The sequence below is a fragment of the Balaenoptera musculus genome, chromosome 13 (genome assembly GCF_009873245.2).
Source record: "Balaenoptera musculus isolate JJ_BM4_2016_0621 chromosome 13, mBalMus1.pri.v3, whole genome shotgun sequence".
NCBI classification, from domain to species: domain Eukaryota; kingdom Metazoa; phylum Chordata; class Mammalia; order Artiodactyla; family Balaenopteridae; genus Balaenoptera; species Balaenoptera musculus.
In genome coordinates this window covers 69,261,313-69,363,762 of record NC_045797.1, presented here as the reverse complement: position 1 = coordinate 69,363,762, position 102,450 = coordinate 69,261,313, and the positions used below count along the sequence as shown (strand labels likewise).

The following is a 102,450-nucleotide window of genomic DNA, read 5'->3' as shown; positions in this document are numbered from 1 at the left end:
AAAGCACTAAACAACAAAAATATGGATGAAAGACATACTTCATAAAAGAAATGCAAATGAACAAGACTTAGGGGAAAAAAGTCCATTTCGTTGGCAAAGAAGTGTGAATTTAAAATAAGGTACTCCTTACTTTTGCCTATCATATTAATAGAAGTTTTTTTAAGTGATAATATACTCAGTGAATGCTATGATAGAAATTGGTATAATGTTTCTGGGAATTAATTTGGTAATATTTATCAAAAGCCTTAACAGTTTCATACTACTTTACCAAGTAGTTCCACTCCTATAAATATATTCTAGAGACTAGAGAAGTAAACAGAAATACAAAGATTTATGTACAAGAACATTTATTGTAGCAGTATTAATAGGAAAAATTTGGATAAACTGTGTCCAACAATAAGATGAATATTTCAATGAACTTTTGTAAAAAGCAAACGACGAGAAATGGCTGTTCAAATGGTGATTTCAAAAAATCTTTAACGACAGAAAATTGCTTATTATTAATTGAGCTCAATTTATTGAAACATTGGCTACAATAAGAAATACAGAAAATAAGTGTTGGCAAGGATGTGGAGAAACTGGAACTCTTCTACAATGGTGGTGGGAATGAAAAATTGTTCAACCGCTGTGGGAAAATGTTTGGCAGTTCCTCAAAGAGTTAAACATATAATTACCATAAAACTCAGCAATTCCATTCTTAAGAGTATACCCAAGAGAAATGAAAACATACATCCACACAGAAACTTGTACACGAATGTTTATGGCAATATTATTCATAAAAGCCAAAAGGTGCGCCTGCTGGCCGCTGGTGGGGGACTCTAACGCCCGAGGAGACGGGAGGAACCCCTAAGTGAACCAGTAGGACGGAGGGGGACGGAGCGGGGAGGAGAAGTGGAGTCCAGACAGGATCGGCACCCCTGAGGCCGGGGAGATCAGGAGAGGCAGGCGGGAGGGACTTTCGGGGAAGAGCTGGAGAGGAGCAGAGGGCGATCGCCTGGCCCACTCGGGCTGGGGAGCCTGCTGAGCTCCCAGGTGAGGCTCCCTAGCCTCTGAGACCAGGGGTGGGGGGCACGCCTGGGTCCCTTCTGTTCCTGGAGCCTAAGCCCCACCCCCCACAGCTCCCAGGACCTTTTCCAGCCCTGTGGGTCTTGAGCGTTGGCCCCGCCCACTGCCCAAACCTCACCCTTACTTAGGCCCCACCCTCCACAGCTCAGGCCTCCCCCACCCCCCCGTCTTTTTTTTTTTTCTTTTTTCTTTTCCTTCCTCCTCTTTTTTACTGTCGTGTACTGATGTACCTTCCGGTTGTTGATTCATCTATATTTTTATTTTTATATTCTTCCTAACATATCTGTTAGCTTCTAGTCTAATTTTATTTTTTACTTTGTTATTGTTTGTTTGTTTGTTTGTTTTGCCTCCCCAGGCAGCTTGCGGGATCTTGGTTCACAAACCCTGGGTCCCACCGAAGCACCTGCGGTGGGAGCTCTAAGTCCGAACCACTGGACTAACAGAGAACCTCAGACCCCAGGGAATATTCATCGGAGTGAGGTCTCACAGAGCTCCTCATCTCAGCACCAAGACCCAGCTCTACCCAATAGCCTACAACTCCAGTGTTGGAAGCCTCAGGCCAAACAACCACTAAGACAGGAACACAATCCCACTCATAAAGAAAAAAAAAATGAGATGGCAAAAAGATACGTCACAGATGAAGGAGAAAGGTAAAAACCTACAAGACCAAATAAATGAAGAGGAAATAGGCAATCTACCTGAAAAAGAATTCAGAGTAATGATAGTAAAGATGATCCAGAATCTCGGAAATAGAATGGAGGTATGGATTGAGAAAATACAAGAAATGTTTAACAAAGATTTAGGAGAACTAAAGAATAAACAAACAGAGATGAACAACACAATAACTGAAATGAAAAATACATTAGAAGGAATCAAATAACAGAATAACTGAGGCAGAAGAACAGATAAGTGACCTGGAAGACAAAATGGTGGAAATAACTGCCGAGGAGCAGAATAAAGAAAAAAGAATGAAAAGAACTGAAGACAATCTCAGAGACCTCTGGGACAACACTAAATGCACCAACATTCGAATTATAGGGGTCCCATTAGGAGAAGAGAAAAAGAAAGGGTCTGAGAAAATATTTGAAGAGATTATAGTTGAAAACTTCCCTAACATGGGAAAGGAAATAGTCACCCAAGTCCAGGAAGCACAGAGAGTCCCATACAGGATAAACCCTAGGAAAAACACACCAAGACACATATTAATCAAACTAACAAAAATTAAATTCAAAGAAAAATATTAAAAACAGCAAGGGAAAAACAAAAAATAACATACAAAGGAATCCCCATAAGGTTATCAGCTGATTTTTCAGCAGAAACTCTGCAGGCCAGAGGGGAGTGGCAGGATATACTTAAAGTGATGAAAGAGAAAAACCTACAGCTAAGATTACTCTCCCCAACAAGGATCTCATTCAGATTCGATGGAGAAGTCAAAAGCTTTTCAGACAAGCAAAAGCTAAGAGAATTCAGCACTACCAAACTAGCTTTACAACAAATGCTAAAGAAATTTCTCTAAGTGGGAAACACAAGAGAAGAAAAAGACCCACAAAAACAAACCCAAAACAATTAAGAAAATGGTAGTAGGAACATACATATCAATAATAACCTTGAATGTAAATGGATTAAATGTCCCAACAAAAAGACACGGACTGGCTGAATGGATACAAAAACAAGACCCATATATTTGCTGTCTACAAGAGACCCACTTCAGACCTAGGGACACATACAGACTGAAAGTGAAGGGATGGGAAAAGATATTCCATGCAAATGGAAATCAAAAGAAAACTGGAGCAGCAATACTCATATCAGATAAAATAGACTTTAAAATAAAGACTGTTACAAGAGATAAGGCGGGACATTACATAATGATCAAAGGATCAATCCAAGAAGAAGGTATAACAATCGTAAATATTTATGCACCCAACATAGGAGCACCTCAATACATAAGGCAAATGCTAACAACCATGAAAGGAGAAATGGACAGTAACACAATACTAGTAGGGGACTTTAACACCCACTTACACCAATGGACAGATCATCCAAACAGAAAATAAATAAGGAAACACAAGCTTTAAATGACACAATAGACCAGATAGAGCTAACTGATATTTATAAAACATTCCACCCAAAAGTGGCAGAATACACTTTCTTCTCAAGTGCACATGGAACGTTCTCCAGGATAGATCACATCCTGGGTCACAAATCAAGCCCTGGAAAATTTAAGAAAATTGAAATTGTATCAAGCATCTTTCCTGACCACAACGCTATGAGATTGGAAATCAATTACAGGAAAAAAAACTGTAAAAAACACAAATACATGGAGGCTAAATAGTGTGCTACTAAATAACTAAGAGATCACTGAAGAAATCAAAGAAGAAATTAAAAAAATACATAGAAACAAATGATGAAAACGTGACAACCCAAAACCTATGGGATGCAGCAAAAGAAGTTCTAAGAAGGAAGCTTATAGCAATACAATCTCACCTCAAGAAACAAGAAAAATCTCAAATAAACAATCAAACCCTGCACTGAAAACAAGGAGAGAAAGAAGAACAAAGAAAACCCAAAGTCAGTAGAAGGAAAGAAATCATAAAGATCAGAGCAGACCAAGGAAGGCCTCAAAGACAGAATGCTGCCTTTAACCTTAGTCTACATTCCATGGAGTATTTTAAAGACTAGAAGAATATTGCTGGGGCAAAAATGATTGGGGCTCTGAAAGATCAGAAAAAATCTATCATTATTTTTTTTAAATAAGCAGACACTGAGAACTTCATCCACAAAGTTATTCTGAATTCAGTGTTCTAGCCGGAAACTTTTGTAGTAAATAAATAAGACTGACCTGGAGTTCACTGTATTTCTGGATCTGAGTGTTACTTTCTTTTAGATTGGTTTACTTGGAACTTTAGCTACCTTTCTGTAATAGATTACTTATATTTTAGTTTTAAGGCAAATATTGAATTCAAAAATAATTTTAATTGACAACTGAATTGCTCAATACGTTTTACTTATGCATACTTTCATAACAGCTTGAAAAAAATTTTAAATTATATGAAGATATATTCTAGAAATTATTAAAATTGCAATAATTAAAAAAAAAAAAAAGGGCTTCCCTGGTGGCACAGTGGTTGAGGGTCTGCCTGCCAGTGCGGGGGACACGGGTTCGGGCCCTGGTCTGGGGGGATCCCACATGCCGCGGAGCGACTGGGCCCGTGGGCCACAATTGCTGGGCCTGCGCATCTGGAGTCTGTGCTCCGCAGCGGGAGAGGCCGCGATGGTGGGAGGCCTGCGCACCGCGATGGGGAGTGGCCCCCGCTTGCCACAACTGGAGGGGGCCCTCGCACAGAAACGAGGACCCAACACAGCCATAAATAAATAAATAAATAAATAAAATTAATAAAAAATATATATATATATATAAAAAAAAAGATCAGAGCAGAAATAAATGAAATAGAAATGAAGAAAACAATAGCAAAGATCAATAAAACTAAAAGCTTGTTCTTTGAGAAGATAAACAAAATTGATAAATCCTTAGTCAGACTCATCAAGAAAAAAAGGGAAAGGACACAAATCAGTAAAATTAGAAATGAAAAAGGAGAAATCACAACTGACACTGCAGAAATACAAAGGATTATAAGAGACCACTACAAACAACTATATGCCAATAAAATGGACAACCACGAAGAAAGGGACAAATTCTTGGAAAGGTACAATTTTCCATGACTGAACCAGGAAGAATTAGAAAATATAAACAGACCTATCACAAGTAATGAAATTGAAACCATAATTTAAAATCTTCCAACAAACAAAAGTCCAGGACCAGACGGCTTCACAGGCGAATTCTATCTAACATTTAGAGAAGAGCTAACACCGATCCTTCTCAAACTCTTCCAAAAAATTGCAGAGGAAGGAACACGCCCAAACTCATTCTATGAGGCCACCATCACCCTGATACCAAAACCAGACAAAGATACTACAAAAAGAGAAAATTATAGACCAATATCACTGATGAACATAGGTGCAAAAATCCTGAATGAAATACTAGCAAACAGAATCGAACAGCACTTTAAAAGGATCATAAACCGTGATCAAGTGGGATTTATCCCAGGGATGCAAGGATTCTTCAATATACGCAAACCAATCAATGTGATACACCACATTAACAAATTAAGGAATAAAAGCCATATGATCATCTTAACAGATGCAGACCACTGCATGATAAATTCAAGACCACTTTATGATAAAAACTCTCCAGAAAATTGGCATAGAGACAACCCACCTCAACATAATAAAGGCCATATATGGTAAACCCACAGCAAGCATCATACTCAATGGTGAAAAACTGAAAGCATTTCCACTAAGATCAGGAACAAGACAAGGATGTCCACTCTCACCACTCTTATTCAACATAGTTTTGGAAGTCCTAGCCACAGCAATCAGAGAAGAAAAAGAAATAAAAGGAATACAAATTGGAAAAGAAGAAGTAAAACTGTTACTGTTTACCGATGACATGATACTATACATAGAAAATCCTAAAGATGCCACCAGAAAACTACTAGAACTAATCAATGAATCTGGTAAGGTTGAAGGATACAAAATTAATGCACAGAAATCCCTGGCATTCCTATACACCAGCAACAAAAAATCAGAAAGAGAAATGAAGGAAACACTCCCATTTACCATTGCAACAAAAAGAATAAAATATCTAGGAATAAACCTGCCTAAGGAGGCGAAAGACTTGTACTCAGAAAATTATAAAACACTGATGAAAGAAATCAAAGATGACATAAAGAGACGGAGAAAAATACCATGTTCTTGGATTGGAAGAGTCAATATTGTGAACATGACTATACTACCCAAAGCAATCTACAGATTCAATGCAATCCCTATCAAACTACCAATGGAATTCTTCACAGAATTAGAACAAAAAATTTTACAATTCGTATGAAAACACAAAAGACCCCGAATAGCCAGAGCAATCTTGAGAAAAAGAAATGGAATTGGAGAAATCAGGCTCCTCGACTTCAAGCTATATGACAAAGCTACAGTAATCAAGACAGTATGGTACTGGCACAAAAACAGAAATCTAGATCAATGGTACAGGATAGAATGCCCAGAGATAAACCCATGCACACATGAGCACCTAATTTACGACAAAGGAGGCAAGAACATACAATGGAGAAAAGACAGCCTCTTCAATAAGTGGTGCTGGGAAAACTGGACAGCTACATGTAAAAGAATGAAATTAGAACACTACTTAACACCATACACAAAAATAAACTCCGAATGGATTAAAGACTTAAATGTAAGACCAGACGCTATAAAACTCTTAGAAGAAAACAAAGGAAAAACACTCTTTGACATAAATGACAGCAAGATCTTTTTTGACCCACCTCCTAGAGTAACAGAAATAAAAACAAAAATAAACTAATGGTACTTATTTAAACTTAAAAGCTTTTGCACAGCAAAGGAAACCATAAACAAGACAAAAAGACAACTCTTAGATTGGGAGAAAATATTTGCAAATGAAACAACAGACAAAGGATTAATCTCCAAAGTATACAAACAGCTCACGGAGCTCAATATCAAAAAAACAAACAATCCAGTTAAAAAATGGGCAGAAGACCTAAATAGACATTTCACCAAGGAAGACATGCAGATGGCCAAGAGGCACATGAAAAGATGCTCAACATCACTAATTATTAGAAAAATGCAAATCGAAACTACAATGAGGTATCACCTCACGCCGGTCAGAATAGCCATTATCAAAAAAGGTAGAAACAATAAATGCTGGAAAGGGTGTGGTGAAAAGGGAACCCTCCTACACTGTTGGTGGGAATGTAAATTGACACTATCACTATGGAAAACAGTATGGAGGTTCCTTAAAAAACTAAAAATAGAACTACCATTTGACCCAGCAATCCCACTACTGGACATATACCCAGAGAAAACCATAATTCAAAAAGAGACGTGTACCACAATGTTCATTGCAGCACTATTTACAATAGCCAGGACATGGAACCAACCTAAATGTCCATCGACAGATGAATGGATAAAGATGTGGCACATAGATACAATGGCATATTACTCAGCCATAAAAAGAAACGAAACTGAGTTATTTGTAGTGAGGTGGATGGACCTAGAGTTTGTCATACAGAGTGAAGTAAGTCACAAAGAGAAGAACAAATACCGTATGGTAACGCATATATATGGAATCTAAAAAAAAAAAAAAAAAAAAAAAAGTCCTGATGAACCTAGTTGCAGGGCAGGAATAAAGAGGTAGACATAGAAAATGGACTTGAAGACATGGGGCGGGAGGGGGAAGCTGGGACGAAGTGAGAGTAGCATCGACATATATACACTACCGAATGTAAAATAGCTAGTGGGAAGCAGCAGCATAGCACAGGGAGATCAGCTCAGTGCTTTGCGATGACCTAGAGGGGTGGGATAGGGAGGAGGGGAGGGAGGCTCAAAAGGGAGAGTATATGGGGACATGTATATGCATATGGCTGATTCGCATTGTTGTGCAACAGAAACTAACCCAGTATTGTGAAGCAATTATACTCCAATAAAGATCTATTTAAAAAAAAAAAAAGCCAAAAGGTGGAAATAGCCTAAAGGTCCATCAACAGAAGAATGGACAAACAAAGGAATGGAATATTATTTAGCCATAAAAAGGGACAAGCACAGATACATGCTACAATTTCAATGACTCTCAAAACATTATGATAAGTGAAAGAAATTAACACAAAAGGTCACGTATTTTACGATTTATTTTGTATGAAATCTCCAGAATAGGTAAATCCGTAGAGACCGAAAGCATATTTGTCGTTGCCAGGGGCTGGGTGAAGTATGGATGGAAGTGATTACTTTAAGGGTACAGGGTGTTCTTCCAAGGTGATTTAAAAAAAAATTTTTTTTAGACTAGAGAGAGGTTGGGACAACATTGTGAATGTACTAAATGCCACTGAATTGTTCATACTTTAAAATAGTTAGCTGTATGTTGTGCGAATTTCGCTCAAAAACAAAACAAAGACCCCAAGCAACATAATTAAATATATTCTGCTTTCCAGCCCCGCCTCCCCACAAGAAAGAGAAAGACAGTGAGAGTGCTAATCACCGTTCCAAGAAAACTACCCCAGACTAACGTTCTAGGACATAAAGGTAGCATTTGCAGCAGCAGAATGAAGTTAAACCAATAAATCAATGGGAAGATGTTAACCTCCTGCTTTGTGGATGGGCACAGGCGTGAACCCCGTGTTGCGTTCAGTGACAACAGAAACTTCGGATTTAAAACAGCCTGAGAGAACCCCCAAAATGTTGGAGCCGCGAGGGGCTTGAAACCATCGCCCGACCTGGATTTGCCCGGGGCGATTGTGACTCGGGGTAACACAGGCGGTTGCAGAGCTGGCAATGGAGACCAGGTCTCCCCGCACACCCACCCCGCCACACCGCGAAGCAAAGCTTCACACACGAGTTGGGTTTTAGGTTTGTTTCTTTGTTTTAAAACCCCGGGTGCTTTTGGTGGGCAAAGGATTGTGGGCTGGCATGCCAGGCCCCTGGAAAGAGAGATGCAGGTGTGAGGCGGGCAGGGGCGGGAGCCGGGTGGATGCTAGCGGTCCGACTCACCGCCCGGCTCAGGGCCCCGTCCGCAGTCGCTGATCCCGGGCATCCCGCGCCGCCCGCTCCAGCGCCGTCAGGCTCGCCTCCAGCAGCTCGGTGGTTTGTATCTTTCTTGCTCTTAGGAGGAAGAGATCCTGACAAACGTGGGTTAATTGACTGAATGAATGTCCTTCACATCAGGAGAGCAGTAGGATTTTACAGGCGCCCCTGGAGAAACCGGAGGGAAACGAGGAGCGGAAATAGCGAACGTAAGCGGTCGGCTTTGCAAACCCAGCGGGCGCCGGGCGATTGTAGAGCACGTGTGCATACCCGCCCCGCCGGAGAAATGCGGCCCATAAGTCAGGGTTGTGGGCCAGGTCTCGAAGTGTCCGCAGTCCTGTAAGAAACCACAGCGGGTGGGGGGTGGGGGGTGGGGGTGGGGGTGGCGGTATCGTTTTGTAAAAAGCAAGGAAACGGAAGGGAAACTGTATTGCCCGTGTTTCCTTCGTCCAGGGTTGGAAAGCGGGTCCTTTGGCAGCGCCCTTTGCTCGCATTTCTGTCTCCGGGTTCCTCTGTTCTGTGCACCTTGGAGGAGCTCGGCCCCGGGGAGTTCCTTTAGAGGGTGGGGGCCAGGCCACCCCAAAACTACTGAGACCCTGGAGTGAGGCCTTGGTAAGTATTAGGGGGACAGCGGCAGACGGCAATAACAGCGGAGCCTTCGATAGCTCAGTTGGTAGAGCGGAGGACTGTAGTGGGTAAGCTATGGTAATCCTTAGGTCGCTGGTTCGATTCCGGCTCGAAGGACTTCGTATGATATTTTTAGCTTCCACTCATTCAGAGGAGAAAAGCTTACCTAGAAGCCGACTGAGTTGCATACGCACTGCAGATGTTCCGTGAAACATAGATGCAGTAAATAGGGTACGGGTACGCTCTCTTGGGGGTTACATGCAAAGGAATGTTAACCTATGCTTATAAATGAGGCTTATTATTGCTTATGTGTGATTATTATATGTCTGCTTTTAAAAATCTTGCCCGCGGTCCCACTGCACTTGAGTGCAGTGCTAAGCTAAATGAATGTTCTGAATTGCGGTCGGTTCACTGGTCAGTGGACACCCCAGAACAACCTGTAAGGCAAAAAGAAAGAAGCCAACAACGGTCGGGGGATTAGCTCAAATGGTAGAGCGCTCGCTTAGCATGCGAGAGGTAGCGGGATCGATGCCCGCATCCTCCACTCGGTTTTTGGTCCGGGCACTGGAGGATCCCTGAACCGCGGGAGAGTGGCTGAAGCTGGTGGGTGTTTTGTAATACACAGAGGAGTACGGTAGGCAATCGTCAGCTTCACACACGGTCTTTTTATTTTGCAGGTGAGTCTTTTCCAGTGTCCTTCTTGGTCAGTTCGTCTTTTCCTCCTCCCGGTGGGCAGGCCGTTAACCGTCTTCTGAGAAGACGCGGGCGGAACCCTCCCACCGGGCCCGCAGGTAGAGCCCCCAAACAGCACGGGCTCAGGAACCCGCTAAACGTGCGAGGGAACCCCGGCGTGCTGGCCAATGGCAGCGAGCCTTACTGGGCGGGTAGCCAGCTGTCCCCGCGGCCAATAGGCGTGAGACTTCTTGTTTCCCGGCAGAGCGGGGTCCCGGCACCACGGCGCTCGGGTTTTGTTTGGGTCCTGGGTGGAGGGCCCGGGTGCCGGGGCCCGGGTGGCGCCTCGCTAGCGGGAGAGGGAGCGGGATCACCGGCCCGGAGAGAGGTGAGGGGCTCTGCGTGGAGTGCGGGCCCCGGCCCCGCCCCCTTCTCAGCCCCTGGCGGTCCGGAGCCCCTCTGGAATCCCACCCCGCCCCGCCCCTAGCCCGGGGTGCCCCCGGCCGCACCCCACTCCTGTGGCCTCCTCTCTTACCCGCTACGCCCTGCCTTCCTACCCTCCCGCGAGTGTGAGTCCGCCCAGAACCATCCCAAGCCAACAAACCCCACCCTGGCCGGGACAATCTCGGTCCTTGTGTGAGGGTCCTTCAGAGTTGTGGGTCGAGAAGCCATCCCCCTGTCCCCAAGTAGGTCTCTATCGGCCACATTTTTTTTAGGGATGCTCAGAACACCCATTAGTAACCCATAACTACCAAGGTAGCTTTTTCAGGGGCCTCACTGCTCACAGGACTGGGGGTGAGGGGGTGGAATAGACCCGTACCCTAGCTGGGTTTGAGCTGCAGTCTCCAGGTGAGCAGGTGGCTTCTGCCCAGTTTCCTTTGGCTTGGCAAAGGCCACACGTCTAGTTTTCCTCCCTGATAGGCACGGGGTAGTAACAAAAAAGTAAGAACCAGCCCTTCCAGGGCTCAGGGGAGCAACAGAAAACTGCCTGGTCAGTACTTGTGAGGACAGAGGAGTGGAGAGAGGAAGCTGCCCATCCAAAGTTAGAAACGTGGTTCTCTCCACTCTGCTCTTCTCCAGAGTGGGGAGCCCGTCTAGGAACCAGAGATCCAGAATGGCCCATCTCTCAAGATGGCCACATGTGGTGGTGGGTGTATCTTGGCTAGATTTGGGCAATCTGACCTCTCTAGCATCTCTAATCTTTGGGCTGCAAAGAAACTTAAGAGTCTGGTGTTTCTCAGCATACTTTAGCCACTGAGTATTTCATTTTGGAATAGCCAAGCTGTGGTAAAATAGGGTCCTTTGAGGTCAGTTATAACCCTTAGTGTGGGGACAGAATACTGCTTATTCTTGGCCTTTGCTGGAAGCCCACTTCTACCTTTTTTTAAGGCGGAGAGAGGCTCTTGTTTCTTAGGGCACTCCCTAAGAGCAGCTCTCATTCACCCAGAGATACTCAAAGAACGTGTTTTCATTTTTCTTCCCTCTCCTCCCTACCCCACCATTTTCCCCCAGCTCTCAGGGCCTGAGTGGGGCAGGAGGATGCTTTCCCAGCCGCACCATGGAGCTGCGCTGTGGGGGATTGCTGTTCAGTTCTCGCTTTGATTCAGGGAACCTAGCCCACGTGGAGAAGGTGGAATCTGTGTCTAGCGATGGGGAGGGAGTAGCGGGTGGTGCCTCAGCCTCCACCAGCAGCATTGCCTCTTCCCCTGACTATGAGTTCAACGTGTGGACCCGACCAGACTGTGCTGAAACAGAATTCGAGAATGGGAACAGGTAAGAGGAGAGTAATGGAGGGTAGAAGAAGGAAGAGAGGCTTGCCCCGCACCCCTGCTTCAGTTAGCCCTTTGACTGAGAGTTCGTGCCAGCACACTACCCTTCCCCTCCCACTCCCCCTTCCTCTCCCTCTCTCCCTCCCTCTCTCCCTACCAAGTAGCCCTTTCCCAGTTTGGCTTGCTCCAGCCCTCCCACATCGCTCCTCTCCAACCCTCCCCTGTAGAATGACCTGTCTCTCCTACTCTGGCCCTCAGGTCATGGTTCTACTTCAGTGTCCGGGGAGGAACTCCAGGGAAACTCATCAAGATCAACGTCATGAACATGAACAAGCAAAGCAAGCTGTATTCCCAGGGCATGGCCCCCTTTGTGCGCACACTGCCCACCCGGCCACGCTGGGAACGCATTCGAGACCGGCCCACCTTTGAGGTAAGTTCTCCATGAGGAGGATAGACAGACTTGGGTGCTAAAAGCAGATGAGGGAAAGGAAAGAGGAGTCCCTTAGATACAGCGTGCTGGGCAGGCGGGACACCAGGTTTTGGTACCAGCGTCCCTCTGGCGCCAGCTGGAGTCCAAGATAAGCCCCTGCCTCGGGAAGCCTAGAAGGATCTGGCTGTCACGTGGAGTTTCAGAGGGAGGGACGTTGGTAAAAGTGATGAGAGTGTGAGGTCAGTTCCTGGTGACCCCAGCAGGATCTTAGTTCTGACACCGATGGCATGTTGCCCCTCCCTCTTCCTCCTCTGCTCCTCAGATGACAGAGACGCAGTTTGTGTTATCCTTTGTTCACCGTTTCGTGGAAAGCCGTGGGGCCACCACCTTCTTCGCCTTCTGCTACCCCTTCTCCTACAGTGACTGCCAGGATTTGCTAAACCAGCTGGACCAGCGCTTTCTGGAGAACCACCCTACCCATAGAAGGTGCCAGCCACATTCTTACTCCTGTCATGCCGTCCTGGACCACACGGCACCTCTGCTACTCCTGGAACTTGCCCTAAGAGCCCTGAAACAAAACCTCATCTGTTCTCTGTACAGAATGTGGGATTTGGGGTATCTTTGACAGATGTTTCTGTGTGACCTTGATCTTGGCATTACCACCGCTCCACTCCACTTATCCAGCTGCCTACTTCAACCCTCTTAGTATCCCAGCTCCCATCAGTTACCCAGAATTTAGCCAGCACTGCCATTGCTCAGCACACATTTGTTTTTCTCCTGCCCCAGCAGAGGCCAACTCTCTGTGTCTATGCAAAGTAGCCTATCCTAGGGCACCATAAACTGGGGAGAAAAACAATAAGTTTATCCTATCCTGTTCCCTGCATTCTGGCAATGTAGACCCACCCACATCCTCAGCCTTATTTAAAACTGTGAGAGACTGTAAAGCCCCAAAGGTTAGGGTGAAGTACCAGATCGTACAAATCCTGGGCTCATGACAAGGCCCACCTGTTGGTAGGACTTCAGGGACTTCTCCTGGCTTAATGACTTTTACCTTTACAGCCCCCTGGATACCATCTATTACCACCGGGAGACCCTTTGCTATTCTCTGGATGGACTTCGTGTAGATCTGCTAACGATCAGTTCCTGCCATGGGCTTCGAGAAGATCGAGAGCCCCGCCTAGAGCAGCTATTTCCTGATGCCAGCACACCCCGACCATTCCGTTTCACAGGCAAGAGGGTGAGTAGAAATAGCATAAAGGTAGTACCTTGGCCTTTGCCCAGCTCCAGGCACTGCTGGTAGCTTAAGGCCATGTTATTCCTCAGCCCAGTGGACACTGCCTCAGCCTGCATTCTGAGGCAAGTGTGACAGCTCCTACTCCATTTGCAGACTCAGCCAGCTGGAAATCCAGTGGCTGTTTCCACCTCATCCCACCACCATCCCCACATGGTTACCGTGGAATATAGAGCAACTGACCTAATAACTGCTCTCCTCTCCACCTCAGATATTCTTCTTAAGCAGTAGGGTACACCCTGGGGAGACTCCATCTAGCTTTGTCTTCAATGGCTTTCTGGACTTCATCCTTCGACCTGACGATCCTCGGGCCCAAACCCTACGTCGCCTCTTTGTCTTTAAGCTGATTCCCATGTTAAACCCCGATGGCGTAGTCCGGGGCCACTACCGGTAAGAAGCGTCCCCAGCCCGCCTGGATTGTTCCCAGTCCCCTCACGCCCTGCATCTCAGTGGAAGACTGTCAGCCTCTCATCTAACGTCTGTGTTCCCAGTCCTCTTGCACCCTAACAAGGGCAAGTTCATGTGATCCTCCAGTGACCTGAGAAGGAATATGATCCCATCTAGTGGCACTCTCTAGAAGGAGAAGAGCCAGAATCCCCGCAGGTCCAGCTGAGCGGAGGGCGCTGTCTCTTAGGTTTCTATGGGATGGGTGACAGCTGACCACGGAGAGGGCCTGGCCTCAATTCTTTCTTTCCTAATGCACCCTCAGCCTCTCGTGTCACAAGTCAAGTCTTGTTTTCATCTACTCTAGTGTCTCCTTCGCTGGCCCAGCCCTCTAGACCCTGCTTTGGTCCTTGTTTCCCTACAGCACAGACTCGCGTGGAGTGAATCTGAACCGTCAGTACCTGAAGCCTGATGCAGTCCTGCACCCGGCCGTCTACGGGGCTAAAGCTGTGCTTCTCTACCACCACGTGCACTCCCGTCTGAACTCCCAGAGTCCCTCTGAGCACCAGCACAGTCCCCATCTCCCTCCTGATGCTCCCCTTTCCGACCTTGAGAAAGCCAACAATCTCCGAAATGAAGCTCGCCGTGGGCACTCGTCTGACGGGGAGAACCCTGAGGCCTGGACACAGACCGAGCCAGCAGAGCCGAAGCGCCACAGCGTGTGGATTATGCCACAACAGTCCACTGAGGCTGAGCATCCAGACCCCGACACCATCCCCCCCAAAGAGAGTGGTGTTGCTTACTACGTGGACCTGCATGGACATGCCTCCAAAAGGGGCTGCTTCATGTATGGAAACAGCTTTAGTGACGAGAACACCCAGGTAGGAATCCACAGGTGGTCATGTGAGTGTGGGACATGTTGCAGGCTAGGAAATAAAGGTCAGGCCACAAACGGAGGGAAGGGGGCCTTCTGGCAGGAAGGCCTGGGGCTGCAAGAGGTACAATATCCTGAGCGAGCTCCAGAGAGCCAAGAAGGGGCAGCACTGGGCCCCTCAAGTCTCAGTCATTACGTCATGACCTCTGAAAGAGGGTCAAGCTTTCGGCATCCTAGTCTTTTCTAGGGTTTGGGAAACCAGGGGAGGAGGAGAATTTTGCATTATTGGAGAGAAGAAGGGCTTAAAAAGAGGTAGAATCGTACCTTTCCAACACCTAGAAATATTGTCAAACATTCAGTGAGAATTTACGAACACTGACTACTGCTGATGGTTCTGAAGGTGTCTGCTGTGTTTAAGGCACGTGGCCGCATGCTTGGCATCTCTTCCTTGTCCCCATCCCTTCTTTCTCTGTCTCTCCTTCTGAGTTGCCTTTTTCCTCGCCCAAACAGGTGGAAAATATGCTGTATCCAAAGCTCATCTCCTTGAACTCAGCCCACTTTGACTTCCAGGGCTGCAATTTCTCAGAGAAGAACATGTATGCCCGAGACCGCAGAGATGGCCAGTCTAAAGAGGGAAGCGGCCGGGTTGCAATCTACAAAGCCTCAGGGATAATCCACAGGTTGGGTGGAAATTGAGATACAGTTTGTGAAATAGCTTCCCAAAGAAAACAATACCTAGTCGAGGGCGTTCAAGGGGCAGGGATAGCCGAAGTCTTCTCAAAGGACAGATTCACAATTAGTGTTATTGTCTTTAGTCTGGGACACTAAAGGTCCCTTTTGGGGACCTTCTTAGGTATATGATAAAGTGCCAAGGTCAATTGCTAGTTTCTAGGGATTAGCACTTTCTATTTGTGTATATTTTTTCCCAAATGATTATCTCATAGACCACCTAGTCTGTCCCCCCCGTGGTTCTGTCCAGATTCTGTCTGATAAATGTCTCTGTGTCTTAGCTACACACTTGAATGCAACTACAACACTGGACGCTCAGTAAACAGCATCCCTGCCGCCTGCCATGACAACGGACGTGCCAGCCCCCCTCCCCCGCCGGCCTTCCCCTCCAGATACACTGTGGAACAGTTTGAGCAGGTATGCATGCAGGGGATGAGTGGGGAAAAGGGAAACCGCAAAGTCTGGAAAGGCCTTCACTCTTGCTACCTGACTCTAAGGTCCTCTGAGGAGAGCCGCACCACTGTCGCTGTCTCATCTCTCAACCACTGTGGTTGTCTTCCTCGGTTAATAGGCGCAGGCCTCTGACTGTAAGAGTACTGAGAGGATGAGTGGGCACTATTCTGACCTCCCCCCAACCCCGCCATAGCGAATCCCTGAGCACATCCGGGTCAGATTCTTCACCTCTGAGCTTGTCTTCCTCATTCTATTGCATTTGTTCACTACTGACCTAAAAGTACCCCCTCTGCAGAGGTACCTGATGATCCTGGTGTCGTAGGGCACACAAGAGGAGTAGAAAGAGCTGTGGGTTATAGAAAAGATCCCAATGCCTTCTCCTGCTGGGAGAACTCCTGCCTGGTGCCAGCCAGAAAGCCCACCTGCCCCTGCTCATAATGGATGGGGGCCCCAGATGAGCAACAGTTTAGGGAACAGCTCTAAATCCACTTGCGATAAACAGCCTGAGCACTAAAGTTGGGATCCTCATCGAGCAAATGTGAGGCCAGCCTCTCCTTCCCTTCCCCTGTGCTGTGCACCCCAAACCAACACAGCACCCTAGGTTGGAAGACCAAGACACTGAGCCAAACCAGACTCTTCCCACAGGTGGGACGAGCTATGGCCATTGCAGCTCTGGACATGGCAGAATGCAATCCGTGGCCCCGAATTGTGCTGTCAGAGCATAGCAGCCTCACGAACCTCCGGGCCTGGATGCTAAAACACGTGCGCAGCAGTCGAGGCCTGAGCACTACTGTGAACACGGGTGTCAACAAGAAGAGAGGCTCTCGAACTCCACCCAAAAGTAACAAGTAAGACCAGCAGGGTGGAAGGGAGAAAGGCTGTGATAGTGGAACAGGGCTCTAGAGCGAGGAGTTCCAAGGAATTTGTGTGATTCCCAACTTCCAAAAGGACCACATGGTGAATATTTCCAGGGGAAACTTAAATTAGTAAGATCAGTGCATTTTTTGGAGAATGGGATCCTCTTCCCTTTTACCTGGAGCTGCATACTTCCCAGATATCTGAAAAGCAGGCTAGGGGATTCCCTGCTCCAGAGCCCTGCACAAAATCAAATATAATTAGGGTGCGGGTGGGGGCAAGTCTCAGCTTCCAGTGGTTGTGAATGACTGAGGGGTCCAAGGGCAGCACCAAGGCATTAAAGGGGAATTCGCTGGGAGTTAAAGCTGCCCAGGGACAGCCCTTATGGCTCTTAGCGTATTGTCTGCAGGAGCATGTTGTGTGAACAAGGGCTCCCAGGCATCCTGAGATGCCCCAGGTTAGGTACCTTATCCATGGACGTAAATTCCTCCCTGCTCCCTTGGAATGAGTCCCTGTGCCTTTTCACTCCAGAGGTGATGCTTTACTGAGCATCAGACCATGGGGAAAGACTTGCAACAACCTCCCTGGCCCAGGGTTAACTGGCATCTGCTTCTTTGCAGTGGACTCCCTGTTTCCTGCTCTGAAAATACCTTGAGCTGCGTGCGAAGTTTTAGCACTGGCACAAGTGCTGGTGGTAGCAGCAGCAGTCAACAAAATTCTCCACAGATGAAGAACTCCCTCAGCTTTCCTTTTCATGGCAGTCGGCCTGCAGGGCTGCCAGGCCTGGGCTCTAGCACCCAAAAGGTCAGCCACCGGGTGCTGGGCCCCGTCAGAGGTAAGCTAGTCTGGGAGCCCCTGCAACAGGTGTTCAGTTGTTTGGGGCATTGCTGGGGGAAGTGAGAGCTTGAAGATACACACTTGGCCTGGGACCGAGGGGTGAATCAATAAAATTAGTATATAGCAGAATCTACAGCCTCTTCTGCGACCTTGGTGTTCCCCGCGGCACAAGCTCCAGACGGTACCGTGTATGGCATAGGCGGGAGTCCGCGGTATCTGGGTTTCAGCAACTGCTGGGAGGCAGGAAAGTTTCCAAGGAAGAAACACTGGCTAGAGCAGGGTCACACTGAGACATGGAGCCTCCACGTCAAGGACAGGGTCGGTCTTGTTGGGAGCAACATAAGGAGATGTCCTCACAATCCAAATCGCAGCACCATACAAAGATGGAGAATCCTATCCAGGGTCTCTATGGGCTGAAATTGTTCCTGGCTTCAGAGCCTGTTCAGAAAGTGTTATCAGAAGGATGCCAGCTCTTCCAAAGAAAAATGGAACAACTACAGACAGCTCCTGTTCTAGGCTTACAAAGCAATAGTCTAGCCCCTTCCAGCAGTGGTCACAAGTGCTCAACTGTGCCCCTGGGTTTGGCCAAGGAGACCCTGCTTGATACAAGACAAGAGATTCTGGGTCACAGTGTATCCCCAAAACAGGTGGGCCTTTAGGGAAAAAGAAGAGGAAGGGACTCCAGAGCCGTTCCTCGGGAGTGACCCGGACTGTAGCAGGGAGACAGTTGCCGGGCCACTTCTGGAAATAACACTAAATCAAAAATCAACATTGTATGTGGCTTCTGGGCTACAGCAATCTTGCCAGAGTATGGAGGCTTAAATGCTAGAACTAAGCTTTGTTGGTCTTCAAGCTGCACTCGTCCTTGTTAGCACTTCCCTGCTACTCAGCTTGCAACAAAGCTTTCGGTGCAGAGCAGAAACATGCACTGGGGTCAGTGGCTGTGGAAATCTGACTACTAGTTAGAGCAGCCACAGGAGAGAGAGCAGCGGGCCTTACCAGCTTTGACCAGTAAGATGTTCTACCCCTGAGAAGCTCCATAGTTACCTCTGCTTATGTTCCAAGCCCCACTCTTAAGAGAGTCTGTCTTCATTGGGAAAGGACACTTGCACACTGTTTGATAGAAGGAGAGTATTAAAGCAATAATAATGCCTTATATTTAAATAGCATTAAACAGTGAACAAAAAAAAAACAGTATCGCATATTTATTTCATTTAATCCTCACAAAGACCCTGTGGGATAGGTGGTATTTCCACTTTTCTGAAGAGGAGACTGAGGGTGTTTAAGGGTAACTTGTCCAAGATTGCACAGCTATTAAGTGGCAGTTATTCAAACTTAGTCTTTTCGTGTTCCAGTATGCTTGAGTTTCCCATCTTAAATCTGTATATTTTTTCTTCTTTTAATTTTTCCTTTTAACTCATAGAAGGAATATTGGCACCATAAATTCTCCTTCCCTGACTACAAAAGGGTAATAGTAAAGAGCCTTTTCTAGGTCCTCACTGGAGGATTCTAGGCAGTTTTTAGTCAGTATTTTATTAACATCTTCCCTGCCCCCCCACCCCCGCCAAATGCAGAGTGTTGTATTAAGCTCCTTGAGTGAGAGACATGTATTCTGTTTCTTTGTTACTTCCCCCAAATAACTAATAGAAAATAGGCATAGTCAGTACAAAGTAATTCCTGGTTGACGGACTTGAAACTTTACGGGGGACACAGGGCAGTAAACACAACGTAAAAGCACACACTCATTATAAACATACAGGGAACGTGGGGAGCCACTGTTGTAGATAAGCACAAGAGTAACCACCCAAAGAATGATCATTGAGAAATGGTTTTGAAGAATGGGTGGTGGTGTATGGTTTTAACAAAAACATTGCAGCGATGACAGTGATAGCCAGGACCAGAGCTGCCGCATAGAGAGGACCACAAGCAGGCACACTGGCTGGTTCGAGGGGCCAAGCCCTTCCCGTGGAAATCAGCAAGACAGGTGGGTGGAAGGGGCCGAAATGTCTTGAAAACAAAGATGATGCGTTAACGAGACATGGCAACGACTGTGTTTCTGAGAATGATGGGAACAAAAGATTTGTTTAAGAGAGCTATCTGTGAACTGTTTGTTTATATATAAATCAAGCAGGGACAGGGAGTTGGGATCCTTGCAGTAGTTTATACATGAGATAACTAGTGCCTATACCAGGGTCTGTGAATGTACATACTAGAAATAGAAGTGGCAGGCTTCAGTGGTGGTGGAAGAGAGACTAAGAGAGCTTCATGGCTACAAGCTAAAGGAAAATGTCATGATGACAGTAAGACATTGTTGGAAGAAAAGTGCTGAGTTTATCTACTTTAGACGTGCTTGGATGTCATGGGCTAGCTATATGGAGGTGACCTACAGGCAGAGAAAGGGCCAAACTGTAGAAAAGATGACATCAGGGTTGGATCTAAGAGTCATCCACGTACAGGTGAAACCAAGTGAGAAGCCATGTTCCCCCAGGTAAATGAACTTAGAATCAGAAAGAGAGCTGGTCTGAGTACCAAGACACCCTAGGGACTTGCATAAATATTTGTAAGAACTAAGAAACTATGTCTCTAAAGTCAAGGGGTCAAGAAGGTTCCTAATAACACCAAACAGGAATACTGTAAGGAGTTGAAAGATCAGATCTGGCAATCTTGACTCCTGTTCTCCTGAGCATTTGCTGGTGCTACAGTTTTACCACTTCATCTCAAAGTCCCTGATAAGACTCCAGGATGGGAGACTGGCCCTGGCTTGGGATAGGGACTTGTGATGCAGCTGTGGTATGTGGACATGGCATCTTCAGCTAACCCTTAGAAAAACTTCCTTATTTTGTTCGTGTGATTTATCCTATGCTGTAGCTTTGTGACATTTCCTGGTTCCACACATCTGGCCCCTGGGCCTTTGCCACATCTGGGCATACTTTGTCTTCCGAGATAGGAAGAACACAACCCTCATATCTCTAACTATAAAAGCAGCTATAAATATACTTTCCAAATCCCAAAACTGGGATTGCGTTGACAAGGTTTTTTTTTTTTTTGACTTACCAACTTATTTATAAGAAAATTCCCACTAATGTATAAAAATTTTATCACATTTAACCGTACGTTTAATTGACTATCCTTTATTGGCCAGAACAGAACATGAGATTGGGCTACCCAGAAAATTTCAGAAAAGATCTAGGTAGCCCAGCCAGAAGCTTAAGTTAGAAGTTCAGGGAACTAGTCTGGCAGGGTCTGTCCTCGGAGGCTGGGGGTGACATTTTAGAAGCCAAAAAGTAGCCAACTTGGGGTGAGCAGGAATGTTGCTGGGGCAGGACGCTGGAAGAGCCTGAGTAAGCCTTGCCTCCCAGCGCCCCTGACCATAGTGCCAGGATCTTCCTTACCTCGTTCTCCCCCTGCTGCAAAATAGGTCCCGAGAACCGCCTTCCCAGACCCGTGGTCACATCCCTGACCGCGGGGCTCAGAAGCGCAGCCGGCACTATCCGCAGCTGCCACCGAGGAGCAGGAGGGAGAGCTCACTGGGGAACAGCTAAAGTAACAGCTAAAGTGTGCGATTTCCTGGTGCAAAAGCAGATGCAGACAGCTCAGAGGAGGGCCTGCTGGGGAGAGGGTGGATAGTAAACGAGCTCCTCCTTCTCTTGGCTGTGTATTGATGAAAACAGGGCTCGGACTAGAGTGAAGCCAGTGAGGTGCCTAGGACACACGATTTAAGAAGGCACTCGCTCTCAGGGTCAGGCAAGGGCCTCCTTAAACTATGCACTCTAGGCGCCTCACTCGCCTCATACTACTCCTGGCCCTGGATTCAAGCAAGTCTCACTCAATAACTTAAACTTATTCCCTAGCCCTCCACCCTACCCAGCGGGATACTGGTGTAAAAGACAAGGGACTTAAGTGTAAAGCGGGGAGCCTTCAGCCATCAGCCTGCCATGGCCACTCTAGTCCCCCCCCAGCTCTGGCACTTAAAGCTGAGGTTACCAGAATTCTCTCCTGGCCTCTGTGATGCCTTGTCTCAGCTGACCAGTAGCTTCTGATAGAGCAGCTAAAGGCCAATGGTGAGTGGAGGCTCCTTTGAGAAGTGAGTCAAAGGACACAGGAAGAGTGCCTCCAGCACCATCACCACTTTCACTTTTTCCCCTGCAAACAAAAGTTTTGTGTTAGAGTAAAACTTATTTGATGGCAGGAAATGTCTCCTAACACATCTATTTATTCCCTTAGCACCTAGCACCAGGCCTGGCACTTATTAAATGATCTGCAAATATTTGTTGAACAAATAAAAGGCAAGAAGTTGAAGCTGAATGAAGGCTTGTCTCGCCTGTCCACCCCACACAGGGCATAAATCAGGTCTGCGATCATCCTAGGGATCCACTGAGATCTGGGGTGCTACCTGTAGGGACAGTTCTAAAGATGTTTTGGAGGGATGATGCACGACCTAGGCACAGATTACACAACTGCTCCTCAAAATTGTGAGCCCTTAGAATATCCATTCTGACTCATACATGGTGAGGTCAGTCTGGCTCTGTGTCTCAGGCCTCTGCCCCAGGACTGTCCTGCCTCTCCCAAATGGAACCTAGCAGCTGATTATCATAAAACACCATCTCACAACCTCTAGATGCAGAGCTGTTCACATTATCACTTGCACTCAGCCTTAAGGCACTGTTTCTCTAGCTCAGAACCAAGAAAGAAGAGAGTTGGGGCTCCTCCCTTTAATTCTTGTCACAGTGGAGACTGGGTAGGCCTGGATTATACCAGGGCCCAGAAGCCAAAACATGAGAAACTGGGCTGTGTGCTCACGCTGCCAAATTCACAGGCAGCCCCCGAACCTTAAGACAGTCTTTTAAGTGATGACGTGTTACCTTTAAATGCCTTCTACTTTCCAGATCAGGCCTCTCTCCTAAACTAGAACCGGTCTCCTACCCTGAAACTCTCCTTAGGGGCAGGATTCCTGAGTTGTATCCTTAATATCTTTCCCTTGATCCTTACATTTCACACTGGCATTTTTTATATCATTTGCCTGTTTTGCTTTGTATCTTCTTAAGTGCCACTCAGTTCCTTACTAGAACCTACAAATGTCCCAGAGGCCTTCACTCAATTTCTAGACTGCTCTCTTATCCTTCCTTGGGGTGGGGTGAGGCTTCATCCCTTAACATGGTTTCAACATCCTTCTGTGTATAGATATTTCTCAGATCATCTATTAACATGGTTTCAACATCCTTCTGTGTATAGATATTTCTCAGATCATCTATTTCCTGCTATTTCCCCCTCTGTCATTAAAGTTCATTATTTCTGCCTACTGTGCACTATCACTTGACATCATCTTGTCATCCCTGTTTGAACCAAAGAATTACCCAGGTCTAGGCTCTATCTACAGTGTCTCGTAAGTCATTGGTGGTGGGTAATGTTTCGAGTTATGTGACTGTGGCCATGAGTCTCTGACTTCGGTTGTTTTGTTGACATCGCTGTGCCAACTCTTACTAGCCCCCTAAGGTCTGGTTGTTTTTGGCTCCTGTGTGTGGTCTTAGACTCTAATTGGTACCCAGCATCTTGGCAAACTCCTCAAAGCTAGAGTAGCTTCCATCCTGAGATCTCTTTCTTCTCGTCCTTATTCATACAAGTATCAGTTTTTTAAAATTTGGTTTGGGACCTTCCAGAAGTAGCCTTGTCACTGCTAGTGTAGCTAGACAAGGTAAAGTTACTGTCACCTACTTCCTACTTTAGAGCCTTTTCACATGTAACACATGCTGCTTTGTTAGAAGTCAACTGGCATCGTGGAACCACCATCGAATTCAGCTCCACAAAGGTTAATAGCTCATTCCGTTTGAGAGCATTTGGTACCTGCTCTCCCCCTGTGATAAGGAAGGACCTGCCAAGCCTGAGAATCTCCCTACCTCACCATCTACCCCACTGGGACCCCACCTTTCAGAATCTGTAGCAGTGAGGCTCTAGCTACAAAGAAGGGACCAAGAGAGCTGCCCCACAGAGTATAACCATATGCCCTTAGACAGGGATTGTTGAGCCAGCTTACGGTCTACAGTGGGTGTCTGCTATCCGGGTAAACAAAATGTTTATTAAGGTCTCTGGTTTTCCAGGCAGTACTTTACAGGCACTGGGATGTACAGTATTGGAAAAGACAAGGTCCCTACCCTCAAGAGACTCAAGTTCCAATTAGAATATTAGCTACCATTTATTGAGCACTTACTATGCGCCAGGCAGTATTAAGTACTTTACATGTACTAATATTTAGTTAAGGAGACAGAAACCATAAACAATTACTAGCCAAGTGAACAAAGGACAATGAAAGAAAAGAGAAGAATTAATTCTACTGTTAATGGTCAGCGAGGCTTCACAGAGGTGACATTCGAGATGGGACATATAAGATGTCCAGAGTTTCACTAGAAGAGGAAACAGACTTTGCAGAGGAACCACATAGCTAGTAGCCCTAGAGGCTATAGCAGAGGGTGTGAAGGATCAAGTCAGCATCCTACTAAGGATGTGTAGACTGGACCCACAGTGGGCGGGGCTCTGAATGCCATGTTAAAAAGTTGAGACTTTATCCTTTAAAAGACCTTCAGTATCTCCCTCTTGCCTGAGCCAAAATGACTTTTGATCAGGTCTGTATTTTAGAAGAATAATTTCTGGCACCTGTGTGAAGGATGGATTGTAAAAGGGAAGAGACTCAAGCTGGGGAGGCCAGTGGGGAATTTTTTTCAAAAGCCTGGATGAGAGATAAAGACCTGTATCTGGATGCTGGCAATGGCAAGGGTGAATAAAGGAGGAAATCAAGTGAAGGCAGAGGGAGAATTGTCCAGATTTGGGTTAAACACAAATCTAAATGTGAGGGAGGAGTCGAAAGATGAAACAAGGTTTCTAGCAGATTTTTCACCAAGATAGGGAGAACAAAAGGAAGGAGGGGAGAAAATGAGTTTTGTTTGGGTCATGAGAGATTGCCAGGTAGGAACGATCAGTAGACAATTAGAACTGCAGTTCAGGAAAAAAAAGGGCAAGAGGGAGACTTGGGAGTTTTGAGTACGTAGAGCAGGAGAGAACCAAGGATAAAATGGTGGGGGACACTGACATTTAGGGGCAGGACAAGTAGTTGAAAAGGGGCAGTTAGTGGGAAGAGGAGAACCTAGGAAAGCCAAGCTCAATAACTTCTTTGCCAGAAGAATGAACTGGTGGGTGAGTAGGCTAGCTCCAAAGAGGTGAAGTAGGATGAGGGCTGGATGAAAACTGGAGAGCTGGAATAAATTATTAGTTCTTTCTACCCATCTTAGACTTACTTCAGAAGAGGGATGCTGGTGTGATGACAAGCTTGAAAACAGGCATCTGCTGACAAGGGAAAGCCAATGGGGCGGGGGAGTGACAATGCCTCACTTATTTGCCCTTTTATCTGCTTTTGTCCCTTCCACTCAGAGCCCCGAAGCCAGGACAGAAGACGGCGGCAGCAGCCACTGACCCATCGCCCTACTTCAAGCAGCCCGGCCCCGTCCCCAACTCCTGTTAGTTCTAACACAGCCTCTTTACACATGGGCTCCTGCCTACTGCCCAACTCACTCAGCATATCAGGTCTGTACCCACTGCCACTGAAATCTGGGTTGGCCAACCTCCTTCCTTCCCTACCTTCCAGGGCATAGGCCAGACTCCTGACTAGGCTTGAAGAAGTCCCTCTGGCTCTGCTGCCACGTGACCTGGACCTCATTCCTGACTTGATGTAATATAGGCCACTCCAGACCAGGGGCATCAGTTATCCTCCTGGATTATCCTAAATCCCTAACATCAATGCCCTTGTACAGGAAGCTGGAGTTTAGTGAACATCTTTGTGTAATAAAGTAACAGTTACCACTTATTGAGCGTTTACTATGTGGCAGGCACTGCTCTAAGCACATTATCTCATTTAATCCTTACTTTTACAGTTGAGGAACCTGAGGACTTTTCCTACCTGCTGTTTATTCAAGCTCCCTGACTCCAGGAGCTGGGCAACTTAGACAAAACTGAAGAATGAAAAAAGCATAGGCCTTTCACCTGTCATCACCGCAAATGTTATGTGACCATATCATCCACATAGAGCCTAGACCGTCTGTCTGCTCTCCTTTTAAGTTACAGACCCAGCCATGTAAAGGACTGGACGGGAATGATTTCTAAGACTCCAGCCTAACATCTTCTACCTCCCTCAGAGCTCACTACTCCCAACCTGTTAACTCTCTTCGATGGGTAGCCCTGAATCCACCAGTCTTGGGTACTGCCGACTTGATCCTTAAATGCTCACACATATGACTGGGATAACTCTAAGGTCTATAAATTCAGAGTCGTTCAGCTTGAGTGGGTTCTGATTCAAGCTCCAAGTTACTGATCTACCCCCCGGACCAGACTAGAGCATGCCGTGCTTCTGAACCAGGGGCAATTTTGCCAGGCAGTGGACATTTGTGTGACAGGAGAGATTTTTGGTTGTTACAGTGGGGAGGAGGCAGGGGAAGAAATGCCATCTGCTGAGTAGAGGCCAGAGATGCTGCTAAACATCCTGAAATACACAAGGCAGCCGCCCACAACAAAGACTTATCCAGCCCAAAATGTCAATACTGCCAATATTGAGAAACCCTGATCTAAAGGAAGTTACCTCTTCTCCATGGCCCCATCCTGATATCAGTTTCCTTTGTTCCCTAGGGAGCAGCTGCTCATTCCTATCCTCAGGGGACAAACCAGAGGCTGTCATGGTGATTGGGAAAGGTCTGCTAAGGGCTGGACCTCGGATCCCCTGTATCAGGACCCGACTACAGGTAACATTTTTGGGTCTTCCCCAGTCCCCAGCATAACAACTCTGGCAGAGCCCAGCAAGGCGCTGTTCACCTGGGTAGTGGGAGGGAAAATGCCCAGCACTGCTTTACACCCTCTCCCCACAACCATAGCAGAGAGCTGCTCTGATGCCTGAGTGCCTGTCTGTCCAGTGCTGCACCCCCGTCCCCTTCAGCCAGGTCTCTTGCTTGCTTCCAATCCCAGTATCCCTGCCAGACGTACCCTAACCTCAGCCTGCTAGCTTTGGCTTTGCCTGCCCCTGCCCTTAGCTTCTCCTCTCTTTCTGCCCAGACTTGCCCGAGGAGAGTTCCCGCCAGGAGGGGTCCCGGATTCCCCAGGTAACACATCTGGTTGCTGCTCCTAGGAACAGCTGTACCACCAACTCTGATTCAGTCCACATCCCCATACTAGGTTGACTGAAGTTGGGTATAGGCAGAAGCTGACTGGATGGGTGAAGCTTAAGCTGCTCTGGCAGGGGTTGAGGCAGTGAAGGCTCTGAGGTAGACCTACTAATCCTCCAACATCTTTCTACACCGTGCTTCTCTACTCAGCCAGATCTTGACCGTGGTATAGCCATGAAGGTTAAATGCTGGACCCTTTTGACTCCCCTAGTTAAGTAAAGCTTGGAATGTATAGTCGTAGACTGAACCCAAGAGTTTTCTAGCTATCATCCTGCCCTACCTTCTCAGCTAGGAACAGTGCCCAGGAACTCAAGGCCCCGGTACCCGTGTTGACACCTATATTACACTCATACGCGTGGATGCTGGAAGGAAACCTAGAAGCAAAAAAGTTCATGGAAGAATCCAGCCTCATAGCCTACCCCCTATCCACACAGGCTAGGCCCAGGTTGGGCCGGGGCTCACCGCCGACTCGCAGAGGGATGAGAGGCTCTTCGGGCCCCACGTCCCCTATCCCCCGGACCAGGGAGAGCAGTGAGCCAGAGCCGGGACCCTGCTCCGTACCACGGTGAGCACCAGGGTCCAACTCTTCACCCCACCTCTCACTTCTATCCCCTTATTCCCATTTCTGCCATTCAGGATCATTTTCTTCCTTCCCTTCTCCCTTTGACCCCCGAAAGACTAAACGTACCTTCATTAAGAACCTAGTCCCTGACTTTTTTCCCATCATGCTGTCAGTCTTCACTCCAACAGACAAGAGAACAACTTCTAGTTAGGCCTAAGGAGCAGGCTGGTCAGACCACTCCTATCAGACCACTGTGCAGTGCTCAACCTGCCTGTCCTCACCCACCTGGCCTCTCTCACCTCCCAGCCCCTGGCTGAAAGACCAGAAGAAGGGCGGAGTTTTCACAACCCTGACTCCTCTCTCTTCTCTGTTGCAGGCTGCCTCAGGCTGGGCCCCCGCGGCCCCGCTCTGCCCCTGCCTTTTCTCCTATTTCCCGTAGTCTGTCTGACTCCCAGTCCCGGATTTGTTACAGTGGGGGGCCCTTGGGCCAAACTGAGGTTTGTTTTGTCCCTAAATCTCCTCCACTCACTGTTTCTCCCCGGGTCTGATGCCTTGACCTTCTTGCCCAGCACATGACCCCGAGATGGGGAGCACAGTGAGAAATGTGCTAGTCGCCTTTCTCAGCTCCTGATTCCCTGTGACAATTGTAACTCCTTGGAACGCCAGCCACACTATTCTGAGACATTGCAGAGCATCACCTTGAGACAGGACAAAGCAGGGACCTGCCACCCCTTCCCTCCCTCCCTCCACAGCACACGATTTTGGGACCACAAAAAAAATCTATATTTTTATATTGGGGGGAGGGAGTAGAAAAGAAAGTAGCCCTATGCTGGGCCCTATTCAGTGGCAGCTTCTTGTTCCATAAGGTTAAGGAAGACTTTGAGGAAATAAAAGTTGTTTGGAAAAATCCAGGTGTAGTTGCTTTGTATGTTGTGATGGGTAGAAGGGATGAAGTGAAGTGTGAAGGCCCCTCACACCCTCCATCTTGCCTCAGACTATGTCCTGGAACCCTAGAAAAGAGGGGGAAAGACCTGAGGTAAGGAAAATGCTGCAGCTTTCCTCTGGGGCAATCCTTCAGCAATCAGCTCCCATCCAGCCTGTCCCCCCTGACAATTCTCGCCCACACTCACGGGTTGGTTCACAAGACGTTCATACAACACACCCCCCCCATCCCATTCTTCTCTATGGCTTGGGTCTACACTAGCCAACCCCTAAATCAGTGCCCTGTGCCCCTGAAATAGAATCCTCTATCTTTCCAACCCCTCACAAAAAAAAAATTATGCCTAAATAAAAGCCTAAACAACCTTGGAAAAGTGAGTACTATTTAAGTGAAGAGCCTAAATCCTCTTACTTGGACGGCATCCTCAGTACCTTTATTCCTTCGGGTGTCAGTACCTCCTTGTACCCGTACTATCAACTTGGGCATCTGGGGACCACATGAAGATGGGGACTGAGGGAGTTACGGGAACCCACCCCGTTCTAGCAGGGAGCAGTTTAAGGGGGAAGGGGGCAGGGCACTCGCTGCTCTGTGCGGATAAAGGGGCCCAGTTCTGGACAGTATCATGCTTGGCCCAACACTTTCTGATTTGAAGTTTCGAACCCTTCAGGCCCTGGCGCGGCCCCGCCACTCACTCTCCAGGGCTGGGCGCTACAGCCCCGGACCGTTACCTGGGGCGGAGAAAGCGCCACTTTCATTCCTGCTTCTTGGGATTGTTGACGGCCACGTAGTGATAGAGAACGACAAGCAGGAAGAGCGACACGCCCAGCATGTTGGCGAAGATGGCGAGCTGCACGTCCGTGATCATGCTGCGGAGAAGAGGAGGGACTGAGCCTCGGACCGGCGCACTCCTCGCCCAGACCAGGACCCGTCCTCGCCCCACTGGCCCAGCCACCGTCGATGGGCCGTGGACCGCGCCTGCGTGCCTCTCACCTGATCAGCAGGGCTCGGCTCCGACACGGTCTGCGGACGAGCTCGAGGTAGGAGACCTGGGCCGGAAGTTCGCTGCTCCAGTTCCGTTCCCAAAACAGCCACTTCCGGCCGTCAGGCTCGGCCGGTAAGGGCTCCCTAGCCCCCGCGTCTCGCCTGCTCCCGCGGCGCACTCGCGAGGGGCGGGGTCTTGGGCGGGGCTGAGGAGGGGCCGGCCGCCGTAGGGGGCGGGCTGGCTGCAGACGCTCGCTTCGGACGCGGCACGGCGCAACTGGGCGCTGTTGGCGTGGTCCGGGACGCGGTTAGCGGCGCTGGGGCCGCCACCTTGGAGCCGAGGAGTGGGCTAGATCGAGGGTGCGGCGCCGGGACCGAGCGGGAGGCTCGGCCTGACCCTAGACTCCGGCACCCCTGTCGGTCGCGGGCCCCCATGCTGCTGCCCACTTTTCGCTTCCTGGCCCGGCCAGGTGCTTCCTTTGCGCCCTGCCCTCAGGGTCCCCTCCCTGGTCCGGGCGGCGGGGAGAGGGGTGAGAGGCGGTGCAGAATGAGGACAGGGCTGGGGCGGCCGGCTAACTCTCCTCGGCGCCAGCCTTTCTGCCGCACATCCGCCAAATAGAACGATCCTGCCTGTGATCTGACCAGTGCCTCCCTTCCGGACTCCCTCCCTCCATCCCACTCTCAGAGGTGGGCGTCGGAAATAGGGCGGACCCTCCCGGAATCAAAACCCAAACCGTGGGACTTGAGCCAAGTGGGAAATCACCCCCCCGGATGTGAGGGAGGGGGAAAAGGAGGAAGGGCTGGGACCAGCAAGAGGGGTCCTGTGGGTAATAAGCAGAGTGGGCCACCGAGGAGAAAAAAGAAAAGATGACTGTGGGTAGATGTCCGAGGGTCTCTGGTGAGGGGAGAGGCAGCCTGGGGCTCTACAACCCTCTGCCCAGCCAAAACCTACTCCCCCCCACCTCCTTGCTTTCCCTCAGCTTCACCATAAAAGGGAACGGCACTGAGCCAGGCTGGGGCCAGGGGCTGGGCTGTTTCTCTGGAGCTGTCAGGGGTAATGGAAGCCAGTTGCTTTGCGGTAGAGGGGGGCCAGGGCTCAGGGGACGCCTCTGCTTCTCTGAGCCAAAGAAAACTACAGGAGCTTCTATGGGGCTGGAACAGCTGGGTAAGGGGACCGACTCGCTGCCTGTGTGCACGGTGAACTAAGGGTGCACTAGCCCAGAGTGGGCTTCCCTGGCCTGGGACCATCAGCAGTTTGTCCTCCATGCACCAGCCCAATGACTCCTAAGCTTGGTCTCAGCCTTTAGCAGTCTGTAGTTCCCTGGCCTCCCCTCTCATCACCCAGCCCCCACCCAGTATTTCCCAGAAGTTTTCTGTTTAGAATCCCAAGCCCATGTTGCCTCCACATAACGGTGAAATCCCAGCCGTGTACTCGCTCATGTGTCCCCTCAGTGAACAGTCTGTCCCCAGCTCTACTCTGGGAGAATGAGGGTCTAGGTCTTAAAGGATTACACACATTATGCTTTGCATCTCCTGGAAATTTGAAGCAGATCCAAGTGCAACCAAACTTTTAGATCTGTTGAAACACAACTAGATCCTGGAAAGTAGACTTTCTAGACTGCAGATGACATAAGAGAAGACCTTGGAAGTGCTTCAGCTTTCCAAGGCTGTCCAGAAACCAGCTGACCCGGGTGCAAAGTAAACTAGACTCTCAGAGCTGAAGGGGGCCTTCAAGGTCATTTTATGAAGAAGGAAACTGAGGCCCAGAAGGTAATTGACTTGACCAAGGTTCTACAAATGGTTAGAGACAGTGTCACCTGATCCTCCTTCCTCTGTTGCATACTCTGTGTCAGACTGTGGACTCAATAGGTTGTCCTAGGGTCAGGGGCAAGCGGAAAAGGATTTGTTTTAGAACCATCCAGAAATGTCCTTCACCTCCCAGAACATCCTGTGCCTAGGTCAGCGAGTCTTTATCAGCCTTGAATGGGTCATTTGGCCTAGTGCCTGGAGGAACATTTTAAACAAGTTAAAAATGGTCTCCAGGACTAAACTAGACTCAGCTAAGAGCTAACAACTCCTGAAAAAAGCTTGGGTGGAAAAGTATGTGGGAAGTGAGACAGGTGAAGCCTTATCCTGGGGGAAGTAGGAGAGAGAGGATTAGGGGGCATGTGGGGCGGGGGGAAATGTGTGGAGCTTAATCTCTGTGATCAGTGGGACAATTTCAAGCAGAAGACATAGGATTAGGCTCAGGAGTGAAAAAGCAACAAGACCTGGAAAAGGGGCACTGGGCCCTGCGTCCAGGGAGGTTGGCTCCTAAAGTATTGTACCTGTGGGAAGGGTTGGAAGGAAAAAGAAAATGTGTGCATTTGTGCAGGAGTGGACTTTTGCTCAAGAGTCCCCACAAGCTGGAATTCCCATCTGGGTTGGCATGACCCAAGGCCCGGTTGATATTATTCCCCCCTTTTTCCTCCCACTATTCAGTCTTCTGACAGAAGGTGGTAGGCATAAAATGCTCCTTTCTGCTGGGGCCCCTGTCTCTCTGGCCCCAGGCACAGGAGCTCATTGCTCAGTCAGTGATGGTTGACTGAATGAGTTAGTTGCCTGGTATAGCCAAGATTTCCCATTGGCACTAGACCCATGGAAATCTGTCTTGGAGAGATTATAAAATAGATCTTGTCCTAGTGCCCCAGGGACTCTTAGCCTTTTTTGGTCTCAGGAATTCTCTTCCAGTCTCTTTGGAAATTTGTGGCTGCCTATCAATACCACCGCCACCACTGCATTCCCTCTAACCTTAGTCTCCACTGCAGCCTGCTCGCCCAACACCTCAGGCCTCCCCAGTGAACCCACTGATTTCTTTGAGATCTCTAAACATTCATGTCAGGCCCTAGGTCTTGGCTCCTAATTACAGGACTAAATGAAATGCAACCTACTGCCATTATATTTCAAAAGCAACATTTTTGCCTTGACACACTTAAAATACAACAGATTTTGTAACTTAAGGGGGCAGGCAAAGGAACGGGTGACAACTGGGTAGTCACAAGATGGCTGGGATGACTTTTCAAGTTGCCAGAAGCTCCTGAACGGAGAAGACGGGGAAGAGCAGAGAAAGCAAACCAACAGCAGCAGCCAGGGCCACCTGGAGGGGAAGTGAGTTAGCTTCCTGCCAGGGCCAGGGCCAGGGCCTAGGCTGCTGCCTTCCACTGACAGCGACTTTGAAATCAGGACCTTCCAGGACCAATTCCTTCACGTCTCCCTAGGTGCCGATCCCCTCACCTCTAAGGAACAGCCACAAATTTCCATTTCTGTTGGTTCCAGTGTTTACTTTCACCATCCTGTCTTTTCACCAACATTTCTCCCAGTCATCAGGATCATATTCTGGGCCATAGGACCTCAGAGGCAGATCACTCAGATTCACATTGAAGATTTGGTGGCATCCATTCTTATAGTTTCCAACTATTGCCCTGCAAATGGTTCCCAGAATCGAGACCCACACTGCTAACCATCTCCTTTGGACGTTTATTTCCATTGAGATGTGTTATTCTCATCTTAAACTCAGGATGCCCAAACGAAGGTCATCTTTCTTTCCTTCAAACCTGCTCCCCTTCTCGATTTACTCATCCTGGCTCAAACCCTGGAAGCTTCTGTGGTGTCCCCATTCATCTGGTCCGTCATTACCCAGGCAGTCACCAAGCAGTCACAGCCTTCTCTTCCAAGTCTGCATCACTTTGCAATGTAGAATTTGGAAGGGACCTGAGATGACAGAAAGATAGCAGACCTCCGGTGGAGTCAGGGGATTTGCTCGAAGTGATAACACTATTTAGAGGAGGAGCTGGAACCAGCATCCTTGTGCCCTAACACCCTGCCCATTGCTCTTGCCAAGAATATCTTCTTTCTGCATGTGTATCGACCCCCTACTCAAAAACTTGTAACCCAAGCTGTTAACCAGTCATCTGAACCTCTCCCTGATTTTTCCACAATCGACCTCTCTGACTTTCTGACACAAAGAAAAGCTAACATTTACCACATGCCAGACACTACTCTAAATGCTTCACATGGATTAACTTAATCCACACGAAACTAGGAAGGAGGGTACTATGATTATTCCCATGTTACAGATGAGGAAACTGAGACAGACCACTTTCACCAACCTGAAATCTCTTCCCCCGCCTTGTCTCTGTTCTTCACTCCCCCCCCCCACATTTATCAGATTCTCTTTCTTCCAACAGCTCTTCTCTGACTCCCCGCAGCAGCCAGCTATCTTTCCCCTCCTCTTACCCGGAGCACAGCATCCGTCTGGCCTTCTGTCTGTCCTGCCCTGTGTTCGTTCTCTGTCAGGAGCTTGTGTCCTGTTCCCCAGCAGGACCAGCTGCTCCTTACTGAGCTCTACACGTGCCTTTGCTACCCAGGCACCTCCGCAGCGCCCACACACCGGGCTCTCGCCTCCTTTCTGTCTAGTACTGCTGCCTCGCTCTCCCAAGCGGCCCACCACGCAGGGAGACCTGTACAGAACACAACGCTGGGGGCCAGATGGTGAGGGGGGCCGGCCGACAGATTCTGACAGAGCCTACCGGGCAGGCTGGTGGTTGAGTCAACTTCCTTACCTGCCTCAGAGGCTATCAGACTTGGCTTCACTCTAGGGAGTGACTTCCTTCAGGCTAAATAGATAGGGCGCAACTCACCTCCCTCCTTCCCTCCCCTCCCCGACTCAGGCTGACCTTCTCCAAGACAAGTCTGAGACCCATGTTCACCTGGCCTTTTGAGAATGAAAGTCTTTCTCCTCTTGCCCATGTCCTCTCCATACTTGACAGAAGGCTACTCCCCATTTCCAGATTCCTTTCTTCTTCTGGCTTCTCTGAATTTCTTGCCTGCCTCAGTGGAGTCCTTCTCCTTTTCCTCCCTGGCCCAGTAGCCCTCGCTCTTCTCCTCCTTTTTCCTCCCAAGCCACTGACCTGGGTACTATTTATATTCTAATCTGAGCCCTGCTCTTGACTTGCTGTGTTACCTTGGACAAGTTACTTTGCCACTCTGGGCCTCAATTTTCACATCTATGAAAGGAGGCAGCTGGACTAGATGGTGAGTGACTGTCCTGCTGAGCCCTGCGAGTTCTTCCTTCCTTTTACAGCTCTCCTCGCCACCTCTCCCCTCTGGGCTCCTCTCTCAGGTCTTCTGTCCCAGGGTAGGCCTGCCCTGGCCCCAGGAGAGCTGTGGCTCCAGCTCCCGTTCCCTGTCTAAGCGACCAGCCCTGGGCCTCCACCCCAGCTCTGGCCCCAGCTCCGCTCCATGTGGCCCGTCTGAGAGGCTGGCCCCAAGCCCGGCGGCAACTCCACATTTCTCTGTTTTTCCTTTTTTTTTCTCTCTTTCTCGGAGTTAACAAGAAGCAGATGTGGCGCACGATGGTTGGAGAGGTGGGGGGAGGAAGGGGGAGGCTGGACCGCCAGCCAGACAGGGGGGAAGGGAGGGGAGTGAGGGAGAGAGAGAGGCGGGAGGCCAGGGCCCGCCCCGAAGCCACTCTTGCGCCTCTGAGCAGCCACAGGGGCAAAGCCCTGTCACCCTCAGGATCCAGTCATTGGGGAAAAGCGATAGGGAGGCCAGAGGAGGGCCAGCTGGGGCGAGGGGGTGGAGGCCCAGGAAGCAGCATCTGAGAGGGCCAGGGACCAGGCACAGGAGACCGGGGGGCACAGAGAACAAACCCCCCTCAGAAGTGGAGAAGAGGAGAGCGGAAGGAACGGAGGGAGAGACAGATAGGAGCCTGAGGAGGAAAGAGGAGGGGGAGAGCGGTCAGGCCAGGCGGCCAAGGAGGAGGCGTGTGGCTGGGGGCTGCCGGCAGGAAGCTGGGGACAGGACCTGCTGTCCCTCGGAGCAGCGGCATCCCCCGCTCCAGGCAGAGGCGCCAGTGGTCAGGCCAGGATGTGCCTCTGAGGGCCACCACGGAGCACCCCCGCCATGGCCCCCAGAACCCTCTGGAGCTGCTACCTCTGCTGCCTGCTGACCACAGCCGTGGGGGCAGCTAGCTACCCTCCTCGCGGTTACAGCCTCTACACTGGGAGTGGCGGGGCCCTCAGCCCTGGGGGACCCCAGGCCCAGAGTGCCCCCCGGCCTGCCAGCCGCCACAGGTAAGAGTCTGGGTCCCAGCCCGAGGCTGGAGGTAGGTGGGAGGGTGGGTGAGAAGGTGCGTATCCTGGCCCCTGCCTTGGGTCCGCTCTTCTGGGCTGTCCCCACCTAGGGCAGGGAAGGGGGAAGAGGAAACCCATCCATCAGGTGGCTCTTTACACGCCCGCCTTCCTTCAGGGCACTTCCAAGGCCCCCTGAATAGATAGGTCCCCCCCAACCTCAGGGAGATCCGTTTCCACGTTAGGTGCCCAGGGAAACTACCCTGAGCGGCACCAGCCAGGCCTTCCTGCCAGCCGCCAGCTGCATACCAGCCTGGGATTCTCGGCAGACCTTTCATTCCTTTCTAGGGCTCCCTCAGCCCCATCCAGTAATCCACGCTTCTGACGCCACTCCTCTGCTCATTGTGGCTCTCCAGCCGACACGGACCAGAGGCTGGCGTGAATGGGGCCAAGAGTGTAGAACTTCGAGCCCCAAGGCGGGCAGGGCTCATCAATGGCTATTCTCTCCTTAACCCTGAGCTGGACCCCTGCCGCCCCGTCGTCTCCCCTGAGTGGTGGGTGGAAGCCAGCACACAGGGGATCTCCAGGGGACCCGGCCAGTCGGTTCACACAGGCCACGCCAAGCTGGGGGTTGAGACAGAAGGGACACGAATGAATGCGTGGATTCAGAGGCTCCCCAGGTGCCCCCAGCCACAAGGATCAACATCTCATGGTTGTGGTTTTGCATCTACACCTCCTGTCCCCATCTTGAAAAGTCTTTATTGACTCCTGCTGCACAGGAAGGCAGGGGGGAGCTGCCCCTGCCAAAGCCCTGGCTCCCACCGGTCCCCAGGGGCCCTTCATCTTTTGACCCTCCCTCAGCCCCTCTGGTGGCCCCTGGGCCTTCCTTGGGGGCATGTGTCTCTGGCTCTTGGGCCCACGTGGGGTTGTATCTGTAGGAACTGGTGTGCCTATGTGGTGACCCGGACAGTGAGCTGTGTCCTTGAGGATGGAGTGGAGACCTTCATCAAGCCTGACTACCAGCCCTGTGGCTGGGGCCAGCCCCAGTGTTCCCACAGCATCATGTGAGCACCCCCCCCCCCACCAGGGGATGTGCACTTGGTTGGGGCTGGGCTAGGGCGGCCAACTGGGGGCATCTGTACCAAGCAGGTAGCAAGGGGCAGGACCGGGGGCTTCGGTCAGAGCCAGCTGAGGAGATGCTGAGGCAGCAATTTGGCTGGTGGAATACTGAGGGCAAACTTACCTGGACCACCCTGCCAGCCCCTGGAATGCCTTTTCCGGGCTGGGTCATAGTCAAGGAGAAGAGTTCAAAGTTCCAGCACAGGACAAGGGGAGGAAGAATAGGGATTTGGCCCTTGGCCAACAAGCTGAAAACTGTCAACTGAGCAAGGCCACATGCTGGTCAGTAAGGGGGACCCAGCCTGAGGGACAGGCCTAGTCCACCAGCGGCCGCCCATCTCTGAGGACAGGGGCCAGGATCACTACAGGACAGGGAGGAGTCAAGAGGCCTCCCTCTGCCTCTCCCAGGTACCGCAGCTTCCTCCGCCCTCGCTACCGTGTGGCCTACAAAACAGTAACGGATATGGAGTGGAGGTGCTGCCAGGGGCACGGGGGCGATGACTGTGCCGAGGGCCCTGCCCCGGCGCTGGGCCCTGCACCCACCACGCCGCGCCCCCGGCCCCGGCCCGCCCGCCCCAACCTCTCGGGCTCCAGTGCGGGCAGCCACCTGAGTGGACTGGGCGGGGAAGGTGAGTACGGGAGCTGCTGGGGAGAGGAGGGCGAGACGGTGCTGGGGGAGGCGTGGGCCAGGCTGCTGTGGGGAACCCCTGCTCCAGGTCAGAAGAGGGGACAGAAGGGAGTTAATGAGATCCCTTCCCACACGTGAGAGCTAGAGAGAGAGAGAGAGAGAATATGTCCGTGTCCGTGTGTGTGTGTGTGTGTGTGTGTGTATGTGTGTGTGTGTGACACAGAGAAGAGAGATTGAGTGGAGACCCAGAGAAAAGGAAGACAGAAAAAGAGAATGTGCTCGTTCACGCCCACGTGTGGCCAAGATACTTCCTAGTTGGGAACAGCTGCGGAGGAAGGGGGAATTCCTTGGAGAAGCTTGGTCCAAGGGGATAGACAGATGAGACTACAAGTCCTAGCATGCACTGCAGCCAACTACAGGTCCCAGGGCCCTCGGTGGCCTCTGGAGACTGCAGGTCCCAGAATGCAGCAGTCCCCGTTGCCCGGCACTGCAGATGTGCTGTGTTTGCCTGCCAGGGAGATAGCTGTGCTGTAATTATGGAAACAGGAACTTCTGGCTGACTCTCCCACCATCCAGCCGGATCCCCCGCAGCTTGCCTCGGAGCCCTGTTTGTCCCTGTAGTGCTGTGGAGAGGTTCCTACCCTACGTTTGCATTTCACTCACCCTGAGGGGGTGACATAGTATCATTCCGTTTTTTCAGATGTGGAAACAGTTTCCATAAAGTTAAGAGGCATTCTGGAAGGTGGAAAGGACCTGGCCTTGGTGGTCTGATGGATGACCTGGGTTTGAAACTTGGCTCTGCCACTTATTAAACTTGTAATCCATGGCCCAGTTAATTAACTAACCTCTCTGGTCCTCTGTTTCCCAGTCTGTGAAATGGGAAGAACTAATGGTATTTTCACAGTGGAGTTGTTGGATGGGGGAAGGAGCCATGGTACACATGTGGCTTAAAGGCATTCAGTGAATGGAGTTTCCTACCATCTTTTCTTGCCCAAGTCACGCAGCTAAGGAATGGCCGAATCAGCTGGGACCTCTGCCCTCTTGCTGGAGCTGGGGAGAGCAGGACCTAGGAGGTAGGCACTGAGCTCTGAGGCCTAGCCCCTCGACCTCATGCCTTCCCCTCTCTGCCAGGACCTGGGGAGTCACAGAAGGTGCAGCAGCTGGAGGAGCAGGTGCAGAGCCTGACAAAGGAGCTGCAGGGCCTCCGGGGTGTCCTGCAGGGACTGAGTGGGCGCCTGACGGAAGACGTCCAGAGAGCTGTGGAGACAGCCTTTAACGGGAGGCAGCCGCCCGCAGACGCAGCTGCCCGGCCCGGTGTGCACGAAACCCTCAACGAGATCCAGCAGCAGCTGCAGCTCCTGGACAACCGCGTCTCCACCCACGACGAGGAGCTGGGCCATCTCAACACCCGTCACAGCGGTGGTGGTGGCAGCGGTGGCAGCAGGGCTCTGGGCCCAAGCCCGGCCCCTCCCGGCCACAGCGAGGAGCTGCCGCGGGAGCTGGAGCAGCGGCTGCAGGAGTCCTGCTCCGTGTGCCTGGCGGGGCTGGATGGCTTCCGCCGACAGCAGCAGGAGGACAGGGAGCGGCTGCGCGCGCTGGAGAAGCTACTGGCCTCCGTGGAGGAGCGACAGCGGCAGCTCGCTGGGCAGGCCCTGGGCCGCTGGCCCCCTCAGGAATGCTGCCCTCCAGAGCTGGGCCGGCGACTGGCCGAACTGGAGCGGAGGCTGGATGTAGTGGCTGGCTCGGTGACAGTCCTGAGCGGGCGGCGGGGCGCCAACCTGGGAGTAGCAGCTGGGCAAGGGGGCCACCCCCCAGGCTATACCAGCTTAGCGTCCCGCCTCTCTCGCCTGGAGGACCGATTCAACTCCACCCTGGGCCCCTTGGAGGAGCAGGAGGAGGGCTGGCGGGGGCATCCCGGGGGGCTGGGCCACTGGCTGCCTGCTGCCCGGGGCCAACAAGAGAAGCTGGAGGGGCTGCTGGCCAATGTGAGCGGGGAGCTGGGGGGGCGGCTGGCTCTGCTGGAAGAGCAGGTGGCAGGGGCTGTGCAGGCATGTGGGCAGCTCTGCTCTGGGGCCCCGGGAGAGCAGGGCTCCCAGGTCAGCGAGATCCTCAGTGCCTTGGAGCGCAGGGTGCTGGACAGCGAGGGGCAGCTGCAGCTGGTGGGCTCAGGCCTGCACAAGCTGGGAGCAGCTGGCGAGGCCCAGCAGGCTGCGCTGGAGGGACTGCAAGGGGTCGTGGGCCAGCTCCAGGGTCGTGTCGATGCGCTGGATGAGACGGCTGCAGAGTTCACACTGCAGCTGAATCTCACAGCTGCACGGCTGGGCCAACTGGAGGGGCTGCTGCAGGCCCGTGGGGATGAGGGCTGTGGCACCTGCGGTGGTGTCCAGGAGGAGCTGGGCCGTCTTCGAGATGGTGTGGAGCGCTGCTCCTGCCCCCTGTTACCCCCGCGGGGCCCTGGGGCCGGCCCGGGTGTTGGGGGACCGAGCCGTGGGCCTCTGGATGGCTTCAGTGTGTTCGGGGGCAGCTCAGGCTCAGCCCTCCAGGCCCTGCAGGGAGAGCTCTCCGAGGTTATTCTCACCTTCAGCTCCCTCAATGACTCACTGCATGAGCTCCAGACCACAGTGGAGGGCCAGGGTGCTGATCTGGCTGACCTGGGAGCCACCAAGGACCGTATCATCTCTGAGATTAACAGGCTGCAGCAGGAGGCCACAGAGCATGCTACAGAGAGTGAGGAGCGCTTCCGAGGCCTGGAAGAGGGACAGGCACAGGCCGGCCAGTGCCCCAGCCTAGAGGGGCGATTGGGCCGCCTGGAGGGAGTCTGTGAGCGGTTGGACACGGTGGCCGGGGGGCTGCAGGGCCTGCGCGAAGGCCTCTCCAGACACGTGGCTGGGCTCTGGGCCGGGCTACGGGAGACCAACAGCACCAGCCAGACACAGGCAGCCCTGCTGGAGAAGCTGCTAGGGGGGCAGGCCGGCCTGGGCAGGCGGCTCGGCGCCCTTAACAGCTCCCTGCTGCTCCTGGAGGACCGGCTTCACCAACTCAGTCTGAAGGACCTCACTGGTGAGGGGGCAAGAGGAGGCACGGGGTGAGGGGACTCCTTTCAAGTCCTTTCTTTCTCCTCCCCTGACCCTGCGACAGCCCAGCCTTAACCTCATCCACTTTCTCCTTGCCCTGCCCAGCATGAATTGCAGACCCACCTCTGTCCCAGGGCTTGGTTTGTCCACAAGAGATGATCCAAGGTCCCAGCTCCCCGCCCTCCCCTGACGGCTCAGACAGGCCTGTGGGTGGAGCAGGGGTGCTGCTCTGCCGGCTAGGTACCCAGCATGGGCAGCGAGGGGCCCCATCACCCTGCCCCTGGATCCACCACCTTCCCTGTCCTTTGGAAACTCCTTTTTATGGCTCTCCTTCAACTTAGTTTTGTCACTGTAGGTCCTGCAGGTGAGGCTGGGCCACCAGGGCCTCCTGGGGTACAGGGACCCCCAGGCCCTGCCGGACCTCCGGGACCTCCAGGCAAGGATGGACAAAAGGGGCCCATCGGACCACCAGGTATGTGGGCTGAGATCCTTGCTGCAGCCAGGGCTACTCCAACCCCAACCCCGCTGCCCCGGGCTTGACATTCCACTCTGAACCGGACAGAGAAGGGGGGAAAGGGGCAAGGAACTGGGGCTCCCACATGGCTGACAGTGACTAGGAGCTAGGATAGTCACTGTGTTGGCCAGTTGGCTGTGGTGGCCTCACTGCTGTGTTGAAGACGATGGCTGAGCCTATAAGGTTGAACAGAATGGACCCTATCTCTTCCTCCTTTTCTTGATACGCCCAGTTCTGTTTTGGAGTCTGCATAGCACCTGGCACAGTGGGAAAGCAGATGTTTGCTGAGTGACTTAGCGAGAGCTGCCCTACTTCTCACTGCTCCCTTTTTTCTTCCCACAGGTCCCCAAGGTGAACAGGGTAAGTTCCTCTCACTCAGTGCTGGAGGGCGGGGAACTGAACTAGGATTTGGAGGACGGAAGGCCTCAGGCAGCCCTGGGGGTAGAGAGCCAGGAGGGGAAGGGGGCTGGGCAGCCCTGCACTGAGCGCCCACTCTGACACCCTCCCCACCCCACCCAGGAGCAGAGGGGGCACCAGCAGCCTCTGTGCCCCGGGTGGCCTTTTCAGCTGCCCTGAGTTTGCCCCGGTCTGAACCAGGCACAGTGCCCTTTGACAGGGTCCTGCTCAATGATGGGGGCTACTATGATCCAGAGACTGGTAAGCCTGGGAGTGGGCAGCCGGGCACTGGGGGGAACGGGGGAGGCTGTGCGGTGATATGTCCCCATTCTTGCAGTTTCAGACAAGCTGAGTCTTTTCATTCTCTGGTTTGGGGAGACCCCTATTCTCTCCTTCATTTATTCATTCTCACCACAGCTTGGACTGAGGGGTGAGGTGGGGAGGGGAAAAGCCTATCATTCCACAGTTCTTTATGGGGGGGCCTGTTCTTGCCCAGGCACTGTTTTAAGTGCTGGGGATGCGGAAATGAACAAAACACTGGTTTCCCTGCCATCCGTGGAGCTCACATTCTGGTAGAAGAGAGGTGAAAAGACCCAGAGGGTCCCTCCGCACGTAGTCCAGGAGTTCTGCAAGGGCTCCCGGACACCTTCCCGGCCCCTGCCACCTGTCTCCCTCCTGATTGCCACTGTTGTCCCCAGGCGTGTTCACGGCGCCACTAGCCGGACGCTACTTGCTGAGCGCGGTGCTGACTGGGCACCGGCACGAGAAAGTGGAGGCCGTGCTGTCCCGCTCCAACCTGGGCGTGGCCCGCATAGACTCCGGTGGCTACGAGCCTGAGGGCCTGGAGAATAAGCCGGTGGCCGAGAGCCAGCCCAGCCCGGGCGCCCTAGGTGTCTTCAGCCTCATCCTGCCGCTGCAGGCCGGGGACACGGTCTGCATCGACCTGGTCATGGGGCAGCTGGCGCACTCGGAGGAACCGCTCACCATCTTCAGCGGAGCCCTGCTCTACGGGGACCTGGAGCTAGAACAGGCGTAGACAGGGAGCCGGGCCCCAGTGGCCCGAAGTGTCTACGCCGTCCAAACAGCCAGCTGGGGGGTGGGCTCCGGGGCGTCTCGCCTGGGACGGGGCCCCGACTCGGGGCAAGTCGCCGTCTCTGTACCCGCCGCAGCAGCGCAGGCGCCCAGAGCAGCGTCCTTCCCACGGTCGGAGTGCACCGGGTCTGGGACTCTGGGGTCCCCTCGTCCAGACTTTTGGCCTGATCGCCGTCCCTGCAAGACTCGGACTGCGGAGGGGCTAATCCTCGCACACTTTGCTCCCCCAACTGGCCTCTAGGCCGAATCCCTGGGCTCCGGGACTCTCTCGAGGGGGCTCCGGCCCCCACCGCCATACTAAACTATTCAGGAATAAAGACACTTGGTTTTTCTAAAAAAAAAAAAAACTAAACTAAACAAGCTGTCTGCTCTACTATGTGTTCAGGGGTAGACAGGAGTATACAGGGGACGGGGTGAGGGAGCCCCGGGTTCCGGACCCCGCTCGCGCCCTCCGCTCTGGCGGGGGTAGCTCTGCCTGCACTTGCACTGGACGCGCGGGCGAGAAGTGCGCCCGGGGCTTGGAGCCCTAGCCGGGCCCCATTACTAGTCGCGCCTTTTCCGCCGGCGTCCGCCAGAGGGCGCTGGGAGCCGAGACCGCGGCGCCGCTGGGCGGTGTCTCCCGTCACGTGACGTCCGCCGTTCATCTTGAGTGCCCCAGCTGCTCAGCGGCGGAGGCGAGGCCTCGAGCTGGGATTGGCTGGGCCTCGGGGGCGGGGCGGGGCGGGGCGGGGCGGGGCGGGGCAGTAGGGACGGCGCGAGCCGCGGCTCTGGATGCCGGGGACCGGGCCGCAGCTGCGAGGCTAGATTCAACCCCGCGGGCCTAGGGTCTGGAGAGGGATCCGCGGGTGCAGGAGAAGGCGGGACAAGGGATGCCTTTCTGCTGCGCTTTCTCTTGGCATTCATGAGGTTGCCTAGCTGCGCTTTAGAGAGATTTGTATTAGCTCGGAGTCCGTCTGACAAGTGAGGAAACTGAGGGCGAGAATTTGAAGGCGTAGCCATCTCCTGGGCCACGCAACCTGCTAAGGGAAGGCCGGGGACCAAAACCGCGGGGTCTGCATTCCCAGGCCCGCTGGGGTCGATGCGCGTGGGGAGCAAGAGCCCGGCTGCGTCCACTGCACCCTATTGCACCCCTCGCCGCTGCAGGAGGCTCCTTGGAGGAGGAGCTCGGGACGCGGAGGAGGAGCCAGGGCAGACTCTGGGAGCTGGGACACGATACTCCGGGATAAGAGGCAGAGCCCGGGAGGAACCCCGTCAGCCGAGCGGGCAGAAAGCTCCGGGAGCAGCATTATGGAAGAGAAACAGATTCTGTGCGTGGGACTGGTGGCGCTGGACATCATCAGTGTGATGGACAAATACCCGGAGGAGGACACGGACAGCAGGTAGGGGTGCCCGGGCCCCTCGGAGACCCTAGGGGCCGCTGCAGCCCCGCGTTGTGCCAGGCGGCCAAGACTACACGGCTGATGAGCGGGAGGGGGCCCCCGCAGCGAGGCCTTGAGGTCGCCTTGGGAGCTGGTGCCCCCTGCCCTCTGCCCGGGACCTGGGGAAAGAATTGAGGCCTTTAGTAGTAAGATCCAGGCTTTGGATAGCATTGTGTTCTCCAGTTCCCATTTCAACCCTGGGACCGTGTCAGACATCATTATCCCCATTTTACCGAGTAGGCTAAGCAAGTAAAGACCCTGAGAGACGCAGTTATTTATCCACGGGCACACAGCTAGGAAGGTGCAGAACCAGTTTTTTTCTTTTTAACAAGAACTGTGCACTTGCCTATCACCAGCATTTACTTCTAATTTATTTACCACATATATATCTCATATGTGTCTTTTAAAAAAATTTTTTGAGGTAGCTTACAATAAGAAGTATGTGCAGTTAGACTGTTCAGGGACTTTCAAAACCATGATGTTTGAGCTTCACTGTAGCTCAGGGCTTGCTGGCACGGCAGGCAAATTTGGAGATGCTGTGAGTTATGGGTAGAGCTGGTTCATGAGCCACACAGACTTTTCCCTGGTGCCGAATTCCAAAAGTTTACCAGAAGTCCTTTTTACAATACTCAGTGAACAACATAGTGGAAGAGACCCTTCTTGGTTGTCTGGTAGAAGTTGAAAAGTCATTTGTTGGTTCCCGTATTTACTCTTGATCACCCTTACACTGTAATCCCAAGACACTTCTGTGTGGTGGAATCCGTGGCTGTCTCTTGGTGCAGTCTGGTGCTCAGAATACGGACAAGAACTGCTTCTTGGCCCTCACTTGTCTCAGCCAAGAACTGGATAAAAGGCGAGTTCAAGATTGAACTCGGGAAAGACACTACAGCAACCACAGCCAGGACGCTCACTGAGGGGAGAGCCCTGGGTCCACACAGCACCGTCACAGGCATTGTTACATAGTTTCCTCACAGCAGCTCATGGGAAGCATGTAAGGATCAGTCACACCCTCTCTTTAGAGATGAGGAAGCTAAGGATTTGGAGAAATGAGACACTTTCTGTAAGGGGCCACGTGGTTGATGAGTGGCAGAGCAGTAGTCACAACTCAAGCGTCCTGATGCCAGTGCCGCAGCCCTCCGCCCTCTCTGGTGCTCCCTGTTCCTTTGCTGCTGCCCTCATGGAGTTGACCCTTTGCTTCGGGCTGCTTTGTTTGCCAGAGGTGACAGCCCCTGGCAAAAGGTGCAGGGACAGTGGGGGGGAGGCACAAGGGTATGCTGCTGTGTGGACCTAGCCCACCTACCAAGGTCAAGCCAGCCCCGGGACTTGGTGCCCAGTGAGGAGTCAAGTTTACTTTCCGGAGAACAGTGCAGATTCTGGGGCTACAGTTTCTCCAAGAACTGTGGAGGACCTCCAGAGGACCCAGACGACTTGTTCTGCTAGAGCTGAGTCCCAGTGCCTTTGAGCTTACTCATGTTGGGAGGCTAGGACAAGAGCCTGCTAGTTCCACCCTGACGGGAGCTGGTTCCGAAGGTGGGCACTAAGCGAGGTGCCTCTCTGAAGAGACCCTCCGTGCTCCCTGCGCTTCAGGGAGTATCTCCCCCCTCCGCCAGACCCATGGCTCTGCTCCTCTGTGGAGCAGTTTGCTTGTCCACAGGGCCTCTCTCCTGTGCTCCCATCCCACCCAGCCCAGCTCCTGGACTCTGTTGTGCCTCCCCGATGGGCAAACCTGAGTGGGGACACAGTCCTTCCCAGCATCTGAGCCCCACCTTTCCCAGGCTCTCTCCATTGGCAGCCGAGGACTCTCAGGAGCTGCCCCCTGGAACTCGGCCAGACCCCTGAGGAATGGCCCTCCCTCCCAGAGTCCTGGCTGAGAAGGACCTTCTGGAAAGCATCTTCATGCTCAGCAGAGCATTTCTGCACAGAAAGTTGGGCGTCAATATAACTTCGAAGGGTTTCCACAGAGTAAAACTGTATACCCTTTCTCTGAAGCCTCATCAAGCTGGGACCCAACTACTTTCCATTCAGAAATACAGAGCACTTGCAGTGGTTTGGGGTCAGGAAACCCGGGTTCTGGTATCACCTTTGTCATTAACTGTTGTTGTGACCTTGAGCAAGTCCAGTCCCTCCAGGCTTCTCCTCTCTTCTCTGCATGAAAATTTCTCTAAAGCTCATAGCTTGAGAAATGTTTGACCCTTTGCAGATTAGTATCCTTCTTTCTAATGAGATCATGGTCCCCTTTTCCCAAGGCTGAAGGGAACTTCAAGGTTAAGCTTTGTGTACAAATATACCCTAGCCTAAAAATGCTACTTCATTTATTTCTCTTAATTAGTAGTTCTTCGGTACTTGTTCCCCTTATCGTAAGCTGCCACAGTTATTATTATCCTTTTTGGAACTGGAAGAATAGAAATAACAGCCTGTACTGTTACCTCACAGTATTATTGGAGCACAAATGAGAAACCATTCAAGTGCTTTGACTATGTATGCATGAGTTATCATTTTTGTTGTTGATGATGACAATGAAGCCCTTCAGGTGTATCTTGACTTAGTTTCCTTTTATTAGATTTTCAGTAAAGATGGAGAAAAAAAAAAGGTAACTATGCACTGTGATGGATGTGTTAACTAACCTTATTGTAGTAATCACTTCACAAAATATATGTATATCATAATCATCACGTTGTACACCTTCAGCTTTCAGAATGTTATATGTCAATTACATCTTACATCTCAATAAAGCTGAAAAAAAAGGAGAAACGAACAAAGATGGAGAAAAACTGGTCTTCACTCAGTAATCTTTTTAACTTTTGTCATCATAAAAGTTACCACACACAACCTTCTTAAATGATCACAATGTCCGGGTTTGCTTCCTGTCTTAATTATTTTAATCTGAGTTATTACTGAAGTGGTCTCTCCTAAGACAGGAGCAGCAGGAGGTTTGCCACTTTTGGGAAGAGGCAGGTCTCAAGGAGGAGGCTTGGTGGGGGGACACTGTAACAAAGAAGGAAGTAACCCAGAGTCAGTGGGACCCTCAAATTGTGATGGGCCCGAGTGAGTGCTTTCCTGATGTCCTAAGAATAGGTGCAAGATAGAAATTAATCACTGTGAACTTGAATTTAGCCTGGGCTGGGGAATAGCTGAGCCTCTTCCCTTTGCTGAGCCTAAGGCTGGCCTGGAGGCTTTCTGAGGGGAATCGCCTGGCTTTTACATCCTGTGGGCCCTACTCAGGGCTCAGCCCTGCTTATCCCAGCCCCAGCCTGCTGGATCTGCAGGGACCCTCCTTGTGTTTTGCAGGTGCTTGTCCCAGAGATGGCAGCGTGGAGGCAACGCATCCAACTCCTGCACTGTCCTCTCCCTGCTTGGAGCCCCCTGTGCCTTCATGGGCTCGCTGGCCCCGGGCCACGTTGCCGAGTAAGTGGAGGGAGCAGGGGAGGGTGGCCCACAGGGTGGGGGGAGAAGAAGGAAGCCTTGGCCCTGGGTGGGCGGTCTCTGAGAAACGGTTTGCGGCCACCAGAAATGGGTGGGGCGTGGGGAGTGGAGTACCAGCATCCCAGACCCTCCCTGGTATGGCTTATCTGCTGCTCAGTTGTTAATGCTGCTCCTGTTAAAGGTTTCATTTTCACAGCCTGTTTCCTTGGCCAGTCCCTGGAGCCTGCTTCGGCTTCCCACCTTCTCCTTCCTTGTTTCCAACAGACTCTCTGCGGTGGATGTGACTTTGCCCTTCTCAAGTCCCTAATCCTGCCTGTGCTTGTGGCAGAAGGCAGTTAGGGACATGCTGTACCTGCCCTCTCTCGGGGATGTCCTGCATCCACGGTCCCAGGGTCCAGGCCTGCAGTTTCTTTCCCAGCTGAGGGAGCAGGGCCAGTGATTGTGTCCCCGTTGTTCACTGAAGCAGCGAGAGCTCCCTGCCCAAGGACACCCGGATGCCACGTGCTAAAGCTGGGCCCAGACCCATGCCTCCCAGCTCATCGGCAAGGAGGCTGCAGCCCGTAGTGGCCCACACACTTCCTCTATGTTGGCTGCTGCAGGGACCCAAGAGCCCTTTGACCCCTGGCACTGCCAACTCAGCAAGCGCTTATCAGGGCGGTGAGGCCCACTTTGCCCACTGTGGGCACAGGGGCAGGCTGCCAGGTTGCTGGCCTGTAAAGCACAGCCCTTTGAACCCTGGTTTGAGAGGGGCTGCTGCCAGAGCCCAGCCCCAAGCCGCAGCCAGATTCCCTTCCTTATGAACTGGCACGAGGCAAATAATGGGGTGAGAGCCTGCCCTGTGATGGGAGACAGAGGGACCTGGAGCCAACAGCTGCTCACTTGTCAGCCCTCTTCAGCAGCTGCCTTCCCTCCCAGCTAGAGCAAGACCGTGCCTCTTGCTTTGGGGTGGTGGACCCACCTTTGTGTGGCAATCATGCTGATAGCTGGGCCATTCCAAATTCTCCCCATGTGTTCAACAAACACTGAATGAGCACCTACCATGTGCCTGGCACTGTGGGTGCAAAAAGTTATTTGGCAAAAACCAAATCATATTCTCCATGCTGTGAGAAAGCTACTATTTAAAGGATCCTTGAGACGTAAGACAAGGAATGATGCCCCGACGTGGTACCTCTATACAAATCTGTATTGTCCAGCCTTGGTGTTGCCGAAAGTGGGGTTCGGCCATAGTGAGAAAGGCCAGGATGGTGGCTGGGCTGCTGGGTATAGTTGCCAGCTCCTGGTGACAGGACACTGCATTTCCAAAGAGCTGGGAGGGGTGGGATGCCCTCCTTGTTCTGCTGGTACAGTCTTCCTGAGGGGCCACCCCCCGGCTCACTCTGAGTGGAGGGGATTCTGAGCAAGAGTCCTGGACCCAGTCTATACTGAGGGGCCTCAGGCACTGAGAGGGCTTGCCACTGTGGAAGGAGAGGGCAGTGAGCCGGCCCACCGAGGCAGCACCACTTCCTGGCTGGGCATCGTGGAGGCAGGTGTAGGAGAGGAATCATGTGAGGACTGGAAGGACTTCAGAGAGAGCAGTACCATGGGGATGAGCAAGCAGAGGGCACCTGGGGGACAAAGTGTCACCTTGGTAATTATTAATACTGCCTGGGCCTTGCATGATGCGGGCCACAGTGCCCTCACCTGCTTGGTTCAAACAGGGTGCATGTTCTAGGTCCCAAGTCTACCCCATCTAGCTTTATGAACGTGAGCAAATCCTTTCCAGCTTGAGTCAGACTGAAGGACAGGGTCAGGGTTGGAGTTTGCTTCAGTCAGGACCTAAAAGAATGTCCCTTAGGGTTTTTCTCACTAAGCTCCAGCCATGCTCTCCTGCCTCTCCTGCCTCCACACAGCCTGTGACAGTGACTCCCCGTCCCATCCCAGCCCCTCTGCTTGCACCCCAGGGTCCCCGGTGGCCCTGCCACCTACCCTCCAGTCCCCAAACCCCCGTCGAACTGCGCCTCCCCGGGTTACTCCGCCCTGGCAGTTTTGTCCTGGACGACCTTCGCCGCTATTCCGTGGACCTACGCTACACGGTCTTTCAGACCACGGGCTCCGTCCCCATTTCCACAGTCATCAGCAGCGAGGCCAGTGGTAGCCGCACCATCCTACATGCCTACAGGTTTGTACATCTGTCTGCGCCTTGCCAGCTGCCGCCGCCATTGCCGTCACTCAGCTCCCAGAGCAGGACCCTTCTCTCCAAGGCCCGCGTGCTCCGGCACCGCTCCCCACCCCGCGGGAGGCCCAGGCCCCTGGTAGCCTCTAATCTGTGTCTCCTTGCCCTTCCCTTGGCTCGGGCTCCACCCCAAGCTTCCTGGTGGCTGACTTCAGGCAGCGGGGCGTGGACGTGTCTCAGGTGGCCTGGCAGAGTAGCGGGGAAGCCCCGTGCTCTTGCTGCATCGTCAACAGCTCCAATGGCTCCCGTACCATTGTGCTCTACGACACGTAAGGCCCCCTGGCCTGCCCTGCCACAGCCCACCAATTAGCCTGCTCACTTGCCACGTGGGCAGCCCACTTGCCCGCCCTCTGTGGCCTCTCTCTTTGTACCAGAAATTGTCCCTATGCCAAACGGTTCAGTGATTTCGGAATTGTTCTCAATTAGGGGAGAAGTGGGGTGGGTAGGGATGGGCTTTGCTCTGCCTGGCGACTTGGCCTTGGTCAACACCAAGGATGGGCGGGCAGGCCTGTGCAAACTGTAATTTATGATGTGATTTTTCCATAATCAGCCAATCAGCAGCCTGGGTGTGAGTACGGGGAAATTGTTCTGAGGACAGAGGGATGGGAGATGTGATTCAAACCATCCTGAGCCCTGAAGGGGGCCCACTGGGGTTTCCAGGGTCAGCCCCAGAGTTGCCAGCCTGCAGCATGGCACCAGGAGCTGAGGTTTGGGTGTTCGAAAGAGATGAGCAACCCCAAAGGTCCCAGCATAATGAAGCCAGACCAAATGCCACACACCACTCACAGCCATTGCTGAAGGAGGGAAGGGGAACACTGGCTCAGCAGAACAGGGCCATCTGATGTGTTGCTAACCTGGGGCAGGGCAGGGGAATCCCTTTAGGGTCCCAAGCTTCCAGGGAGAGACCCCTTCTCATCTCTCCCAGATTCCCTCCTGAAAAATCTCAGAGGTTTAGTTTACTGAGAACCTAATGTGTGCCAAGTACTCTGTTAGGGCAGAGATGGCCCAAGCCCAACTGCCCTGGGGTTCTGACTGTCCCTGCTGCCCAGCATGACCACTGGACCTGCGGGAGGGGCAGTCATCCTAGAACAAGATTTATAACCAGTGGCCCTGGGCTCTTTGTGTCCCAGTGAATGAGTGGGTAGGCATACATGCTAGACACGATCTTCCCATTGGGCAACCCTAGTCATCTGCCCATTAAGCAACAATCTGTAGCATCTTTGATCAGGGACACAACATGGGTATTCACGGGAAGGGAGGGAGAGGAGCTCCAAGGAGAAATGTTTATTGCCCACTGGCCTCGGTCCAGGCATATCCACACACATTATCTCCAGCTGCAGCAGGCCTGCGAGGCTAGGGGTTCGGTCCCCTTTACCAAAGGGGAAGCACCTCAGAAAGGCCACAGTCACCCAGCTAGTTAAATCGGAGGAGGATTTGGCACAGAACATGGAGGGGAGGACACTGGCTGTGTGTAGGTCTCTGGCCAAGGAAGGTCAAGGCGGACCCTTCCCAGGTCTCCACACCTAAGTCAGCCAAAAATAAACTCATCCTCAAGCACCAACCTTGATCTCAGGGTCATAACATGGAGCTGCCAAACTCAGGACAGCGCTGCTGTCACCGCTGGGGTGCCTGAAGTGAGAGGGCCCAGACCCGAGCTCCAGGCAGAACGGCGTGGCCTTTGTAGTTTCCCGGGGCACTGCATGGTGGTAGCTGTGTGTGCTGCTGGCAAGAGGAATTCTGGGAATTGTAGTCCCTGGTGCGCTGAAAGCATTTTGGGAGATACGGTCTCCAAGGCACGCAGAACTGGTCCCTTGCTTGACATATGTGGTGGTTGAGTTTGCCCTTAGATAATATCACAGCCTCAAACACAGGAAGGGGCACCCTAGGAAACTGCCTCCAGCCCCCTGTCTGGATGGAGCTGAGTAGGGCAAGGAGTGGTCTCGAGTTTAGCCTGAGACAGGGTCTGTCCTGGAGCTAAGCCTCAGAAGCATGTGCTATAGATTCAGCTTCCTGCCATGCTGCAGGCAGCGCCAGGCATAGGGGCCCTAGCAGCCAGTTAGAGATCCTGGCCCTGGCTGACCTCACCATGACCCTTCTCTGTCCTTTCTGTCCTGCGACTCAGGAACCTACCAGATGTGTCTGCTAAAGACTTTGAGAAGGTTGACCTGACCCGGTTCAAGTGGATCCACATTGAGGCAAGCCCTGCCCTACCTGTGTTTTGAGGGCCTCAACCTGCCAGCCCCTCCACATGTTCTGCCTCCTTCTTGGTTTCTTTGAACCATGAAGTACCTTAGAGATCAATGAATCCAACCCCCCTCACCCCCTCTCCATCCTCCTTTATGTTTTCAGGTGGAAACTAAGGCCCAGAAAGACTGGGTGATTTACTCAAGGTCACACAGCAGGATGTAGGTGCCAGAAGCAGGATGCTGGCTCTAGGCAAAGTCTGGTGCTTTCTGTGTTACAGGCTGCCCCACCTCCTCTGGACTTGGCCTCTGGCAGGAGCCTGGCTGTGGGAGGCCTGACCCGTTACCTCTGGGGAGGCAGGAATGAGAGGGCCTGACCCAGCTCCCAAATAAAGGGAACTAGAATCTTCATTCCAAGAGAAGTTTTGGAGTCTAGGTGGGAGGAAACCTTGAGAAGTCCTGAGTTCTAATCCTAGCCCTGTCATTTAATTTATTGTAGGTCCTTAGGAAAGTCTCTCTTTTATTCTTTCGTCTTCTCATCTGAAGTGGGAGGGCTGGTCAATAAGGTCTCCAAGGTCCAGAATAGCACTAGAATTTTGAGGCTTAGGATGGGGTTCCGGCCCAGCCTTCCTGGCCCCTCTCCCCCCTCACCCATGGTTCCAGCAGGGAAGGATGAATGAGGCAGAATGAGACCAGCGCCCAGCTGGTCCTGAGTTGCCTGCCCTGCCCTGCTCTGCCCCAGGGCCGGAATGCATCGGAGCAGGTGAAGATGCTGCAGCGGATAGAACAGCACAACGCCAGGCAGCCTCCGGAGCAGAAGATCCAGGTGTCTGTGGAGGTGGAGAAGCCGCGAGAGGAGCTGTACCAGCTGTTAGGCTACGGAGACGTGGTAAGCATCACCCACGGCCCCCCACTTGCCACATCCAGCTTCATTTGGTCCTTAAAGGGAGTCCGAGTGTCCCCTTGTCCTGCCTGTCACACTTAGGATGGCAGTTTGCAGCTTGGTGATGTTGGCAGGTGGGGGCAAAGCAAAGCGGCAGACCTCTAGCTTAGGGCTCTGGTGCAGGCCTCAACAGTGGCCAAGGAGTAGAATTTCTCCACCCCAGTGGGCGCATAGGTGTGAAGGCAGCCAGAGGGCTTGGTCAAGGCCAAGACAGCCAGCCTCAGGGCCAGCCTGCGTGGAAGCCTCTCCTCCCTGGGCCTCCTGTCTTTTCCTCTGTCAGATGACAGGATGGGGCAGCTCTCCGAGGTGCCCTCCAGTTCTGGGGTGGGAGCCACTAGGGGGTGAGGGAGGATGGGAAGGGGACTTGCCCGTGGTAAGTTTGGAATGTAAATGGAATCGGGATGATAATCCTGGCATCACAGTGGAAGCTTGTTGGGCCTCAACCTTGGCTGCACGTTAAATGATGTGGATGCCTGAGCTCCACCCTCATTTTTTTTTTTTTTTTTTTAAATTTGGTTGGTAGAGGTGAAGCCTGGGCTGAAGTATTTTTTAACAAAACACCCTGGTGATTCTAATATGTAGCTGGTGTTAAGGAAGCTCTAGAACCCCTATTCCTTTGTTTTAAAGATGAAGAAATCAGACCTAGAGGGCATAGCTGTATGCGGAAAGCCAAACAGAACAAAAACCCTCCTGAAAGCCGTGGTTTTACCTGCCAGTTGTAGATTGCGCCCCAAGATGACCTCAAGACTCACTCTGGGTTTTCAATTGTGAGGAAATTCGTTGATCTTAGAATAGGCCGGGGCTTTTGTGTCACAATTTACATGGCTGTTTCCTAGCATATCCTGAGCAAGTATGAAAACCTGTTCCTGAGGGACAGCGAGGTGCTACTTGGGGGTGTCGGTGGCCACGGTGCAGGAGCAGGTTGCTGGTCGTGAGGGGCAGCTGGGGTAGAGCCCAGGTGACTGGCAGCCTCTCTCCACTGCCCACAGGTGTTTGTCAGCAAAGATGTGGCCAAGCACTTTGGGTTCCAGTCAGCGGAGGAGGCCCTGAGGGGCCTGTACGGTCGCGTGAGGAAGGGGTGAGCTAGCGGAAGCCAGGCAGCGGCCCGGGTACGGGGAGTGAGGGAGCCTGGCCCCCAGGGTCTGCCCCGGGGAGGGATAATGAGGCTGGGGGCCAGGGCTGGGCTAACACCCAGCTGAGTGGAGGGTGTCACAGGGCTACGCTGGTCTGTGCCTGGGCTGAGGAGGGTGCCGATGCCCTGGGCCCTGATGGACGGCTGCTCCACTCCGACGCTTTCCCACCGCCCCAGGTGGTGGACACTCTGGGGGCCGGAGACACCTTCAACGCGTCCGTCATCTTCAGCCTGTCCCAGGGTGAGTGCCCCCGCAGGAGGCCCGGGGCTGGGGCCTGCCCCTGCCCAGAAGACCAGGCTGACCTGGCTGTTCATCCCGCCCTCCAGGGAAGAGCATGCAGGAGGCACTGAGCTTTGGCTGCCAGGTGGCGGGCAAGAAGTGTGGTCTGCAGGGCTTCGATGGCATCGTGTGAGGGCCCTGTGGCAGGAAGCACCGGCTCACACCCCACCCCAGGCCAGCATCACTGGCTGCCGTTGCCCTCTCTTCTCTGGCCAGCTGGCATCAGGCTGCCTTGCCCCCTGGGCGGATGCAGGCCGTGGGAGGGCTCCACCTGTGACCTGGCATCTCACATGGCAGAGCTGCAGAGCAAATAAATCTTCCCCAGAGCCAGCTTCCTTCTGGCAGTCTGTCTTTGATGTCTGAGCTGCTCTGGCTGGGGATTCTGGAGGCTTTGATCCTGCAGTCCTTCGCCCTTTTTTTCTCTATTCCCCAAATTCACCTCCTGCCCAGGCCCAGAGGAAGGGCCACCCAGACCAGAGCAGCAGGAAGTGCCCCAGGCTTGCCACCAGCTGTGCCCTTGCTGGGGGCCCAGCTCAGGGTAGAGGGCCAGACTTCCAGCCTTCCTGGTGGGGGAGGAGACTTAACCCCTTGCACCCCAGGGAACCTTCCAAATAACCACAAGCCATGAGAAAAGCTCCTCTGGGCCCCAGCTCTGTCACAAGACTCCAGTGGCCACAAGAGTGTCCACGTGGCTGAGCCAACCTGACAGGCCAGCGGGCACGGAGCCTACTCTGGTTTGGCGGAGCCTCTGCAGTCCAAAAATATCTCCCCAGTGACTGCCCCCGAGCCTGACCGCCCCACGCTCGGAGCCGCCTTGTAGTTGAGGCGGTGCCTCAGCCACAGATGTGACCTGGAATACAAAGCATTGCTTTCCCTGGGGGAGACCTGGTCTGAGGGCATATGGGAATTGGCGAATTTCCATATGGGAGTTGGGGCAGGGAGGTGAGGCCATAGGATGTGATAAAAGGTATGGGCTTTAGGCTCAGACAGGCCTGAATTCAAATCTGCCACTTAATTAGCTATGGGACCATGAGTATATTACTGAACTCCATCTTCCCCAATTTCCTCATCTGTCAAATGGTGCCTGCCTGGTCATAGAATTATCGTGAGGATAAAATCACAATATGTAAAATGCCCAGCATGATGCCCAGTGTGTACTAGGTTCTCAATAAATGGTAATTATTAATATTTTCAGGGGTGGGAGTAGATACAGGATGATGGAGAAGATCTACCCTGAACTGCAGGAGGGCATTCTAGTGGTTAGGGCCCAGGGAAAGGCTGAGCTCCCTTCCCCCGGTTGTCTGCAGCTGGCTGTGGCCTAGTGCTGTACTCTGCTGTGTCTCAGCACCATCTGAGAACACTGGGTAAACTGAATTCCTGCCCTCCCAAGAGGACTGCCCAGTCCCGACCCCCTGCAGCCTGAGGTCAGGGCAGGCTGGACCAGTGGATCGATGGCCCAGAGGGATGGGTTCATTTGGTTCTTTATTGGTTGTCTGGGCCCTAAAGCTGCCCTTCAACTTAGGGTCTCCCTGAGCTGCACAGAAAGACCTGCCACCTACTGGGGCCAGGAAGGGGGCACAGAGGTGGTTGTTGTCCTAACATACACACCCTACCCTTCGGGGCTTATGTTCTGGCACTGAGACTTCTAGGGGTGCAAACCTGTATCCTCAAGGTTTATATCTCATCATTCTCCAGCTGAATAGCATGAACCTCAAGCTCATTTGGGGTTTTCTTAGACTCCAGTGTTTCCCTTGGAAGCTCTTCTGCTCTCTCTCCAGCGTCCCTGGCTTCTACCTGTTCCCCAACCTCCCCTCCAGGGCCTGGGGCTTCTCTTGCAGCCTCTGCCTGTCCCCCAGCCTCCTGTACAGGTTCCAAGGACTCCCTTCTGGCCTCCACCTGTCCCCCAGCTTCTTCTCTGGGACCTGGGGCTTCATGTGCTTCTTGTCTTGATGGGCTTTTAGCCAACAGAGGCTGCCTCCCAACATCCTGTGGCTCTGGGGGCTCTTTGAGATCTGTGTGCCTCGGGTCCTCTCCGGGGAAGTTGACGAGCTCCGCAGGGGTCATGAGCCCATCCCCATTCAGGTCCTGGGTCTCCAGCACCTCATCCACTACGAGGATCACCTGTGGAAGGGTCTATAGTGACTGGATGCTCCCAGGAACCCTGACCCTCCCAACACCCCCCTGCATCCCTGCCATGCAGGCTTTGAGTCCTCCTTTCACAGGGGATTCACCAAAAGAGTCATGATGGAAAAAAACCAGAGCCCCAGGGAGCTGGGTCTTCTTCTGGGAGAAGGGCCCCCATCCAGCAGGGCTTACCGGGTTGGTGGTGGGAGAGTCAGAAGCTCCAGGGGCCAGAGTTGCTGTCAACATGGACAACAGCTCCAGGCCATCCAGCTGTCCACTCTGGTCATAGTCGTGGAGAGCAAAGAGGTAGAGGAGGACTAAGGAAGAGAGGCTGGGTCAGAAGAGGCATCAGGCGACAGGTGGGTCAGGTGGGAGTCGCGGGATGGCCCGAGGTCAGTCCCAGCTCTGGCTGCCCTGAGCCCCCCCCCCGTCCACTGGCCCCATCAGCCCAGCCCCTCACCCTGCTCCCGGCTCATGTGCTCTGGCTCCTCTTCCATCCTCTCTAGTCCCTTTAGGTAGCTCTGCAGAAGTCTGGCAGAAAAGCGGAAAATCAGTCCACGAGAGGCCAGTCTGCAGCCCCAGGCCTGGCCCTCAGGCGCCCCACCCCAGCCTACTCACTGAAGTTGCTCCTGGCCTGGCTGGAAGGGGTTGGGTAGAGGTCGATGCTGCACTTCAGGGTCCAGCCTGGAGAAGGGAGGGAAGCACTGGCCTTGCAAAGAGCCTCCTCTGAGGGCCCAGCCTCACAGCCTTCCATCCCCAAGCTCCTGGTAGAGTTCTCCCCCCAGACCCAAAGGGAGCTGCTTCTCCAGGTCCCCAAAAACCTTGTGGGGAGGAGGCCATTCTGGCTTCCTCAGAAGCAGAACCTTACTCCCCAGACTCTGCCTTTGCAGATTCCTAGCTTAGATGGTAAGTGAAAAATCCCAATAAAACATCTGGTTTGGTGGAGGCCAGAGGAAGCCGCACCTAGTAGACACAAGTTGGAGACCCAAGAAACCAGCATAGTGGGCGGCAGGACAACATGCATCATGGCAACCCTTCCTCTGTGATGCTGGGAGCCGAGGGACAGGTCTCTGGCTGAGCCCGGTGGCACTGCCCAGTTTTATACAGACCCGATTTGCTCCATGACACAGAGTGGACTCTTTTTTACCCCAAGTTGAGGGCATATATGTTGGTTTTGTAGTTTCGATCTGCTCAGGGGCTTTTTGTCAGTCTTTAAAGCTCAAGATTTGCTCGCAGTTCCGGACAGGGATCCCTGTTTGCCCAAGTCAATCCAGATGTGTGATGCCAGAGAGCTGGCAGGAGCTGTTACAGCAACTTTTGTCACTGCTGCCAGCCCTTGCTGCTGTGGCTGTATCCATCCCCCGACCCCACCCAGCATACCCACTGCATAGTATTAATACACAAAACCTCAAGAAAGATATTCAAATAAAATAGAAGTGATATGCTAATGATCTCTATTTCTTTGGAGCTTCCACTATAAGGTCTTGATAAGAGGACTGCAGCCCCTTCCCAAGCTCATAGCCTCACATCTCATTGGAAATGAGCTCCCGGTTTCCAAGTGAGTCCAGCAAACATGTGTCGATGCCCACCTTGCAGAGGGCACTCTAACAGGCACAAGGCAGAAGCTGAGGTGGTGGGGAGGATACAGAAGTCAGGGAGCGTACACCCAGTCTCCCGCCTCCCAGAGGGGCCCACAGCATACCTCCGATTCTCCAGAGACCCCCCCTGCTCCCAGCCCACGGCCCTGCCCTCTGAATCCCGTTACCTTGTGGTGCCGTCCTTGGGGGCAGCCTGACTTAGGGGCGGCAGCAGCAGCAGCACTAGCATTCTCATCGTCACAGGTAACATCCCTCCTGTAGCTGGAAGTAGGAACAGGGTTAGGGCATCAGAGGGAAGCGGTGTCTGCCAGAGGGGGGGATCGGTGGGTTAGACAGGAACGCCTCTCTCCCTGCCTCTACCTGCCACCCAGGTGACAGGACTCCTGTGCAGGGAGGAGCCACACACGGACATCAGGAACTTGGCTCAAAATAAATCTTATTCCGGATCCAGCACGTAAAGCGCATAACGCAGACCTGTGCTGGGGGAAGCTGCGCTGTGGGCAGGAGCACCCCACTCCTCTTGCCCTGCCAGTCCCCCAGGTGCTCGCAGAAGTGCAGTTTAAGCACATATGATGTAGTTCAGTCCACTCATTTTACGAGTGGAAACTAGTTCAGAGAGGATAAGAAAAAGGCCAAATTAGAAGTGCATAGAGTCACAAAAAGACCAAGGCTTAAACAGGGAGGGAAACAGATTGTTGGTTTGTATCTATTAAAAACTCACTGAAGAACAAATCAAAAGAGACTAGACTCCTTGAAATAGGTCTACACTCAGGTAGGGCTTGAAAACACAACAAATCAGGGTCAATCCAACAGTGGTCCCAAGAATTGCTATTTATTAAACACAGGAAAACCAGATCCCAATAGAAAGGAAAAAAACAAAAACTTTCCTTTAGACCTACATTGTGTAGGCCCATTGGCAGCACATCACTTGATTAAATGAAAATAGTCAAATAGAGTATCTATCAATGTTCAGAGCATGAAGTTTTCCAATTAGTCCCAGGATTGTGTACATATCATGTGAGTTTCTGAGGAAGCAGAAGCCCTCCAGAGCTGAGGCCTGAGACATCAAACTCATCTTTAGGAAGACAAATCATCAGGTGCTTGATGGTCTAGAGCAGAGGATCAGGAACTCTCTGAAATGGTACCCTACACTTTGGCTGGCATTGAATTTTCCTGGAGAAAGGTGCATAGCTTTCAGCAGACTCTCAAAGAGTTCCATGACCCTGACAAGGTTCCGAACCAGTGCAAGGGAGGACATCAGCTTCCTAAGAGCTCTTCCTAGAGGCAGTGAGCAACTGGCCAACAGGTAGATACATGTGTAGCTGTGCAAATAGAGCTGCCTTGAGGAAGAAGCAGCACAACATGGAAGTCCACAAGAAGGTGAAGCTCCCGAGAGTCATAGAAACTGTCTCTGTTTTTCTAGACATACGTTGGCCCCAACAGATATAGTGAGTCTACGTAGTTTGTAGACTAAGACCTGCCGCAACCAAAAAAAAAAAAAAAAAAAAAAAAAGCATCATGGAGGAGATAATAGGGGAAAAAGAAGAAACTAAAATTTAAATAATTAAAAAGGAAGACAAATAGCATAAAACAAGATGGTAAAAATAGATCCAAGTATATCAGTAATCATAAACATAAATTGTATAAACTCATCAGTTAAGAAATAGAGATTATCAAAAGGTACATAAAACAACATACAAGTTACATGCAATTTTCAAGAGATTAACCTAAAAAGTAAAGTCACAGAAAACAAAACGGTGGAAGAAGGATATATAAAGCAATACTAGAGGAAAGAAAGCTGGCATAGTTTTATTGACATTAGAATAAATAGAATTTAAGGTGAAAAGCATTATTATAGATAAAAAAGTATCATGACAAAATGCACAAAAGTTTAATCCCCTAGGAAGATATAATGATTCTGAACCTGTATGTACCTAATAACATAGCCTCAAAACACCTAAAACGAAAACTGGCATAACACTATCACCTGTTAGAATGACCAAAAATCCAGAACATTGACAGTACCAAATGCTGACAAGGATGTTGAGCAGCAAGAACTCTCATTCATTGATGGTGGGAGTGCAAAATGGTACAGTCACTTTGGAAGACACTTAGGTGATTTCATTCCAGACTAAACATGTTCTTACCATACAATCTACCAATTAAACTCCTTGGTATTTACCCAAAGGAGCAGAAAACTCATGTCCACACAAAAACCTGCACGCAGATGTTTATAGCAGCTTTATTCATAATTGCCAAAATTTGGAAGCAACCAAGATACCCTTCGATAGGTGTATGGATAAAGAAATTGTGGTACATCCAGACAAAGAATATTATTCAGTGCTAAAAAGGAATGAACTATTCAGCCATGAAAAGACACAGAAGAACCTTAAATGCATACTACTAAGTGAAAGAAGCCAATCTGGAAAGGCTACACACTGTATGGTTCCAATTGTATGACATTCTGGAAAAAGCAAAACTATGGAGACAGTAAAAAGATCAGTGGTTGCCAGGGACTGGGCGTGAAAGGGATGAATAAGTGAAGCACAGAGGATTTTCAGGGCAGTGAAAATACTCTATATGATATTATAATGATAGATACGTGTCATTATAGATTTGTTCAAACCCAAACAACACCAAGAGTGAACCCTAAGGTAAACTATGGACTTTGGATGATTACGATGTGTCAGTATAGGTTCATCAGTTCATCGTATACCCCTCTGGTGGGGCACGTTGATAATGGATGAGGCTGTGCATGTGTGGGGCAGGAGGTATATGGGAAACCTCTCAATTTTGCTGTGAACCTAAAACTATTCTAAAACAAATAAATTCTTTAAAAAATCTGGCATAAACACAATCAGGAAAATCAAATCTGCCATTATGGTGGGAGAATTTAACATACCTCATACAGTATTTGAAAGATTAAGCAGACTAATATTTAGTAAGAATGGAAACGATTGAATAAAATATTTTCTAAGCCTGAGATAATGAACAAATAGAGAACCCAGTTCCAGTCACTTAGCAAATACATTTTCTTCTCAACACATGTGGGATATTTATAAAAACTGACAAGCAGTCAGCCAAAGAATATGGCTCAGCAAATATTAAAGAATCAGTCTCATACTGTTACATGAATAAATGCAATTGTATTAGGAATCAATAACAAAAATGATGTAAAAATCTCATTTATATAAAAAATTTAAAAGGTACACTTACATATGGGTCAAAGAAGGATATCATAATGGAAATTGTTGAATACTGAGAATTGTATAATACTGGGAAAACATACATCAAAACAACATACGTAGCTAAAGCAGTATTAAAGGGGAAGTGGATTGGGGAATTCCCTGGTGGTCAAGTTGTTAGGACTCGGCGCTTTCACTGCCAAGGGCCCAGGTTCAATTCCTGGTCAGGAAACTATGATCCCACAAGCTGGAACTTCCCTGGTGGCGCAGTGGTTAAGAATCCACCTGCCAATGCAGGGGACACGGGTGAGAGCCCTGGTCTGGGAAGATCCCACATGCTGCGGAGCAACTAAGCCCGTGCACCACAACTACTAAGCCTGAGCTCTAGAGCCTGCAAGCCACAACTACTGAGCCCACACACTGCAACTAGTGAGCCCACGTGCCACAACTACTGAGCCCATGTGCTGCAACTACTGAAGCCCACGCGCCTAGAGCCCGTGCTCCGCAACAGGAGAAGCCACCTCAATGAGAAGCCCTCACACCACAACAAAGAGTAGCCCCCCACTCGCCGCAACTAGAGAAAGCCCACATGCAACAACAAAGACCCAATGCAGTCAAAAATAAATAATAAATAAATAAAATTTTTTTTAAAAAAGAGAGAAAACATAAAACTTTTTTTAAAAAAAAGATCCCACAAGGTATGTGGTGCGGGGGTGAGGGGAATATACACACACACACACACACACACACACACACACATATATATATATATATATATATATATATATATATACACACACATATATATATACATATATATGTATAGGGGAATTGGGTTGACTTAAAAACTTATATTAGAAGAAAGGCCAAGAGTTAATGAGTTAAGCTTCCAACTCAAGAAGCTAGTAAAGGAGAATAAACTTAAAGAAACTAAAAGAAATGAATAATAAAAGATAGAAGAGGGCTTCCCTAGTGGCGCAGTGGTTGAGAATCTGCCTGCTAATGCAGGGGACACGGGTTCGAGCCCTGGTCTGGGAAGATCCCACATGCCGCGGAGCGGCTGGGCCCGTGAGCCACAACTACTGAGCCTGCGCGTCTGGAGCCTGTGCCCCGCAACGGGAGGGGCCGCGATAGTGAGAGGCCCGCGCACCGCGATGAAGAGCGGTCCCCGCACCGCGACGAAGAGTGGCCCCCACTTGCCGCAACTAGAGAAAGCCCTCGCACGAACCGAAGACCCAGCACAGCCAAAAATAATAAATAAATAAATAAATAAATAAATAAAAGATAGAAGAAATTTAAAATATAATAGAGAGCAGCAATAAAGTCAAACAACAGTGTTTCTTTAAAAGAACTAATGAACTACAAAACCCCTGACAATTTTCATTAAGAACAAAGAGAGAAGGCACAAATAAACAATATTAGGAATTAAAAGGGGACATAACTACAGGAATGAAGAAATTTGCAAACTTAGCAGATATAGCCATTTTCCCAGAAAAACTTAACAGTAAAACTGACATCAAAATAAATAGTAAATTTTAATAGTCCTATAACCACTGAAGAAATTGAATCAGTGAGTATTAACCTACATTGTTTGAGGGACTATAGACGTGAACTGTTTCTGGAGAGTAATCTGCAAATGTGTATTAACTGCCATGAAACCCCTACCCAACAATATCATCCTGGGGATTATGTAAGGAAAAACACAAACGGAAAAGAAATTATAAAGCTATTTATAGCTGTGCTATTAATATTAGTCAAAGAACTGTAAACAACTGTAACATTTAGGCAATGGTTAAGCAAATCATATTATGTGACAGAGCCATTAAAAATGATAAATATTTCATGGGACTTCCCTGGTGGTCCAATGGGTAAGACTCTGAGCTCCCAATGCAGGGGGCCTGGGTTCGATCCCTGGTCGGGGAACTAGATTCCGCATGCATGCCTTAACTAAGAGTCTGCATGCCACAACTAAGAGTCTGCATGCCACAACGAAGAAGCCCGCATGCTGCAACTAAAGATCCCGCATGCCACAACGAAGATCCCGCGTGCCGCAACTAAGACCCAGCGCAGCCAAAATAAATAAATATATTTTTTAAATGATAAATATTTCAAATTCATGTTTTAAAGGAAAAAATGGACAGATTTGAATATATCAAAAGTTTAAACTTCTGTATTATGAAAGACACCATGAATCAAGTTCAAGAAGACAAGTGATGGAGGACTGGAGGGAACAGGGTTCAAGGCGATTTGGATTTTCAGCAGGGTGGAGTTCATCACCCCCACCCCCAGCAGAGGCTTGGAGACAGAAATCTCCGTAGAGACCCCACGGAGACTGAGTGGAAATCCAAGAACGGCAGAGTTATGTGCCTAACCCGTGAGGATTCAAGAGAAGGCCCTGCCCACAGTGTTCTTGGCGGTTAGGAAGCAATGGCTTAGAGAGGGTCTAGGCAAGTGGACAGGAGGCCTGCCTCACCCAGTTCTTGGTATCCAGCGTGCTGCTGGTTTGAAAAGAGGGGTCTGAGGGCTCCAGGCTCTAAGGTGGAAGGAGGGGCACGAAACGGCTGAGAGGGCCAGCTGGCCAGAAAAGGCCAAAAGGAGAAGGCCAGAAGATATAGACCCTGGACTGGATGCCGCAGAGGACATCATGGGAAGCACCAGCCGAAGTCAAGACCTTGAGTGACAAGGACCAGGAAGGCGAGCCTTTGTAGGGAAGGCAAGTGTAAATATAAGTTTATAGAGTAAGGGCAAATGGTACTCATTTCTTTAATATTTATTGAGTACCTACTATATGTGAGGCACTATTTTATAAGTAAGATGATAATATTAGGTAAAATTACCTATTATTTTTCCTCCTTAAAGCTTACATATTTAGGTAACTAGGAAATGATACAAATGTTAAAGCAATGATGAAGAGAAAAACATAGAAACAGAATTGCTAAGGTATAGGTGGCATAGCCCAAAGTTTAAGGGTACGGGCCCTAATCTCTGACTGCCTAAGTTCAAATCCAGGCTCTGCAACTCACTGTGTGCCTCCTGTGTTTCAGAACCTCAGTCTGTTAACATGAGGTTGATGAGAGCACCTCTCGGGGTGTGGTGAGGCTTAAATGAGACAAGACGTGTAAAGCGCAGTGCCTGGTTATACAATAAGGCATTTTCCTTCCAGAAGTTTTTCTGGATTGCTCTGTAGTAGCTTCACACCATCCTGGTCTCCCCACCTGGATACCCTCAAATTGCTTTCTCCTCCCATCTGTTAACTGCCAGGACCTAGGCTAACAGGAGGCACAGGAGTAATTTAAATCCCTCAGAGCTGTCAAAACCTATTATCCAGGCTTAATGTGTTATCATCACTAGGAGCTGCCTTTTAAAAAAGGACATTTGGAAACTACAAAGAATGACTCTGGTGGTAGCAGTTCAGAGATAAAGGGGAAACACCTATCGGATCCCACTAATCCAGTCACTCATTAGACCAACTGTGCTGGTTTGAAAAACATCTACCAATTCTTTCTTGTGGGAAGTAGCTGGAGTTAAATTTGCCTTTCCTTGTATATGATCTGGACTTAGCGACTCACTTCAAATGAATAGCAGAAATGATGCCATGTGACCTCCAAGTCTGAGTCATAAAAGGCAACACGGTTTATGCCTGTTTCTGGTTCTCTCTCTCCCTCTCTTGACATGCAGGTATGCTTCTCTGGAGCTCTGAACCGCCAAGGAAGAAGTTTGCCACGCTGAAAAGACCATGTGGAGAGAGCACAGAGGGATAGGGATGCTTGAGGAGCCCCAGTTGCTCTAGCCTCCAGCTGCTCACTTCGCCACCCAAGGGCCAGGCAGGTGAGAGAGCACACCTGTAGATCATTCCAAGCCCCAGCCTTCGAGCTGCCCCAGCCAACACTGATGGAGCAGAATTGAGCTTGCCTTCCCAGCCCTACCCAGAATGTACACTCATAGGCAAAGTCAATGTTATTGTTTTCAGCCACTGAGTTTTGAGGTGATTTGTCAAGTTGTCATAATGATTACAACTGCCTTCTTGGCAGTCACACAGGGCCCTGCTCTCAAAAGGGCCCTGGGCTTAGTCTAATGCTCTGCTGTCTCTGTCTTGAAATTCTTAATCTTATTTTTGCACCGAGCCCTGAAAAGTAAGACCTGGTCCTGAACCCTGCCCACATGAATTACTCTTACTCTCCTCCTCTTGGCCCTATGTCACATGTGTGCAACTATTCAGCATGTGCAGTGGACAGAGAACAGAGCTATGGAACCAGCCAGACCTAGGTTCAAATCCCAGCTCCACCACAGACTGTCCCTGTGACCTCGGGTAGGTTAATTACCCTCACTAAACTTATCTGCATAATGGAGATAATAATAGTACTTACGTAACAGAGTTACAGTGAATACTAAATGGATAATGAATTACTCATTGCACAAGTAGTCTCTTATTCTTGTCCCTGCCTCTGCTATCTTCTCGATTTAAAGAACCCTCCACACGCAGAGTACCCTTCCTTTGCTGGAACTCTGCTGCTCCGAAACCTTCAATGGCTCCCTATTTCTATTACAGTCCAGAGTCTTCGCCTGGACGTTTAAGGCCTTCTACAATCAGATATCAAGTTACCAGTTTAGACTCATCTTCCAGTGCTCCATTATACTAACACTCTGCTTCAAAGAGAGGGGTTACTGGAGTCTGCGGAAATACTTTTCGTTTTCACTTTGCAGTGCTTTTGCCCAAGCTGTTCCACCCTTTACCTGGAACATCCTGTGCCCTCCTGACAACCTTAGCACTCTGGTTGCAGCCCACTTCAGAAACAAATAATTGCATGTGGACTTTTGGTGTCATCTCAGTAATATTCTCCTAAGTCATGGTTCCAAACGTGACATTTTTAGTACAGGTAACTCACCTCTATTACTTAAAGGAAGTCAGGCTAAGGCACCTCAAGTAATGTGTAATGAGGTTGGTGTAATGTGATTTCTTCACACTTTCACATTTCTAACTACAGTATTTACAAAAGCTTTTATGAGCAACAGAAATAAAGCAGCTATTGAACAACTGTCTGTCAAATAAAAATGTTCCTAATCATTTTCTATAACGTGCATAAGCGTAATTTACCCTAATGACCACAGAAAAGCCACCACAACTGCTAGAGTTGTGATATAATTCAATAAAGTTATTCACATCACACACACACACACACTCACAATGATCCTCTAGCCTCTGATTTCTTCAAGCCTTTGCACCAGTACATGGGAGGAGAGCCTGGCCTTGGAGTTACACCTCTGATCAAATCCAGCCTCTCGCAGGACTAACAGTGTGATCTCAGCAGGTGTCTTCGTGTCTCTGAGCTCTGGGACCTTCACTTTAAAAAATGGGGATAGTGGTATCTATCTTGTAGGGGCTTGGGGAGGATGCAATGGAATAATGTAGGTTGAGTGCATGGCAGTGAGTAGATGCTCCCTGAGTATTTCAGAGGCTCTAGGATGTGGCAGGGCCTTTTCTCTTGCTTGACTTCCCATCCAGTGCAAAACTGCTTGCACAGCATGCCTGTCAGTGGCCATCAGCCTCCACTGGACTTTCCAGGACGGGAGCCTACCACCCACAGGGCACGCATTCCATTTCTGCCTAATTCGAACTGTCGGAAGTAATTCTGAGCTCAATCCTTTCCCTTAACTTATCTCTCCAGGGCCGCCTGTGACTCCCAGCACCTCCCACCCCCCCGGCGCAAGAGAAGAGGCACTGGCTATACAGCCAAATGGGTCCCACACCTGAGAGCTGGGCTCCCACTGCCACTTCTAGCTGGGTGATAACCTCGGCCCCTCCCCGGTCCCCCTTTTCCTCCGCTGTCAAATGAGGATGAAACTCCTGCCAGCCTCCCCCCTCCCCGGGGCTGTCAAGAGCAACGAATGAGACACCGGACGGAAAAGCCCTTGGGGGACTGTGAACCCCCCTCATCACAGCGAGGGAGCTCAGGCCTCGCTTTCCAGGCCCTCCCTCGACGTGCTCTCAGGGGTAACCTCGGAGAGGCGCCCAGAGGCGACAGCCAGCGCTCCGGCGGCGTCCGAGCCGCAGGGGATGCGGAGGGACTGCGCCTTCAGCCTCCGACTTGGAGGCCAGGAGACCGCCCCTGCCCGCGGTCCCGCCCCGCGGCGCCCAGTACTCCCGGCTGCCCGCGGCGGGGTCCCCGGCCCCCAGCCCGCCAGCCCCGGGCGGGGCTCGCACCCACCTGCGGCGGCGCTGCGCGGCGCGGGCCGGGTCCGGCTGGGTCGTCGCTCGAGGCTGTGCGCCGCCGCGGCCGCCGCGTCTCGGCTCCCGCCGCCCGGCCCTCCCCCGGACCGCTCCACGTGGCTGCTCCACGTAGCCCTCCCGGCTGCGGCCGCCGCCCTGGCCCGGGCAGAGTCCGGAGCGCCAGCGCCGTGGCCAGGGTCTCCGCCCCGCCCCGCCTGGCCCGCAGACCCCGGCCCGCGGCGGCCCGCACCGGGCGAGAGAGCGTGTGCGCGAGCGCGTGCGCGTTTGACAGGCACAGACAACTAGAGGGAGAGAGGCAAAGAGACAGATGATGAAGCTGGTGCGTAATGAGAAGCACGTTTAACTGGGGGCTCCCTCCCTGCTGGGACCCAGATGTGTGTGACAAGATAGAATGTGACTTATTGTTAGCCTGTGTGATTGTGACTGGTGTATGTGGCTGTGTGGATGAGAGACCTGTGACGCGGTAGGGGGTGTTTCGTGTGGCTGTGCATCCAGTATGGCAGTACTTGAGAGAGTATGGCCAACGCGTGACTGTCCGGGTGTATGACCGTACAGGACGTGAGTGGTGTGTCTGTTAGGGTATCTGGCTGAACTCTTCCTGAGCTGTGATGCTCAAGTGACACCCGTGACTGTCGGTTTCCGGTGAAGGTATCACTGTGTGACTGTGACTGCACATCACTGAGAAGTGGCTCCATATGAGCCATGGTGGGGGGAGGGGGGGCCTGGGAAAGTATCAGCTTAAGGGTGACAGTGGCAGTTGTTTGCCAGCACAGTGTTGCAGTGTGTGGCTATAGCTTTGTGGTCAAAATGCAGTGTCACCAGTTTTCTCAGAGCAGCCAGTTCCTCCACCCAGGCTGCAGACTACTTCCTCACCCACTGGCTCAAAGACTTAGTTCTTTGAGTGCATGACTTCTTATCTCTCTGGAATCTTCAACTTCTCCCTCCCCATCAGCTCCTTCCCATCAGCGTCCATCCACAACAACAAACTCACTCTCATCAAAGTCACGCTGTCCTCCTTCCTGTGGTGGACAGGTGGATACTGCTGGACACTACCTCCTTGGGTCATGGTATCATTGGTTTCGGCAATACCGTTCCTCTCTCTTTAGTCATTTCTTCTTAGTTTCTTCATGTGTCGGAGTTCCTCTGGGCTCTCTCCTCATTCCCCATCTGCTCATGTGTTCTTCCATTCACGTAGCTTCCATCACTATCTCTTATGGGTTGAACTGTGTCCCTCAAAAATTCATATGTTGAAGTCCTAACCCCCAATACCTCAGAATGTGACTTTATTTGGAAATAGGGTAGTTGCAGATATAATTAGTGAAGATGAGGTCATACTGGAGTAGGATGGGCCCCTAATCCAGTATGACTGGTGTTCATATAAAAAGGGGAAATTTGGACACACTCACACACACACAAGGAGAAGAGCATGTGAAGATGTGGGCAGAGATTGGAGTGAAGCTTCTACACACCAAGGAATGCTGAAGATTTTCAGCAAACCACCAGAAGCTAGAAGAGAGGTATGGAACAGGTTCTTCCTCACTGCTCTCCAAGTACCAATCCTGCTGACACCTTGATCTTGGACTTCCAGTTTCCAGAACTGTGAGACAATAAATTTCTGTTGTTCAAGACAACCAGTTTGCAGCACTTTGTTATGGCAACCCTGCAAGCTAATATATCATCTAAATGCTGATAACTACCATATCTCAAATTCCAATCTCTGAGCCCCAGACCACATCAGGAACTGAACAGCCTACTGATTTGTGCCGGATCTTAATTTTTAAAGGTGACTGAGTGACAACCCAGAGAGGTCAATGCCATTGAAAGAAAAGTTTAATGTTACAGTTCCCTTAGGAAGAAGAGGCACAGCTCACCACACAGGACCACAGAGGGAAGCACCAGTGTAGGTCAGAAGGCAGAAAGGAGCAAGGGGAAGGCACAGGCCACAGCTTTTATTAAGCTAGAAAAGCAAGACAAGGCAGGTTGAACAGTTTAGGGTTGGCTAGTTTTAATAACTTCAGAGAGCTTTGGGGCATAGGGGCTGTCCCTAGTTGACTGGTCCCTGGTCCTGGGTTTATCTAGGAAAGGGAAAATATTGGTTTGGTGTGTGAGAGTTGGATAAAGGAAGTGGTTCAGAGTATGGCCTCTGGATTGCAGGGGAGATGTGAACAACTTTGGCTGTTAGTTTGGTCCTGTGATTAATGGATGCCAAAGAGACAAATTCAGAAGCTAAGAAAACACAATTAGAACACCTACCAGCACCCCAGACATGTCTGAATCAGAATGCATCATCTTCCTCCTCAAAACTTCCCCTCCCCCCGCTTCCCTATCCCAATGTTACCACCATGCATCGCTGAATCTATGCAGTCAGAAAACTGGGGGTCGTCCATGATTCCTCCTTCCTCCCCCACCTCCAACCTACTACCAAGTCCTATCAATTCTGCCTCCTATCTTAAAGATCTTCACTCCTCTCCCGAGCTTTCCCTCAGTCCAGGCAGCCATGGTCCATGCCAAATTTCCGTTAACAGCCTCCTAATTGGCCTACTTTTCATCCCCCTCCAATCCATTCTCGAAGTAGCCTGAATGATTCTTCTGAAATATAACTCTGATCATGTCGCCCACCCCTTAAAACTCTGATGGCTTTCCTCCACCCTTAGGATAAAGCCTAACATCTTTTATGCAGCTGCCCACAACCTGATTCCTGACCATCTCACATGCTCCAGCAACACCAAATTTCTTTTGGTTCCTTTAAGAAGTCTCTCACATCCAGGCTTTTGTTTGTGCTCTTCCCTCTCCTGGAACAATTACTCTCTCCCCTCCTCCACCTTGCCTTGGAAACTACTACTTATTTTTTGATTTCGCCTTAAATGTATTGTCATTTAATAGCTGGGTGTGCTTTCTCTGATCCATGGAGTCTGGGCACCCTCCCCGGGGCTCCCGCTGCAGCTAGTACTTCCCTTATCTAGCACCATGCTCTGTTGCAGGGGTTCAACCCTGATTACACATTTGAGTCTTCCAGAGAGATTTTAAGTTGTTATTAATACTTAGGCTCCTCTCCAGACCAGTCATAACAGCAGGTGGGGCCTGGGCACTGCTAGTTTTAGAAACTCACAGATAATTCCACTCTTCAGTCAAGGTTGAGTCATTGCTCTAGTAGATTACTTACTTGTTTCCATATTCCGATGAAGACAGGAACAGCATCCCAAGTGCCTGGTACAGAGTGGGTGATGAGTAAGTATCTATTGTACTTGTTACAGGGATTGTATGAGACAGCGTAGAGTGACACTGGACGAGTGGCTTTAACCCATGTGTGTGTGACTCTGTGCGGAATGCCACTCACTCAAGTAGCTGAAACTTGACTACGTGATACTGTGGGGTGTCGGTGTGAATGATCGTGTCCAGTGTGTAAGGGCCACTGTCAATGACTGAACACTACGGGAGTGGAGTGGTGTGACCACGTCAGTGGCTGTGCTCTGTGTGTGACTGACTGAGAGGCTGGGGGACTCTGGCCAGGCTGTCAGACTCGCCGCTCCGGGGCAGGGTTTGAGGAAGAAGGAGCTGGAGCTGCCCTTCAAGATGGCGGCTGCGGGGAAGGCCGCTAGTCCTCACAAGAGGCCGCAGGGCCGCTGACCGCGAAGCGGAAGCAGGAGCCGCAGAGGCGCGAGACCCGGCCCGCGAGCGGAGAGGCCACTCGCAGGACACTGGGGTCAGCTCCGCGCAGACTGCCCAGGCGCGGCCCACCCACACCCTCGACGTCCTAGCACCGCCCCTCGCCACGCCCGCCGACGGGAGCACGGGCGGTGGGCGGGGCCCGGGTCCCCGAATCGCCGGGCAGTGAGGGAGGAACCCGCACAGTCTGTCCAATGGCGTGTAACGGGCCGGGCCCAGCGCGCACCTGCGGGCCCACTAATCGAAGCTCAGGCGTCAGAGCCAGTCAAGAACTTGGGAGTGGAGACTCAGCAACGCGAGAGGCTGAGCTCCTCCCTGGGCCCCCAAGATGACAGCTGGACACAGTCCTTCTCTCTGCTTTTGGGACTTGGCGCTGCCCTCTATTTGGGCTACTACGGGCGTGGGTGGCCCAGGAGGGTGCGGGTCCAGAGCTCTCGCCGGCGGGTGTAGGTAACTCGAGTCTGAAGGCAGCTTCCAGCGGGGGCTCGAGCCCTTTGTGGAGGCTGGCTGGGTGGGGTCTCCTGGCCCAGGTGAAATTTGACGCCACAGCCCCACCACCACTCCGGTCCCGCGCTCCAGCCAGGCTCAGCTTTGCTACTATCACCTAATGGAGAGTCGGTTCTTTGCCTGCCTGGATTCTCTGCATCCCGCGTACTCCCCATGCCAGCTGGGCCTTTTAGGCATCGGAGGGGTGCTGCTGCCGATGATGTGGACAAACACTTGCGGAAAAGCGGGGTGGAAGGCATCCTGAGGTGTCAGGGAGATATGCACACTATCTTTTTCTTTTTAGGCAGTCTAGATGAGCTTCTCATTAGTTGCTTCATTCAGATGAAGGAACCAGTTGGTGGGGTGGTGGCTAACTCCCAACATCATCCCATCAGCTTAGCAGGACCTTGCTTCTCTTAAGGACTGGCAGAGGTTCCCCGCCTAGCTCAGGACAAATGGATAACCCTAACTGTCCTTGCTCATTCAGCCCCGTTTTAAGTTCTAGGCTTTCCATGTAGAGTGCAATGGAAAAGTCCGAAGAGGATGATTTTGATGAACTTGGAAATTTTATTCTCACTGAAATTTACGTAAGTTACATAGCCACAAAAATCTAAATCTTTTAATTTTCATTAAACTCGGTTCTAAGTAGCTGAGTCTAACAAGAAACCTATTGATTAAAGCCCTTTAAAAAGATCTATAGGGAAATTTAATGTTACCTCAACTTTTCTGTATTTTCAGAGCTTTATACATCCTATGTATTATTTATAGAATACATGTGCCTTAGTAAAACAATTTTAAAAATCCAAACCTCACAATACCCTATAAACCTTACCTTATATGCCTGATTTGGAAAGTCAGTCATTTCAGAACAGAGCTGTCCTGAACTAAACATTTTCCTTTGCTTACAACCAGCCACAGAGAAGTCAGAGACCTCTGCCACTTTATACTCCAAATCCTTCTTTGATTTCCAAATACTGGTTTAAATGCAGGGAAAGTGTAATTCTGGACACTCTGAGGACATGCAGTTTGGATTGTCCAGCATGGTAATGGATTGGGATTGATTCATCCACAGTGACTAATGGCATTTAACTAATTAATTCTCAGGGATAAGTCAAGAAACACTTCACTAGAGTTAAAATGAAACTAACCCACATACATCAAACCTGTGATTTATTAGCACCTTGTTCTACACAACTGAGCTGTTTGACCAAAGATTTAATAAATTGATAACTCAAAATCTTGGCAACTAGGAGGTAATGTAGTAAAGTGACTAAGAGCACAAACTCTTAGTTTCAATCCCAGCTCCACTGCTAACTAGCTTTGGCACATTTTGTGACCTTTGACGACTTACTCAATATTCAAACACGTTCCCACAGGGGGATCATAGTACCTATCTCAAAGAGCTATTGTGAAGGTTATAGGATATAATCATGTAAAATGCTTAGCACAATACCTGGCACATAAGGAGCACTCAACAAATCTTACTAGTATTAGTGGTAATATCATAATTATTTTTTATACTTTTTAATAGAAGTATAGTTGATTTACAATGTTGTGTTAATTTCTGCTGTACAGCAAAGTGATTCAGTTACACAATTTATATACATTCTTTATTTATATTCTTTTCCATTATGGTTTATCACAGGATATTGAATATAGTTCTCTGTGCTATACAGTAGGACCTTGTTGTTTATCCATTGCATATATAATAGCTTACATCTGCTAACCCCAGCCTCCCACTCCATCCCTCCCCAACCCCCTCCCCCTTGGCAACCACAAGTCTGTTCTCTATGTCCGTGAGTCCGTTTCTGTTTCATAGATAGGTTTGTTTCTGTCATATTTTAGATTCCACATATAAGTGATATCATATGGTATTTGTCTTTTTCTGACTTCACTTAGTATGGTAATCTCTAGTTGTGTCCATGTTGCTGCAAATGTGTGTGTGTGTGGGGGGGTTTTTAATGGCTGAATAGTATTCCATTGTATATATGTACCACATATTCTTTATCCATCTGTCAATGGACATTTAGGTTGTTTCCACGTCTTGGCTATTATGAACAGTGCTGCTGTGAACATAGGGGTGCATGTATCTTTTTGAATTAGAATTTTGTATGGATATATTTTGTATGGATTGCTGGATCATACGGTAATTCTATTTTTAGTTTTCTGAGGAACCCCCATACTGTTCTCCATAGTGGCTGTACCAACTTACATTCCCACCAACAGTGTAGGAGGGTTCCCTTTTCTCCATATCCTCTCCAGCATTTGTTATTTGTAGAGTTTTTAATGATGGCCATTCTGACTGGTGTGGGTTGTTACCTCACTGTAGTTTTGATTTGCATTTCGCTATTAGAGTCGTTGAGCATCTTTTCATGTGCCTATTAGCCATTTATATTTCTTCTTTGGAGAAATGTCTATTTAGGCCTTCTGCCCATTTTTTCTTTTTTTTTCTGCCCATTTTTCGATTGGGTTGTTTATTTTTGTTGTTGTTGAGTTGTATGAACTGTTTGTATATTTTGGAAATTAAGCCCTTGTCAGTCTCATTGTTTGCAAATATTTTCTCCCATTCTGTAGGTTGACTTTTCATTTTATGGTTTCCTTTGCTGTGCAAAAGCTTGATTAGAAAAAGCTTGATCTGTAAAAGCAGATGTAAGCTTGATTAGGTCCTATTTGTTTATTTTTATTTTTATTTCTATTGCCTTGGGAGGCTGACCTAAGAAAATATTGGTACAATTTATGTCAGAGAATATTTTGCCTAATATCATAATTATTATTCCACTTTGCCTTTTGCTAGCTGTGTGACTTTGAGCAAACATCTTAACCTGTCATAGTTTCTTATAATAACGTTGGGTTTAGCCTAGTGCCAGCAAATAGCATACAGTGAATCACAGGTGTTATTATTCCAGGGCTTAAGACCCAGGGTACGAGTCACAACAGTCACAGTACCAACCTGGCCTCTCTAGTTCATAATTTACGTAGCCCCTTTTGCCTGCAAGAAGAGATAGGAATCTGGTCCTTGGGTCCCTTCAAGCCTGCAACAGAAATGCAATTTCTATTTCTTGAGTCTGAGGCCTTCTGTCTTTGTACAGCATACTCCCCCCTCATAAGCCTTCTTTGTGGCGAGGCCTTCTCATTCACTTGATGTGTATCCAGAAGAACCAAGCAGAGAGGTTGAAAGGGCTAAGTCCCCAAAGACCTCATCTGGCCCACCATCCTATCCCTGTTACCTTCCTCCTGGCTGGCATGAAGAAAGAGAAAATCTGTTCCCATTGGGACTATTCCTCCTTTAGAGTATGGTCTAACAGCAGGGGCTGTTAAGTAAGAAAATGAGGTGGTGTGGTACAAAGAAGCCCTTCAGCAGCGAGCACATGCAGTAGGGAATGGGAATATGCAACAATGGAATGCTAAAATCAGGAGCCAGCATGACTGGAGCTAGTTTTGAGATGAGAGTGTGGATAATTCAACTGGCAGAAGTGTAGACAATTCAAAAGGCAAAAGTCACAGATTGAATGGTGCTGCGTTTCTTCAGCCTCTGTCCAGGATCCCAACCTTTCCTGCAGATCAGCTGGGCAACTTATTTTATATTACCTGCTCTCTCCAAAATGGGTTTGGGGCATGGATAGGTTGAGTGTGGAAGTCGGTTCAGGGGCAATTCTGGAGAGGTTACACTCTAGGACTGGAGTTGGGGCCCAAGTGGGACTATCTTAACAGAGGTGACTTGACCATTCCAGATTGAGGTAGGCTAGATTTCTTACGCCCAGACAAAGCAGTGCCCTCCAGGCTGGCCTCTGGAAAGGGGTCACTCTGGTATCGGGTACCTCACTGGCTTGGTGCAAAAATCAGGGGAGTGAGGCACATTGTGTTGTGTGGTTTCAGAGGCCACAACTGGTGACTGGGTCCCAGTTTCTGGCCTTCCTGGAGCAACACTGTCCAGTCACTGTGGAGACTTTCTACCCTACGCTCTGGTGTTTTGAGGGGCAGCTACAAACCATCTTCAGTCTTACTGCAGTCTCCGCCTGTAGTCCCTTACTCAAGGTAAGAAGGGACAGATGGGGGTGAACATAAAGCTGCAAGTACAGGGGAATCCTACTCGTGTACCTCTTTTAAAATGGGGGTAACCTTTGCCCCATCTACCTCAGTGTGCGAAGTGTAACCAGAGTGGCTATATGGAAAGGCTATTTAATTGCACAACCATGAGGGAATACTCAAATCTTTTATGTCCCATTATACCTTGTTACAGTCTTAATGTTTTGCATAATGCATGCCCTCAAATGATGCTGGTAACTTGTGGGAGCTGTTTGGGGAGGGAGAGGAGGGTGTAAAATCTTTCGAAGTACATGAAGTTCCTAATAGTATCTTTCTGTGCCCTTTTCTCCAAAACCACAGGGAAGTTCTCGAAACCCCGGATAGAGGACAGCTCCTCCTAGACTGGGCCAGCCAGCCTAACCGCAGTCAATATCCTGACCCTACCACCCAGCCCATTGTATTACTGCTTCCTGGTGTCACAGGCAGTAGTCAGGAGACATATATCTTGCACCTAGTTGACCAAGCTTTGAAGGATGGCTATAGGTAAGGATGGACACAGCCCAGCGGAAGTGGGTGGTGTCTGATAACTTATAATTGTGTGTGTTAGCGGTCGGGGGAGGGTCAATTCAGACCCTGCTAGCTATGGGGAGGGGGTGCCATAGGAAGGGCACCTTTTGACCGAGGCCTTTCTGAAACCTACCAAAAAGGGGAGAGGAGCCCTTAGGGACGGTCTGCCTAACATGTACCCGTGTGTGCCACAGGGCTATCGTATTTAAGAACCGGGGCTGCCGTGGGGAAGAACTGCTGGCGAGTACCCTCCTTCCTCGTAGTGGCCCTTCACCCCACTCCCTTCAGAGACCCTGGGCCCTGGGCCTCAACCTACCTGTCTTCCATTTCTTGAGCCCTTTCACTTTTCTGCCTTCTGGTCAGGGCCTCCTTCCCCACCCAGTGATCCGGTTTGCCTCAGACCTACAGGACCTTCTGTGCCCGCAACACTGAAGATCTGGAGACAGTCGTGAACCACATAAAGAGCCGCTACTCCCAAGCTCCACTGCTGGCTGTGGGCATCTCTCTCAGAGGGTAAAGGCTGCCTGCACTTAACCCAAAGGCCCAGTCTTCCTTTTTCTCTTTCCTCCTCCATGTTCTCTCCCGTTCTCCTGTTCCAACTCGCCAATACAAACCCTTCTTTCATGGCCCCTGGTCCAATCCTGCAGGATTAGTGCTGAACCACCTGGCTCAAATGGGACGGGCTGCGGGGTTGGTGGCAGCACTGACTCTACCTGCATGCTGGGATTCCTCTGAGACCACCTGCTCCCTGAAGACCCCACTGAACTCACTGCTCTTCAATCAGCACCTCACTGCTGGGCTCTGCCGAGCTGTGAACCGGTAGGGTCTTGACAAGTGGAAAAGGGAAGCAGACAGGGTAGGATGGCAGACATGCCACGTTCTCCCAGTGCTCGGGTCAGTTCCCTATCTGGATTTTCTCACTCGTGAGATAAGACAGAGGCTGGCTCTGGGTCAGGTCCAGGAGTAGAGCCAAAGCCCTATGTATTCTTTTTTTTTTTTTAATTTTTTTTTTTTTGGCTGCGTTGGGTCTTCGTTGCTGCGCACAGGCTTTCTCTAGTTGCGGCAAGCGGGGGCTACTCTTTGTTGTGGTGTGCGGGCTTCACTGCAGTGGCTTCTTTTATTGCGGAGCACGGGCTCTAGGCGTGGCCTTCAGTAGTTGTGGCTCGCGGGCTCTAGAGCACAGGCTCAGTAGTTGTGGCACGTGGGCTTAGTTGCTCCACGGCATGTGGGATCTTCCTGGACCAGGGATCGAACCTGTGTCCCCTGCATTGGCAGGCAGATTCTTAACCACTGTGCCACCAGGGAAGTCCCACTCTATGTGTTCGTTTGCAGAAACAGAAAGGTGATGGAAAAGGTGGTGAATGTAGACTTTGTGCTACAGGTAGTCTTTCAACTATCCCCTCTCTGCCCAAAACTGTCCTTCCAACACCTTATTCCCTATCCTCATCCTAGCCTATCCCACCCGCCACCACCTGCAGGCCCGCACAATCTGCCACTTTGATGAGCGCTACACAACTGTGGTCTTTGGATAGCAAGACTGTGCTGCCTGAAGTTGAGACACAGATGTAGAGAACAAACGTATGGACACCAAGGGGGGAAAACTGCAGTGGGGTGGGGATGGTGGTGTGCTGAATTGGGCGATTGGGATTGACATGTATACAGTGATGTGTATAAAATTGACTGATTAAAATAAATAAATAAATATAAATTAATCAATTAATTAATTAATTTAAAAAAAAAAAGACTGTGCTGCCTGTTACCGAGCAGCAAGCCCAAGAACCAAGGTAGACGCCATCCAGATCCCTGGGCTCTGCCTCAATGCAGCTCATGACCCCTTCTCCCCAGTCCACGGTGAGCACCTGGGATCTGGATGCTTTAGGCCCCAGGGGAAATGGGCCATGCAGTGCAAGTGGAGAGAACCTGGGCTCTCAGCAGAGGCCAGGGTTCCTGACCTCCTCTCCAACCCCTCCTAGCCCTTCCCCTACAGGCTGCCCAACATTCTCCCCACGTTGCACTGCTCATCACAGCTCGGGGTGGCCACATCAGCTTCCTGGAAGGATTGCTCCCCTGGCAGCACTGCTACATGAGCCGCCTCTTGCATTCAGTATGCCAAAGCCATCTTCCAGCACCCAGCAGAGCTGCTCAGCCTCAGGGCACCCACTCCTTCTGAGGGAGGCAAAAGCTGACAAGAGTACCATCTGGAGCCTCAGGTCAGTCTTCACTTGTTTATTAAATATCAACTTTTCCTGCCTAATGCGCTGAAGTTCATTTTCCCTTTTCTCAAGGCTAGGGTAGACTGTCCAGAAATTTACTGCATATTTAGCCTGGCTGGCTTGGAGCTACCCAGCTGAACCCAAAGATTACTGCCTGATCCTTCCTTTTGCCCCTTCCTTCCCTAATACCAAGTCCCAGGCCAGTGCTTGCCCCAGCAAATGCGAAGAGCAACTGGCCACGAGGCTGTGAGGGGAGAAGAAAACGACTGTTCCTGCAGGAAGGACAGCACTGCCTCCAGGTTCTTGGGCATCTTCACATATTTCTGGAGAAAGGACAAGCTCAACTATGGAGCCTCTGGTAGGCAGAGGGAAGGAGACAGGTGGTGTGGCCTGGCCTTCAGACACCACTGTCCTGGGCGGATCCACAGATGACGAATGCAAGGTTCCCAGGACTCAGTGTCGCACAGGGCCACAGCCAAGCTTTAACTGGAAAGGGCAGGCATTGCCCGTTAGTCTCATCAGAGGCAACCTCAGCTGTGGACCCAGGTGGCGCGAGCAGTGGGCTCCAGGCCTCCACACTGGTCTGGAAGGTGGCGGTGCCCAGGCCCCTGGCTCCCTGGGAGCAGGGAGGCTAGAGAAAAGCTGGAAAGGCCCTCTGGAGCAGCAGGATGGTCATAACGATAAGCCCGACACACAGCAGCAGCAGCAGCCATACAGGAACACTCCCTGCAAGGGGGGAAGGGAAGAAGTCAGGAGGCAAAGCATCACAGCCCAGAGAACAGAACCATTCAAGGAGGGGGTAGATGGCTACAGATAAGCATCCCATTCTCCAGGAGGCAAGTTTTCGCTACAGCGAAAGCTGGGGTGGTTCCCCCACCCCACCCACCCCAATGACTCACGTCGTGAGGGCAGCAGGTGTAGCTGGCAACGGCTATCAACAGCCACAGAAAAGAGAGCAGTTTCCTGGGACCCAAGGAGCTCTGGACCACGACCCTTCTCAGGTAGAAAGGCCACATCCGTCACCACGATGCCATGGGCCTCCTTCACGTAGTACAGGCGCTGGGGACAGGAGGAAAACTAGTGAGGGGAGGCCCAATTGGGAACATTCCTTCTGGAAAACACGGCCTCTGCCCCCAGAAGACTTTCCCGCCACGGGCTGGGCCAGACTCCTTCCTGCACACTCAGTGCAGAAGCAGGCCTAGAATCCCCACCCCAAAGAGCCCTCAGGGCTGTGCCCACCTCCACCCATTACCTGGAGAGAGAAAGCTATGTAGATGGCAACAGAGCCAGTGACCGTGCCCAGGCCTAGGAAGGTGCCCGATTCACTGCAACAAACAATAAAAATGCTCGCTGTCCTGGAGTCTGTGCAGCAACAACAGTCCTCAGGGACTCAGGCAGCACGTCTCCCTGAGCTCCCCCTGGTCCCCCCATACCCAGCCAAGCCACCACTGTCTCACACCTGACACTAAGGCAGGAGATGACTTCATGGCCACAGGACTTGGTCCGAAGGGGCAAGAACGTGGAGCCATCCCAGGCTGTGAGGTAGCAGGGTGGGGGCTGGCGCAGGCGCTTGTGGGGAATCTGCACCGTGAAGAGTCGCAGCCCAGCAGGCTGGTCTGGAACCTGCCCAAACCTGGGGGCCGGGCGAGAAGCTGTTCAGCTCCTGGGGCCCGTCCAACCCTCCTCAGAGGTGTGTGCCCTCCTGCACCCTGGTCAGGCCTAGGGTAACACCCGACAGGGCTCCGATCCTCCCCAGCTTCCCCCCAGTCTCCTCCCACTCCCCCCCCCCCCATCTGGGCTGTGCCTCTTTCAGCCACCCTCCGGGGTCCTCACACCTGCAGGCCTGGTAGCGGTAAGGTGTGTTAGAAAAGGCGGGTCCGTTCTCTTGCCAGTGCAGCTGTGTCACCAGCTGATCCTTCTGCCACACGGAGGCCTTAAGGTCCCAGCCCACAGTTACCAACTAGTCAGGAATCAAGATTCCAAGGATGGACAGTTAGGGCATCCACTTACTGGACAAACAGCATAATCACCTACTTTCTCCACCCTCTCAACTCCTCACCTTGCCATCAGGCCCCAAAGCCAGGTCCTCAATCTCCCCTTCGTGGGCTCTGAACTCCAGAACTTTCTCCAAGGTGGGTACCTGCAGCCAAACCACCACCATAGTTAGCCTAGGTACCTGGCAAGAGCGCAATGATACTCACCCCTCTTCTCTACTAATGGCCGCTCAGTGCAGGCTTCACTCCCAAGTTCCCCAGAACCCATGTTCAGTTTCTCACAATTCTGGCCTTGCTGCTACTGACACTCATTCTCTAACCTCCCCAAACCACACCTTCCAGACACGAACGTAGCCATCCGTCCCTCCAGTGGCAAGCAGGGTATTATCATGGTTGAAGCATACAACTTTCTGCAGTGGATCAGGGCCGAAGTCTGTCTGCACCGCCTGCAGATTCTCTACGCTGAATTCTACCTCCTCCTGGTGGGTTTCAGCTCCAGACTTCTCTGCCGGGGCAGCCCTTTTCCTTTGTCGAGGCCCCTGCTCCTTGGAACCTGCAACACAAACAGCCTGCCAGGTTCCAGGTTTCTAAAGTAAGTAGGACTGGCCCCCTCTCTAGTGGTGAACATCGAGCTTCTCGCCTGCCACCATAACCCCACTTCCAGCCCCACTTCGTCAGAGACCAAGATGAGAGAGATCTTACTTATTTAACCCTCTTCCCAAAGCTAGAGAGGGGGCTCTCACCTGCCTTCTCTGCCTTGTTTTTGCTCTTCTGCTGATGAGTCTGGAAGCGCAGGAGCTGACAGTGGGCATCCTGCCCCGCAGCAAGGATGTTACCAGCCAGCGCCAAGTTCATGGTGGCCCGTGTCTCTGTGTCATGGGAGTGTAGTAAGGAGGCGCTAAGGCGCCCATTAATCTGCTCCAGTTGCAGAAAGTGCTGTGGGAGAGGGAACCAGGATGAGGTCCAGAGAGCACCTCAAGGGCAAACTAACATCCTATAGTCTGATGCCCTACCCCTTTGCTAACTACACTTTCTAGTTTAAAAGACTTCTTGCAACCTTTTTTCTTTTTTGAGCCTCACGAATCTGTAACAGCAAACAAGCCTCTAGTTTGCAGAACAATATGATGACGCTCAGAAGAGTAAAGAAACCTAGATTATATTTCACTCGCTGCTCCTATTAGGCAGGCAGACAAGTCTATGTGGCCTCCCTGGAAAAAGCCAGGATAAGACTCCTGGTGCTAATCCTGAGGTCGAACTGAAGCGTTCCTGCCTAGGTAGCGCCGTGTGCAGTTTTCACTTTACCTTAGGAGCGTCTCAATTGACCGGTGAGTGAGTTCTCGATTGAAATTCGCGCCGGGACGCCCGGCATGCCGGGGTTCCCACCCGGGAGGGGCCGGGTCCGAAGCAGGGGTGCGGCCGGTCCCCAGACCCTCCCAGAATCGCCCTCAGCCCGTGGCGCGACCCGGCCCAGTGGCACTGTACTCACCACGCCGTTCTTTATGCCGGTCTTGGCGGCGCCTCCTCCGCCCGCAGCGATGAGCAGCCCAGCGCTGGGGTCGACCTGAAGCGCGTACAACGGGAACGGGGCCCGGTACAGCTCTGGCGCCCGGCGCCGACCCATCCCGCTCGCCCCGCGCTTCACTGTCTGCGCCGAGGCACCGGGGACATGCCGCGCCCGGCCTTCGACTGTTGCTCCGGTCGCTGTTGACCTTGGTCCGGTCGCCGCCGGGAGGACTCCAGACCCCTCTCACAGCCGCCGGGTTACCGAAACTCTAACTACACACAATATTCCCTATCACTGCCGCGGGCCGCCTAACCCGGTCCCGCAGACGCGCAAAGCGCAGGCGCACCGAGCCCGCACTCCTCGCGCAGGCGCAGAGCCGCCAATACGCGTCAGCACTAGCCGGCCGCGGGCAGGCGGAGCCTCAGCTCCAGGATGCCGTTCTCCGCCCGCTTGTGACGGCAGACTCCGCCATCTTTTTGCGGGGCGTTGGGGGCGCGCACCAGCTACAAGAAAATGTCTTGTTCTGCAGGAGCGGGGGTGGGGGGGTGGAGGGGGGTGGAGGGGGGTGGGGGGATGGGGTGTGGTGGGGGGGGGGGGGTGGGGGGGGGTGGTGGGGGGTGGGGGGGGGGGGGGGGTGGGGGGTGGGGGGTGGGGGGTTGGAGGGGGGTGGGGGGGTGGGGGGGTGGGGGGGCGGGGACGGGGTGTGCTAATGAAGGTTAAGGAGGGTTAATAAGCCTTTAATAAAGATATCCGTGGATTAGGACTGTCCACACTTCAGGAGTGATACGCAGACTCGTCAAGCGCAGCCTTTACGTTTACCCCAGAGACGAAGTGATTTATCCAAGGTCACACTCCAGAAAGTGACCTCTCTCTCTTGCTTCTTAATGGACGCAGCGTGGACTTTAAAACAAACCTGGCTTCAAATCCCAATTCCACGGCTTCCTAGTATGAGGAAACCACTATTTAACTTCACGGTTAACACCTAGACTCCGTAGTTGGCAGAGGTGGGAATTGGCCATTCTCGAGGCTCCACACCCGCTCCTGCACCTTTTGTGGGTGGGGACAGCTCCCCTCTGATACTCTCAGAGATAGGCAGCTCAGCCCCCAGGTAGGGCAGGTGTCTGCCTCGCAGCCCACCCTCCTGAGGGGGCCCTTGGATTTCTGATCTCCAACGTGAGGACCCCGTGTTTCTCTGCAGTGAACGCTAGGCTTGCCCTTCCCTGCAAGGAGGCACCTCCTGCTGCTCCCCTGGCCTTATCAGCATGAATCCTTTTAATCTAAGGTGCAGCCAGAGGAAGGGGCCCAGTGGCTTCATCTCTGGGGATGCCATTATCTGTCCCAACAAATCGAATTAAATGGGTGGAGGGCCTGGCAGAGCCCTCTGCACATCTCAGGTGCTCAGGGCTTATGGGTCCCTTGCCCTTCTCAGATATATGGCACTCACCCTCCTTGGTCATTCTGTTTCCTTTGACTCTCCTCCACCCCTTGTTGGGTTCTGGTCACCCTGAAGGTACAGCCACCCACAGGATCTGCTCAGCAAGACACAAACACAAGTTTTGCAGGGTCAGGCTTTATTGGATACACTGAAGGCTGAGTGGGGCCTCGGCTGCCCTTGGTCCTCTTCAGCCAGGAGAAAGCAGACTCCACAAGGGGCTCCCAGGGTTCAGGGCTGGAGAACACACCTGACCTCCAGCCAGCCAGCCCTTCAGAGTGTCTCGGGAGCTCCCTGAGATCTGGGGCCGGGCAGGGATGGGGTGGTTCGGAGGAGGTGCTCCAGGGAGCCTCCGTGGCTCTGGCACTAGAGTGGTGACTTTCGGGGAATGGGCTCTGGAGAGGCAGGCCTCTTTGAGGCAGAGGAAGGTCTGGGCTTCAGGGAGACAGTGGCCTGTTTTGGTGCCTGAGTCTGAGACCCTGAACAGCACATGGAGTTTGGTGATTGAGGGCCTACAGACCTGAAGCTCCCGTTCTGGGAGGGGGTGCCTGGACCTAGATCTGCCTGGGCCTGAGCTGCTGGGGCTTGAGATGCCTGGGCTTGACACCCACGGGCCTGAGCAGCCTCTCCCCGAGGCCCTACTTCCTCCGGCCTTCTTTCTGCCAACAGATGCAAGGCCCTGGCCTGGCCCCGAGGCAGGCGGAGGCCAAAGCCAATGCCGATGCGCAGTGGTCCGGATTCCCGGCCCTGCGCACAGGGCAGTAGTTGGGGGAAAGCAAGTAGCCTGGGTCCAGTCCTGTACCTGGGGATAGGGCAAGAGGGGCTGCGGGGCCGGAGACACACCAGACAGACAGGATACTCCACGACCGGGGCCTTGCCGGTTTTGCCTTGCCACAGGCGCTGCAGAAGCAGTAGCCGCAGGTCGTGGGCGATACGGCGGTGCCCCAGATGAACAACCAGGGCCTGGGCCAGGGCTCCTGGGTCCCTGAACTCTGCAGGGTCCCTCTCGCTTGCCACGTATCCCCCCTCCCCCCCAGGGGACCCGGTGTTCCTGTACTGATGCGAGTGGCATGTCTGGCTGTTAGAGTGAACCCCACAAGAAGGTAGACTGGGGCTTGGGGAGGTGAGAGTGGACCTAGGTAGGTCTTCGGGGTGGGAAGGAGACTGGCAACGTGAGCCCAGGAGAGAGGAGTTCTGTGGCTGAGAGGGAGAAGAGGAGTGAGTGAGAGTAGGAGATGGGTATAGCCAGTGGGAGGGCGAGGAAGAACGTGGTGGGGAGAAAGAGAGGCAATTCTGATGAAAGAAAGAAGGGGAACTTGGGAGAGAAGAAGAGTAGGGATGTAGGACAAAGTCCGAATTTGAGTCAGAAGAGTAGAAATGGGAGCCTGCAGAGTGGGACCATGGGGGAGGAGAGCAAGGTGGGTGGGTGTGACGGAGTGATTGTTGGGGAGGTTGAGGTCGTAGGTTGCAGGGAAGGGAGTCCACAATTTGTGAGGGGCCCCGAGGAGGGTGCCCAGGGGGTGCTGCGTTCTGTAGCAGCACTTGGTCCTTGTTTTGAGTCAACATTGCCTTGAATCCAGAGGAGAGTGGAGCGTCAAGCCCAGAGATTAGAGACCTGTCAGACGCAGGACCAGTATCTCTGGGGCCAGAAGTGGCTGAGAAATCAAGGCCTTCTGTGCACAGAATGTGGCTCCAGCCTGGTGTTAGTAGGACTGTTGGTGGCAAGCCAAGGAGACACCCAGCCCTGGAGCACCAGCTTCTCTGGGTGTTCAGACGGGAGCTTGGCTCTAAACTTGCCTTCTCACTTCTTTGCAGTAGGCCAGTGATGAGGAATGGAGGGGATGGAGAATCAGGACTGACTCTTGGGAGCTGAACGACAGCAGAAGTTATCTGGGTGGGCCAGGGAGGAAGACACAGCCCATAGGATCTGTAGAGAAAGAAACAGAGCCCAAGATATTGGGAGACTGGGTCCATTTCTGGCTCTGGCTTATGTACCATGCAGGCTGGTTCACCAAGGCCCTAAATCCATGTCAACTTTGGGGTCAGAAGAGCTGGCAAAAAGCTCCAGAGAAGGTAAGAGCTAAGGAGGAGAGGAGTAGGGAAGGACGGTAGGATGGATAGGTTGGAGTTAGAGGAGGGGGCTTGGGAGATGGGGACGGAGATGGGACTAGGAATTGAGGGTGTTCTGGTGCTGTGAGCTCTTACCGATGAGGGTTCCTCTGGGCTGTGTTTCTCAAGGCACTTCAGTGGTGTGGGACCTGGGAGAGAGAGGAACAGAGTCAACAAATGGTGGGTACGCCCCTTTCTGCCCCCAGCGTCTGTCACCCAAAACTCACTCTGACCAAGAGTTCTGTCTGAGCCTTGCCCTCCGTCCTCCTTCAGCCAGGCGGAGGTCTTCTGTTACCAGGTTTTTGTTCTCCTAAACCTGAATCAGAGATTCTGCAAGCATCCTGGTTTCCTGGCACTCTGGTTGCCCTAATCCCTGTCTTCCCTAATGCTGATGTCCTCTGGCTCAGTCTGGCCCCAGCCGAGATGGCTTTTCACGCTCAGTAGCAGCAGTAGCAGTGGGGCTAGCTGGTGAAAGCCTCTGGGAGGTGGGCAATTTGTCCCAACAGCCCTCAGGAGCTGGGAGCTGACAGCCCCATTTCCTGGGGCCGTTGTCCCTGGCATCTAGTGCCTATGTCACAGAGGTCAGGGGCTGACATCATAGACTCTCCTCTTCAAGGCTCTAGAACCTTCTCTCAGAGATCATCCAAAGGCTGGCCCTTGATAAAACTGAAGCAAGCAAAATTCTTTGGGGCATTCAGTCTCTCCTTCAGGGCCTAGCCCCCACCTCTGCTCTCTGCCCATATACTTTACAGTTCCCACCACCTCCTCCATCCAGGCATCTCCCCAACTGTACAGCCTATCTGGGCTGGACCCTCCCTTCAACTTCCTGTTTTCTTTGCTTTCTGAGCAGTGGTTCATGCTCCACACCTTTTCCCCCCTTGGGATAATGCTTATATGTTTGCTTTTTTTTTAAAAATTAGTTATGTTCTACAGTTTTTTAGCTTTACTGAGGTATAATTCACAACTAAAATTTGTAATACCTTCAAAGTGTACATAAGGATGATTTGATACATTGTGAAAGGAATCCTCTTAACTGTTAATTAACACATCCTTCACCTCATATACTTACATCTATATTTTGGGGGGGAGGTGAGGACATTTAAGTTTTACTCTCTTTGGATATGCTTATATGTTTTAATATCTATTTTCTTAATCGCTTTGTTGAGATGTAATTCACATACCATACCATTCACCCATTTAAAGTGTGCGATTCACTGTTTTTCCAGTATACTCACAGGGTTGTGCAACCATCACTGCAATCTAATTGTAGAACATTTTTATATCCCCCCAAAAGAAATCTCACACCCATAGTCACTCCTCATTCCTCCCTCTCCCCAGTCCCTGGAAACTATAAATCTACTTTCTGTTTCTATGGATTTGCATATTTCAGACATTTCATATGAGTGGAATCATACAATATGTGACCTTTTGTGTCTGACTTCTTTCACTTAACGTTATGCTTTCAAGGTTCCTTCATGTTGTAGCATGTATCGTTACTTTATTCCTTTTTATTGCCAAATAATATTCCTTTATATGGTTATACCACATTTTGTTTTCCCATTCAGTTATTTTTGAATATTTGAATTTTATTTTATTTATTTTTTATACAGCAGGTTCTTATTAGTTATCCATTTTATACATATTAGTGTATGTATGTCAATCCCAATCTCCCAATTCAACCCACCACCACCACCACCCCTGCCGCTTTCCCCCCTTGGTGTCCATATGTTTGTTCTCTACATCTGTGTCTCTATTTCTGCCTTGCAAACCAGTTCATCTGTACCATTTTTCTAGATTCCACATACATGCGTTAATATACAATATTTGTTTTTCTCTTTCTGACTTACTTCACTCTGTATGAGTCTCTAGATCCATCCATGTCTCTACAAATGACCCAATTTCTTTCCTTTTTATGGCTGAGTAATATTCCATTGTATATATGTACCACATCTTCTTTATCCATTCATCTGTCAATGGACATTTAGGTTTCTTCCATGTCCTGGCTATTGTAAATAGAGCTGCAATGAACATTGTGGTACATGACTCTTTTTGAATTATGGTTTTCTCTGGGTATATGCCCAGTAGTGGGATTGCTGGGTCATATGGTAATTCTATTTTTAGTTTTTTAAGGAACCTCCATACTGTTCTCCATAGTGGCTGTATCAATTTACATTCCCACCAACAGTGCAAGAGGGTTCCCTTTTCTTCACACCCTCTCTAGCATTTGTTGTTTGTAGATTTTCCCATTCAGTTTTGTTGTTTTTACTTTTTTGGCAATTATGAACAATGCTGCTATGACCATTCTTGTACAAGTTTTGTATGGACGTATGTTTTCATTTCTCTTGAGTAGATACCTATAAGTAGAATTGCTGAATCACATAATAAGTCTATATTTAACATTTTGAGAAACTGCCAAACTGTCGTCCAAATTAATTTACCATTTTTCAGTCCCACCAGCAAGGTACAAGCGTTCCAAGTTTTCCTATCCTCACCAACACATGTTATTGTCTGTCTTTTTGATTTGAGCAATCCTAGTGGGTGTGAAGTAGTATAATATTGGGATTCTGACTTACATTTTCCTAATGACTAATGATGGTGAGCATCTTTTCATGTGCTTATTGGCTATTTGTTTATCTTGTTTGGAGAAATACCTATTCAAATCTTTGGCCCATCTTTTAATCAGGTTTTTTTGTGTGTTCTTATTGTTGAATTATAAGAGTTCTTATATATTCTAGATACACGTCCCTTATCAGATATATGGTTTGCAAATATTTTCTCCCATTCTCTGGGTTATCTTTTTAGTTTCTTGATTGTCTCCTCTGATGCACAAAAGCTTTTAAATTAAGTCCAATTTTTCTATTTTTTTCTTTTCTTGTTTGCTTTTGGTATCTTATCTAAGACATTGCCTAACCCAAGGTCACAAAGATTTGTTGTTTTCTTCTGAGACTTTTGTATTTTTACCTGTTAAATTTAGGTCTATGATCCATTTTGAGTTAATTTTTCTACGTAGTATGAGGTAGGGGCCCAACTTCATTCTTTTGCATGCAAATATCCAATTGTCCCAACACCGTTTGCAGAAAAGACTATTCTTTCCCCACTGAATTGTCTTGGCATCCTTGTCAAAAATCTGTTGACCATTGTTTTAGTTTCCTATTGCTCCTATAACATATTACCTCATACTTAGTGGCTTAAAACAACGCAAATATATTATCTTACAGTTCTGTAGATTAGAAGTCCAACATGGGTCTAACTGGGCTAAAATCAAGATGTTGGCAGGGCTGTGTTCTTTTCTGGAGGCTCTAAGGGCGAATCCATTTTCTTGCCTCTTCCAGCTTCTAGAGGTTGGCCAAATTCCTTGGTTCGTGGTCCCTCTCCTCAGTCTTCAAAGCCAGCACCATTGTATCTCCATGACCATTCTTCTGACTCTGAACTCTTCTGCCTCCCTTTTCAATTTTTAAGTACCCGTGTGATTACATTGGACCCAGCTGGATAATCTATTTTAAAGTCAGCTGATTAGCAACCTTAATTTCCCATGTAATTTTGTTGAGGAGTTTTGTGTCTATATTTGTAAGGGATATTTGTCTGTAGTTTTCTTGTGATGTCCTTGACTGGTTTTAGTATCACAATAATAAAACTGGCATCATAGAATGAGTTGGGAAGTGTTCCCTCCTAGTCTATTCATTGGAACAATTTGTGAAGGATTGGTATTTATTCTTATTTCAGTGTTTAGTAGAATTCACCAGGGAAGCTGTCTGGGTCTGGGCTTTTCTTTGTGGGAAGTTTTTATATTACTAACTCAATCTCTTGTATTTCTTTTCGGATTATCTACATCTTCTTGAGTCCATTTAGGTAGTTTGTGTCTTTATAGGAAATTGTTCATCTAAGTTATCTATATTTTAAAATTTATTTATTTATTTACTTATCTATTTATTTATTGACCACACCGCGTGGTATGCGGGATCTTAGCTCTCCGACCAGGGATTGAACCTGTGCTCCCTGCAGCGGAAGTGCAGAGTCCTAACCACTGGACCATCAGGGAAATCCCCTAAGTTGTCTATTTTTGTTGACATATAGTTGTTCATAATGTTCCCCTTTAATCCTTTTTTCTTTATTTATGGTCAGTAGTGATGTCTCATTTTTCATTTATTGTTTTAGTAATTTGAGTCCTCTCTCTTTTATTCTTCATCAGCCTAGATGAAGTTTTGCCAATTTTGTTGATCTTTTTAAAAAACCAAAACTTTTTTTCATTTTCTCCATTGTTTTTCTGTCTCTATTTCATTTGTTTTTCCTCTAATCCTCACTATTTCTTTCCTTCTGCATGTTTTGAGTTTAGTTTTTTCTTTCCTTTCTGGTTTCCTAAGGTGATTAGGGCATTGGTTTGAGATTTTTCTTCTTTTTAAATATAGACATTTACAGCTATAAATTCTCCCACTTTCCCACTGCTTTAGCTGCATCCCATAAGTTTTGGTATGTTGTTTTTTGTTTTCATTAATCTCAAAGTATTTTCTACTTTTCCTTGCAATTTCTTCTTTGACTTACTGATTATTTAGAAATATGTTGTTTAATTTCTACATATTTGTGAATTTCCTAGATTTATTCTATTATTGATGTCTAACTTAATTCCACTGTGGTTGGAGAACATACTTTGTAGGATTTTATCTTTTTAAATCTACAGAGGCTTGTTTTATGCACTAATGTATGTTCTATTCTGGAGAATGTTCCATGCACACTTCAGAATAATGTATATTCTGTTGTTGTTGAGTGTTCTTTGATGCCTATTAGGTTTATTCAGTTTACTGTGTTGCTCGAATCTTCTATATCCTTATTGATTTTCTGCTTACTTGTTGGATACTGTAAATTTAAGATAGATTGATAGACCAGGCATGAGACTTTCCATGAATTTGTTCTTAGATGAAAGGAGGCCCTGTGGTCTTCAGTGAGGTTCTCAGGACTCTTTCCTTCTCAGAAGCAAGTCTTCCTTAGAGAGTTGCCAAGGGATGAAGAGTCAAGGTCATTAAATAAAAATTTCTAATACCACCTCTTCTCCATTCCACCATAAATCTGAATTCAGACTACCCCAGAGAGGGACAAAATACCTTGTTTCCAATGCCAGGATATACCCTTAACAGAAGTATATATGTATTAGTCTGGGTTCTTCAGAGAAACAAAACCAATGGGATATATCAATGTCTGTGTATCTATGTCTATGTCTGTGTCTATCTATCTATCTGAGATATATCCTATTAGTATCTTTCTAAGAAATTGTCTGTTTCATCTAAGTTATCTACTTTTGTTGGTATGCAGTTGTGTATATTTATATAGCATATATCTATATCTGTATCTAGCTATCTATGTATCTATATAGAGAGAAATTTACTGTAAGGAATTGGCTCATGCAATGAGGGACGCAGAGAAGTTTGAGAAGTTCACGGTCAGCAAGCTAGAGACCAGGAGAGCCAATGGTGTAAGTTGCAGTCTAAGTCTGAGGCCAAAGGCAGGAGAAGACTGATGTTCCAACTTGAAGACAGGCAGAGAGAGTAAATTCTCCCTTACTCCACCTTTTCGTTCTATTCAGGCTTTCTATGAATTGGACAAGGCCCACCCTTGGGAGGGCAATCTGCTTGCTCAGTCTACTGATTCAGATGTAATCTCATCTAGAAAAACCCTCGCAGACACACCCAGAATAATGTTTAACCAAATATCGGGGCACCCCTTGGCCTAGTTGACACATAAAATTAACCGTCACAGTATATAAGTGAAAGATGAGATGCCTTTCCAATGATCTATGATGCCTAGATTAAAGGAGGCTTTGCCCATATCAATATTTCCAATTGTCTCCTTTTTTTGGTGCCCTGGACTTTTTTTCACCCCAGGACAAGTCATCATAATAAAATTAGGACTGAGTAAGATGTACGGTTAGTATAAAGTGAGAGAAGGGTTCTTATGAAGAGGTGGGTGGTAGGAAAGCAGAACCAGGCAAAACCTCAGTCATATCAGTTTTAGGAAGGAGCGAATATGGAGGCTGAGATCCAGCCTTAGGGACTGAGGGCTTCCTGGGATGCCAGACTTTCAGTGCTAAAACCAAAACAGTCCTAGATAAACCAAAACTAAACCCTAGAACTTGAGTCCTCTTGGAAAAGATTCATGTTTCCCTAGGGTATGAGGACCCCAGTTTGAAGATTACTGTTCTAACAAAAAATTTCTATAGTAACTTCAATTTACACTAACCACTCTCTCCCTTATTTTGTGTTAATTACTATATGCTTAGTAAAACTCTACTGACCAAGCAAATGGAAATACTCTAAGCATTTGGCATCCAAGTTGGAAACATGGTATTGTAATGCAGTTGTTTTCTTGTTTGCTAGTTGTTTCCTATTGTAGACGTTATCTAACACACACTTTAACCACCCCCCACTACTCCAACGGTGGGCAAGAACACTGTGTTCTATTTCTTTCAAATGCTCTATAGCATGCACTTTCCAGAAATCCACCAATGTTTGTTGAGAGGATGAATGAATGAGTAAATTGATAGTTATCTAAGAGAATTTGACCTTTGCACTTTGCTTTTTCTTTTCCTTTCTTTTCTGTTTGGGCCCTACATTATTGCATGGTAGGAAGTGGAAGGAAGGGGCTGCTTACAGAACTACCTGAGTATTCTTGGAGAAATCATGATTATGAGAGAGGTGTCAGAAAACAGAGATAGGTAAATATTCAAAAAGGGAGAAACAATAAATTCTAGAATCTCAAATCAGTCAGTTTCTAGTTGCTTGCCAGGAAAATTTTAAACTGCATTATTGACAGAATGTATATAAGCTCTTAGAAAGGAAATGGATGATCACAATGGCCAGAGTGGGTTCAAGTAAAACAACTTGTAGAGAACATACAGCCGTCCGGAAGTGGCACATATATCGTGTCATCAGGGAAGGCAGTTATATCTAACCTTTCACTTTCTAGGATAAGAAGTGTGCTCTTGACCATGCCAACTAAAACACACAGCCTGAGGTAAGTGCCAGAATGCCAATTTATAAATTTACCCTAGGGACTTCCCTGGTGGTCCAGTGGTTAAGAATCCGCCTTCCAATGCAGGGGACTTGGGTTCCATCCCTGGTCGGGGAACTAAGATCCCACATGCCGCAGGGCAACTAAGCCCGTGCACCACAACTACTGAGCCCGCGCACTGCAACTAGAGAGCCCGTGCACCACAGCTAGAGAGTCTGCATGCCACGACTAGAGAGAAGCCTGCGCACTGCAACAAAAAGCCTGCGTGCAGCAACTAAGACCCGATGCAGCCAAATAAATAAATATTTAAATATATATATATATAAATAAAAATAAATTTTTAAAAATAAATAGCTCACATGGACAGGAAATAATTAGCATATTCTCTCTATATAGTCTATTTGGGGAGTCAAAATGTAATCAGAATCCACAAAATTGATTTACCATGAGAAATCATAGTTGCAGAGATTGACTTACTGCTTTCAACATCACCAATATTCTCAAATCATATAGACAGAACTGCCTGGGGGTCAGAAATGCTTGATGCATGGTTTCAGAACAAGGAAAGTTGGGCAAACTAATAAATTGATTGCCTGGTAGCACGAAGCTAAGAGGTTAGTTTCATGCATCTCAATAGAAATACTCAAGTCTGTTGGGCAAAGCTCTATCTTTTCTGACCAATGCTGGGATGAGTATTATCAGATTTGTCTCTGTGACTCTTCTTTTCTTACTCTTCCAAAGTTGATGGACACATTCTCTCAAACTAGCTACTATGGAGACTTGCTAGATGGGAATTGAAATGTGCACACCTGTGTTCTGACCAACTGTGAGTTGCTTTTGCAGTTCAGCAGTGCAATTTGCCTTATCCTCAAGTGCTTGTTTGTATCTAAATATAGTCCTTAAGTACTTACCACATAAAATTTCCCATATTACTCTTATTTCCTACTTTGTAAATGAGTTTTCAAAGGAATTATAATAATCCCCATGTATATTGATTTCATCAAGGTTTTGACAGAGTGTTGTGGTGGAAAAATGTGAGCCAGCCAGTTGAACCACTATTGCTTTTTTGCCTTTTAACTCTTCTTGTTCTTTGAAGTCTACAAATAATGCACAAATAAATTCCATTATACAAAATCCTAACAATACATACGTATACAGAGTAAAATTTAAAAGTTGGCCTTGACACTCTTCCTATTTTTACTCTCTCCAGGGATGTCCACTGTTTGTCTTCTATTTTTGTATGTATCTAATATTTGAGTTTATTAATTATAATTCAGTATCTCTGCTTATGTATCACTGTTTAATCTATCAGTTTCTGAAAGAGGTGTGTTAAAACCAACTATTAATTGTTGATTTATATATTTCTTCTCGCATTTCTGTTAGTTGTTGGTTGATGGATTTTTGAGGCTGTGTTATTAGGTGCAAAAATATGTTTATAATGATTAAGTCTTCTTGTTCTGTTGTTCCTCTTATCATTTAGCAAATCACACAACCCAGCTTTCTTCTCCAGAAGTTGGAAAATGAACATTAGGGCAAAATTGAAGAAATGAGAAGGAAGAAAATAAAAATGATAAGGCTAAAAATGAGTGAAATGGAGACTTTAAAAGAATAGGGATTCACACTCATTAGGATGGCAATTATAAAACAAAAACAAGACAGAAAACGATAACTGTTGCAGAGGATGTGGAGAAATTGGAACTCTTGTGCACTGCTGGTCGTAATGTGAAGTGGTGTAGTTACTATGAAAAACAGTATGGCAGTTCCTTGAAAAATTAAAAATAGAATTATCGTATGATCCAGCAAATTCACTTCTGGGTATATACCCGAAAAAATCAAAAGCAGGACCTCAGAGAGATATTTGTACAACTAATGTTCATAGCAGCATTATTCACGGTAGCCCAAAGGTGGAAATTACCCAAATAACCAATCGACTGATGAATGGATAAACCAAATGTGATAAATACATACAATGGAATATTGTTTCACAAAAATGACAAATACTGTATTATTCTACTCATATGAGGTACTTAGAATAGCCAAATTCTTAGAGACAGAAAGTTCAGGGGTGCTGGGGTAGGGGAAATAGGGAGATATTGTTTAACAAGTATGGAATTTTGGTTTTGCAATATGAAAAATGTTCTGTGGATGGATGGCAGTGATGTTTGCACAACAGTGTGAATATACTTAATGCCACTGAACTGTATACTTTAAAATGGTACATTTTTATCATAATTTTTAATAAATAAATAATTTTTAAAGACGCAGAATATTAAAAAAAACAAAGGCTGATAATCTAGGCATATTTCTGGCAGCACTGATCAAGGACAAAAAAACAGGTGGGTGCAAATAAAATACAGAACAAAAAAGGGGAAAATATCTAGAGACATAATGGAGATTGAAAAATAATAAAAGGGGGCTTCCATCTGGGGCTGGAAGTAGTGACACTTCCAGGGCTTTCCTATAGCACTTGAGGCACTAGGAGAAACGAGAAGTATGAGTGACTGTTCCAAAAGGACAGGGAGAAGCCTGCTCTTCTTGTCCCCTCCCACTGGCCCCATGGTCACTCAGATGGATCCTGAGCTTACCAAGTACTTCTTTTTTCAAATGGACCTCAAACAGTATCCAAGAGGTCATTGTTCCAGGGAGATGGAGCTCAAGTTCTAGGTTGAAGATGATCCTACCCTACATCCACTTCCTCTCCACATCTCTGTGGACAGAGCCAATACCCGTGGAACCATGCAGGGGCTTCTCCTTTCACCTGAAATAGTGGGGGCTGATGGTGCGCTGAAAAAAACCCAGGAGGAAGAGAATTTGTCATTAGTACTGGAGGCCCAGGAGCCACGAGGCCCAACTTCCATTAGTTAGACCAGTTCCTGGGACCCTACCTATGTCCTACTCAAGAAATAGATGTCCCGGACCAACTTCAAAAGGGAACGCATGACAGAAGCTCTGCCTTCACCCATCTGCTGCCTGTGTTCTCCATGAAGCCCACTTGGACCAATGTGGCAGAACCTGCCCTGCTATATCCATGGCCTGGCTGCCGGGGATGAAGCCCAAGACTGGGACAAAGTTGTACTTCACATGGCTGTCCACACACATGCATGCAGGTGGTTCCATAGCAGCAGAGATAGCCAGGCACAGCATGAACCTTTGCTGTGCCCTGTAGATGAGTCTCAGCACTCAGAACCGTAGCTGCCTTCAAGATAAGCTTGCTGAGGCCCAGTCTGCCTGCTCTGCTGCCTGGTAGGAAACTTGTGCAAGATGTTAGAGCACTAGAAATGGCCCCTGTACCCTTTGGCCTGGGAAGTACCACCCCTGTACATCAGTCTTACCCTGTCTGGGTTCACCACTTGGGGCTTTGTGGACACTGTCTTTCACTGTGTAAGTTTTCCTTTCTACTCTAGCATCCCTGCTGAGATGCCACCCTGAGGTAAAAGTCCGAGAAGTCCCAGGTTAAACTGGCCATGACTTTGCACTCCTGAGGACTGAGCATGTAGGTAGAGGAGCTCCCTGAGGGTGTCCAGGTCAGCTAACTCTGGGAATGCACTTGGGCACAAGAAGATCTCTTTCCACGTGGCTGCAAGTGTGGATTTATCTTTTTCTTCCTTCCTACTCTGTGTCCTGGCTCAGAAAAGTTGGAGCCAGATTGCCCTCCTGCCCTGATAGGTAAGTTCCTACAGAAGGAAAGACATCATACCCATTTACCATCTGGCAAGGGCTTTCATGGGTTCCCCTAGAAGTCTGGCTTTGGCATTGACCTGATTACATTTCAGATGGGCTCTGAATGGAAGCTTCAGGAGAGGCCTACCTTAACAAAAACTGAACGCATTCTGAGAAAGACGATATTGAACTGAAAGCCTAAAAATACTTGCCACTCATTCTATGAGCCACTCCTCATCTCACAGATGGTTAGAATGCAAGAAACTCTGGAATGCGCAATTTGTCCCCTCAGGGTGGTGTTTTCTGTGGGTGACTTTTCAAAACTGGTCTGAGGGTCTTGGGATGGAAGCCCCTATTGACTCTTAGCTCATCACTTGAAGTTGGCGTCTGATAACTTCGGAGTAGCTACATGTATATGGGAATAACAAAAAACAGTTCTGTTATGTCTGAAAAGTATGCAGTTTTTGCTCTTTCCATCCAAATGCCATTCTTCTGTCCTGAGGGCATGGTGAACAAGTCTGTCAAGATTAGAATGATCTTTGACCCCAAAGAGGATTGCCACAATAGTTTCTTATGATTCTGAGTTTCAACAGCAGAAAAGTTCAAGTACAAGGCAAAGTTCTTATGCCACTTAGAAGGTGTGGCTGTCTCAGGCAGAGCTTGGAGATGTTTCTTGTCAGTCTCATCTTGCGAGTCCTGCCACAGAATGGTCGGCCTGTTGGAGTCATTTGAAATTTGGGTTTTCCCAGAGGCCCAAGGCCTTGCCCATTTTCTGAGCCAAATGTTGCTCTTAGACAGGTGAACTGCCTGGCCATTCTCAGAGCTCTGCACTGTTCTCTTCCAAGAGAACTGCCCAGATTTTTGAAAGAAAATTCTTGCTATATAGGATTTTTGGTTTTTCTCGTTTCCTTAATGACCTATTTCTAAGAGCATTCTGTACAGTAAAGTGTTGGAATTCCTAGATGAAATGGATAAATTCATAGAAAAATATAAAATACCAGATATTTATAAGAAGAAATAAGGAACTTAAACCAATCAATAAGAAACTAAAATTGAGATGAAAGTTAAAATTTCTTCACCTCTTTACCAAAGAAAACACCCAGGCCCAGTGGTTTTTTTTTTTTTTTTTTTAAGAAGTTTGAGCACTAAGACCTTGAGCTCTTAGCGGTCTTCTCTCTCCTAGGGGCATTTTGCTTTTTTTTTTTTTTTTTTTTAATTTTATTTATTTATTTATTTATTTATGGCTGTGTTGGGTCTTTGTTTCTGTGCGAGGGCTTTCTCTAGTTGCGGCGAGCGGGGGCCACTCTTCATCGCGGTGCGCAGGCCTCTCTCTGTTGCGACCTCTCTTGTTGCGGAGCACAGGCTCCAGACGCGCAGGCTCAGTAGCTGTGGCTCACGGGTCCAGTTGCTCCGCGGCATGTGGGATCTTCCCAGACCAGGGCTCGAACCCGTGTGCCCTGCATTGGCAGGCAGATTCTCAACCACTGTGCCACCAGGGAAGCCCCCCAGTGGTTTTACAAGTAAGTTTTACCAGACTTTCAAGGAAAAGTTAATTTACATCTTATATAAAAAGTTGTTTTAGAAAATAGAAAAAGAAATACAGCCAATATTTTATAATAACTATAAATGGAGTATAAGCTATAAAAATTTTAAATCACTATGTTGTACATGTGAATAATTTATATTATAAATTATTAAATTATTTATATTTAATATAAATATTAATTTAAATATTATAGGTATTTATAATATATTATTATATTATAAACAATAGTATATTATAAATCAACTATATCTCAATTTTTAAAGTTAAAAAAATGAAAATAGAAAAAGAGTGAGGTTGTATGAGGTTGCATTGTATGAGTTTAGTGTAACCTTGACTCTGAATCCAAATAATGATAATTAAAGAAAAGAAAATTATAATCTCATTTCACTTATGAAGTAGTTGTAAAAATTCTAAGTAATGTATTTACTAAATGAGTCAGACAGTATATTTTAAAAAAATGAATCACATTCAAGTGGGATTTTTTCACAGGAACTCAAGGAAAATTTATCATCAGAAAATCTAATGACATAATTTAGCATATTAATAAGCTGAGGGAGAAAAATCACGATTAACTCATGATTATGCAGAAAAAGGTTTTGATAAAGACCTACACTTACTGATGATTTTAAAAACCTCTTAGCAAACAAGGAATAGGGAGTACTTCCTTAACTTGGTAAAGGTCATATGTCAAAAACCTACAGCAAATATTACGCTTAATGAAGAAATATAGATACATTCTATTTAAGATTAGGAGAAGAAAAGGGTGTCCACTATCACTATTTTTTTTTTTTAATAAATTTATTTATTCATTTTTGGCTGTGTTGGGTCTTTGTTTCTGTGCGAGGGCTTTCTCCAGTTGTGGCAAGCGGGGACCACTCTTCATCGTGGTGCGCGGGCCTCTCACTATCGCGGCCTCTCTTGCTGCGGAGCACAGGCTCCAGACGCGCAGGCTCAGTAATTGTGGCTCACGGGCCTAGTCGCTCCGCGGCATGTGGGATCTTCCCAGACCAGGGCTCGAACCCGTGTCCCCTGCATTGGCAGGCAGATTCTCAACCACTGTGCCACCAGGGAAGCCCCTATCACTATTTTTTTTTAAATTTATTTCTTTTTTATTTTTGGCTGTGTTGGGTCTTCCTTGCTGCACGCAGGCTTTCTCTCGTTGCGGTGAGCAGGGGCTACTCTTCGTTGTGGTGCGCGGGCTTCTCATTGTGGTGGCTTCTCTTGTTGTGGAGCAAGGGCTCTAGGCGCGTGGGGTTCAGTAGTTGTGGCACACAGGCTCAGTAGTTGTGGCTCACGGGCTTAGTTGCTCTGCAGCATGTGAGATCTTCCCTGACCAGGGGTCAAACCCGTGTCCCCTGCATCGGCAGGCAGATTCTTAACCACTGCACCACCAGAAAAGTCCCACTATCACAATTTCTGGTTAACAGTACTGGAAGCACTAGTCGATCCTCTAAGGAATGATGAAAAAACAAGTGTAAAGATTGGAAAGGAAGAGATAGAATTGTCATTATTTTATCTGCTTAGAAAAACCAATGGAATCAACAGAGTATTAAGACCAATAAGAGAGCTCAGCAAGGTTGCTGGATTCAGGATAAACTTTTAAAATGTAATAATATTTCTGTATAGCAGCCATAATCAGCTAGAAAATATAATAAGAATAAGAGCATTCTCAAGAGCAACAAAAACTATGAACTACTTAGTTGAACAAAACTATTTCACTTAAGCAAGAATACACAGATGATCATACTAAGTGAAGTAAGTCAGACAGAGAAAGACAAATATCACATGATATCACTTATATGTGGAATCTAAAAAATGATACAAATGAACTTATTTACAAAACAGAAATTGATTCACAGACATAGAAAACAATCTTAAGTACCAGAGCAGAAAAAGGAGGGAGAGATAAATTAGGAGTCTGGGAATAACAAATACACACTGCTACATGTAAATAGATAAACAACAAGGACCTACTGTATAGCACAGGGAACTATATTCAATATCTTGTAATAACTTATAATGGAAAAGAATCTGAAAAAGAATAGATATATACATATATATGTATAACTGAATCACTTTGCTGTACAACCCAAACTAACACAACATTGTAACTCAACAATGAATCAATTGTTATTGAATCAATACATCAATAAAATTAAAGAAAAAAAGAATACACAGACATTTGTGGAGTAAACTACAAAATTAATAAAGGATATAGAAGATGTTTGAAATAAAATGAGAGATATTTCATGTTTTTGGAAGGATTGACTTCAAAGTATAAAGATGGCAATCCTCCCCAAATTAACCCCTGGATTCAATGAAATCCCAATCAGAATTTCAGTTGAATTTTTTAGAAACTCAGCAAACTTTCTCTAAAATCTATATAGAAAAATAAGGGTCCAGATATAACTAAGTCAACCTTGGAAAAAATAAGCATTAAGAGAAGAGTTTTATCTCACCAAGTATTAAGACATGCTACAAAGTCATAATAATAAAGCAGTGTGATGTTGGCTCAAACAAAGACAAAAAGATCAGTAGAACAGAGCAGAGAGCTCAGAAATTGACCTATATATAAATACGGGAACTTAGTATGTGGTAAAGTGGGAGCTGCAACAAAACAGGGAGAGGAGGCACTGTTTCATAGGTGATGTTGGGAAAACAGTCTCCCAATATGGAGAAAACAAAACAGAATCTCTACCAAGCTCCATACACAAAGGATGCTCGAATTCATCAGTTGTCAGATAAGGACAATTTAAAACAGCCCTTACAAATAAGATGGCCCTTTATAGCTAATCAACCGTAAAACTAGGAATCTGGTTAATACTAGGTAGCGGTGAAGATGTGGGGCTCCAGGGCACATGCAGTGCCGCTGGACGTGCAGACACTGTGGCCATTCTGGATGGCACTCTGGGAGTACCCAGCATTCTGCTCCTGGACATGTGTTTTTAAAAATCTGACATGAATCCATAAGGAGATATGCGATGGTATTCGTGACAGCATTGTTTGGGGCGATAAGGAGTTGGAAACAATCTGGATGTCCATCCCTGGGGCTCTGGGTGGTCAAAATGTGATGGGTGCACACTGTGGAGTACCCTGCAGCAAATTAGAAGCAAAGGACTTAAAAACATAGGATGGAATGGAAGAAGTAACAATGTGATCTGAGACATAAGTAGTATTGTATTATATATTTGCAATATAAATGCATTATCATTTTAGTGATTTTTAAATCCATTCATGCAACAACGCACATGGTTCAACGACACGCATTGCATTAGTTATCTACGGCTGCTTACCAGATTACCCCCAAACTTAAACAGCGATCAGCATGTATTATCTCACACGGCTTCTGTGGGTCAGGAATTCTACAGGTTAGAGCAGCTTAGCTGGGTGACTCTGCCTCAGGGCCTCTCATGGGTTGCACGCAAACTGTTGGTCAGGACTGCAGTCATCTAAAGGCTGAACTGGTGCTGGAAGGTCTATTTTTGAGGTGGTACACATACACACATGGTTGCTAGTTAGTGCTGGTGTGGTTGATAAACTTGAGTTCCTCACCACTTGGGCCTCTCCTCAGGGCTACTTGAGTATCTTCATGACTTAACAGCTGGCTTCCCCCAGAGGGAGAGATCCCAGAGAGAGCAAGGAGGAAGCTGCAGTGTCTTTTATAACCTAGTTTCTCAGGTAACGCGCTGACACTTCTGCCACATGCTACCTGTTAGAAGCAAGTCCCTAGGTCCAGCCCACACTCACGGGGAGGAGGATTATGCTCCCCCTTTTTTTTTTTTTTTTTAATTTTTATTGGGGTATAATTGCTTTACAATGGTGTGTTAGTTTCTGCTTTATAACAAAGTGAATCAGCTATACATGTACATACATCCCAATATCTCCTCCCTCTTGCGTTTCCCTCCCATCCTCCCTATCCCACCCATCAAGGTGGTCACAAAGCACCGAGCTGATCTCCCTGTGCTATGTGGCTGCTTCCCACTAGCTATCTATTTTACATTTGGTAGTGTATATGTGTCCATGCCACTCTCTCACTTTGTCCCAGCTTACCCTTCCCCCTCCCCGTGTCTTCAAGTCCATTCTCTACATCTGCGTCTTTATTCCTGTCCTACCCCTAGGTTCTTCAGAACCATTTTTTTCTTTTTTTTTTTTTTTTTAGATTCCATATATATGTGTTAGCATACTGTATTTGTTTTTCTCTTTCTGACTTACTTCATTCTGCATGACAGACTCTAGGTCCATCCACCTCACTACAAATGACTCAATTTCGTTTCTTTTTATGGCTGAGTAATATGCCATTGTATATATGTGCCACATCTTCTTTATCCATTCATCTGTCGGTGGACACTTAGGTTGCTTCCATGTCCTGGCTATTGTAAATAGAGCTGCAATGAACATTGTGGTACATGACTCTTTTTGAATTATGATTTTCTTAGGGTATATGCCCAGTAGTGGGATTGCTGGGTCGTATGGTAGTTCTATTTGTAGCTTTTTAAGGAACCTCCATACTGTTCTCCATAGTGGCTGTATCAATTTACATTCCCACCAACAGTGCAAGAGTGTTCCCTTTTCTCCACACCCTCTCCAGCATTTGTTGTTTGTAAATTTTTTGATGATGGCCGTTCTGACTGGTGTGAGGTGATACCTCATTGTAATTTTGATTTACATTTCTCTAATGATTAGTGATGTTGAGCATCCCTTCATGTGTTTGTTGGCAATCTGTATATCTTCTTTGGAGAAATGTCTATTTAGGTCTTCTGCCCATTTTTGGATTGGGTTGTTTGTTTTTTTGATATTGAGCTGCTTGTAAGTTTTGGAGATTAATCCTTTGTCAGTTGCTTCATTTGCAAATATTTTCTCCCATTCTGAGGGTTGTCTTTTCATCTTGTTTATGGTTTCCTTTGCTGTGCAAAAGCTTTTAAATTTCATTAGGTCCCATTTGTTTATTTTTGCTTTTATTTTCATTTCTCTAAGAGGTGGGTCAAAAAGGATCTTGCTGTGATTTATGTCATAGAGTGTTCTGCCTATGTTTTCCTCTAAGAGTTTTATAGTGTCTGGACTCACATTTAGGTCTTTAATCCATTTTGAGTTTATTTTTGTGTATGGTGTTATGGAGTGTTCTAATTTCATTCTTTTACATGTAGCTGTCCAGTTTTCCCAGCACCACTTATTGAAGAGACTGTCTTTTTCTCCATTGTATATTCTTGCCTCCTTATCAAAAATAAGGTGACCATACATGTGTGGGTTTATCTCTGGGCTTTCT

General features: G+C 49.3%; 8 protein-coding genes and 2 non-coding genes across 20 annotated transcripts; 6 read left to right on the top strand and 4 right to left on the bottom strand.

Moving 5' to 3' along the window:
- The first annotated feature begins 9,379 nt into the window (after positions 1-9,379).
- TRNAY-GUA lies at positions 9,380-9,468 on the top strand. The gene is given in 2 exon segments: positions 9,380-9,416; positions 9,433-9,468. It is a non-coding gene; the product is annotated as a tRNA-Tyr (tRNA).
- Positions 9,469-9,822: 354 nt separating this feature from the next.
- On the top strand, positions 9,823-9,895 carry TRNAA-AGC. Its single transcript has one exon. It is a non-coding gene; the product is annotated as a tRNA-Ala (tRNA).
- Positions 9,896-10,286: 391 nt separating this feature from the next.
- On the top strand, positions 10,287-29,143 carry AGBL5 (ATP/GTP binding protein like 5). Of its 4 annotated transcripts, XR_005022441.1 has the most exons (16): positions 10,296-10,411; positions 11,536-11,796; positions 12,051-12,222; positions 12,545-12,708; positions 13,282-13,459; positions 13,725-13,903; positions 14,322-14,778; positions 15,282-15,451; positions 15,782-15,917; positions 16,599-16,801; positions 17,429-17,643; positions 25,065-25,217; positions 26,313-26,425; positions 26,733-26,779; positions 27,277-27,407; positions 27,781-27,919. XR_005022441.1 is itself a non-coding variant. In XM_036873601.1 (15 exons), the coding sequence occupies exons 2-15, from the start codon at positions 11,582-11,584 to the stop codon at positions 27,950-27,952; spliced, it is 2,658 nt and encodes an 885-aa protein (XP_036729496.1). In that variant the 5' UTR covers positions 10,287-10,411; positions 11,536-11,581; the 3' UTR covers positions 27,953-28,306. The 4 variants fall into 4 exon arrangements, 3 of the variants coding, with proteins under 3 accessions (XP_036729496.1, XP_036729497.1, XP_036729498.1); XM_036873601.1 differs by lacking the exon at positions 26,733-26,779 and having other exon boundaries at positions 10,287-10,411; positions 27,781-28,306; XM_036873602.1 differs by lacking the exons at positions 26,733-26,779; positions 27,781-27,919 and adding an exon at positions 29,012-29,143.
- OST4 (oligosaccharyltransferase complex subunit 4, non-catalytic) lies at positions 28,179-29,489 on the bottom strand. The gene is made up of 3 exons (XM_036873604.1): positions 29,335-29,489; positions 29,073-29,210; positions 28,179-28,414 (listed from the first exon to the last, which is right to left on the bottom strand). Exon 2 carries the CDS (start codon positions 29,207-29,209, stop codon positions 29,096-29,098), a length of 114 nt encoding a protein of 37 aa, XP_036729499.1. The 5' UTR covers position 29,210; positions 29,335-29,489; the 3' UTR covers positions 28,179-28,414; positions 29,073-29,095.
- A 5,316-nt stretch (positions 29,490-34,805) lies between these two features.
- On the top strand, positions 34,806-42,579 carry EMILIN1 (elastin microfibril interfacer 1). The gene is made up of 8 exons (XM_036873734.1): positions 34,806-35,438; positions 36,374-36,499; positions 36,963-37,183; positions 38,314-40,242; positions 40,612-40,728; positions 41,113-41,130; positions 41,290-41,427; positions 41,865-42,579. The coding sequence occupies exons 1-8, from the start codon at positions 35,269-35,271 to the stop codon at positions 42,200-42,202; spliced, it is 3,057 nt and encodes a 1,018-aa protein (XP_036729629.1). The 5' UTR covers positions 34,806-35,268; the 3' UTR covers positions 42,203-42,579.
- A 430-nt stretch (positions 42,580-43,009) lies between these two features.
- On the top strand, positions 43,010-54,179 carry KHK (ketohexokinase). Of its 4 annotated transcripts, none has more exons than XM_036872911.1 (8): positions 43,010-43,637; positions 46,965-47,081; positions 49,446-49,580; positions 51,434-51,506; positions 52,237-52,383; positions 53,427-53,515; positions 53,747-53,810; positions 53,897-54,179. In XM_036872911.1, exons 1-8 carry the CDS (start codon positions 43,546-43,548, stop codon positions 53,918-53,920), a joined length of 741 nt encoding a protein of 246 aa, XP_036728806.1. In that variant the 5' UTR covers positions 43,010-43,545; the 3' UTR covers positions 53,921-54,179. The 4 variants fall into 4 exon arrangements, with proteins under 4 accessions (XP_036728806.1, XP_036728803.1, XP_036728804.1 ...); XM_036872908.1 differs by having other exon boundaries at positions 53,653-53,810; XM_036872909.1 differs by lacking the exon at positions 49,446-49,580 and adding an exon at positions 49,123-49,257 and having other exon boundaries at positions 53,653-53,810.
- A 102-nt stretch (positions 54,180-54,281) lies between these two features.
- CGREF1 (cell growth regulator with EF-hand domain 1) lies at positions 54,282-70,703 on the bottom strand. 4 transcript variants are annotated; one of them, XM_036872912.1, is made up of 6 exons: positions 70,149-70,703; positions 57,739-57,832; positions 56,592-56,657; positions 56,434-56,504; positions 56,166-56,290; positions 54,282-55,970 (listed from the first exon to the last, which is right to left on the bottom strand). In XM_036872912.1, the coding sequence occupies exons 1-6, from the start codon at positions 70,156-70,158 to the stop codon at positions 55,524-55,526; spliced, it is 813 nt and encodes a 270-aa protein (XP_036728807.1). In that variant the 5' UTR covers positions 70,159-70,703; the 3' UTR covers positions 54,282-55,523. The 4 variants fall into 4 exon arrangements, with proteins under 4 accessions (XP_036728807.1, XP_036728808.1, XP_036728809.1 ...); XM_036872913.1 differs by lacking the exon at positions 70,149-70,703 and adding an exon at positions 66,963-67,287; XM_036872914.1 differs by lacking the exon at positions 70,149-70,703 and adding an exon at positions 66,963-67,287 and having other exon boundaries at positions 57,739-57,826.
- Positions 70,165-77,942, top strand: ABHD1 (abhydrolase domain containing 1). Its single transcript, XM_036872586.1, is given in 14 exon segments — positions 70,165-70,195; positions 70,621-70,782; positions 70,899-71,068; positions 75,014-75,132; positions 75,134-75,172; positions 75,524-75,706; positions 75,925-75,970; positions 76,131-76,243; positions 76,376-76,549; positions 77,063-77,111; positions 77,209-77,269; positions 77,474-77,581; positions 77,704-77,831; positions 77,833-77,942. Coding segments are annotated over 14 exon segments (1,467 nt in total). The 3' UTR covers positions 77,917-77,942.
- On the bottom strand, positions 77,942-81,811 carry PREB (prolactin regulatory element binding). 2 transcript variants are annotated; one of them, XM_036872906.1, is made up of 9 exons: positions 81,424-81,811; positions 80,681-80,873; positions 80,273-80,490; positions 80,003-80,083; positions 79,779-79,903; positions 79,403-79,576; positions 79,196-79,268; positions 78,843-79,002; positions 77,942-78,669 (listed from the first exon to the last, which is right to left on the bottom strand). In XM_036872906.1, the coding sequence occupies exons 1-9, from the start codon at positions 81,556-81,558 to the stop codon at positions 78,575-78,577; spliced, it is 1,254 nt and encodes a 417-aa protein (XP_036728801.1). In that variant the 5' UTR covers positions 81,559-81,811; the 3' UTR covers positions 77,942-78,574. The 2 variants fall into 2 exon arrangements, with proteins under 2 accessions (XP_036728801.1, XP_036728802.1); XM_036872907.1 differs by lacking the exon at positions 78,843-79,002 and having other exon boundaries at positions 81,424-81,775.
- Positions 81,812-83,239: 1,428 nt separating this feature from the next.
- Positions 83,240-84,439, bottom strand: PRR30 (proline rich 30). The gene has a single exon (XM_036872585.1). It carries the CDS (start codon positions 84,437-84,439, stop codon positions 83,240-83,242), a length of 1,200 nt encoding a protein of 399 aa, XP_036728480.1.
- Positions 84,440-102,450: the final 18,011 nt, after the last annotated feature.

Excerpts from the sequence above, each read along its gene's own strand:
- OST4 (XM_036873604.1), bottom strand. The coding sequence starts at position 29,209 with ATGATCACGGACGTGCAGCTCGCCATCTTCGCCAACATGCTGGGCGTG.
- CGREF1 (XM_036872912.1), bottom strand. Across the intron at positions 56,505-56,591 it reads CCAGGCCAGGAGCAACTTCA|ACTTCTGCAGAGCTACCTAA; the intron begins GTGAGTAGGCTG and ends CTTTTCTGCCAG. Across the intron at positions 55,971-56,165 it reads ACTCTCCCACCACCAACCCG|GTGATCCTCGTAGTGGATGA; the intron begins GTAAGCCCTGCT and ends ACCCTTCCACAG.
- AGBL5 (XM_036873601.1), top strand. The coding sequence starts at position 11,582 with ATGGAGCTGCGCTGTGGGGGATTGCTGTTCAGTTCTCGCTTTGATTCA. Across the intron at positions 25,218-26,312 it reads CAACTCACTCAGCATATCAG|GGAGCAGCTGCTCATTCCTA; the intron begins GTCTGTACCCAC and ends TTTGTTCCCTAG. Across the intron at positions 26,426-27,276 it reads GTATCAGGACCCGACTACAG|GCTAGGCCCAGGTTGGGCCG; the intron begins GTAACATTTTTG and ends CTATCCACACAG.
- KHK (XM_036872908.1), top strand. The coding sequence starts at position 43,546 with ATGGAAGAGAAACAGATTCTGTGCGTGGGACTGGTGGCGCTGGACATC. Across the intron at positions 43,638-46,964 it reads GAGGAGGACACGGACAGCAG|GTGCTTGTCCCAGAGATGGC; the intron begins GTAGGGGTGCCC and ends TGTGTTTTGCAG. Across the intron at positions 51,507-52,236 it reads TCAAGTGGATCCACATTGAG|GGCCGGAATGCATCGGAGCA; the intron begins GCAAGCCCTGCC and ends GCTCTGCCCCAG.
- PRR30 (XM_036872585.1), bottom strand. The coding sequence starts at position 84,439 with ATGTTGACTCAAAACAAGGACCAAGTGCTGCTACAGAACGCAGCACCC.
- PREB (XM_036872906.1), bottom strand. The coding sequence starts at position 81,558 with ATGGGTCGGCGCCGGGCGCCAGAGCTGTACCGGGCCCCGTTCCCGTTG. Across the intron at positions 80,874-81,423 it reads CCGGCATAAAGAACGGCGTG|CACTTTCTGCAACTGGAGCA; the intron begins GTGAGTACAGTG and ends CCTCTCCCACAG. Across the intron at positions 80,491-80,680 it reads AAACAAGGCAGAGAAGGCAG|GTTCCAAGGAGCAGGGGCCT; the intron begins GTGAGAGCCCCC and ends TTTGTGTTGCAG.
- EMILIN1 (XM_036873734.1), top strand. The coding sequence starts at position 35,269 with ATGGCCCCCAGAACCCTCTGGAGCTGCTACCTCTGCTGCCTGCTGACC. Across the intron at positions 35,439-36,373 it reads CGGCCTGCCAGCCGCCACAG|GAACTGGTGTGCCTATGTGG; the intron begins GTAAGAGTCTGG and ends TTGTATCTGTAG. Across the intron at positions 37,184-38,313 it reads GAGTGGACTGGGCGGGGAAG|GACCTGGGGAGTCACAGAAG; the intron begins GTGAGTACGGGA and ends CCTCTCTGCCAG.